Source organism: Eptesicus fuscus, chromosome 10, assembly GCF_027574615.1.
Source record: "Eptesicus fuscus isolate TK198812 chromosome 10, DD_ASM_mEF_20220401, whole genome shotgun sequence".
Taxonomy (NCBI): domain Eukaryota; kingdom Metazoa; phylum Chordata; class Mammalia; order Chiroptera; family Vespertilionidae; genus Eptesicus; species Eptesicus fuscus.
In genome coordinates, this window is record NC_072482.1 from 53155107 (window position 1) to 53299285 (window position 144179).

At 39.0% G+C, this 144179-nt stretch overlaps 1 protein-coding gene across 6 annotated transcripts; it reads right to left on the minus strand.

The window, feature by feature from the left end:
* Positions 1-14832: 14832 nt before the first annotated feature.
* On the minus strand, positions 14833-78401 carry FBXL4 (F-box and leucine rich repeat protein 4). Of its 6 annotated transcripts, none has more exons than XM_008152136.3 (9): positions 78269-78401; positions 60843-60950; positions 59613-60196; positions 47600-47945; positions 42033-42277; positions 36231-36444; positions 21705-21776; positions 18301-18613; positions 14833-16641 (listed from the first exon to the last, which is right to left on the minus strand). In XM_008152136.3, exons 3-9 carry the CDS (start codon positions 60122-60124, stop codon positions 16478-16480), a joined length of 1866 nt encoding a protein of 621 aa, XP_008150358.2. In that variant the 5' UTR covers positions 60125-60196; positions 60843-60950; positions 78269-78401; the 3' UTR covers positions 14833-16477. The 6 variants fall into 6 exon arrangements, with proteins under 6 accessions (XP_008150358.2, XP_054577904.1, XP_027993238.2 ...); XM_054721929.1 differs by having other exon boundaries at positions 47600-47948; XM_028137437.2 differs by having other exon boundaries at positions 47600-47966.
* Between the last annotated feature and the right edge of the window lie 65778 nt (positions 78402-144179).

Consider the following 144179-nt stretch of genomic DNA (forward strand, 5'->3'; position numbering starts at 1 on the left):
CTTAGGGCAGGGCTGATGGGAAGCCATTGCAGTTTGCTCTGCCCTGAGATCCCGCCCCATGAAGCAATTGCTGCTTGCTCCGCCCTGAGATTCTGCCCCATCCAAGCTGAGTGCAGAGGCTTTTGCATATGAATAGCCTGGTCCTTTGAATTCTAAACTTATCTAACAAACTGCAGCTGAGTCAGTGAGACCCAGAACATTCAAAAGAAGGCCCAAGGCCCCACAACAGCTTGCATTGCTTCACAGCTGGGCCTCATCTGGGCACCTCCAAAACCCAAATAAAGAAGAGGAATCTGCAGATCTCTCCGTAGCTCCTGCTGGGTGGCCTCAGGCAGAGGCTAAATTAGCACCTCCTTGGTGATCCAAGAGCCAGTGTACCCAGGGGTCAAAGTGGGACCATCCAGATTACAACTCCTCAGATCCATAAGGGACACACTGAGGGGGCAGACTCAGTGAGCACCAAAGCCCCACTGAAGCAAGTCTTGCCTCATAAGGGTGTCTCCAGCACAGAAGTTCTCCCAGCGTAGACACAGCTGATCCTCACAGCCAATTGGCCTGGAGGTCAATTCCTCCCAGTGATACCAACAACAATCAAGGCTTAACTACAACAAGACTGTGCACACAGCCCACAAAGGGTGCACCAAGAGTGTCCACCTCAGGTAACTGGGGAGGCTGAGCCACTGGGCCCTATAGGACACCTAGCACACAAAGCCACTCTATCAACACAGGGAAGCAGCCAAATGTGGAGACAAAGAAACAGGTCACAAATGAAAGAAATGGAGGAAAGCAAAAGACTGGATATAGAGTTCAAAACCACAGTTATAAGGTTTTTCAAGAATTTTCTAGAAAAGGCCAATAAATTTAGTGAGACCCTTGAGGATATGAAAAAGAACCAACTAGAAATTAAGCATACACTGACTGAAATAAAAAATAATATACAGAGATCCAACAGCAGACTAGTGGATTGCAAGAATCAAGTCAAAGATTGGAAATACAAAGAAGCAAAAAACACCCAACTGAAAAAGAAAAAAGAAAAAAAAATCCAAAAATATGAAGATAGTGTAAAGAGCCTCTGGGATAACTTCAAGCATACCAACATCAGAATTATGGGGGTGCCAGAAGAAGAGAGAGAGCAAGATACTGAAAACCTATTTGAAGAAATAATGACCGAAAACTTCCCCCACCTGGTGAAAGAAATAGACTTACAAGTCCAGGACGTGCAGAGAACCCCAAACAAAAGGAATCCAAAGAGGACCACACCTAGACACATCATAATTAAAATGCCAAGAGCAAAAGACAAAGAGAGAATATTAAAAGCAGCAAGAGAAAAACAGTTAATTACCTACAAGGGAGCACCCATACGATTGTCAGCTGATTTCTCAACAGAAACTGTGCAGGCCAGACGGGAGTGGCAAGAAATATTCAAAGTGATGAATAGCAGGAACCTACAACCAAGATTACTCTACCCAGCAAAGCTATCATTCAGAATTGAAGGTCAGATAAAGAGCTTCACAGATAAGAAAAAGCTAAAGGAGTTCATCACCGCCAAACCAGTATTATATGAAATGCTAAAAGGTATTCTTTAAGAAGAGGAAGAAGAAGAAAAAAGTAAAGATAAAAATTATGAACAACAAATACATATCTATCAACAAGTGAATCTAAAAATCAAGTGAATAAAAAATCTGATGAATAGAATAAACTGGTGAATATAATAGAACCAGGGACATAGAAAGGGAATGGACTGACAATTCTCAGGGGGAAAGGGGTGTCGGGGGTGCGGGAAGAGACTGGACAAAAATCGTACACCTATGGATGAGGACAGTGGTGGGGGGTAAGGGCAGAGGCGGGGTGGGAACCAGGTGGAGGGGAGCTATAGGGGAAAAAAAGAGGAACAATTGTAATAATCTGAATAAAGATTTATTAAAAAAAAAATAAAAAGCAATTCAGATACCAAAAAAAAAGTGGCTGGATAGGCAAAAAATAATAAATATTTTTAAATAGAAAAATGTGTCTACTATAATTAATGTACTTGTAATACAGTAATGCTTATATTTTACACACCTCTAGTCTAAGAACTGAAAGTAAGGGTACTTGGGAAGCTCTTTTTCTTTTCTATCTTGACTTAGCAACTTAAATAGGTTATATCAATATTTAAGTGAGTTACAAAAGTGAAGATTGTTAGTCTCAACCTATAGTTCCTTTATATTTTACTGTAATAGATCTTTATAGGAAACTACTCCTAGAAGATTAAAGATTTCATCTAAAATGTACTTATTTGAAATTCCACAACATTCTTAATGAAAAAAATATTATCTGCATAATTACATTAAATGGCTTCTGGAATACATTACCACTAATGATGCTAATAGAGTTAGTCCAGATGCAAACTATAAAAACATCCATTATCTTTTGTCCTTGAAGGAACTTCAAAAATTGTGTTTTTTTTCTTGTAGGAAGCCTATTAATGCTATACTCTAATTTCTTGTATGTTGTGTTGTAAACTGTTCTACAGAGCCTCAATATCCCACAGAAGTTTCTGAAATGATCCTGAAAGTATATCTCATCATTTTGTACTTTCTTCTGTGGCCCAATTTCATATGTAATTAATTTAATATAGTAGCCAACATATTTAAATGATTTTTTGTCTTCCTGGCTTGTAGTCAGCCTACAGATACTAGGTAGCACCATAAACAACAAAAACATTTTGTACTATTTGATAAGAAATAAATTATCATTATCAGTAATACATATTGAAAATAGGTTTTATTGTGCATCAGTGTTATGTTAACTAACAGAATTTACAAAAATTATTGGCAGTGATAAAGTATTTAATTGAAATATTCTGGGCCTCAAGTTCATAAAAAAGTGAAAGTCCTATAAAAGTTATGTTAATTAACAAAGCAGGTAACAAGGTATTGAAATCTACACTTGAAGCTCAATGAATAACTAGATCTCTTCAATAAAGTATATGTAATACAAACTTCTACTGGCTTTGATAAAATGTTTTCAATCCAGTGAGTAAAATCTCTTCATTTCCTTTATAATTTGTAGATCACAAGGGTTTTGGGCCTTGTTGAGAAGTGTATTAGGGTTCTCCAGAGAAACAGAACCAATAGGATGTATACGTATGCATGTATGTATATATATTTATACAATATTATAAGGAATTGGCTCCTGGGATTATGGAGGCTGGCAAATCCAAAATCTCCAAGGTAGGCTGTCAGGCTGAAGACTCAGCAGAACTCAATATTCCTTCGAATCCATAAGCAGGCTGCGACAGGAGCAGGAAGAGCTAGTGTTGTAAATGAAGTCCAAACATGGCCTGCTGGAAAATTCTCTCTTGCTGGAGGGAGGCCAAGCATTTTGTTCTATTCAGGCCTTCAACTGATTGGATAAGGCCCACCTACATGAGGGAGGGCATTATCTTTTATTGAAGTCCACCTATTTAAATGTTAATTTCATCCAAACACAGAATACACCCAGAATAATGTTTGACCAAGTATCTGGGCACTCTGTGGTGCCAAATTGATACATAAAGTTGACCATCTCAAGTGCACTCCTTGTCAACTTGGCAATCATACACATCTCCTGAATCCCATATATTATTAACCCCCACATAATCTCCATTATTAGTCTTCAAATAAAGAGAATAAGAGGGTCATAATTCCACCTAAGATACAACTATTTTGCATACAAAAACAAAAATGCCCTAACCCTTTCCCCAGAAGAGGATGCAAAACGTTCTTCGATGATGTTTACTCTTCTTGATGGCCATGATTTAAATACTGTGATGGAAAGTTAACAATACCTAAACACTATGATAGGCCAATGCGTCTGATTTACACGAAAAGGGGATAAAAAGGGGAGGAAGATAAAGATATTTGCTAAACAAACACACATTCATAACAAAATAAGGAGTAAATATTCATGAGAATCAGTCCTTGTTTTTGTAACTGGTCACATGATTATAGCTGGTATTCATGACTACCTCCTTCCACTACTCAGTGCTGGTCCCTGTTCGTTACCTGGTGAGGTGACCCAAATCTTCATTCCTGACAGGCTACTGGCACAAGGGGCATTTCTAGGCACCAGACCAGGGAGTAAGTAACAAAGTAGGCAAGTTTAGGCCAGAGAGGAGAGACTGTCCAAATAATGTTTGAATGTGGTTTAATCTTACTTTACTAAAAATGTTGTAACCATTGCATTGCAACAGCCACTCCCCCCCCCCCCTTTAGTTTTCAAAGTGTTTTGAACCTACTGTCTAAATTACCTCAGTTCTGCTCCAGTCAAGCATATTTTTATGGCATAAAAGCCTCTACCTGTACATAAGTTGGTGTTAGAGGGCATGTATCAGAGGATGCTGAGGAATATATTATCCTTTAGCTTTGTCTTTTAATCAAGAAGATTTCTAGTTTGCAGAGGGAATCCTGAATGCTATTGCTTATTCATACACCTACCCCATACATGTATCACACGAAGGTAAGTGCTCCGTTTTATGGGGATGTAAATCTGGTTCCTTCCACCAAAACTGAACTCTTAGTTGGAGTTTCATAGCTCAATTAGGTAATTAAAACTTGTTGAAATAAAATATCAACTTTAAATAGCCATAATTCAAAACAAAGTATCACACATAATTTTAAAGTAGACTAGAAAAACACGGAAAGAAAAGAGTTTGCAAAAGGGATGATAAATCTGAAAGCAATACATTAAAATGACTTTCAAAATAGATGAGAAATTAAAAGAAAATAAAACTGCCTTTAAAAATATTACTTATTTTGTATACTAAAGACAAACCAAGCTGTGGTTACTTTCCAGAAAAAAAAAAAGTTCAACAAGTGTTAACTGAGTACCTACTATGTGCCAGGTATTATTCTAAGTCCTGGAGACATAGCAGTGAACGAAACAAAGTCCTTACAGAACTAAAAATTATAAAGGCGCAAACATAAATCAATACATAATATGTCATCTAGTCATCAGTGCTATCAATAAAAATATAGCAGTGTACAAAGGCTAATGGTTGATGGGTGGAAGGGAATATCCCATTTTCTTTTGGATGGTCAACAAGGGCCTCTCTGGGTAGGCAATATTGGAGTAGAGACCTGAAGAAAGTAAAAGCTAGCATAGTGACGACATAAGAACATTGCAGCAAGGAGCAAGACGTAGAGGGCAAGGAGCAGGAAGGGGCAGGATCCTATAGGACAAGGGCTTTGGAGGTTTTCAAGCAGAGAAATGACATCTGAGTGTGTTTTAAAAGGCATACGAAGGCTGTGGAGCTTTTCGGTAAGGAAACCGTCTTTCCTTAGAAGCAGGGAGACTAGATGCAATGATCCAACAGTAGTTCTAATATTGTAATATTTCATTCTGAGATAAATCCACTCTGTATGCATTTGGGGAACGCTAATAGTAATCAAAGCACTTTCACTTCAAAGGAATACTAAGATATTTTGGGTTTCACATTTCTAAAATTTATACATGAACCTAAGTCCATCACTTACAGAGGTCCAATACACTAAATGTGGTAACAAATAAAAAATCAAGTTCCTGAAGATGAAATGCACACTCCAAATAAACAATGTATAACTGAGAAACATGATATTAACAACTAATTTTAAACTATCATACTAAGTATAGAGTATCCCAGTATGTGGTGCTTTTTTGTTATTATTACCAAAATAATTTATAGGGCTTGTAGTTTAGACTGGTTTAGACACCTTGGGGTGCTTGTGAAAATGTAGTGTTCTGGGTTCTATCTAGTCTAAAAATCTCCAAGGGTTTGGGGACTGGAAATTTACATTTTAAACAAGCTCCCAGATGATTCTAACATATAATGATGTTTAAACCTGCAAATCTCAGAGTAATTGAAGAGTATTAGTTTGACATTAAGATTAAAAACAGGGAGGATTATAGTCTATTTATCTCAAATCCATTTTTGAATAGGATAGGATATGAATAAAGGAAAATTAAAATTCCATTGCTCTGTGATAATTCTAAGAAAAACAATGAGTTAAACTATAACAAAAATTGCATAAGAATATGCTTAATTAGATGGCAATATAAAAAGCACTAGAATAAAAGATTTACAGTAAGACTGACCTTTGGAAGTGGGTAGAACAACTTTCTTATTTGACAAATGAGTAAATTGAGATTCAGAAAAGTTAAGTAACAATCAAAAAGTAATACAGTCCTGCTTATGGACTCCTCATGATCCTGTCTCCCCTCTATTGATACCATGACTACACCATCCATTATCTAGGAACATTTCTATTAGTTTATCATATTTTTTATTCACCACAGATCAGGTAACAGTAATATTTGGGAAAATCTCCTTGTTTTCCAAAAAGTAAAATACAAAGAGTGAAGAACCTTCTAAAAAATTCTGAACTAAGCTATTAAGTAGGTTTATTTTCTAAAACCCATTATTACATTATTAAACTAGGTTTATATTTTTTTCAAAAAAATTAAGAGATTTCCTTTCATTATTTTGACATACCATAGCTACTCAGAGTAAGCTCAAATATTTGTGGTACCCAGGGTATTAGTGTTCAGAATTATTTTTCCCAATACCTTTGGCTATAACTCATAATGGCCCCCTGTATGAAGAGTAGTCTTGTTGCTCAGTGACTGGGCTTGGCCACATGACTTGTCTTGGCTATCAGATGTGAACAGATTAGGTGGTTAGTATATCCACTTAAACACTTTTAGATCCATTTCGCATTACTGCCAATTCTCTTGCATCTGCCCCTGCCACTGGAAGGGCACAGCCCGGGTCAGGCCTTCTCTTTCAGCCTGGGTCCTGGATGGAGCAGACCTGACCTGGAATCCAGCAACCAACCTCCAGCAGCCAACAGGCCACGTGAGTGAGAAATATATGTTACTGAAAACCATTGAAATTTTGGAGGTTGTTACTCTGCTCTCAAATCTGGATCAAAAATCTGGTACCTGAGCCAGAAAGATATCAAAAGTAAAAGTTCTGAAGTCCCTAAGCCAAGAATCTTTGTTATAAAGACATGTAAGTATCTTATCAATGTGCCTGTATAAACATTAGTGATAGAATGTTTTTATGTGTTTTAGACTTTGGTATATGACAGGTATGGATTTGAGTTATGGTCATTTGTGTTTGGAAAATAGGAGTAATGAATCTACATGACAATTTTGTAATGTAAAATTGCACCAATGTGCAGAAAGAAAATGTCACAATTTATCTAGGGATGTAATTTCAAAGTCCATGGAAATATATTGGAATGTGTTTATATATGGGAAAATTATAATCCCACAAACACATATTTGGGATATCTATCAATTTATATGAGCAATGTCAGATTTACATCAGCAAATATAATTTACTTCCCCTTAATTTTTAAAAAGTTTTCCTCCTTACCATTCTTAAATTTCCTACTAATGATTATTGAATGTTTAGGAAATTTAATTTTATTCTTTTAATATATTCAGTGGCTAGGAAGAATTTCATACGATGCTGAAGGATTTGACTACAGATAAAACAAACTTGGGGAAATCTATCTATAGATTATTATGCCTATTTTTTTCAGAAATTATGCAATGTTTAATAATTTCATCTGGCAGTGGTGAGCTAGAGCCAGTTCCTATCAACTTGAAAGAGCAAAGTGTGTGCATTTCATCTGAACTCAGCATTGGCTGACTTCACATTGGTAGCTTAAACTGGTCATGGTGGGAGAATTTACACGATAATTGGAAGGCACTACAAATTAGGGCTTTTTCCTCCACCAGAGTTGGTGGTTAAACATTTTTCCATGTACCAGTAGGCTTAAACATTCACTTTTTTAAAATATATATATTTTTATTGATTTCAGAGAGGAAGGAAAAGGGAGAGAGATATAGAAACATCAATGATGAGAGAGAGTCATCGATTGGCTGCCTCCTGCACGACCCCACTGGGGATCAAGCCCACAACCCGGGCATGTGCCCTTGACCGGAATCGAACCTGGGACCCTTCAGTCCACAGGCCGATGCTCTATCCACTGAGCCAAACCGGGTAGAGCCACTCACCTTCTTTAACATTTGATACTTTAAGATCATAGTATAAAAAATAGATGGCCTAATTTGATTTATGAGGGATGATTTAAGGCTGCATACGTAAAACTGAGGCTAGTGGCTTCTTAGAGGCCAAGAAGGACTGAAAGTGCGGAGGAATGAGGCCTGGTGCTGATGCAGGAACACTGCTCTGCTCAGACTCTAGGCCCAGGTAAAACAGATGCACCTACAGAAGGAAATGAGACTCTTGGCTTTGGCAGGAGTGATATAGATGGGAACTCAGAAGACTTGAAAGGCAGAAGCAGAACAGCAGTCAGAGTTGAATAGTGTTTCTGTCCTCTGGGTAGTTACATGTGGTCAGACACAATGCTGACAAATTGTAAGGATAACATGCGAGGTACACACATCTTAAGGTATTTCAGTTTTTCTCTTTATAAATACTTATAAATAGTTTAGGTTTTACTATGTAGGTTTATTTCTAAGATTTTTAAACAAAGAAAACAGGGCTTCAATACTATCAATCCTTTATTTGAAGTATCTATCCACAAAAACATCTCAAGTATGAAAAATGGTGTGCCAATATTTGTTCATATTACAATTCTCGCCGAAGCCGGTTTGGCTCCGTGGATAGAGAGTCGGCCTGCGGACTCAAGGGTCCCAGGTTCGATTCCGGTCAAGGGCATGTACCTTGGTTGCAGGCACATCCCCAGTAGGGGGTGTGCAAGAGGCAGCTGATCAATGTTTCTCTCTCATCAATGTTTCTCTCTATCCTTCTCTCTTCCTCTCTGTAAAAAATCAATAAAATATATTTTTAAAAATAATAATAATAATAAACAATTCTCTAGCTTTTGTTGTAATCTTAGCAGCAATTTGTAAATATGCTATAGCACATATTGCAGAAATGTGTGCAATAAAATTTGCACCTAAAAATGTTTAACAATATAAATGAAACACATTTACTTGAGAGACTGAAATATATGTATATATGTGACTGCACATATACAGGGTTCACACAAAAGTATGATTCTTGTAATAAATTAACACCTTCCTTCATTCACAGACTTCAGAAAACAAATGCTAGTAATATATTGTCATTACTATACCCATTTTTTAAAAATTACATATCAAATTTAAAATAGTCACTAATAAGAAGTTAATTTAAAATTTTTACTTTTAAAAACTAATGCACAATTTATTTTTTAGAATAGTTGGTGGACTAGCACAACATACAAATCCTAATAAAGAGGGAATATGCTAATTGACCCTCACGCCATCACAAAGATGGTGGCACCCACAGCCAATAAGGAGGGAATATGCTAATTGACTGTCACACCCTCAATGATGGCGGCACCCAAAGCTAATAAGGCGGGAATATGCTAATTGACTGCCCTGCCCTCAAAGATGGCAGTGCCCACAGCCACAAGATGGCAGCCCCCAGTCCCCTCAGCCCCCCAGCCGCCCAGGGCCTGCCTGAGGCACAGGCAAGCCTCGGATGGTGGCTGCCCAGCAACTCAGGGCTGGCCCGAGGTGCAGGTAACCAGGGCTGGCCGAGGCTTGTGCTGCCAGCAGTGGCAGCAGCAGAGGTGTGACGGGGTGTCGCCTTCCACTGATCTCTGGTTGGGACTTGCCCCTGAGGGCTCCCAGACCATGAGAGGGGGCAGGTTGGGCTGAGGGACCCCCACTCCAGTGCATGAATTTTCATGCACCAGAACTCTAGTAATAAATAAAGCAATGTGAGACTGGAATCCTACAAACAAATATTAAAAAACACCATATGGTATGGCAGTTCCTTTAGGGATTCCCAGTGACTAGACATGGTTTATATTTTAGAGAAAAGTAAGCAAAAATTCTAAAAGTCTAGTCTATAATAATAAAAGCATAATATGCTAATTAGACCAGACAGCCTTCTGGACGAACTTCGGACAAAGCTGGGGCTGCGAGGGAAGCTGGTGCTGGCAGCCGGGGGAAGGAAGGCCTACTCTTGCATGAATTTTATGCATTGGGCCTCTAATATAAGAATAAAAGTTGAGTTAGAAATTATGGGCCAAAAAGAGTAATCATGCTCAGAAACATTTTTTTTAAATCACATCACCAAAGTATCATTTAACTTCCTCATCTTCTTAAATACATTTAAAATATCTGTTAGGAACAAATTACAATGCATAATCTTTAGCAAGTATATTAAAAGTCACTGTAGTGAATACCTTCCAAAATATACCATTTAGTGCTTCTTAGCTGCATCTTCCAAACTGTGTTCTGAGAAACTAAAGTTTTCAAAAGCACATTGACAGGCATTCCACCAAAAATTAGGAAACACTACAGACCTTAACTCATCTCACCTTCACAGTGTCCATTAGATATTACTGGTTTTGAAGTTCAGCAGTAAAGAAATATGCCTAACATTGCTGAGTCCATTGTATCCCATGTTTATTTCATCATAACAGAATTTTTTCTTGGCACTAACAATTTTTGAAAATTGCTCTGTTATTAGACATGCATTCTGTAAACCCATCCCCCATCCCAATCTGTGCCTAGACACAGATGTCAATACTTATTTGTTGTCTATATTATTGTGAACTAAATGGATAGATGAATGTGTCTTATTTGTTGCCATTTATGCCACTCTAGCTCACCAAAAGCAAACTGGGCATGACTAAGAACTGTGAGACAACTTAGGAGCTAATTAGTAATGAAAGAACTGGCTTCTACAAAAAGCAAATAAACCACAGTACATGATACCTTACAAGTAAAAGTAGGAAAACACTATATCAAATTTTGGTTTGTTTTATGTGACAAACCAAACTTTAAGTCAATAAATCCCATTTGGTGGAATTAGAGAAAGGAGAAAGAAGTAAATAACAGTGTGAACTCAGTTTACTAGTAGTTTAATTGCAGACTTGTGTAATTTTAGAGTTTAAAATGCATCTCAGCTGATGTCATTTCATAACATGAGGATGGATTGTTAGTGTTCAGAGCACAGATGATGGCTCATCTTCCAGGCTTATCCTTGTCTCATTTCATAGAAGCTGTGACACAAACCTATTTACTCAAACCTTCCATTATATACAGCAGTGTCTTGACATGATCCATTTTGAAAGTGAGCTAATGAGATACTCAAGCTTATCTTATTATTCCAAAGTACAAAATAATATAAACAATGAAAACCATTAGATATAGAACAGCATTTTTATACAAATAAAATTTAAAACACTGTACAGATTCTCACTTGTAACAGGAAGACTCCCTACTCAATTTATCTGCTTTGCTTTTACATTTTTCCTTAAAAATTTTATAGCCAAGACTGCTCTAATTTACTTTACCAAATACATCCTATATAATAAAGATGTAATATGCAAATGGTCATTATGCCGTGAAGCGTTAACAACCGACTGCGTAACGACTGGATCACAGATCAGCAGGAGGGTAGGGCAGCGAGCTACAAGCAGGCAGCAGAGAGCTACAGGAGGGAGCAGGGCAGCAAGCTATGGGGGGGTGGGGTGGAGGGAGCTACAGGAGGGCGGGGCAGCTGGTGGAGAGCTACTGGAGGGCGGCAGCAAGCTACTGGCACACGGATTTGTGTGCAGGGCTACTAGTTGATAATAATCTTCCTCTTAAAATGTCACAATTATTTTTTCCTTTCTTTAAAAAATTTTTTTAAATTAATTTTGGAGAGGGAGGAAGGGAGAGGAGTTTAAGGGAAGGGGGGAGGGACAATGATGTGAGAGAGAAACATCAATTGCTTGCCTCTCCACCAGGACTGAATCTACAGCCTGGACATGTGCTCAGACTGGGAATTGAACTGACAACCCTTCAGTGCCCAGGATGACGCTCAACTGAGTCACACTGGCCATGGCACCTTTTTTCTTTCAAACCATTAATAGTATTCAAATATACTAAAATTTAAGCCAGAAATTAATTTATAGGCAAACATTTTAACATTATTTCTGCTGTGACCAAAGAAATATTTTGGTCTCTTTTCATATTTATAAAAAATATATATCATTATCTCTGATTAAAGTAATTTACCCTTTACCTTTTGACTTCTACCTATTGCTAGCAAACATCGCCTCATTTGTTTATTGACATTAATGTACTGCTAGAGAACTAGGCTCCAAGTATAAAATGATAGATGCTAAAATAGTGTTTTGGCAATAGCTAATATTCTGTTAAGGGTCACTGACAAAATTTTCATAGTGGCTAAAAAAAAAACCAACACTCTTCTGAAGTACCAATATTAAATGTGCTAAAGAGGATTGGGGAACTAGATGAAGCACTGATAAATGTGTGTAAATGGCTGTGAAAATGAAAATGACTGTCATTAATAGTATTCTTTTAATACCTTCAAGTAGAAAATGAAAAGCCAAACATTCATTATTAACATACAGTATATGGTAACCAAGTGTAATTTTTATTGACTCCCTGGTTAGTATTATTACACTTGCAAATAAGAGTTTTTGGTATTTAGTTAATTCCTGGAAAGCACCAAAAAAATAACAATACTTCTGCCAATTTTTTGTTATATATTGGCTCAAAGCTAATCACTCCAAAGGAAAGGAAGAATATTAACTGTCTAAATGTGTATTTTTAGGGTCGTATTTCAAGCAATTTAAATTGAGAGGTTCCTGTAATTATGCTCACAGAAGTCAGGGGCATGTCTTTATCTATTACTAGCCACTGGGAAGATTATTTATCTTACCAAAATGCTAAGATAAAATAATTATAAAAAACTAAGTCAGTTGACAATACTAGTAACAATGGGTCATCTGGTTTCCAATTTTAATGGATAGTCTGTATGTTCTCTCTTGTTAAGGAAATCCTGGTACAATGTTGGTGGGAATGTAAACTGGTACAGCCGTTATGAAAAACATTATGGAGGTTCCTCAAAAAATTAAAAAGAAAATACCATATGACCCAGCAATCAAACTTTTGGGAAGATATATATATAAAAAAAATTAAGATCTCAAAGAGATATCTACCCTCCCACATTCAGACATTTAGTTATGTAAACAACCTAAATGTCAGTCAACAAATGAATGGATAAATATGGTATGTGTCTGTGTGAATACCATTATATATACCACTAGCGTTCCCGTTGCAGGAAAAATCCTGCAATAGGATTTCCTGCTGCACTCTACCCCACCTCTGCTCCTCCCTTGTCGCCCGCTCCGCCTTCTCCACAAGCCCGCCTGCTTTTCCCTTCGCCCCCGGCCCTGACTTCGCTCCTCCCTTCTCCTCGCCCCCCCCCCCGCCCCCCGCTTGCTTGCTTCTTTGAAGCTTTACTCCCTTCTGCAGCTCTTGGCTTCTTTCAACGCTGTCATGATATGCAAATTAGCCACCATCTTTGTTGGGATAATTTGCATACTCGTCCTGATTGGCTGGTGGGCGTGGCTTGGCTGGTGGGCGTGGCTTGGGTGTAGTGAAGGTGCGGTCAATTTGCATATTTGTCTATTATTAGATTAGATTATAATGGATTATTATTACGCAGCCTTAAAAAGGAGGAAATACTAACATTTGCAACAATATGAAAGAGCCTTGAGAACATTGTGCTAAGTGAAATATACCAGACACAGAAAGACAAAGTGTGATCTTAATTATATATGGAATCTAAAATAGTCACATGCATAGAAGCAGAGAGTATAATGGTGGTTACCAGAGACTGAGGGAGGGGGACATGGGGAGATGTTGATCAAAAGGTACAAAGTTTCAGTTATGTAAGATGAGTAAGTTCTGGAATCCTAATGCATAACAATGTGGCTATAGTTAACAATACTTTATTGTACTGAAATTTGTTAAGAAGGTAGATCTTAAGTGTCACTACAAAAAAAAAGTAATACCTATCTGAAGAGATAAATGTTAATTAGCTTGAATGTGGTTATTATTTCACACTGTAAATGTATATTAAATCATCAATTTGTATACCTTGATATAGACAATTATTAATATAAATGTATACAATATATACAATTATCAAATATATCTCATAAAAATGTCAAAACTCTTACGTTATGGTAACAAGTTTGGTTTTCTCTAAGTCAATAAAATACTGTACTTCATTTTAAAATCTGAATGGTAAAATGAGAAAGATAAAGGCTAAGAACAGGTTTGAACATGGTTTATAAAATTAGGAATGGACAAACATGGGTTTACTAATTGATTTGAAAATATCTTAGAACAGGAGTTACAAATTCACTCCACAACCCAAACCCAGTCTGCCCGTTAAATATGTTTTTTTACATTTTCTAATGGCAAAAAAAAAAAAAAAAAATCAAAGGAAGATTATTTTGTGATACATGAAAATTATATGAAATTCAATTTTTTGTGTCCATAAGAAAATAGACTTTTATTGGTCCCTGGCCACACGCATTCATGTATGTATTGTCTATGGTTGCTTCCACACTACAATGGCAGAGCTGAGTAACTGCAACAGAGACCTACATGGTGCTCTCATTGCTTTGCATTGCTGCCTAGCATGTTACAAATTATAGTGATGCAGTTTATAACTACTAGCATTTTGAATGGCACATAGATTGTCATACCAACATTTTAAAGTTTTCCGTGCATACCAATGTCAGAATATGAGAGAGAGAGAACTTCAAGTGTCATGTTAAGTTTAAGGCACAGTGAACGATGGATTATTTTGTTATTGCATTAGATGGCAAAGCATTGTTTAACATGCAGTGACACTGTAGCTGTTCTGAAAGAATACACACACACACACACACACACACACACACACACACACACACACTGGAATTACCAAACTAAGTATTCTCAATTTACAGAATGCAGTGACCAGAGAAATTAGAAAATTAAAACAAGGTATCTCATCACAGCAGAATTTATTTACAAAAATGAAAATAAAGCTGTAAAGTAAGTTTCGGAGTGGCTCATCTGTTAGCCAAGCAAAGAAAGCCTTTTCACCAATGGTAAGTTCATTACATTATTTTTGATTCATCAGTTGAAGAGATGTATCCAAAATAAACTTGCTTAAGACTATTAGCTGTTTGTCAAGAACAGTTGCTTGAAAGAATTGAGAACACTGGGAACATCAATGTAATCAATAAAAACAAACAAGGCAAATCAAATGATTCTGAGTGGTTTCCCATGGTTCTTGATGAATCAAAGATGTTACTGATACTACCTAGTGATTGTTGTTTATTTGATAAGTCAATGCCAAGGTTGAAGTGTCTGAAGAGTTAGTGTCCATGAGTACTATGTGTGGAACAATTAAAGGCAAGAATATTTTCTAAGAAGTTAAGAAAACATGGTTTCAGGACAATCTGAAGTAGAATTTGCTAAGATGTGTTAGAACTGGTGATGGTAAAAATATGTTTGGAGCAAAAAGAAGACTTAGTTGGTCAAATTTACAAAGCTTATAAAAATAAAGTGTTCAAATTCATGGCTATTTATGTATTATTTATCTATCAGCAGGTACTTTGTGGAATATATTTGACTCAATCTTGTGTTATTCAACTAGTACTGTCACCCAGCAATTTGCTGGCTTAGCAGTGGTAGTTTTATTGTTTTTGAGCTCAGAGCTGATATTGAAATTTTTCTGAAGGAGAAGAAATACCCTCAACCACTATCTGAAAACTAAAGGGCTTCGGAATTTAGCTTTTGTCGCAGACTTGACAATGCTTTTTTATTAATTCAACCCAAAATTTAACCAGTTCAGCATAATGAGAACAGTTATCCCCACTGTATGTGGGGTTCACTGGGATTCAGGGAAAGCCTCCAGACTCAAGGAAAGTTCTAGAGCCGCGATTCTCAAAAGGGAGCCCTCAGACCACCACCACCAGCAACCGCACCTGACTGACTACTTATTAGAATCACAAATTCTACTGAATTGAAAGTTCTGGGAGTAGAGCTAAACAGTGTTTATATATGAAACATACTTATGTAATTCTGATGACAACTACATTGTTTGAATTATGAAGTAACATCAAGCTGCTTTATATACTTCCTGTGCTATCAAAACGTAAGACAATAAGCGAGCTCTCTGTTTTCACATAAATCTGCATCAGGTTTTCTAAGCTCAAACTATAGGTCCAAGTGGATTTTTTGGACTCTGATGCAAGTACAAAGGAAATTTCCATTTCCCATAACCATTTAGTTGTGCAATCAAGGAGCCCCAACCTAACCTTCAATTGGGAGTGATTAATCTGCAATGTAATAACATGCTAAAAGAAAATTATCAGGAGAAGGAATGTAATAGAATTCTATCAATGCCTTCCAAGTGATAAATATACTAAATGAGAATCATATTCTTCTCATGAATTAACATATGTATTTGGCAATACCTATCTATATTTCATAATATTTCATATTTTTCTTTAAAACTACAAATGTCTTAATAGGTTAAGACATTTCCACCATTATAAAAACCACACAACACAACAAAACAAAATCAATTCTATCATATAACCCCACAAAAGCACACTGATTTTATTATAGAACATACATTAAGTCACTGAGTAAAGCTCTTTTTTATGAACACGTTTGGAAAGCTCCCATTGAACTCGAGCACAGCTCTATTGTCAATCTGAGAGCAGAAGGACACATCAAGTAGGGAAAGATCTTTGCATGATTCCAGGAGTTTTCTTAAGGACACTGGACTTACCATTCTTGTTCCTGTTCAAAAAAACAAAACCACATAAAACACTTAAAATAGAATATTTATATAATGTTCTGATAAAGAGTCCCTTTATTACTGATTGTTTAAAATACACTTCAAATAAATTGCCTTTTAAAAATTAAAAGCATTTCTTAAAATACTTCATATAGAAATAGTCCTGTAAAGAAATACACACTGAATTTTCCCAGACAATTTGGCATCTCCTGTCAACACTTTACCCACTATCCTCATTCCCACCTCCTGCCCCTTCTAATCAGCTCCTCCAGACTTTCCTATTTCTGTCACCCCATTTCAAAACCATTTGAATCTCTTTTTCTTCATCCATGGCAGCTATGCTTACAACCTCCAATTAGATTCAACCTCTAATTCCATGCAATGCAATTACTGAGCAACTACCCTGTAGAAACTTCTGTTTCAAGCACTGGAGATTCAAGGAACTCAGTGACCAGGATTGAAGGCTATTAACTACAACACAACTTGGTAAGTTTTACGGCAAGTGGTGGGTGTAAAATGGCAGTACTGGAAGACAGATGCTAGATGATGAGTACTAGTTAGCCCATGTTAAATTTGAAGTAATTATGGGATATTCAGATGGAAGCTAAATTATTACTAGGCTATAAGATGTCATCTGTTGGAACATGCCTTTCTTTAACTACAGCTTTACTAGGGGGAAAATATCACAATTATATTACATAATACGTCTACTGGGATGGGGATTACAGTTTCTGAAATGTTAACCCAGGCCTTTTTTCTGAGAACTTCTTTCTCCTCCTCTCCCTGACATGAGCTGTGGAAGCTGCAACTACACTGCTACCCAGGCTGTGACTGGCCCCTCACCAAACCAATATAGATTCTCCTGAAAATTTATCATTGGAATTCAGTAAAGCCTTCCGTGTCCACAGATCCCTCAAACTAAAGACATGGAGAACTGGGTTGGGTCTGTTATATTTGGCCATGTCTACTTAGAGAAGCAGAGATAACATGCAAGACGAAAGAAAAAGGCAAACCAAAGCGAGAAGCAGACATAAAAGACTGTGTGCATACAGCTGCAGAGGCAGGGATGGGGGCAGGGAAAAAGGAAGGGAAAACAGAAAATAGCTTCCCAGCTTTTTGATGGTTTTCCAGTCCCTCCTGAGGTTGGACCATAGCAAGCTCCTACTGAAGCTGGATTTACCACTGCATGATTCTGAGGGAGATGGGACCTGAGGGAGACACATGTATCTTCATAATAATTTTTTTCTTATGCTTAAGCTATCTGGAGTAGGTTTCTGTTATGTAAGACCAGAGAACGTCAACCAAGACACTTGGCTTTGTGGTTTTTGTTTTGCTTTGTTTTTACCTAGGATCATGTTTATTTTATCTTTGCCAGTCTTGGTCATTACAATCTGAGTTTCCTGGTAAGTTAGAAGTTCCTAAAAGAATGCCAGGGAAGGAAGTTGGAGAGTGAAGAAGTAACTAGGCTAGGGTCCCCATCCTAGGCTTCCAGAGCACTTCCTAGCAAACCAAGCAGTCTTATCAGAACAAAATTTTTATTGTAACCAATTTTATGTTTTTTGGTGTGTGTTTTTTTGTTTTGTTTTGTTTTGTTTTTCAAAAAGTCTGAGATCAGCTCTTATGTCAAGGCTTTAAAACAAACTGATATATTGCATCCTTACCTAGTATGTCCAGTTGCCGTAATCTGGTACAATTACATGCCAGTTCCTCAATGTCTGTGTCACACACAGACCTGTTGGCCGTAAGAAAGAGTTTTTGCAAGTTTGGGAGCTGTCGTGCCAGTTTGGCAAAGCACCCAGTGCTGCTCTGCAGAGTAGGACACCAACCGAGGTCAAGTTCCTCCAGGAGCGGACACCCAGATGCCAGCTCCGCTATCCCATTCTCAGTAATGTTCTTGCAACGCCATAGATCCAGGGTGCGCAGTTTTTTACACTTGGCCCCTATCATGCTGGCGATCACATCATAGTCTTCAATCTGGAAGTCAAATAATTCCCATCTTTCACATATTATGCTCAGAAATACGAACAGTTTAGAGAGCAAGTTAAAACATTCTTAATCATCCCCTATTGTTTGCTTCCATGTAAACATACCCACATTCTCATTAATATAGATCTGCCCACTCATCTCACAGACCTGCCACTGTTTCATAAGACAGCAAGAGTAATCACTTATTAAAAATCTATTTAAGAACTCCAGACAGAGGACGTTAATGAATGAAATCCCAAAGCAGTTTGAAATCCTCAGTCTCTCATGAAGAATTTGAGAATTCTGAGCTGTTCCTGTATGCCTCCCAGTTTGATCTTGCTGCTGCTACTCGATGACAAGGTCTAGCTTCTTATATTTTAGATATAATTAATCAACTTTGGGAGATACATAAGATCTCCCTGATAAATGTGTACACTTTACTAGGCTCTAAAACAGTATGTGAATATGCTGATAGTACTAATAAGTATATATTAGTTTTGGGTGAAAGTAGACATTTGGGGACTGAATATACAACACACACAAAACTTAGATTATGTATGTTAATCACTGTCATTTACAGGAGGTATCCAATGATTTAGCTCAATATCACAGGATAAGCCTTTACTAACCAAGGATTAAACATTTAAGTTCATGGGCTTTACGTGCTTTAATAATGTTTCTTTAAATAGGTGCTTACATTTTAAGAGGTTCATTTGATTTTGTTATAATCAGGTATCAAAACTGTCACCAGAAGTCAAAAGGAAACAAAATAACAAACACTCAGATAATTTCCTTTTGTTTATTTGCTAGTCATATTCTCCATTACTACTCGCCAGCACCACTCCAGATGCTAGGAACAACAGTGAACCAACAAACACTCTGTTCACATTTTTGGGAAAGACATACAAATAATGAGCAAAATAAATTCAGAGAGTGGTAAGTGGTGTGAAGGTAGTAAAAGAGGGTGATGTGAGAGCAATCGGAGAGTCAGGAGTTAGCTGAGGGAGGGCGAGGTGCTGCTGTGACCTCCAGGGTGAGCTCAGTGCATTCCAGGAACAGAAAAGAGATCGGCGTGGGCCTGGGTAGTGAAAGACAGGACAGGCTGGGAGGGCAGAGAGTTATGCTGGGGCCAGGCCGTTAGGCCATGAAAGCATTTGATTTTTATTTTAAGTGCTAAGGAAATCAATGGAGGGTTAGAAACAAATATAATTTATATGAAAACAAAAAAAAAATCCCTCTTTATTCTATCTGAAAGAGGGTCTATGGTGGGTAAGAATGGGGGAGGAGGCCCAGTGAAAAAGCCTGCACTAGCTTAGAGGAGGGATGACGGGTTTGGGTTAAGGAAGTAACAGAGAAACTGGAGAAGTAGACAGATTTAGGGCTATATCTTGAGTCAGAACCTAAGGCTTATGGACTAGATATACTGGTGATAGTCTCTGGTCTTTAGCAACTGCAGAAGCCACGAGAAACAAATTGGGGAAGATATAACTATTCATATCAGCGAGTGTACCTGAATAACACAGACCTGTGGTGCAGCCAATTTGCTTCTTTAGAAAGAAACATTCAAAACTTTCTGAAACCCATGATTCTGATTGCTATTATTTTGATAGTCAGAAATAAAATAGCAAACTGACCTTTTGGTCAATTGACAGAAAAGAAACTGAGATAAACATAGTACTAAAGTATCAACGAAGAGCTATCTCTGTTGCTGTCCTGGTAAACTCTAGACCTGCTGTGAAGTAAGAACTATGGCAGGCATGAAATACTTTGATTAGGATAGCAGTAGCAATATTAGTCTTATTTCTGAACTTTAATATCAAGTCCTTAATATTTAATTTCCTGACAACAAATATCAATGGTAACAATATTTTGTTAGTAATTACATACTTTAATTTAAAAGTAGCTTATTTTTCTAAAAGAGCATTTGCCATAGTGTATAACATATTAATAGGAGGAAAATCTAATGCTGAATTAGTGGGCTCACAACACCGTTTCCAGAGACCAGGGTGGGCCTGAGCCCATAGTTAGGCTTTAATCAGGCCTAATCACCAGAATTTAAAACTACAGGGACATGGAGACTAATATGTCATTTTAATTGGCCTCTCTAGCCTACATTGCCAAACCCTAAGGCATCTCTGAAGCCACTGCTGAGCTCTAAAAGATGTTCAATGGGATCTATTTTTTGGTCAGTGACTGTCCCTGTTGATCCCAACTCTAGGAACCGCTCTGGAATCCTGCAACCATCCTGCTTATTCTGATCTTCCTAGTAAGTGGATGCAAAACTGAAATGATTGGGGATCCTCTAAATCTGCCTTGAAGAGGAATGGGTTGCTCACAACTATACTGGGAGATGCATTTCCTGGAAATGTGAGCATACATGCACGCCACACAAACACAACAAAGAATTCTATAGTCCCTTGAGTGTCAATATTATTTATAAGTCATGTAATTTAGATGAAAAAGATTTAACTCATCCCATGAGCTCTTTCAATGACCCCTAAAGTACTAATTTTAAATCTGGAAGGACTGTAGAGACTATCTACTCATACAGTCCCTAGGCTTTTGGATTTCATGGACCAGTAAAAAAACAAACAAACAAACAAACAAAAAAACACCTGAGTTCCAACACAGAATAACCACTCTTTTATCTGACCCAGTAAGGCCAGTGAAACAAGCAAACAAAACACAAAACAAATCTACTATCATCAACATTTCCAGAAATAATCTCAGAACTTAAAAAATTAATTAAGCTTTGTGAAAAACTCACTCAACTACTGACATTTGGGTATGATTGATCATTTATTTTATATAGAAACCAGAGAAGAAGATAACTTGTCTGAAATAACATCTGACTTGAGGCAGAACCAAACTCTTTCTGCCACACTATACTTCTCCTTCTTGCTCTCGTGGCTAAATAATGTCAACGTTTCAAAGACATACTCTCCACTTTAAGAAAAATGTTTGAAAGTGGGGTCCAATAGTTAACTGTAAATCAGAAAGGCTGTGGGTGGGGGTGGGGTGGAATGAGTCAGGAAAAAATTCACCCAAGGGAAGAAAAAGAGAATGAGCAACTGAGAATAACAAATTTTCAAATACTTACCATTACACAACTACCCAAACTGAGGTGTTGAAGCTCTGAGCAGAAGTTCAAAATGCTGAGCAGTGCTGTTTGCTGCCCCAGGGACCACATCAGAGGCAAACACAGAAAGTGAAAGAAAGTGAAACAAAGAGAAGAGGTCAATTAGACATTAAAGGCTGTCACTACTTCTCCTGAAACAGAGCTCAAAACCTAGGTTACAAGACACCACAAATGCCATTTAATGAGTCCCCAGGTGCTCCCACCATTGATTGGCTGGGAGTCAAGGTAATCATTACCAGTCTCCAAGTAAGTTGTCACTCTGCATGTGGTTTTGCATGCCCTAAAGATACCTATATTCCCCATGACCTCTCATTTCATTTCCCAAACGTAAGCAATTTGAAAGTCTGGTTAAGGCTGAACAACAAGACAAGCTAAACAACCTCCCCCTCCAAAAACAAACAAATAAAAAAAACCCACAGTGGGCTGGTGACACTGTGAGGAACAGTGGCAGCTCTGACATTCACCGATCAGCAGCAGCCTGATGGAACTGCCAATAGAGTTGCCCGAAATCAGGATTGAGCTGGTGACTTTAATGTCAAAGGATTCTCTCCGCTGACAAGGATCCCAACAACCATTGAACACCTGTCACTAGCAACATGCTGACTGAAACATATATAACGTGCACTTTCTAGTTATGTTCCTGCCATTTCAGCCCATCTATCCTGTGCAATACAATGAAACACTCTCATCACTCAAGAAAGCCAAAGAAATGCTAGACTGTGACATAATCCTGATAACTAAAATATTTCTAAAGTCATAACTTCATTTAATGACATGTCTGCCATGAAAACTTGTAAAAAAACAATGCAAAATATTCAAATTTCTAATTTTTATATTCTAAATGAAGAAAAAGGCTACTCCAACTTTGTGGCAAAATTTCTTTCTATACATTTGAACTAAATCATATCTAAGAAAGTTAAGATACTATAAAACCTATGTTTAATCTGTTGCAAGTGTCCAGAATCTGAAAAATATTAATTGGGGAGAGGATGACCAATATGTCAATGACAATACAAAACATCGGTTCGACCCCAGATAAGATTTTCAATAAGAAAATAAAGTAGTGAAATATTTCAGATAAAATAAACGTAAGGCAAAAATAAAATAACCCTAGTTATAATCGGCCCTAGAGAGATACGAGACTTAAGACTGGTTCACTGTTGGGTGTTTCTTTAAATTTAAGAAAAAAGTTTATATTGATTTCATGCTTAAGTTTTAACACAACTTATAACATAAAAGGCAATCCCATGTAGCTCTCAGAATGTTGGCAATAGAAGAGATATATGAAGATAAGTTAATTTTCAGGTTCTCCATAATACTTAGCTATTTTAACTTATTAACAGATGGGGAAATGACATGGTTTGTTTTTATTAAAGTATCAGATCCTTACAACAATGATGCTTTGTAAGATTTTCCCATGAGCAAGATCCAGAACATATTAGAGAATTTTTAGAGAGGATTCCACATATTCTTGTAAGAAAATTTAAATTAACACGCGCGCACACACACACACTTCATCATAGAACTTGTTTGGTAATGTATTTTTAAATTACTTATTACAAATAATTTCAAATATACAGACACGTATAGAGTCCATGTAACAAACACCCGTTTTGCCTTCTTGGCTTATCTCTCTCTATTTGTGTATCTCTCCATCCATTCACAGACTTCCTCAGAGGTAACCTTTATCAGGATTCAGTGTTTAAAAACATGCCTGAAGATTATATAATTTTATTATACAGTATGTGTCCATAAATAGCATATAATATTGTTCTCCATGGTTTTTATATAAACGGCATTTATTATGCATGTACTTCTGCTTCCTCCTTAACAGTGTTTGTGAGGGATTTGTCCATGTTGATACTCACAGCTTTAGTTCTGACTTTTTAATTGTCTACTATTCCATTATGCAAATATAATACAGCATACACTTTCACTCAAGGAATGTTTAGTTTGCTTACAAGTTCTACCATAACAAAGAATGTTAGAATAAACATTCTTATAGTGCTTCCTGTGCATTTATAGAAGAGTATTTCACTAGAGCACATACTAGAGGAAGAATTTCCAGGTGTTTATGTATGGCCGACGTTATTAGATTTTCCAAAATAGCACTCCGGAGTGATTGTATTAATTGACACTCCACCAGCTGTGTAAGAGTGTGGGGTCCCCACATTTCTGCCAACATATAGTCTTCTCATCCTTTTTATTATCTGTCTGATGAGTATGGAATGGTATAATTTGCATTAGTATAATTCCTAGTGAGTTTGAAAATCTTCATGTTTATGGGCCAGTCATATTTCCTCTTCTGTAAACAGTTTAATCATATTCTTTTTTTTTTTTTAGTGTCTAAAGTTTTACGTATGTCATCTTTTCCCCCAATTGACCTTCCCCCCCTCCGCAGCCATTCCTTAATCATATTCTTTACTGATGTTTCCATTAGATTGTTTCTTCCTTCTTGACTTGTAGGAATTCTCTTTTTATGCTGAATACCAATCTTTGTCAGTTACATGCATTACAAATATCTTCCCTAAATCTAAGACTTGTCTTTTTGCTTTGTTTATAGAATCTTCTGAGACATGAAATTTTAAATTTTAATAAGTCACATCAATCTTTACATGTGTATTCTGTTGTCTTTTCGAAAAAGTCCCTCTTTGCCCACAGAAGGATATCGTTCTATTATTTTTTGAATGACAATTTTAAATTTTTTCTTTTTTGCACTTAGGTTTTAACCCAACTGAAATTGATTTTTATACATGGTAAGGTACCAAATTTCATGCTTTCTCCTTAGGAATAACCACTTGTCCCAATTCAATTTTCTGAAGAGTCTATCTTATCCACTGATTTGTGATGCTTTCTGTCATATATCAAGTTCCCTTGTATGTGTAAGACTACTTCTGGGTCATTGTGTTTCACTGGTCTACTTGCCTTTTCCTATGCTGACACTTCAGTCTTAATTATTATAGTTTGTAATAAGTCTATAAATCTAGTAAGGAAAATACCCTTTCTTAATTCTGTAAAACACTAAAGAGCCTTTTGCTCTTTCATATTTTAGAATCACCTTAAAGTTTTTAGTTTACCTTTTAAAAAATATGAAGGATTCATTTTTCTTTCTTCCCCATGATCATTATTTAATTTACTGGCACTTTATCAATTTCTGTGTCATAATTATTTATTATATCTGGTACCCTCTTCCTGAAATGTTCTTGTTGAAAACTATTTTTAATAGTTTTTTTAGTGAGCATCCATGAGTGGTAAAATCTTAACAACAAACATTTACTGAGTAGTTATTAACATGTCAGCATTTTTGTAAATTCTTTTTCTTAAAATATTCTTTAAATTGTTGACAGTATTACAGATATCTCCCATTTACCTCCCTTTACCCCCCTCTGCCCAGCCCCTACCCCCCGTCCCCAGGGCTTTACCACCCTAATGTCTGTGTCCATGGGTTGTGCATATAAATATATTTGGTTTATCTCTCCTCGTCCCCCCACCCGTACATCAAGGTATGTCAGTCTGTTTCATGCCTCCCTGCTTCAGGTCTTTTATTTTGTTGGTCAATTCATTTGTTCATTAGATTCCACAAATAAGTGATATTATGTGATATTTGTCTTTCTCTGATTGGTGCTATAAATTCTCTATATACATTAATCCTCACAACATCCTGTTCATTCATTTAATAAATATTTATTGAATACCTACTATGTGTTAAGCACTATTCTGGCACTTGGGATATATCAGTCTACATGGCAGAAAATAACCTATAAGGTACACATCATTATTCCCATTTATAGATAAGGAATCTGAGTCACAGAAAGTTAAATAATATGTTGAGCCTTTATATATCTCCTCAATCTTGAATGAAAGGTTAGCCAGGCGTAACATGGATTCCAGTTATCTTCTTTCATCATTTTGAAAGTTTTGCTCCATTACCTATCAGCCTCCATTATTTTTGATAAGAAGTCTACTGTCAGTCTAATTATCTTCCTCTGTAAGTAATGTCTTTTCTCTCTGATAGCTCTTGTCCCTTTCTCATTTATATTCTGCAATTTCATGATATGTCTAGGTAAAAATTTATTTTCATTTATTCTGTTTGGTATCCCGAGTGAACATTTATTTGAAGACTTACATCTTTTTCATGAACAATCAAGATTCTTAACAATTCTCTCTTCAAATATGGCTTCTCCAACATTTCCTCCATTTTTTCTTCTGGAACTCTTATTAAATAATGAATTTTGGAGTCTCTCAAGTACCAGTGCCTATAGTAGTGTTAAAAATATGCCCACAGATTGGTCTATACTCCTTCCTCCCAGAGTCGAAATGTAATTCTTCCCCCTTTGTGGGTGGGATGGACTTAGTGATTTACTTCTAACAAACAAAACATAGAAGTGACAGTATGTTAGGTTACTGTGATGGCTAATACTATGTATCAATCTGACTAGGCCATAGAGTGCCCAGATACTTGGTCCAACACTATTCCGGCCATTTCTGTGAGGGTGTTTTGGGGTGAGATTAATGTTTAATCAGTATACCAAGGAAAGCAGATTATTCTCTAACGTTGGTGGACCTCATCCCATCAGTCAAAGATCTGAATAGAACAAAAAGGCTGACACTCCCCCAGGCAAGGGAGAATTCTCCCTGTAAATTGGGACATCCCCTTACTCCCGATTTCAGACTCAAACTGAAACATCAGAGCTTCCTGGGTCTCAGTCTGTAGGCCTTTACACTGGAGCTGTATCATTGTCTCCCCTGACAATGAGTCTCTGGCCTCCCAACTCACTGTGTAGGACTTGGGACTTGCCAGCCTCCATAACCACATGAGCCAATTTCTTACAATAAAGATACACACATACACTCCCTCTCATTCCTGTTTTCCTGGAAAACTCTAACTAATAGTTATAAGAGGGCTGTGGCTGCCTCCACCATTGCTCACTTAGGAAAAGCCAGCTGTCATGACGTGAGAACACTCAGGCAGGAGAAGGGAGGCCCATGAAGAGAGAAACAGAGGCCTCTGGCCAATAGCTCTAAGAGGAACTCTGCCAACAGCCACATGTGTGAGCTTAGAAGCTGATTCTTCAGGTGCAGCCAAGCCCTGAGATGACTGCAACCTCAGCAAAAAAGGCTGCAACCCTGTTGGGAACCCTGAGCCAAAACCGCCCAGGCAAACACTCCCAGACTCCTGACCTACAGAAATTGTGTGCGATCGTGAACATGGATTTTTTTTAAATCACTAAGTTTGGGGGCAACTGAGACAGCAATAGATAAATAAATAAGATATAAGCTACTTACAGCAGTGCCTGATATTCAAGGCTTTTACAAATTTAAGTGCATTCCTCAGACTTCTCTTCCAACTTAGCAGTTTTTTGTATCTAATTTAGAATTTATCAACTTACTTTTTATTATAATGACTACCATTTATTTTCTAGATTTCTAATCGTTCTTTTTCACACCTACTTATCTTGCTGTTTTAGTCTATTTATAGTCCATAATTTCTTATGTTTATTTTAAAAATATTTTTTCTTGTTCTGTTTAAAAATATGTTTTCATTTACTTCTTTGAACTCCAACCCCTTTCAGTCTTTATTCTTCCCTGTCTAGGGACCTCGCAGATTGCCCCACTCAGAATCAGGACTTTATAATATGACAGTTTATATGTCTTTCATAGGAAAGCCCAGGTGCTTTTCATCAACAGGCAGGGTGGTTTGCATTTTTACTTACTTAATTTATAGATATGCATTCTGCCAAATAAACTGTCACAGAAAGAAGAAAATAGGAGGGCAGTGTTGATATCCAACAGAAGTAAAGATCAACTACTTTTGTTGTCTTCTGATTCATGAAGATGAAGGCAGCAGGGTCCTTGAAACTGTTGTCCCAGCCAGTAAACAGCTGCTAAACCACATTTAGGGATTACTGTCAGATACTAGTCCCCCACAATACCTGTAATCAGTTTTTTCACTTCTTCAGATTCTTTCAATTTATGCTCTATCATTCTTGAAGTGAGGCAATCAAAACTGGATGCAGGTGTTCCATTTATAACTCCAACTTTTAAAAAAACACTCTTGGTATTCTTGTCTGCTGCTAAGCAACAGAACGATATTCTTACTGAGTTACCTGTCATGCCCCATCTCACCCCTACCCCAGATTTTTTTTTTTCCAAACAAAGAAAAGTTAAACAGGCTCCAACTTCTAACACTAATCCCCATTGGTTTAGTAAAAAGCACAGGACTTCCCTTAAAGACACTTTTTAGGAAGTATGTTAAAAAGTTATTCTTATGCCATCCTTTACAGGTTGTAATAGTTTGCTAGGGCTGATAGAACAGAGTACCACAGGCTATGTAGCTTAAGCAACAGAAATTAATTTTTTCATAATTCTGGAGGCTAGAAGTCTGAGATCAAGGTGTCAGCAGGGTTAGTTTCTTCTAAGGCCTCACTTCTTGGCTTGAAACTGACCATCTTCCAGAGTCTTCACATGGTCTTCCCTCTATGTGTATCTGTGTCCTCCTCTCCTCTTCTTATAAAGACACCAGTCATACTGGATTAGAGCTTACACTAATGACCTCACTTAACCTTAATTACCTCTTTAAAGACCTTATCTTCAATACATTATGAGATACTAGGAGTTAAAACTTCAATATATGAATATTAGGGTAACACAATTCAGTCCATAACACAGTATTTAAGAGTATGTAGGCGCCGAAACCGGTTTGGCTCAGTGGATGGAGCGTTGGTCTGTGGACTGAAGGATCCCGGGTTCGATTCTGGTCAAGGGCATGTACCTTGGTTGCGGGCACATCCCCGGTGGGGGTTGTGCAGGAGGCAGCTGGTCGATGTTTCTCTCTCATCGATGTTTCTAACTCTCTATCCCTCTCCCTTCCTCTCTGTAAAAAAATCATTAAAATATATTAAAAAAAAAAAAAAGAGTATGTAGGTTGCAGACATATGCCCCAAAGGGGTAAAGGACAATTATATCTTCTACTTATTTTCAAGTGGTTCAGGAAAAAAAAAAAATGCACATAGTAGAGGAACCTACTTTTTATGCAACTTTTTGCATAAAACGTTTTTTATTTTTTAAGTCAATTATTTCAAAATAAAAGCTTTTCCTAATTAATGAGTTAAATTTTACAGCACTCCTCTCATGAAAATACACCATCACGTAGGGCTAAAGAAGTACTTGCAATCAATGTTTATCATACATAAGAATCTTGTGAATACAGATGTAAAGGAACAAAGGAATTGAAACAAAGTCCTTCCAATCATTATACATCTAACGCTACTATAATTACTTCCTTGTCACAGACAGTAGAAGAAACTAAGTACAAAAGTCGTTTTCTTCTCTAAGTTCCCATCTTTTCCCTAAAGTGTTGCCTATACAACCCTAAAAGATCCCCAAATTCAGTAAAAAGGAAACTACCCTATTTACCAACCCATTTCACTAATTATTCTGGGATCACACAGTAAACAAGGCCTAAATCTCAGCTCTAGGGTCATTTCTTCTAAAATGTTTTCCCAACATGGACCATTCTCAAACCAAGTACAAACCTGTGACATTGTTAACATGCATTGGGCTTCTTATAAAGACAGTCCACTTATCTCTCTTTAATGTACTAGTACCTTATTCTTTACTAGGCATATATTTACTGCTCTGCATCTACCTAAATTCTACAAATGAATACCTTACTTAGTGATGACATTTTGTTTTGTTTGATAAGACAATTGTTATTTATCTGATAAAAGTGATTTTTTCAGTAATCTTAGACACATCTAAAGAAAGAAAAAGATCTCATGAAGTAAATTAACAAAACCACAGTGAACTATATTTCACTATCTTTTAAGATTAAAAATTCTGAACAAATACAGTTCACATATTTTCTTACAAGTTTTTCAAGTTGCTGATCTACCCACCCATCTGCTTAGTAAATGTGGTTATACCAGTGATGGCGAACCTATGACACACGTGTCAGCACTGACACGCGTAGCCATTTCTGATGACAAGCGGCCACTGAGGCGGCCGCATGCCGAGGATGAAACATTTGCTGCTCCTGAGGATGAAACATTTGCGAAACAATGTTTTTTCCTCAAAGTGACACACTACCCGAGTTATGCTCAGTTTTTTGGCGAAGTTTGACACACCAAGCTCAAAAGGTTGCCCATCACTGGGTTATACTGTAGAAAGACAAACTTATAACTTATCTAATAATGAGAAAAACACGTTTGCTAAATATATACTACTATACACTATCGTGAATAACAGACACTGTTCTATGTACTAGCTGTAAAGAAGTAAACAGTCAAACATGGTCCCTCCCATTATGAAGTTTACAATTTAGGAATGAACATTTCTTTTACCAGAAACAAATCCTAAGAGTGAAAGAAATAATGAAGCCTAAATCTCTCTTAGCACATGATAGAAAATATATTCCTATTTAGGAAGATCTATAAGAATACTTTGTGGAGGTGAGGATAATTGTGTAAAAATATACTGAATAAATTCTATACTATCATTTTTGCATTTACACAAATCCATTTAATGTATAGAGTGGTTTGTTTTTTTACATGTTTGACCTAATTTGGTCTTCTCAATAGCCTATGTGAAAGGGCAAGGTGTGGTGTTTTTATTTAATAGACAAAAAATTTTTAGCTTAGTATAAGTGATTTACCCAAGCATATAAATCGTGGAAAGCCAAGATGAGGTGCATGGGTCGACGCTCAACCACTGAGCCACGTTGGCTGGGCTGGGGAGGAAACTCTTAATGATCTAGGCCGTGTACACCATAAAATGTTGGACCAAAAGTTGGTGACAATGGGACTTGTTTTAAGGTTACTCTTATTTTACTTACTACCAAAGCAGCAATAAAGCACTGGGATATATCCCCAGTTCCTGACAAAGTTACACATGAGGCTCAGTGGTCAATGCAGCAGCCATGTTGGTGAAATCTATAGGTAAGAGAAGCCCAGTTCCCTGTGCCCAGTGCCCATTTCACCAAAGGAGCCACATCAGCATGCCAGGTCCTACCTACCAGCATATACGGCAATTCGGACTCTGCTACTACATGTTCACTCATATTGGTAATCACACCTGCTAATGCCGGCCATGCCTAACCACTTCAGAACATACCACCTAGACATCAATAATACACTGTTTACAGACCAATAGAAACATGGACTAACATTATCTTTACACTGGCATCCAGGGACAACAGTTTTCTCGTTTTACACATAAAGAATCTAGGAATGTGAGAGACAATGTGACTTAATCTAGATCATTAAGCTTGTTACTGGCAGGGTCATCACTAGAATCAGCCTTTTTTCCACCATACCAGGTCACCAGTTAAATTCTAGCTAAACATTTTTCCCCAAATCAGGAATGCTGCATTACAAAGAAGCTCTTGTACTCACACACTTTCAGGCTTCTATGGATTAGGAAAAAAAGCTATGCCTAGAAAAAGGTATCTAATCTGATCTGCCAATTAAAAAAAAAAAGAAGAGCTATAAACCCAGGTGGTTCTATAGGTAAATTTTATCTAACAGATAATTCCCATTTATTCAAGTTATTAGAGATCAGATAAAAATATGGGCGTTTCCCAAATCATTTTGCTATGCTGTCACAATCCTATCCCCATACCTAATAAGAGAACATGGAAAGGAAAACCACAGTTCAATCTCATTTCAGGAAGCAGATGAAAAGTATTTATACATGTAAACCCTTAAAGAATATTTACTATGGCCTTGGCTGGTGTGCCTCGATCGGGCATCGTCCCATGCACTAAAAGGCTGCTGGTTCGATTCCCAGTCAGGGTACACACCTGGATTGCCAGCTCAGTCCCCGGTAAGAGGTGTGAAGAGGCAGCCCATCAATGTTTTGATCTCCTATCAATGTTTCTCTTTTCTCCCTTACCCTCTCTCTAAAAACCAATAAACTATTCTTTTTAAAAAAAGAAATATTCACTGTGAATCAGACACTGTTATAGACAATTTATGTGTATTAATAATTTAATCCTCACAACCAATCTTTCAGATGCATACTATTATTATCTCCATTTTATAGAAGGGAAAGCTGAAGCACAGGGGATCAAGTAACATCCAAAAGGGAACATGGTTAGTAAGTGATAAAACTAGAATCTAAATCCAAACAGTTTGGCTCCAAAATGTTGGGAAATTAACCTAGCTACGTATTATATTAAAAATATGTAGGGATTACTCCAGGAAAGCAAGGATTGTAAACACAAACCATTATATCTATAAATCTATAATAATAAAAGCGTAATATGCTAATTAGACCAGACGTCCTTCTGGGATGAAGCTGGGGCTGCAGTTCCATGGCTGTGAGGGAGGGATCCAGGCAGCTGCCGTGGCTGTGAAGGCCTACTCTTGCACAAATTTCATGCATCGGGCCTCTAGTTAATAAATAAAAGAAGAAAAAAGATAAGTGTGTTAACAGAAGCTTTAAAAATTTAAAAGATACATTTCTTATAAAATACTAGAGGCCCAGTACACGAAAATTCGTGCACTCGAGGGGTCTCTCAGCCCAGCCTGCACGGTCTCACAATCTGGGACCCCTCGGATAGGGTCCAGTCCCATCACAGCATGGCTCCAGTTCCCTGGAGCCTGGAGGCCTGGGGTAGGGACCAAGATTCCCAGATTGCAGCATGGCTCTGGTTCCCCAGACCCTGTGGGCGTGGGGGAGGGACCCAGAGGCCAGTTTGATTGCAGCATGGCTCCAGTTCCCCGGGGCCCAGCGCTCCCTGTCGCCGCTGCACCCCAGTGGGGGCTCAGAGCTCCTCCCGCCCGGGCGCAGTGGCGGAAGGAAGCTCTGGGCCCTGGTCAGGGTGCGACAGAACTCTGGGTCTCCCGCAATTGGGGATGTGGCTGGCCTTCAAACCCGGGGCCCAGAGCTCCCTGTTGCCGCCACGCCTCAACCGAGGCTCAGAGCTCCCTCCCTCCGGGGCGTGGCGGCGGAAGGGAGTTCTGGGCCCCAGCCAGGTTGCAGAGGAACTCTGGGTCTCCTGCGATCAGGGGCGTGGCCTGCCTTCAAACCCGGGGCCCAGAGCTCCCTGTCGCCACCGTGCCGGCCGGGACTGACTCCCAACGCGCTGGCCGGGACCCAGGACTGACTCCTGCCACACTGGCCGGGACCCAGACTCACTCCCGCTGTGCTGGCTGGGACCCTAGCCTGATGTTCAGTCGTCCGTCCGGTCATTTGGTCGTGATGGCCCCTGGCTTTTTTATATTAGAACTAGAGGCCCGGTGCACGAAATTCGTGCATGGGGGGGGCATATCCTTCAGCCCAGCCTGCACCCTCTCCAATCTGGCCCCCCTCTCACAATTCAGGACTGCTGGCTCCCAACCGCCTGCCTGCCTGCCTGATTGTTCCTAACTGCTTCTGCCTGCCAGTCTGATCACCCCCTAACTATTCCCCTGCCAGCCTGATCAACACCTAACTGCTCCTCTGCCGGCCTGATTGCCCCTAACTGCCTTCCCCTGCCAGCCTGGTCATCCCCAAGTGCCCTCCCCTGCAGGCCTGGTCACCCCCAAGTGCCCTCCCCTGCAGGCCTGGTCACCCCCAACTTCCCTCTTCTGCCATCCTGGTCCCCACCAACTGCTCTCCCCTGCAGGCCTGGTTACCCCCAACTGCCCTCCCCTGCAGGCCTGGTCACCCCTAACTGCTCTCTCCTGCTGTCCTGGTCCCAACTGCCCCCCTCTACAGGCCTGGGTCCCCCCCCAACTGCCCTCCCCTGCTGGCCTAATCGCCCCCAACTGCCCTCCCTTGCAGGCCTGGTCCCTCCCAAGTGCCCTCCCCTGCTGGCCTGATTGCCCACAACTGCCCTCCCCTGCCGGCCATCTTGTGGTGACTATCTTGTGTCCACATGGGGGCCGCCATCTTGTGTGTTGGAGTGATGGTCAATTTGCATATTACCTCTTTCTTAGATAGGATTCTTAAACAAGCCCTAGCTGGTTTGGCTTAGGGGATAGAGAGTCGGCCTGCGGATTGAAGGGTCCCAGGTTCAATTCTGGTCAGGGGCACATGCCCAGGTTGTGGACTTGATCCTCAGTGGAGGGTGTGTAGGAAGCAGCCAATTGATGATTCTCTCTCATCATTGATGTTTCTATCTCTCCCTCTCCCCTCTTCTCTGAAATCAATATATAATTTTTTAAAAATTCTTAAACAAGAACGATAAAGACTACTTATCTGCAAATACCATCAAACAACAAATGAAATTAGTAAGCTGCATGAGGAGTTGTCTGTTTAGTTCACTATTGAAGTCCCAGTGCCTACTAGTGCCTGGCACATAATATGTTCTAAGTACTTTTTGGATAAATATAAAAAACATAAAGCATTGCAGATATCCCATTATATTAGAAATAAGACCGGTATACTTGTTGTGTCTCTATTATTCCACATTATCTACGAAGCTCTATCTAACGTAGTAACGCTTTAAATACTGAAAAAGAAAGTATATTTATTTCCAGATTATATAACTACATGATTAGAAAATACAAAAGACATAAGTAAAAAGTTATAACAATTATAAGTATTTGGTAAGGTTAGCAGATACAAGATAAAAACACAAAAACCAAATTTTCTCTTATACTACTAATAATAAGTTAAAATTAAATAGAAATCAGTTTTTGAGACTCTAAAATGCAAGAAATAAATTTAAACAGAAAAATACAAAACTTAGGTGAAGAAAACTATAACATGCTCTTGGATGTATAAAACAAGACCTACATGAACAGATAAAAAAGCCTTATTAAAGAGCAAATGAAATATAATGAATGTACTTCTAATAAAATTCTTGAGGAAAGATATATCTGGAAGAATAATATATAAGGATTTATGAAAACAACAACAACATTCAAAAAGACTAGAGAGGAGATTTCCCCTACCACATGGCAAAACATTCTACAAAACTGCCATGATGATATGTCACTACTACTACTGTTATTAGCAGCTAATTCTGAGTTTCCTATGTGCGAGGCACTCTGTAAGCACTTAACATGTAATTTAATCCTCACAAAGACGATATGAGATCTGTATTTTTATTATCTACATTTTAGAGATGAGGAAACTGAAATATTGAGAGACTGAATACCTTGATCAAGGTAAATAAACATTTACTGAATGGCCAATCTTTACAAGTCTATTCTAGATGCTAGAAAGATGGCCATTAGAAAAACAGATAAAAGCTCTTACCTTCGTGAAACTTACCTCCTACTGTAAGGAGACAGAAAATAGCAAGAAAACAAATAATTTCAGAGTAACAAAGTTGCGGGAAAGAAAAAAAAACATGGGCAATACAAAAGAGACAACCTAGATGGGGGGAGGGGCCTACCTTTTATCAATGTCTAAGAAGCCAACTCGGAAAAAACAATTTAAGTTGAACATCAAGCTAAGAAGAGGGCAGCCATGTAATAAACTTGAAGAATATTACACACAGGCAGAAGAGGAAAAGCCATGAGTTGGCACCAGATCAGAATGTCAAGGAATAGAAAGAAGGCCAGCAAGACTGGAGTAGAGGGAACAAGCATAGAACAATTAGAGGGTGTCGACTGCAGGGGCCCGGCACATACTCTGACCTGGCAGTACCTCTTACAGAACTCTATCCCACAGCAATGATAGCTTGTATACGTAAAATTTTGTGATCGTTTGTAAAAACAAATGACTGGGAAAACCTAAATGTTGATCATTTGGGGAACAGTTGAATAGAAGATTGCATAACATATACCACACAGTTAATGAAAACAGTCAGGTGGTATATGCAATGGCCTGGAAAGATGTCACAGAGATATTATTTGGAAAAAGCCAGTAGATCAATATATATGACATAATTCCATTTTTCTTTAATGAGACTCATGAGCTATGGCAGTGGTCGGCAAACTGCGGCTCGTGAGCCACATGCGGCTCTTTGGTCCCTTGAGTGTGGCTCTTCCACAAAATACCACGTGCGGGCGCGCACGTACAGTTGCGATTGAAACTTCGTGGCCCATGTGCAGAAGTCGGTTTTCGGCTCTCAAAAGAAATTTCAATCGTTGTACTGTTGATATTTGGCTCTGTTGACTAATGAGTTTGCCGACCACTGAGCTATGGCATCAGGAATTTTAACTCTAAGTCTGGCCCTGGAAAAATTCCACTTTGTTTCCTCCTGCTCCAAGCAAATGTCCTCCTGCATACCATGCTCCTACTCCTTTCTCTAATTCATTCCCTGCCAGCATTTCAGCTCACCCCAGCCCATTGCTTATTTTTTGACCTAGAAACATGAACAGCATTACAAAAATTTTAAGAGCACAGAGAAGAACATTTTCTTATAACTAAAAAAATAACACAAAAGATGCTAAATAGTTTTGAAATGACTGAATCAGTTCTAATGATTTTTGAATAGCCAGGTGGCATCATAAACTTAATCTATTTAAAAACCAGAAATCACATTATTATGAGTAACTAAATATTCAGTTGCCTGTGACACTAGCAAAGATGTAAATGAGTTATTCTTACCTCTACTTTTGTTCGATAGAGAACAAGTCGTTTAAGGCCACATAATTTGGCAATATGGTTGAAAGCTTGAGGTGGTAGCTTATCACAGGATGAGAGATTTAACTCCTGTAGATGTGGACACATCTCAGAAATGATCTCCAAGCAAGTTTCATTTAGGAAGTGGCTGCAAGATAATTCAAGGCGCACCAATTCAGATCCACAAACCTTGAGAAACCTGTAAAAATAATGTTCTCTGTGAATTTCATAAAAGTAAAAGTATTTCTGCAAGTATTTGGAATTATATCAACTCTAAGCAGATACCTTCAGAAGAATGGATTTCCATGAGGAAAAATGTAAAACTTGTTTCACTCAAATCCTCATTTAATACATACTAAAATAGGCATGGTTAGGCTAAAATAAAGCAACCTGAGAAGATAAAATGGACTCATATCACAAAAAACTTCAACTAATGCTAAGTGAAAAATTAAGAAAGCAGAGTATGTGTTTCTCCAACGTACATGAAATTTGCATCTAAGTTAGTAGAGCCAAAAAAACAAAACATTACAAAACTCCAATCTCTTGGAAGATATTTCCCCCTAGACAGTACCCAATCAACACTAGATAACTTATTTTGCATGTAGTATGTAAAGTGACCGTTTTAATTAAATGACCTCAAAACAAATCAGACTAGCCTACTCTTACTCAATAAATTTCTGGGTTGGCTTAACTGTACTGCTGTGATATGCTCCTTGTAACTGTTACTATTTAGCAGTTGGACTGACACTGAAATTACTACAAGATATTCAATTGCAGCTTCACATAAAATACACAGAAACAATTCAACCTGGAGGACCCAAAGTTCCTTCTTACAATAAAAATAACAACCTTTATCTTAGTTACATTCCAGATAGGGGAAAACAGTCCTGACCATAATCATCATCTGAAAATAATCTAAAAGTAAATGTGAGTCTAGGAGTGTCTGAATCCATGAAACTATCAGCTAAGCAAATTGAATCCTTAAACAGTGCACCCATCATCCCTATCCAGATCTCTGGACATCCTCTTGCCTATTCAGTGTCACATTAGTTACATACTAATAGTTTATTTATGCCAATCTCTTTCCTAAATGATTTAATGATTAAATACACATACAAAATAAAATTGACTAAATCAATCAAGTAAGTAAAGGAAGTAACACTGGACTTTTAAATCAAAAGTTGGATTTTTTTTGTCCCGTTCCACTACTTCCTAGCATGTAACCTTGGAAAATGCACTTACCCAGCATTTCCTCGCCTGGAAAAGGCAGACTAGAATTATCTAATAGCACTCACCATACTATCTCATGGTTTTGAACATCAAATAATATGTGAAAGCAGTTTGAAAAGGTCAAAGCACCCCACAAACACTAAAATAAAAGTTAAATCTTGGCCAACTCATATTCAAACAATAAAAACAGTTGCTACAAATTTATTTGATCAGAACTGTTAAATGAATCTTCCAATTATGAAAATTCACTTGAAGAATTTAAGTTCCCTCTATGCTGGGACAGACAAAGTTCTACGAATTCAGAGTATTTTTCCCTCAATAGGGTCAAATTACTCCCAAGGAATATGACAAAATTAGCATTTTTACTTTTTTTTTTTTTTTTTAGTATACTTAGTAGTTTTGGGTAGTTCTTCATTATTTATAAGCTAGCAATCTAGAAATAAATGGACATAAAGTTTCAGAGAACTAATGATATCCTATTTTGATTTGATACTTCTGAAATTAACTGCAGCTCACAGAAGTTAAATGAGTATATTAACTCTCTTAAAATTAAAATGTTTAAGCATCTTATCTCTTAAAGGTTTTCATTATTTAGAGAACAAAGCACTTTGTTCTACAATTCTTTTTCATATTGGACTTGGGATACTTTAACATCCCTTTTCTCCTTGCTCTCATTATTGAACTTTTCCCTCTAAAGAATTTACAGTGACATCAAGCCAATCACCAGAAAGCCAACTATAAAAAGACTAGAAAACTTGCCAAACTGATTTAATGAATGACAGAATTTGAAAGCACAGTAATAGCCATGCCTATACTGCCTTTCTGTCTCTCTTTCCCTACAGTGCATATTTTTACTCTGAGCAGATTATTTGGTCAACATCCCCAGTCTCTCTTCCTAAATGTACAAGATCTACATTACCTACTTTTTCATAGCATGTCCATTCCAAGAAGGCAGAAGTAGCAGCAGACCCAATTAATTAGCTGAATATAACTCATTTCCTTCCTTAATGCTGCTCATGTACATCTTATTTTAATGCATAATTACATGATCCTCTATTTATTCATCTCAATTGTGATACTGGTCACCTGAACAGAGAACTACAGCTTCCTTAATTCCTATAGCCTATTCATTCCAGGTTATGAATTCTCATAAAGTATTTCTTGATTTGAAGGTATTATGAGAAGACCTAAGTTCAGATAAACAATCCCAAACTAGGTTTCCTGCTATAAGAAAAGGAGTCTCTGGAGAGAGAAATAAATTGCTTATCCTTATGAGGTGAATTAATTTGTCCAGAGTAATGTAAGCACATAAGAAGTAATTTACTAAATTGTAACTTGCATCCTAAAATAATTAACATCACATGAATGAATGATTTAATCTGAGTTTACTCATCACAAAATAGAAGGCACTAATCCCCACAATCCTCCTGATATAGAAAGGTAAGGGGAGAATTAGGTATAAATATCCATCGCCCTGATTCCTAATCTTATGCTTTGTTAGCTGACCCTCATGGAATTTTATAAAATAGCACATTTAAGATCACTTTTAATCTCAAATAACTTGGAACATTATTTATTACATCTAGTCTAAAATAAAGCCATTAAAACAAGACTTCCTGCCTAACTGTGTATGGTACTATCTGGTAATAGTAGAAGAAAGTCAGTAAATCATCTCTAATCTCTAGATATTGATAATCGCCAAGAGACAACTGTTTGAAGTACAGGCAAGCAATTGAATAAACTAATATGTAAACAGGCAGTAAGCTCTTTATCCCATAAAACTGTAGCTCTGTGTCAAACATCTAATAAAGTTCTTGAATCTAGAAAGTATTCAAGAATGTTTCTGAGGGAAACAAGTGGAAGGTTAGATAAAAATCTCTGCCTATATGAGGTGGAGATCAAGGTGATCAGTTTGGGTAACTATCTGAAGAAAAATAGTACCTAGGCTTTTGAACATCAGAATGATATGATTAAGGAATAGCCAAGACTTTAGGGAACTGTATTATAAAAGTAGAATTATAATATATGTGATTTTAATGAATAATATGCATAAGCAGTACTTGAAGTTGCAAATCATAAATCTATAGCTAGAACAGGATTTTAATAACTGATTAAAAGTTTTAAATTCTTGTTATTTCAATTTAACCTATTTCCCTGCTATTTTGAATAATATGAACTCCTAAAAAATACTTTAAAATCCAGTTAAACAGTTCCAACTTGTGAGGATTAGGTTTTTAGGCAACAAAAATAAACTGTATCAAACTTTTCCCAAAGACTTGCTAAAATAGCAACTCATCATCATTGGTCTCTAGTCTAAAAATGTACTTTTGTCTTTAAAGTATTATAAATAATTCTTCTTCACAGTAATGAGCACAAATAGGCCATACTTATTCATAGGTTATTCATTAATAATCAAGCCATGAATATTTATTGTTTATTCTGGGAATGCTGCCTACAAGCCATAATGACTATCAATTCAGCAGTCAAGTCATGGGGGCCAACAGCAATCAGGAGGCAAAACTTCAGCATCTTCCGTCCCCCAAAAAGATTCCCTCCTTGTTATTTAAACATTTTCTTTTCTTAAAGGGAAAAATGACTATGCTTAAAGGAATGCCATCAAGATTTATGGTTTTACTGGCTGAAAACTACAGTAAAATATGGAAAACTTAAATTTATGTATGTGTACTTTTGTGATTATTCGAACAGCCCCACAGCAACTAACATGGCTGGATTGAAAATGAAACAGAAATTGCTGGTGAGAAAGTAGATTGGGGCTTTAACCTTGTAAAAGAAGATCTTTAGTCATTATGAGTCTAAAATTTTAAAAATAGCATTCCTAAGTTTTCTTCTCACAACTTATGTTTCTGTTCATGCATCAGAATGAGTTACATTCAGAGAGTTTTTAAAAATTGATTTAATATTACCTTTACCTTTCACTCATTATAACATTTTTATAGGCAACATTTTGCCAAAGAAGCTGGAGTTTAGCTATTCACTACCAATGTTTCTTTTAATGTCTATTTAAAATACCGGAAAGGTCCTTATAATGTAAAATAATGCTTACTGACATCAACTGTTCTATCTGCTCTCAGTTTGTCTTGGTTTATAATCCATAGTGTATGCTCTAAATACCCATAGTCATCAGTAGCTTCAATTCTTCTTGATCCTATTAGCAGAAAGAAAAATTTGTGAATGAAGTGTGTGTTTGGGCAAGGGTGAGTAGAAAGGACTAAATAGTGTTCCACTAAATAGTTGTCATTGTCTAGCAACTTAAAAAAATTCACCAAAACCACACTGCTAAAATAAATGCTTTATTTTTCTACTACAGATATTTCCTCCAAATGAAAAAGAATTTCGTGTACAGAGCATGTTATAAAGTCTTTAGAATCTCTGACCCACAATACCAAATATTTTATCGAAGAACCACTTCCCCTGGCTCTATTTCTGGCAGAAAAGACAGGCAGTCAGTACATCCATGGTTTCAACATGTGTTAATAAGCTATTAAATACTTGTGTCAATTTTTCACTTTATTGCATAAACTATCAATGTTAGCATTTTGAACACATTTTTATTATTTCAAACATTATTATTGCATCTGAATATAATGGTATCAAATATTTATTTTATTTTATGGAACTTCATGCTTACTTTTATAATGTAAGTCAAGGGGAAACAAGGCTCAATATATAAATTTCTAATTCATAAACCACTGTTCAAGAATGTGGCCACTAGGGATGTGTGTCGGGAGAACTGAAGTTCATTTTTAACTTCTAAAAACAGGGTAGGAGATTATTCATTAATCAAAAATAATAGGTAGTTTTCCCAAAGTTTCTACTTATTCATTATTTAGCTTAATGAAATGATGGGATTAGATTGTAACACACTCTGAGAATAACCATCATCAAGGTTAAGAGAAAAACACCTGTTTGTACCATAAGAAAAATTACTATGGCATTACTAAATGAATATGCACTTATGCAAGCTTTACCATGTTTAACAGGTGACATTTAATAGCAAAGAAACTAAATGCTTAAATAGAAAGGAGCAGAAACACCTGGGCAGGTCTGCAAGTGTGGTCGCCTCTTTAGCATGCAATTGCATTTTCAACATAATTAGTTTAAATGTGCTTCTAAATTTGGGTGATGTATTGCACATGTAATTAAGATTTAATTAAAAATGTTCTATAATAAATTGTTTTCCATTTCTGACAAATCACATTAGAGAGGTGGATTTTGATTTAGAAATAGTTTTTTAAATGTGTTAATCATCTGTCCTGGAAATATGAGAAAGAATAAAAAAAGGAGCTCTGTTAAAAGTTATTTGGGATTTTAAAAATATGAGGTAAAGGGCATAGTTTCCCTTCCTATATCATGAAGTGTAGCTGAAAAGGTGAAACTCATTCACTTTTATAAGCAGAAGCATTCTGAACAGGATGATGCACAAAATGTATTTCTTTTGTATTTCTGTAAAGTATATGATTTCAAACTTAATTGTGGAAACTACTACATAGTAAGTACAGCCTGCTGGTGAAATAACCTCAACAACTTGGCACTAACCTGCTGAATCCTGCAACAGAGATGAAGCCCCTATTGCCAGTCCAAGATAAGTTAAGCCACTGGACGAGAGTGCAGCGAGCCTGCAGAAACTCCAGGGAGGTGTCGTTGAGTTTTGCCCAGTAAGGCTGCAGATTGAGATGGATGTACTGGAGAGGATCGTAGCAATGCTGGTTCAGCAGTTTGCAAGTCTGTGCTAATCTGCAGAGGTCTGGTAGTGTAAGATGATTCAGAATCAGTTGAATGAGCTACATAAAACAAAGAAACCAGTATCATCAAGACTGAAAAACAGAACAACAGTATCATGTATTTTATAACACTATTTTCACATACTAAAAAGATCAACATTGAACTGAATTATCCAAAACAGAAGAAACCATACCTACTTAAGACTTAATTACATTTCAAAATGTTCAAAGTACACTCAGCTCAAGTCGACTAATTTTTTTATAATGCAAAGATGTATTTTGGTAATCTGTTGAAAAATACAAATTTTCATAGATTCACTATTTACTAAACATCAAACACTGGTGATAGAGAGAAAAGAGTTCCCACTTTCAAAGTTTTCAGAGTCCAGTGGGGACTGGTAAATACAGTGACATGTTTTAATAGCTTTGATAGAGAGAAGCACAGGCTGCCACTAGAGCCTAACACAAGACAGGGGCCTCATCACAAAATGAAAGAGGACTTGTATCAGGAAGGTTCAGCCTTAAAGGGTGAGAGGCAAACTAGGTGAAAAGACAGACAGACAGGTCTTCCTATGACTGGCTTATTTCACTTAGCATAATACTCTCCAAGGGGAAAAGTAACCTAGAGATAATTTAAAGTATATGAGAAGGTGTGTTTAGGTTATATGCAAATACTATGCCATTTTATATAAGGGACTTGAGCATCTGAGAATTTTGGTATGGAGGGGTGGGCTGGAACCAATCCCCAGAGGATACTGAGGGATGACCACATAGATAACAGTTTTCTTTTTATGTGCCACAGTGTTAAACTGGCTTCATTAAAAACAGTGACAACTTTTATTTTTCTTTATGTTATAAAAGAGTTGAAATAACATAGATATATCTGTTTCTTAAATGTTTGAAAGAACTTATGAGCTACCTGAGCTCAGCAACAGTAGGACCTTAAATATTTGTAAAATGAATTAAAAATTTGTTTTTTTAACCACAGTGTTAAAAGTTATTTCAGTATAATTTTAAGCAGTTAGTGCAAAGAGGCATTAAAAGTTAAATATATCCCTGTATCAGAGGATACATAATTTACTTTTTCCAGATGATTTGTAATTTAAATAACTCTCAGCAATTTCTGGCATTGTTCCAAACAAAAGTCACCAATATTAAAAGATGTGTACTATGTGAAAACACTCTATGACAATTAATATTACATTTTAAGCAAATATCAGAATAGAAAAAGAATAATGAAAAGTCACTGGGACTATGACATTGACATGTGACATGTGAAAAAACACTTTTGGATTTTGATTAAATAAAAGATAACAGGTTTCAGGCCTACAAGACAACATCCATTAATCATTACTAATCTAGTATCTAGTGTCTGTCAAAATGTGCTTTTACATTGGAGTGTGCCTGAATAAAGTACCATTTGATACCACAGTGAATGTAGGACATGATGTGTTGGGAACGACTCCCAAAACACAATTTATCTGCCCTCAAACCCACTCTACTCATAATACAATTATTTTCAACTATAAAAACATTAGATCACTTGACATATTTAAGTGTGATTTCCCCCCTTGAAATAATCTGCATTACCTTTAAATAATTTGGGTAACATTTTTTTTAAAGAGTTTCTCTTTTTATTCACCGTGAGATCATTCCCTCTGTACATGGCACATGCTTTCATCATGGCTAATTAATGACCTCGAGGACTACTGCTTCATCTCCGGGTTTCCTCTACATGACTTCGTAGTTTTGATTAAACCCCCTGCATGTTTGGGAAGCTTTCCCTCTTTATTGCTCCTTCCCTTCAGCATATAAACATGCTGAAAGCTCTCCCAACCTACATCACAAATGGAAACTTTCTCTCTCTGCTGCATCCTCTACCATACCACTCACCTGTCTTTTCTCCTTTTAAAAGGTAAGTTAGAAGAGATATACCCATAACTACATATACTCCCTCATGTTGATATGCCCTTTTTTGAGTGTGACACAAAAGGGTGGAGTGTTAGTCAGCATGCCAGTATTAGTCATTAGTCATTATAAGACAATCTTACCCATGTTACAGCCCACAGTTACAGTATATTAACAGAATTATTTTTCTGCTTAAACGTAGAGACTTGGCACGTTTTGTCTCTGCTCCTTCCTCCCTCCTTGAAGCCTTAACCAAATATAGTAAGGTTTTCTCATTCTCACCCTATGGCATGGCTCCACTAAACTGATCATGGTAAAGGATTATCAAAGACCCCTCAACAACCAAAGCCTGTGGGCAGTTTTCTATACTTAGCTTCCTAGCACTTTGTTTTTAAGACCATCTCATATTTGTCCTAAGTGCCTTTTCTGACTTGTCTTCCTCTACGAGATTCTTAGATGTTAGTATCCCAGAATTCTATTCTTGGTCCTTTGTTCACACTTTACAGAGTTTCATTGGTCAATTTTAACTACCACTAGAGGCCCGGTGCACTAAATTCATGCACCAGAGGTGTCCCTCTGACTGGCCTGTGGGATTAGGCCAAAACCGGCTCTCCAACATCCCCTGAGGGGTCCCAAATTGCAAGAGGGCACAGGCCAGGCCGAGGGACTCCACCAGTGCACAACTGGGACCAGGGAGGGACACAGGAGGTTGGCCAGCTGGGGAGGGACCGAGGGAGGGCTATAGGGCGTGTCCGGCCTGTCTCGCTCAGTCCTGATTGGCTGGACCCCAGCAGCAAGCTAACCTACTGGTCGGAGTGTCTGCCCCCTAGTGGTCAGTGCACGTCATAGCGACTGATCGACCAGTCAACTGTCTGCCCCCTAGTGGTCAGTGCACATCATAGTGAGCAGTTGAGCAGCCTTAGCATATTATTAGTGTATTACGCTTTGATTAGTTAAACGGCTGACTGGATGACCAGATACTTAGCATATTAGGCTTTTATTATATAGGATGGTGTCCCTTCCCTCTCTTGAGTAGAATCACTCAAATATAAAATCAGACCTTCCTCCTGAGTTTCAAACTATTGTCCCCAACCCAACAAGCCTGCTTTGATGAATCACAGGCACCTCAAAGTCAGGATGTCCTTCCCACCTTCACCCACTGTTTTGTGACTAATGGCATGTCCACCCACTGAGCCATTTCAACCAGAAACCTTAAGTCCCTCTGATGTTCTGTTTCATCTCCATATTCACTAGTTACCTATGATTTCTACCTTCTACATCTCTGGAGTACTTTTCCCACTCATCTCCTTTCCAAAACTTCCAATACACAAGGCTTCATAATTTCTTGCCCAAATTACTGCAGCAGCTTCCTAACTGGTGTCCCTGATCCCCTTTTGGTCTATTCTTCATTTACCAACAGAGTAATCTAAGACAGAAATCTCATTTTGTTATTCCCCCTTTTTAAATAAATAAAACCTTCAATGTTTCCTACTGACTACAGAAAATGTCCACAATCTTTTTTTATATCATGACACATATGAAACACAAAGTTTACATGATACTGAACTCCTGGGCAATTATATAATAGTGGGCCAAAGCATATGCAAAAGTGTCTACATAGTAAAGATAATTCCTGGAATGTTAGTTAGTATTCTACACTTTCTCTCCCACTCAAAAAAAAAAAAAAAAAAAAAGCCTATGAAGACTACAAAAGAATATAAGAAAGTGAGTGTGAAATTACAAATACAGAAAAGTGAATTATTTATAAAGTTTAAAGTATGAATGACTTCCCCAACTGATGTTGCCGTGTACTGGAATAACAGGGCACTCTGAGGATCCCTGGCTGAAAGGAGAAAATGCAAACCTCTTGGTAAAACCAACAGGGCCCTCTATGAAACCGCAGAGTAGGCTGGACACAGCCAAGGCTAGGATGTCCCAATCACTGTCTTCGGTGGGAATGGTGTCCTGTGGAGTTCTGCAGGGAGGCAGCCCTGAGCCTGCATCCAATTTCATCTCTTATAGCTTCTGCTATCGAATCCTGATCCAGCCCTCCTGAAATGCTGGAGTTCCCAAACAGGTCACACACTTTCACTTCTTACCTCTGTGAATTCTCTTCCTTCTCTCTGAACTTCCTCTCACTTATTCATTTAAATGCTATGTGTCAAGCATTTTGTCAGGTCTGGATAAAATTCAATAAACTGTTTAAAATAGATTTTCTGAATTTAAATTTCTATTTTGTAGTTTTAGGAAATGGGTAAGAATCAAAGAAGTGATTTCGTTTCCTCCAGATGAACTGCTCCCACTGCTGCCAGGACAAATCCTCCTGGGATCCCTGGGGAACAGCACTGTCACTCTCCCATACTCCTCTCCTTCCCCAACTCAACTCTCCCTTCACCTTCCCCTCTCCCTTCCGGTAAGGGCCAGAGGGTCTTGTCCAATCTGAGAAGTTTCCTTCCCATAACACAAAGCTTGACCTAGAAGGCCTCGGTTGGATCCTGGTCCCATGGCTTATGGACTGAATTATCTTGGATCCTTTAATTTGCCTTTATGTAAAAATTTTAGCTACTTCTCAGGAAGTAACTGTAAAATAGCATTTTAACTATAGAATGTTACACAGGCATTATAGTTACTGAGAGGCATTCGAGAGGCTATCTTATTGTTCTACACAAGTTAAGCTACATGTGTCATTACAATGAAACCTGAAATACCCACCAATTTGGGAGATAGTCTGAATTGGTTAAAATCTGAGGTTATAAATTTTTCTTTAAAAAAATTTTTTTATTGTATTATTTTTAACCACACACAGTTCTCAGCCAGCGACCGAAAGCCAGGCCCTACTCCCACCCCCGAGGGTGTGCTACTGGCATTTGATGCCTGGGAGCCAGGGATGTTAAATATACCGCAGAAATGCCCTTACAGAGACACACAGAAAACAAGACATTAGGTAAAGGCACTCTGTACCTGCCCAGATCAAAAATTATAGCTAGTTAGAAGGATATAGAATAGAGTTGGCATAGAAAAATAAATGACACTTGGAGAAACTTTGGACTATTAAATAGATTAAGCATTCCTCTTGCAATCTTATTACTCCTCTTATTTTTAATTGCAAATCATCTTTAACTTAACTGGTATAAAGTTAAGCACATATTGTCCATATTTATATTGTATAATTATGAATTGTAGTGGAATATAATTTATTACTGGTTTATGTAGTTTGCTTATTTTTAATCAGTGATATAACAACATATTTTTAGTAGTTTAACCAAAATTATTAAAGTCAATCCAAAACCAAAGTGGTGAAATTACTCAACATAATTTTGTCTAGTTTTTCCAAAATCAAAATATACAATATCAGGTTATGTATACCTCACCAATACTTCTATTTCTCTAGTATCTAGCAAAATAAATATTAATACCTAAACTTTAAAAAATTATTGTTATTTGCAATATGGCTACTGAATAAATTTGACTTACCTCATAAGGTAGTTTGTCAAAATATCCATTATTTGGCCCTTCCCTGAGGGCAGTGCTGCTAAGCTTTTTGTTAAGATTGTCCATTCCACAATCATTGTTTTCTTCATAGTCATCTTCTTCTAGATCATTCATGTCAATAAGTGAAGTCTTGAGAGAAAGTACTGGCTTGTCCTTCATACCATGCAATACAACTGCATCTAATTCAGTGTAATAATCCAGAAGAGAACTATTTACTTCCAGCCGTATAAGATTTGTGGGAAAATTTATCTGCTTAATACAAGGTTTAAACTGGCGAGCCTGGGAAGCATTCACCTTCGTAGGTCTCTCTGACCAAAGAATCTCCCATCTGCTAAAGAAAGAAACTTCCCTATAATAGAGTTTAGAATGAGATTTACTGTTACCTTAAGGTTATGGTCCCATGCCCAATATGTTACAGTGTGAAGCAAAGACATTAAATAAGGTGAAGAGAATCAAATACAAGTACTGTTTCCAGTACATGAAAAAAAAACTTAAGAACTAAACGCCATAGACCTTATTGCTTAAATATTTTTACTACTTAAGTTACTTTTACAACTCCCTGGAAAGTCTTTTTTGGAGATTTCACATTAAAAACTGGAATAGGTAGTTAGAGGTATAGGAAGAACAACATTCATTTTTCTAGAAAAAGCTAAGTAAGAATAAAGCACACAGGATAAATACAGCTCTCCTGTGTGCAAGTCTTCAACCAACTGTGAAAACTAAACTGGTCATCTTGCCTCACAAAGGTCTTCTTTTCCAGCTTTCCCATTTCTGTTACTAATATCATACAAAATCAAAACTTTCACTATCTTTGATATTTTTATCCACTCATTGTTTTTTTTTAATTTTCATGAAATTGTCTTTTACATATGTCCTTCTTTTAAATTGCCATTACCTGAAATACCCACCAATTTGGAAGGGAGATAGTCTGAATTGTTTATACAATATCCTTCTAACTAGCTATAAATTTTGAGTTGGGGAAAGAGAGGAGTGTGGAGTAACCAGGCACCCTGAGGACCACTGGCTGAAGGGATAAAATGCAAACTTCTTGGTAAAACCCACAGAGCCCTCTATGATACAATATCCTACTAACTAGCTATAATTTTTGGTGTAGGCAGGTACAGAGTGCCTTTACCTAAAGTCTTAATTTTTCTCTTAGTCATACTTGTACCCTCAGTACTTAGCAAGTATCTAACATGTAATGATGAGTAACATTTTCTCCAATTTCTCCCAAATGAACCCCTCCTTTACTGCGAGATTAATCATTACTTTCCAGAAAATAAACTTATTTCCAACTTTGTGTCTTTACTCATGTTGTCTACCCCCAATGAAATACTCAACCTACAGATTATCCTATTTTCAAGGCCCAACTCCTATTCCATCTCTTCATATAAGTCGTCAGGTTTTTTAAAATTTATCTTTATTGTTGAAAGTATTACAGCACATAAGTCTTCTTATAAAACTATTTTCCAAAATTACTTAAAGATTTCTCATAACATATCACCATTAAGTATATACTATTATAATATTTTCATATTTGTCATATGTAACCATTTCTCTAATATTGTTTTCTAATATATCAGAGAAAGTTAGAAATATAGAAAATACTTCAATAAACACCTTTCCTCTATTTCTAATTTACTTTAGGTAGCAGAATTTTTTAACAAAGATTTTATGTCAAAGGCTAACAATATTTTTAAGTTTCTCAATATATACAACAAACTGCTTTCAAGGAAGCATATATCATAGTATATAACAATGACCAATGAAATCATTATTTATGTTTAAAAATAATCTTTACTTTCATAGTGAGACATAGCTTTGTATTACCTAATATATAATTCAGTGATTATTAACACTTAAACTATTTTATACACTTATTAATCATATGAGGATTTTCCCCTTTTCCCATTTATTTAAGGAAATGACCTATTATATCTAAGTAAAAACTGATTATGGAAAGGTGTTTAGGAAACTGAAATAGACGCAGGAATCCTGATGGTCTTCAGGTCATGATGGGAGCAAGAAGGGCAAGTATGGTAATTTCTAACTTTAAAATAAAAGCATAAGACAGAACCTCAATGGGGATTTTAGCAAAGATAACACTAATCATAACAATAGGAACTTTTGCAGTTTCTAGAAACTTTTTAACCCCCCATATTTGCTAATTTTGTTGATTCTTTACTGAAAATTAGTAATAAAACTCATCAAACATAAAGAACCTGTTACTATTTGTATTCAGAGACAATATTTGTATCCAGAGATTGTCCCCACTCTATACCCAGTGTTGGGGGCAGGGGAAGAATTCTAGGGAATAAAGCCGGATGTGGCAGATTTAAAGAGAAAAGGAAAGCAGGCTAGGCATTTTCTTCTTCCTGTGACAAGGTAGGAAAGCAAATTTGGAATGCCTGTCTAAACCTAAGACATGATCCCAAATGTGAACTGCAAAAATCTTGAGGGTTCTTAACAATGCAATTATTTGAACACTCCAATGTAAATCTCCGTGGTTAAACAGAGCTAGCCATATAGGTACAAGGGAACAGAAGTATTAAACATTTAAAACCATGTTGGTGGGAGAATGTATTCCTATTTCTGGACAGTATATTTCCAAGAATCGTGAGGTAAATGGTGGAATGCATGAGAAAATTCAAACTTTGGTTTTACTCATCTTTTTCTTGCTACTGTAAAATGATATCAGATGATGCTGGAGGAACAACTCATGTCCAAGAAATAAGGACCACTGAGGAATCTGAAATAATTGCCTGTACTGGTTCACAGTACATGTGGACTAAACCAGCCTAGTTTTTAGCTTCAGTGAGTTTTTATGAGGCTTAATAGAAACACTGAAAATTTAATACAGAAATCACCTCTGCCAGGTCCTTTGCAATAAATACATGAGCATGTTCTTCATGTATAGCTTGATTTGCAGTATAATGTAAATTACATTATAAAATCACAAATATAAGCTTAAAGAAAAGCAGTGATTAGAACAGAAATATGCTATTTTAATAATGTATTAAAATAGTCATGGGGATATAAAATACAACATAGGGAATATAGTCAATAATATTGTAATAACTATGTATGGTGCCATGTGATATTAGAAATATGGGGGAAACACTTTGTAAAGTATATGATCATCTAACCTCTATGCTGTACACCTGAAACTAATACAAAATAATATTAAATGTAAAATGTAACTGAAAAATAAAATTTAAATTAAAAAAATAGCCCAGACTGGCATGGCTCAGTGGTTAGAGCCTTGGCCTGCACACAGAAGAATGGAGTGTTAGATTCCTGGTCAAGGGCATGTGCTTGGGTTGCAGGTTCGATCCCCCCACCTCCCTCCACCCCCCATAGGGGTCAGGGCACGTGCAGGAGGCAACCAATCGATGTGTGTCTCTCACATCAATGTTTCTCTTTCCCTTCGCTCTCTTCCTCTTTCCCCCCTCCTTTACACTCTCTCTGAAAATCAATGAAAAAATATCTTTGGGTGAGGATTAACTAATAATAATAACGTACTAGTCCTCTCTATCTACCTTGTAGAATAGACAATGTGAAAATGATGCTTTACTTTTATTTTTTAACATTTAAAAATAATTTTTAAAATTTTTATTTTTCAATTATAGTTTATTTTCAATATTGTTTTATATTGAACCAAATTAACTGCAGCTCCAGTCAGACTGCTCCAAAACCGCCCAAGCAAAGGAGGAGAAAACTAGCCCTTGCTGTAGCTCCTGCTGGGGGACACACAGTACACAAGGGTACACCAAGAGTGTCCACCTCAAGTAACTGGGAGGCTGACCCGTTGAACCAATAGGACACCTAGTACACAAAACTACCCTACCAACTTAGGGAAGCAGAGAATATGAGAAGGCAAGGAAACAGATCACAAACCAAAGAAATGGAGGAGAACAAGCGACTGGACATAGAGTTCAAAACCACGGTTATAAGGTTTTTCAAGAATTTCATGGAAAAGGCCGATAAATTCAATGAGGACCAACTAGAAATTAAACATACACTGACTGAGATAAAAAATATTATACAGAGACCCAAAAGCAGACTAGAGGATTGCAAGAATCAACTCAAAGATTTGGAATACAAAGAGGCCAAGGACACTCCTCCAGAGAAGCATGAAGAGAAGAGAATTCAGAAAGTTGAAGATAGTGTAAGAAGCCTCTGGGACAACTTCAAGCGAACCAACATCAGAATTATGGGGGTACCAGAAGAAGAGAGAGAGCAAGATGCTGAAAACCTATTTGAAGAAATAATGACTGAAAACTTCCCCCACCTGATGAAAGAAATATACTTACAAGTCCAGGAAGCGCACAGAACCCCAAACAAAAGGAATCCAAAGAGGACCACACCAAGACACATCATAATTAAAATGCCAAGAGCAAAAGACAAAGAGAGAATCTTACAAGCAGCAAGAGAAAAACAGTTAGTTACCTACAAGGGAGCTCCCATACGATTATCAGCTAATTTCTCAACAGAAACCATGCAGGCCAGACGGGAGTGGCAAGAAATATTCAAAGTGATGAATAGCAGGAACCTACAACCAAGACTACTCTACCCAGCAAAGTTATCATTCAGAATTAAAGGGCAGATAAAGAGCTTCACAGATAAGAAAAAGCTAAAGGAGTTCATCACCACCAAACCAGCATTATATGAAATGCTGAAAGGTATTCTTTAAAAAGAGGAAAAAGAAGAAGAAAGATAAAAATTATGAACAACAAATACATATCTATCAACAAGTGAATCTAAAAGTCAAGTGAATTAAAAATCTGAGGAACAGAATAAACTGGTGAACTTAATAGAATCAGGCATAGAATGGGAGTGGATTGATAATTCTCAGGGGGAAAGGGGTGTCTGTGTGGGGAGTATGGGAAGAGACTGGACAAAAATCATACACCTATGGATAAGGACAGCGGGGGGGGAGGTAAGGGGAGAGGGGGAGTAGGAACTGGGTGGTGGGGAGATATGTGGGGAAAAAGGAGAAACAATTGTAATCTGAACAATAAAGATTCATTAAAAAAAAAAAAAGAACTTAAAGTCAATCTGAAAAAAAAAATTGTTTTATATTAGTTTCAGGTGCACAGCAAAGTAGTTAGATAATCCTATATTTTACACAGTGTTCCCCCTGATATTTCTAGTACCCACTGGCACCATACATAGTTATCACAATATTACTGACTATATTGACTATTTTATGTCAAAGACTAAGAACATTTTTAGGTCTCTCAATAAAGACAACAAACTGCTTTCAAAGAAGCATATGCCAATCGTATATAACAATGATCAATGAAATCATTATTTATATTTAAAAATAATCTCTAATTTCATAGTGAGCCATATACTGTATGGAAGAAAAAAGTGAAGGGATATAAGAAGTACAAATTGGTAGTTACAAATTGGTAGTTACAAAATAGTCACAGGGATGTAAAGATGATGCTTTAAATAGACTTCCTTAACATGTCTAGTATATCAGGGTTAATGTTATTTTAGCACCATTCTTGCTTCTGACTTCTATGTAGCATGAACATTATATACAGGGTGAGGCAAACATAGGTTTACAGTTGTGAGTATGCAAAACAGAGTTTATTCTTGTATTATTATTATTATTATTGGATTATTTTCCATATGAACTCTAAACCCACTTTTGCCCCACCCTGTATTTAGTTATACACATATCATAAATTGTAAATATGGTAGCATACTTAAAGTAGAACAATATATCCTATCAGTTTTTAGAAATATTTAAAATTGTACCTAAACATAAAAAAACTTTCAAGTATCATTAGTTTATTTATACATTTTTTGAACTTTCTTGATAACCTACAAAGTAAAGAAAAATGATTTAAAAGATGGAAAAATTATTTTATAGGTTTGTGGCCATTTGATTAAATTAACATTAACTATGAGACAAAATAGAAATTGATTTGGGAATACCTGAATTAAAGTGAACTTTTGTTTAAAATTCCTGATAGAACTAGAATACATTATTTCAAAGTTAGAAAGAGAAAGGTATCTATTTTATCAAACAAGAATATAACAATACTTTTTTATTCCAGAAAACTCAAGTCAGAATCTTGAAGAGTAGTGAGAACAAGCAAGCAAATGTAAACAAATGTACATATGCATACACAGATACATACATACACTTTTCTACGAGAAAGTACCAACGTTTTTAATAAGTGTTGATGTGATTAAACTGCTTTAAGTCATGACCTTTGTAGTCTGTATATTTACATGCTTACTATATATGCTCACACAATATATTTATCTACTGGACAAACCTGCCAAACTCCAACGTTCTATGTAAGTATTTTAAATCTAATCTAATAAAGAGGGAATATGCAAACTGACCGTCATGCCGCAACAAAGATGGCGGCGCCCACAGCCAGGGTGGGGTGGGGGGTGGGAGTTTCCGTAACACAAGATGGCTGCACCCACAGCAGAGGCCGAGTTCCTGTAACCAGCCTTAAGGAGCAATCAACAGGGACCTGAGGCTACGTGGCGCTGGGCCAGGGCAGGGGATCTGAGGCTGCATCCCCTGCCCAGTGGGGCTTGACAGGGGACCTCAGGCCGCACCCCCCGCCCTGGCACCGGGCCAGGGCTTGACAGGGGACCTCAGGCCGTGCCACCCACACAGCGGGGCTTCATGGGGGACCTCAAGGTGCGCCCCCCACCCTGGTGCTGGGCCGGGGGACCTCAGGCCGCGTCCCCCGCCCGGCGGGGCTTGACAGGGAACCTCAAGGCATGCCCCCTGCCCCGGCCTGAGCCGGGGGACCTCAGGCCATGCCCTCCGCCCTGGTGCTGGGCTGGGAGACCTGAGGCCACATCCCCCGCCATGGTTACTGGGCTGGGGAACCTGAGGGTGCACTGGGGAACCTGAGGCTGCGCCCCCCACTTGGCATGTGCTGGGGGCCCTGAGGCTGTGCCCCCCGCCCAGCCAGCGCCAGGCCAGGGGACCTGAGGCTGCGCCCCCCGCCCGGCAGGGCTTGACGGGGGTGGGGCCAGCCAGGTCAGGTCTCGCGCGATTTCGAGGCATGCATGGGTGAGCAGGGACTTGATTCTGGGTCCCGCGGTGCACCCCAGACTTTGACAGGAGGAAGATTTTCATATACATTTTACTAATTTTCTTTCATCTCTGACATTTCTATTACAGAGAAAGGGCAAATAGCAATATTAAAATATTTCCTCTAATTAATTCCCTTTTAATGTGCACGAATTTCGTGCACCGGGCCACTAGTCTATAATAACACACATGCAGAACTCAGCTTGGAATCCCTTTCAGGCTCTGCTTCAATCTGCATTCGGAGCACTTAATTCTGGGATGATAACCAACAGCACTCTCTTCACCAGCACACCTATTTCTCCTTCTGTTGGTTGCACTAAATACCTACTATGTGTCCAGTGGTTGGAAATTAAGAAACAAGCCACTCTGTGTGACTCCTGACCTGTTGTGACCCCACTGAGAAAGTCTCTCTAGGGTTCACTGGAAGCAGCAGGTAGATAAGAGAGGAAGAGAGATGTTGATTAATAGAAACACATGAAAGCAAGTTTCCTATGTATTCAGGTTGGAAGCCCAGCATATAAATGCAAAAAGCTTCCATATAACCAAACGTTCTCCTGATTAGTAAGCATATCTAGTCACCAGCAAAAAGAAAGTTCTCTTGCCAAGGCTCTTCTATTTCACCAGGCGCAAGTGAAAGCAACAGGAAAGGACAGGAACACAACAAGGAAAAAGGAATAGTGCTCTGATGGGTGTACCTACTCACTCCTTGCCTCCCAGCCCATCTCTAATTGGAACTAACAAACTGGCAGCTGCTTTAAAAAGAATCAACCAGTAAGGGGTCTGGTCAACTCTGACTTAAATGGCAAGATCATGCTTGTTGGCCCACAAAGTCAATGAGATTATCCCATTACCAATTCATGAAATCGTTGCTTCATTAAGCAACTCCTTTTGGCAGTACATTCTCTGCACAACAGCCACTTTCTTTCTCCTTGCTTTCTTAACTTCACTATTATGTGGTTAAAATGCTTTTAATACTAAAAAACAAAAAACACCCAGAAGAGATCCATACCACTAAATTTTATCCCCAAATAACTTTATTCCCATCAGTTTTTTACTGACCTCAATTAGTCATTTTATTCCTCTGTATCTTTCTTCCAGTGTGTAATCCTGCGCTAGCCTATTTTCTGCCTCTTACACCAGAGCCCATGAAGATCTTATCCTCAGGATCAGGACACTCTATACTACCTTATTTTCTTTCCCCTTAATAGGGCGCTAGGCAAGAAGTCAGAAGACTCTGAGACCTTATAGACTCTAACTTTTCTACTTTACTCTTTGAACAAGGAAATGCAACTGGACGAAATGGGGAACGGCTGCTTTTAAATTCTTAATGTCCTGGGACTACAAGTCCATTTTCTGCAAACAAACTCCTGAGCTACTCCAATTCACACTCTCAGTTACTACCTCCTAAGGTTGGCATAAAACCAGGTGCTCAATTAATAATAGGCAGTATAGTCCAGCAATTCCCAAACAATAGTGTGTGATGGAGATTTCCATGGCTAAATGTAAAAAATAAAGATTTTATATATATACATATATATATATATATATATATATGCACATATATACATGTAAAATTGCCAACTGTTCTTTTTTCAAGATTCTGATTGTGCTAATTTCTCAGTATAAACTGAGGTTTTACTATGAGATGATGGTGATAATAAATGATGTTGGTATTTCATTGTTTGCCTTTTTAATACATGTTTATTTAGCTAAGTAAATAATCTGACAACCCTGTATCAGTTCTCTAATTTTTATTATCATTACTATTAGGTTCACTCTCGTAGCTGACTTTTCCTACCTGTGCTCTGCTTGCTTCAACTAAGGGCTTCCACCTCCAGCCTTCAGAGAACTGACTGGGGGAGGCTCTTCAGCCAGGGTGTGGTCTGTGCCTGAAAGATTTCCATTCCCATAGCCTATAGCTGACGACAGACAGGTGCAGCAATGTGAGAGCCCATCTCTCTAGAAACTTTGCCTCCAGGCTGACTGGGACTGCACACATGAAATTGCATCCTTGCTTGACTTCTTCCCTTCCCCAAAGCGTTTTTCCCACTCCCATACTGGTCTCTCCAAGAGGATTTCCATAACAAATCACTTGCATAGGAATAGTCTTCTCAAGGTCTGCTTCTGGGAAACTGGACCCAAGCACTCTATGACATCCCAAAGTCTGGAAGTCACGACTCTAGAGCTTAAGAACGGCACTTCCATGCTTGTGGCCCTTCAATAGTTCATTTCCTACACTCTGGGACTCTCACTTCTTCAAACCCCAAGAGCTCAGTTCATGATTTCACCTTTGCATGTGCTCTTCTCTCTCATCCAAACTAAAGCCTCCTCGATCCTCAGTCTCAAAGTCACCTTTCCCATCCAAACTAAAGCCTCCTCGATCCTCAGTCTCAAAGTCATTTCCGCGGTGAAAACTTCCCTGAGCCCAATGAATGAGGCTCTTCCACCAACACATGTTCTCTATAATCTCAGGGTCCTCTTCCATGCTGGCCTGTAAACTCAAAAAAACACAAGCCATATTTGTCTGGCTCTCTGTTTTGTTCTCAGACTGAACTGGCAGAGCAAACAATGTTTCTGACTGTCCAAAAAAAATTCAACAAAATGAGAACAGTTACCGAATCCACGCAGAAGATTGTGAAGTGTTTTTGCCCCTGTATATTTTTTCTTTTCTTTTCCTTTTTTTTCTATTTCCTAACAAGCTTTTTAAACAATGAAACATCTATTGATTTCATAATCAGGAAAATTAAAAAGAACCGTTTCTATTCTGCAATAATAAATGTTGGTTAGATTCTTTCTCTCCTAAAATGTAATGGTATTTTCTGTAGAATAAAGCTAAAAATGAGTTAAGTACATTAGATATCACTGTAAATAAAGCTGTCACTTTAGTCACTATCACACATTAGAGCTCTCACCTAAGAACCAAGAGCATATAGATTAGAGGAAAGACATTACATGTTTCATAGATTTTTATCTCTAAATTTGGTTAGCATTTTAAGAAAAAGGTGGATAACTTTGTAGGAACAAGGCAAAGAATGACAGAGTCCAAAAAAACAATTCTTATATAAGAAAGGATTCTGCCCAAAGTAATTTTATTTCCTCTTAGAAAAAAACACACACCTGTATATTAAAAGATGCTGTTTTTTTGTGTTTAAAATAATTTGACTCAGACTGTCGAATCTCAGAGGAAAAGCAGGGGTGGGTGGGTATGTGGGAAGAGATCAACCAAAGGACTTGTATGCTTATATGTTTAACCCATGGACACAGACAACAGTGTGGTGAAGGTCTAGGGTGGGGGGTGAGGGTAAACTAGAAGGGGTCAATGGGGAAAAAAAGGGGACATGTGTAATACTTTCAATAACAAAGATTTTTTTTAAATAATTTGATTCATTAATAATATCGTTCACAATGAATTATCAAGGCAGTTCTGAAAAGAACAATAAAGATCATACCAGCAGTCTCCAGTTGAGTTGAGCTGTGCTCTGCATTTGTTTCCTGGGTGGCTGGGAGTTGTTCCTCGGAGTTGAGGGGACAGGGAAGTCAAAGAAGCAGTATGTCAGGTGGCAGTTGATCCCTGCCCCTACTGCTTCTCCACTGGCACCTGGGGTCCTACAATTTAACAGGTGCCAACAAACTGCTCTGGGGCTAGAATAAACTCAAGGGCAGGGATTTTGCCTATTTGGTTCTTTGTTGTACCCTTAATAACTAGCATAATGCTTAATACATGGTAGACACACAAATATTTAATGAATAAATTAATAAAGTGATATAAAGATCTAAAAAGTGATAATATCAACAAGTAATAGAAAAATGGGCAAATAATATAATCGGATAGCTCAAGGAAAAGGAAATATCAACGATTCTTAAACATAAGAAGATATTCAATCTCAGATAATAATTTTAACTTAAAATTAACATGAGACTTTTTTACTTACCAAATTGACAAAAATATTAAAATGTATTAACACACTCTGTAGGTGGGGCTTTGGCAAAACATGTATGCACATAAATTGCTACTGGACATATAAATAGGTAGAGCCTCTTTGGAGGTAGAGTTGACCCTATATATTAAAATTACAAATGCAGAGAAACTTGGCCCAGCAACCCTGGGAATTTATCACACATGTGCACACATGTGAAGTGACTCATGACAAGGTTATATACTGTCTTGAAGTTTATAACAGCAAAAGTATGGAAACAACTGAGCACTCATCAATAGGAGAGTAGTTAACAAGGTGGGGTACACATACCTTGTGCATTACTTGCAACTGTAGAAAAGAATGAGTAAGCACTCTTTGCACTTCTATGAAAAGACCCAATATGTACTACTAAATGAAACAAGGTACAAAACAATATGAACAGTGTGCTTGTTTTTGTGTATAAAGAGAATACGACTATATTTGTATTTGCTTGTATTTATATAAATAAACTCTGGAAAAAGGCAAAGGAAGTGGATAAAAGTGGAATTTCTTGTATTTTTTCAGGGAGGGAGAGATGAGTCCCAGGCTCATGGAGAACAGGGTACTTTTTAAAATTATGCACTTTTTAGATTAATGAAACATGTGAATATACTAGTCAAATAATTATATATTAAAAAACCAGCAGGTTGAACTACAAAAACAAGAGAAAGAGAAATAAAGAGGCACTGCTATGCAAATTAATTATGTAAATAGTAAATTCTGTGACACACAAATTTCACAATCTCTGAATATTATGATGTGAGGTGTTAAGGGTATGAAGAATGTATTAAATCTTCATATATGTGATCTTTCTTTTCCCCTCAGAAAACTAAGGAACATTTTTAAAATCAAATCTGTTTAAATTACATAAGAGAATGCTTCCAATAAAACAAACCCTGCAACATTAAAACAACCAACACCTTTCAGCCATATGACATGATCATTACAAAATGAGTCCTACCTTACTTCAGCCGGTGGACTTGGGGAATAGGGATTCGCAGAGCAAGCTAGGATTCTAATGACCGCTCCAGGATGATAGGTTTCCAGAACATGAACAGCTGTAGGATACACCTGTTGTTCAAAAGTAAGTTCCACATAGTCTTGGCTCTGAAAATTAGGCGGCGTCTTCTTGAATGGCAAGGAAGCACTGGGACACTGATCCCACCATGTTCCATAAGTTCGAAACACAGCTGTCTGAGTGAAGTCACCAGAACTTGGGAATACATTTGGGACACCTGCCAAATTCCGCATGGTATAGGACATACTATTCTCACTTCCATAATGGGAACTGAAATCCACCACTTCTTTGGCATACTGGACCACCTCTGCATTCAGAGGGGAAGTCCGGCTGTTTGATTCTATGGCTCTATGGCTGTTCATCATTTCTCCCCTCGCAGCTGTCCTGGCTCGGCGCCGCAGGCATAGATAATAAAACATGGTCAGAACTGTTAACATGGGGAAGACTGGTGGCATGCAGATGTGAATTATGAAGCTTCAAAAGGTCAGGTATCTTCCATAAGATGCATAAACTCTCTGAAGGATGTTCTAAAAAAATTGAATGGCTTGATAAAGTAAAATAATTTAAATAAGCAGAAAAATGCATAAAAAATGAGGTAATAAGCAGGCTTTTTACCCAATGTAATTTCCAAGAATGAAACTGAAAAAAAATTCACTGTAAATGTGAATCTCTAGTATAATCTACCTAATGTATTTTTAAGAAATCTAAATATTGAAATGGATACAATTTTATGCTATATGAGAAGCAAAACTAATATTATAAAACAATGGAAGATGTATCACCTCAAAACTCCCATTTTATACAAAATTATAACTATCCTTCAAGAAATACTAGTTTAAACTTTAAAAATTAAAATTATTTAAAGTATATGGTAAACCACTAAAATATTGCTGTAAATCCAAAAAATCTTAGACATTTTTAATTTCACTTTTTAACAAGTGATTCCCTATTGTTAATTATTATTCATGCCAAAACATGCGGAGTACAGATCTCACATTATGGGAATATAGTTTTCTGGAGCTGACAGTTAATCCAGACCAACTAAATTAACTGCCTTACACATCACAGATCACCAGACAGTGTTTAATTTATAGCTCTTAGCATTATTTGTTAGGGCGGTCTACGGCTGGCTGGCATCTGGTTTGTTGCCAGCCACTCTTAGAAATCACTCACCCCCAGATAGAAAGGTCACAGGATATGCAAAAGTTGGCACTCATCCATGCAGCCTGAAAATGGCATGTTGACTTCAGGTACAAATGTTGACATGTGACATTCTTTTACCTGTAAGATAAGAATTTAAAAATATATTTCAATTTTCAACTTAGGAAGTCAACTATCCCAAAAGATTTATCATTGATAAACAGCTACTTGTTAGACAGAACTTTCAAACTGAATAGGTCACACTTTTCTGAATTTGTGGACTATTATGAATAACTAATATATCTTGTTAATTTTATGAAAGAATGTATAAAAATATAATAATGAATCCTTTCTAAATAGAGATTGTAAACCCAGAGCTTATGAGTCAAACTATGCCAACAGACATTTTATTGGGACCAGATAGTGTTTTTTAAAATTTGACTAGTTTGCAATTTTTAACAATCAAGAGGACCCCAGTTAGAAGAGGTCTGAGCTCTCTGCATATCTGCCATTATTCCTGGCCAGCTCTACCAGCTCACAGCCCAGGCCTGACCCTGCCCACATTGAGTAGTTAACCTCTTATCTACACAAACAAGGAAATCAAACATGCTTATTTTTGTACCTGTAAAGTCTGGAGCTTAACTTCTCCTAAGTAAAAGAAGAGGAATGTACTAATGTCTCTTTAGTAGAGCAATGTGCTAGCCTTTTAAAACTTTAGCTCTAAGATTATAAAACATTATAATTTATAAAACACACTAGGGGCCCGGTGCATGAAATTCGTGCACTGGGGAGGGGTCCCTAAGCCCAGCCTGCCCTCTGTCACATACTGGGAGCCATCAGGGGATGTCCTATGGATGGCTTAAGCCCACTCCCCATTGGGAGCGGACCCAAGCCACAGTCTGGCTTCCCTTTGCTTGAGGCGACTGGGCTAATCAGGGGAAGGCGCCCGCCCATCACCCCTCTGCTGCAGCCACTGCCAGTCACCGCATCCGCCCAAGTATTTTCATCAACACAGACCCGTCCCTTCACCATGAAAAAATGACAACTTTCTTTAAGCATTTTCAAGATGTGTCTTTCATAGAATATGACATTTCTTCATTTTTCTTTTTATCCTCACCTGAGGATATGTTTCCATTGATTTTTTTCCCTTCCCTCTGATCCCAAGCTCAGCCCCTTCCCAAGCCAAAAGCCTCCTCCCCAAGTTTAGGCTTGGGAAGGGGTCCCCCCCCCACCTCCGATCTCAGGCTCTGCCCCTTCTTAAGCCTAAAGCCTCCACCCCAGGCTTTAGGCTTGGGAAGGGGTTCCCCCCAGCACCTCCCCCCAGAACCTCCAATCACAGGCTCAGCCCCTACCCAAGCCTAAAGCCTCCGCCCCAGGTTTAGGCTTGGGAAGGGGCTCCCCTCAGCACTTCCCCAAGCCTAAAGCCTCCGCCCCAGGGTTTATGCTTGGGAAGGGGTCCCTCCCCACCCCCCGCAACTCCGATAATAGGCTTGGCCCCTTCCTAAGCCTAAAGCCTCCATCCCAGGTTTAGGCCTGGGAAGGGGTTCCCCCCAGCACTTCCCCAAGCCTAAAGCCTCCGCCCCAGGGTTTATGCTTGGGAAGGGGTCCCGCCCCCCTTCCCCCCGCACCGCCGATCACAGGCTTGGCCCCTTCCCAAGCCTAAAGCCTCCGCCCCAGGTTTAGGCTTAGGAAGGGGTTTCCCACCCGCACCTCTGATCGCAGGCTTGGCCCCTTTCCAAGCCTAAAGCCTCCTCCCCAGGTTTAGGCTTGGGAAGGGGTTGTCTACCCTCCCCCCCCCCGGAACCTCCGATCACAGGCTCGGCCCCTTCCCAAGCCTAAAGCCTCTGCCTGATGGCCGGCTGGGAGTGACCTGGGTGCCAAGGAGGTTCCCTGGACCCAGGTATGTATGCAAATTAACCGCCAACTTGGTTGGGTTAATTTGCATACTTACCCTGATTGGCTGGTGGGTGTGGTGAAGGTGCAGTCAATTTGCATATTACTCTTTTATTAGGTAGGATAAGTAGGCTTATTTTCTGCTATCTGCTGGTACCATCTTTGTATCAGATGTATAACCTAGTTCCACAAGGGTCTACATAGAACTAAATTTCTTGAAGGAGGGAATCTAGCCAAAGATCTTCAGTTCTCAAGTACTCAGCACATAGTAAAAACAAAGTATCTGACTTGTTGACAGAAAAGGTAATAAGCACACAAAGAATTTATGTCTAAAATAATTTAAAATTACCTAACAGCATCCTTCTATTTCTCAATCCCAGCCAGACCCAAACCCAGTGAAATGCTTGACAAAAGGTAACAAGTAAAACAGTAAATAAATAGCTGAGCTTGAAAAAAGTGAGGAAAATCCACAGTTGTGAGAAACAGAGGAAATCAAAGACAGAGAGCAGGAGCTGAAGCTAATATGACTCATGGAACCAGTTATAGGCCTTAGTGTTTATAAGGTGCCACAGGTGCCATTTGGAAAGCCAAAACTCAGCAAAGATCACCCTATCCATGAAACCAGGAATATGAAAACTTAGCTCACTGGCCAGGAATCCCAAGATGTGATATCAACCTAGGCAATGGGGGAAAGTCACCAGAGTAAAATCAGACCCTTATTAGGCATGTACTATGCACACAGTGTGAAACTAAGTTCATACTTCCTTCATGGTATAGAGTCCCTACTCCATCCCCAAGTCAAAAACTTTAAAAAGAAGTTGTCCTGACCTGGTAATACTTCAGGGCCTGTTAGGGGCAGATGGGAACCATCTTTGCAGGGATGCTTCCACAACACAGGACAGAGGTTAAACCCTTTCTAAAGATTTACAGTGCTGAAGAACAGGTCATGTTATAAATGTGTGTGTGTGTGTGGGGGGGGGAATAATTACATAGTAGATCACTTGCTTATGCAAACATCTCACCTACCACAAGTATAAATCTGTCAAGTAAAAATATTTTTTACAACTGCACAAATATCAAATCTTTTACACCAAAATGTGAAATGACACAGCTCTTTCTTTTACCATGTATATTTTATTTTAAAGTAAGTCCCCAGATAAATTAAGAGGAATAATTTTCCAAAGAAGTTACTTAGTCACTCTCTTTCTTAAAGGAAAAAAAGTAATGAAATAAATTTAAATTACAAAAATGAAATTTAGGAAATAAACAACAATGTATAAGTATCCAACTCAATTGACTGGTCAGCTAATTTGGGAGACTAGATGCTTTATTCCTAGAAATCTTCCAGAGAAGGAAATACCATTTGCCAAGGTGAAGGGGGATGCATTTGACTGTATAATCTTTGGACATCAGTGCTCACTCCACAGCCTATAAATTGCTCACCCAAGCTCTTTTCACTCTCTTTATAAAACAGCATTTATCAGAAAGCAAAAGTTCTATAAAACCAAAGAAACATCTGCAAATTAGATATCATTCATGTGAATGTTCATATTCTTGATGAAAAGATTGAAACAAATTGTTAAAGTCATCAAATTCTATTTGACATACAAACCACAAACTTTACAACTGTTTCCCAGCTAGCTTTTACCACTATAGAGATGGGATACTAGCAAAAGCAGCAAGTGTCATATGTGCAATGTCATTTTTAGGCTGTTAAATAAAATTTCACATTGAGGCAACATATATAAAAGTGAGTTACAAACTATAAATATATGTATTACATGTTCAAATATCTTTAGTGTACAAGGGAAATGTAAATGGATGCTTTATTTTTTCCAACAATAAATAATCTTTAGAGTTTTTTGTGAGATAAAGCTAAAAATACCAAAAATAAAAAATAAAAAAGCAAACAGCAACACTATTCAAAAAAATAAAATTAAAAATCTGTTTTTGAAAATAAACTAGGTATAGAAAAAAATGTGCAAACCCATTGTTACTAACATCTTTCACTGATTCTAAACTCCTTTCTATAACTAAGATCACACATAAAAGTGTTCTGGTGGTGGAGAAGAACATATGGAAGAGAGAGGATAACTCATTCTACTTTTCCCTGGGAAATGAAGCTGAAAAGGGGGAACAGAGTCATAGTCTCGGGACACATGTGGACAGCAGCGACCAATGCAGAAGTCCAAACTGTCCATGTACTGTTTGGACCTTTGCCAAGGAGTGGAGGTGATTTGTGATAACCAATGTATATCCTAATGGGCAATAAACCAATGCACAAGATATAATAACTCTATTTTGTTAAGAGAATGGGATTTAAAAACAAAATTATTTTTTCCACCTGGTGCAAATATGTAAATATTAGTCTGGTACATTAAATTTTTCCAAAAGGACGCTTATAAAATATATATCTTTGGGAGACATTTTCTTTTTAGTTCATTCAAAATGCTTCTCTAAAGACTCTTGCAACATATAAAAATATCATTTTCCATTTAACAAAAAGTCTGAATTAAAAATAGAGTGACCTTTATTACTTGTTTAATCCAATCATTTATCTGCAATGATTATGAAGTGAGAATTTCTCGGCAACACAATGAACTTTTATACTCACATAATCAAGGAATACAAAACAAAAGCCATTTAACTTGTATCCTGAGACCCTCATACTCCTTGGGAAACAACTTGCTTTATAGGACATGATTTTATTATAATGCTTTATTTTCAACTACGTCTTTCATATTATAAACTGCTTACCAAAGTTAAATAATACCATTACAGAAAGAGCAGTAACAGTGGGAAAGAGAAATTAAGCAGTACAGACAAGGGAGAACATATGTTTACCACGGAGATTTGAAGTGAGATGGGGAGTCGATGAGGCGGAGAGAAACAGGATGGCAGGAACTGCAGAGAAGACGGCTTGTGCTTCAGTAGAGGAAAAGGGAGGAAGAAAAAGGACTTTTCATGAAATAAGCAAAAGGAGGCAATGGGAATGAACTTGAGCCAGGACCACACAAAGGCTAGGTTCATAGTGTGATAAAGGAACCTGGAAAACAAGTTGAAAACTCAAGAGGATTCTCGACTTAAAGTGAAGACACAGAAAAAAAGATAAAAAGGACAGGCAATAAGGCAGTGTCATTTACTGAAAGGCAGTCGTAACACAATACTTACTTGCAAAATATCCCACAGAGACATGTCAATGAAGTGAGAGAGAAAAAGAGCATTTAGGCAGCTTTGTAGCATAGTACCAAAAGGTAAGAGTGTATAATATGGTACAAAATCAAGAAAACAGGCCGAATCTTAATTGTTATTTCTGTATACTGCTGAAACTGATCAAGAGACACTATTTTGAGGAAAGGACTTTTCTGGTTGAGTATAGAAATCAAGACATGGGCAAATGGAAGAAATGATCAAGAAGAGTGGATTATGGTTGAATTTGGTGCAGAGCTGACACTCATAACCAGCCCTCTTTGCAGGCCTGCCCCCTCTCTGGGTTTCTATGGCACCACATGCTCTTGTATCTCCTTCCATCGCTCAAATAACTGCTTCTCAATCTCCTCTCGGGTCTTCTTCTTCCTCATTCTCAAGTGTATTAAGGTACCATTAAAGGAAGGCTCTCTTTCTGATAAAATAATACACTACAACATTCCACCTGCCTGGCACCAGTCTTCTCCCACATTTGCTTCAACCACCAGATTGCACTTAGGCTTTGCCACTAAGGCTGGGTTTCCCTGGAACACCCTTGCTCTTCCTCAGCTTGGCACCCTCTTATCCATCCTTTAGTCAGGTTTAGACCTTATCTATCACCTACTTTTTCTTTGCTCTTGCACATAATCTATCATTCCCTATATGCTGAGATAATTTTCTATCCTAGCAGACAATAAATTCCTCAAGTTCAGAGAATGGGATTTGTTAAGAGAATGGGATTTATCTTTGGGTGTCTTAATTATAACTATACCCTTAGGACCTAGTACATGTCAATAAACATTTGTTCTTTGTGTGTGTGTGTGTGTGTGTGTGTGTGTTTTTTTTGTTGTTGTTGTGTTTTTTTTAAGACTGGCAGAGTAGATGGCAGAAGACAGTTAAAATAAACGCAGAAATAAAGTCAGTGACTCTTCAAGATAAGGCACATGTAGACCAAAAAATGAAGCAAAAAAAGTTCTTGATATAGAAAAAAAGGGGAAACATTTGACAATAAAAAAAACAAAGCACAATAGGTGAGAATCAAATGTATGACTTTCATTGAAGCCATCCAATAAGGAATAGTATACACATATTGTTCAAAGAGAAGGTAAAAAAAAAAAAAAGTAGTAACTTCTCTTAGTATAAAAGCAGCCCCTGAATATGTAAAAGACTTGACCTTGGTCACAAAGAAGCTCTGATTGAAATTAAGAAAGATTCATGAAAGAGATGATTGGAGAGGTAAAAGAAAGTTATTTTCTCAAGTACAATGTGTTGTTTTTTAACACTCCAAATCTGTGTTAAGACCACAGGGTGATTATGGAGAACTAGAAAAATTATAGCTGAAAAAAAATTCTCAAAAAAGGAGATAACCTAAGAACGAGAGAGAAAAACAGTTCAAGAAAGGCAGTTCAAGCAAGGGTGAAAAAACAGGTTGATATTGTTATTAGCAAAAGCATCCTTTTCCTTCATTATAATTATTTACATTCCAATGTGCTATATTAAGAGAAATGTAACAAGGTCAGTAAGAAGAGTTCTGGGATGGAATATTACGACTTTATGCGCTTCTCTTCCTCTAAGCAAATTCTCCTTTAGTCAAAACATTTTTACTGGGGTTATAGTTTTTAATCACAAGTCCCCAATATAGGATAAATAGGTAGAGTTCTTAACTGAACCAGGTGGATAAAAAAGGAGAATACAGCCTCCGATGCAGCTTTAAAGCTCCTGGAAATCCAGGCGAGTAAAGCAGAAGGCAGGGCACATGCGGAAAAAATAACAACACAAGGGCCGAGGAAAAGCTTGAAATACAGAGGCAAACAGTACCTCTCTCTAAAAAGCTTGAAAACCAAAGAGGCAAACAGCACTTCTCTCTTTCAGGAATATACAAAGAGTATTGGGACACAGTGGGCACTTCAAAACTTCTGATGAGTTAATGAACAAATGGCGAGGACTTAAGAAGAAGTGGTAAGTCAAACTAGCAATGGACTTGTCAGAAATAAGAGATAAGATTTAGAATTAATTTAAACTAGAAATTAATAATGGTCAGTTTTGCAAAATGTTTTCTCTCTTTTCTAGACTTTCTTTAACAAGCATATCTAAATTTATGAAATATTGCAGGGGGCTTTTCCAAGCTGGCAAGGATGTTAATATAATAATCTTTAGTAGCAAGAAAAAAGAATTAAGTCAATTTTTTTAAAAAAACAAAGCAGAGCTATAGAATAAGTGAATTGTGATGTTCTCATACAATGGAATTTGGAAATCTTCTTCCTGCCTAATGTACTACATCACAAAGTAACAGGGAAGAACATGTTTCTAATTACAGTTTTGATAATATAAAAAACTTTAGGTACAAATGTCACTATGCTACATGATCTATACCGTATTTACCTTTTTCTTCACTGTTTAATGATGGGTACAAATAAACCATCTGAATGGGAAGAACTACGCAATTAGAATAACCCAAATCTTTGGCAGACATACAGTTTATATTTAACTAAAACCTGGAATATTAAAAATGAGGGATATCTGGTTGAGGATAATTTTAGTGGATTCATCAAAAAGAAAAAAAGTCTCTATTAATATTATCAAGTAAATATAAATTGACTTTAGCCAAATACTAGCTATACATTTTTGTACATTAAAATAAAGCACATTTTACATAATAAAAATATACTGAATTTAGTTAGCTTTCCTAACAAAAGTCCAAGCACAAGATCATAGGTATGTCACAGCTAGCCATTCAAACTAAAAGAGCAATGAACTAAAATTGTGTAAACTGTTAAACTAACTTTGCGGTATATTTACATTCCAAAAAATGTACTCCATTTTAAGTGCACAGTTCAATGAGTTTTGACAAAGGCATATCATATACCAATGTAACCACCACCAGAACCAAGACACAGAATATTTCTATTAGCCCAAAAGTTCCAAAAGTTTCCCCGGTGTCACCTCCCAGACACCCATCTACTCTTTGCACCTAGTAAATACTGATCTTCCTGTTACTATAAATAAGACTGTCTTTTATTCTAGAGTTAGATATTAGTGAAATTTGTATTTTTGTGTGTGTCTAGTTTATTTTGCTCAGTGTATTTTTGAGATTTATCTCTGTTATGTGTATCAGCCATTTGTTCCTTTTTATTGCTGAGTCATATGCATTATATGGGGGCATATGCATCCACCTGTTCACAGACATTTCAGTTGTTACTAGTGCCAAAATGCTTCCAAAATGGCTATAGCAGGCGCCCTCAAACTACGGCCCGCGGGCCACATGCGGGTGTTTTTGCCGTTTTGTTTTTTTACTTCAAAATAAGATACGTGCAGTGTGCATAGGAATTTGTTCATAGTTTTTTTTAAACTGTAGTCTGGCCCTCCAACGGTCTGAGGGACAGTGAACTGGCCCCCTGTTTAAAAAGTTTGAGGACCCCTGGGCTATAGCATTTCACATTCCTACCAGCAATATATGAAAGTTCTAGCTGCTCCATAACCTTACCAATAGTTAATATTGTCAGACTTTAGCCATTCCAGTGGGTGGGCCTAGATATCTTGTGGTTTTCATTTGCAGTTATCAATTGACTAAATAGTGATATGGAGCATCTTTTATCTCCTTAATTACCATTTATATCTTCTTTAGTGAAACATCTATTTTGCTCATTGTTTAAATCAGTTTTTTTCTTATTATTGATTTGTAAGAGTGCTTTATAAATTTTAAATACAATATTTAAAAGATAAATGTTTCACAAATATTTTCTTCCAGTCTGTACTTGCCTTTTCATCTATTTGATAATATTTTTAAAGAGAAAAGTTTTCAATTTTTATTAAGTCCAACTTACCTTTTTTTTTTTGGCTTATTTTTGTATGTCCCAGCAAACATTTCACTTGAGTAGGTAGTATCAAGCATAGTTTCAAAGGGCAAACTCTGGGACAGATAGTATTTAATATCTTACATCTGGGAAGTTAATTATAGATTAATAAAATTTTAAGGTGATATCAAATTAGATGCTGCAAACACTTCTAGTGGGAATGCAAAATTATAAAGTCACTTTGGAAAAGTTTGGCAGTCTATTACCAAGCCATACACTCACCAAATCATCCAGTGATTCCACTCCTAGGTATTGACCCGAGTGTATCGAAAACCTACATTTAAACAGAAATTTGTACATAAATTTTATAGTAGATTTACTCATAATCACTTCAACCTGGCAACATCCAAAATGTACTTCCACAGACGAATGGATAAACAGTGGTACAACCATACAATGAAGTACTACTACTCTAATAACAAGGAATGAACACTGATTCAGGCAACAGCATAGATAAATCTTAAGATGTATTTTGTAAATGAAAAAAGCCAGACCCAAAGACTACAGATTGTTCAATTTCATTTACATGATACTTTGGAAAAGCCAAAGCTACAGAGAAGACAATCAGATCAGTGGTTGGCAGGAAGTCATGAGAAAAGACTGGGCTGACTACAATAACTGAAAAGGAGCCACCTAAAGGAATTCTTAGGGAATGGAACTATTCTGTATGCTTTTGTCTTCCATCTTTGTTTTGGACCAAAACAAGTCAAGCTGGAGATGTGATATCCTGGTCCTGGCTTGTTGTGGGTGTCCTAGGTTATTAGTCTGTTCTTGACCAGTACATCCTGAAAGATACCAACCAGTTTCCATCTCCTGCCTGATCACAGAGCCTCAACTAGTCATCTGGCCTTAGGGAACTACCTGTCTGGAAAAGAGAATAGTGACTTTTACGACTTGAGAGAGATTCCTGACCAGGACCACATCAGTCAACATAAATCTGCACTAATGAAGATGAGTAGAATTACCCATCTTAAAGACAGGAGGAACAAGTTGGGTAATTAGTGCAAATGGTCTCTAATGAAAGTTAAAGCAAAATATAGGAAAATCGTTTTAAAATAACTATTATCTTCAGTGGGAATCAAAAGGGTATAGGATCCATAAATAAGAACAAGCTAATTTAAAAAACACAATTAAAAAGTTCTTAGAAATTAAAGATGTAATGGCCAAATAAATTAAATGTTAAAATGAAAAAAAAAAAAGATAAGTGACTTAGAACACAGAGGCAAGAAATCAAATATCTACCAAAAATAAATTCAAGAAGAGACTGACTCTGACAAAAATTCAAGAAAATGCTAGAAGATCATGTAATACTATAGAAAGTCTAAAGGATTAAAACAGACTAAAACTCTTATTCCCATTAAAAACAAACAACAAAATAAAAATATTTCTGGACATGCAAGTAAACTTCCCATAACTCTTCTTAAAAACATTAACCAAGCCCTGGCTGTGGGGCTCAGTTGGTTGAAGCATCATCCATATACCAAAAAGGTTACGGGTTCAATCCCTGGTTGGGGCACGTACGGGAGGCCAATGATCCATGTTTCTCACATTAATGTCTGTCTGTCTGTTTCTCTCCCCCTTCCTCTCTCTCTAAAGTCAATTTAAAAAAAACACACACATAACGTTGGGTGAGGATAAAAACAAAGTATACTAGTCAACAAAGAAATTAAAATAAATAATAAATAATTTTAAAAGGGGAAGATAGAATATAAAAAGTAACCAGTGACCTTATAGTTAAATGTAAATCATTACTGAAACAGTAATGGTAAAGTTGAAAGGGATGGTTAGAGAAAAACAGAAGATAAGTAATGTACAAAGGAAATAAAATCAATAGAGCCAAGAAGGGGGAAGCCAAGGAGTGAAGGTCTCACCTTATTAAATAGAGGTGTGAGAGTAACAGAAAGTCAATTATACATGGTTCTAGATTTGAAAACTTGCAGGGGAGAAAAAAAAGTAAATATGAATAAGTTAAAATTTCCTATTAAAAGATAAACCCTTTCGCACAAGGGATCCTTGTGATAGAATGGTTCTGTATTTTGGCTTTGGTTATAGTCACAAGATCTACATAAAACTGCAGAGAACTAAACACACGTGGGCATATAAAACTGATGAAATCTGAGTATGGTCTGTCAATTCTATCAGTGTCAATTTCCTAGGTATAATATGCTATAGTTTTATGCAAGATGTTAACATTGGAGGAAACTGGATGAAGTCTACACAGGATCTCTCTGTACCATTTCTTATAACTGCGTGTGAATCTATAATCATCTTTTTAAAAACAGATTTTTTTATAATGCAAATAAATAAATAAAGGCATACTTTCAAATTGGGAGGAGTGAAGATTAAAAGGATAATGAAAGTCCAGCTGTATGATGTTTGGTGTATAAGAGAGGCAAGTAAAGCAAAATGATATAGAAAGATTGAAAATCAACATATGGGCAATAAAGATCTATCTAGTATACACAAAACTGACACAGATGGCAATAGTAATCTCAGACAATGTAGACTCCAAGGCAAAAATCATTAAATAGGGCAAAAAAAGACATTTTAGATTTCGTAAGATTAAAATCCACTAAGAACAAATAACTACATATAGTAATCTATAAGATGGATTCAATCAAATTCATACTCACTGTAGGAGACAAACACATTTTGCTTACTGATTCGTCAGTTTTGAGAAAATAATAAGGATATAGTATGTTATAATGGATGTGTCAAATCAAAACAACAGGGAAAGAATGGCTTATCAAAAATGTCTTAGGAAAATGCACAGACATTTAGAAAAGTAAATTTAGAATATTATCATAACAACCATTTTTTTAAAAAAAAATCTAAATACATAATACAAGATATCCAATAAAAGAATATATACAAAGAATCCTATATAATAAAGAGGTAATATACAAATTGACCCTCATGCCGTAAAGCCGTCACAAGATGGCTGCACCCACAGCGGAGGCTGGGTTCCCGGACCTGAGGCTGCAGCTCCCGCCCGCCCAGCAGGGCTTGAGAGGGGACCTCAAGGCACATCCCCTGCCCTGGCGCCGGGCCGGAGCCTTCAGACCATGCCCCCCGCCCGGCGTGCACTGGGGGACCAGTGGCTGCGCCCTCTGCCTGACAGGGCTTGACAGGGATGGGGCCAGCCGGGTCTGGATCTCACCCAATGGGGGTGGGGCTGGCCGGGTCTGGGTCTCACGCAATTTTGAGGCAAGCGCGGGTGGGTGGGGACTTGACTCTGAGTCCCGCGGTGCGCTCCAGACTCTGACAAGAGAAAGATTTTCATATACATTTTACTAATTTTCTTTCATCTCTGACACTTCTATTATAGAGGAAGGGCAAATAGCAATATTAAAATATTTCCTCTAATTAATTCCCTTTTAATGTGCATAAATTTTGTGCACTGGGACACTAGTATTTTAATAACCTTGTGGGGAAATTCAGAGGCCATAAAGAGAAAAGCAGAACTCACAATATATATAGTAGAGATTTCCATGCAGCAAAAGCTCCCAGAAACAGCATTAAAAGAATATACTAAGAAATACTAGTAAATGATATACCAAGTCATTAATAGCTATTACATGTAAATATCTATTACAAATCAATAAGTGAAAGAACACTTCCACAGAAAACTAAGCAAAGAATATAAACAGGTAAGTAATACAAATGGCTAATAAATATTTAGAGATATTCAACTCTGTCAATAAGCAAAAAAATGCACAATTAACCTTTTGCACTTGGATGTCGAGTGTGACTCGACACGGTTAGCATTAGAATAAAGGAATCGAGAAAAAAGCAAGCGAGTGCAAAGGGTTAAAGCGGTACTAAAATAATATTTTTCATCCATAAAATTACAAAAAATGTAAAAAGTGATTGTATCATCTTAGCAGCAATGATTCTGAGACAATTCTTCACCAGTTTTATAAGCAGGGGCACTGAGAGGCATTGTTCCAGACTGTCATTTTAAGGGTGTTTCTACAGCAAATATCCTCCATAGATAAAGAAAGGTCTCTCTGTGGAAGAGAGGGCAGGTTTGTTCACTATCCTAATATATAAAAAGCCAGGAGCCATAATGAACAAAACGACCGGACGGACGACTGAACAGCAGGCTAGAGAGCTGAGGGAGCGGGACAAACAGTCACCATGAGGGAACCCCCGCCTGGATCGGGGGCATGGCAGTTAGACACTGGTGGCTTCTGAGTCGCTTGCGGGGAGAGCGCAGCCCTAGGTCCAGAAAAGACTTGGGCGTCCTCAGTTAGGAGGCCTCCCTTGATCAGCTGCCTCCCACAGGTCCCCTACTGGGTATCGAGCCCGCAACCCAGGCATGTGCCCCTAACCAGAATCAAACCTGGGACCCTTCAGTCCATAGGCCAATGCTCTCTCCATTAAGCCAAACCGGCCAGGACCATGTGTTTTCTTTAAGTTCTGCATGGTTGTAATGGTCCCCAAATTTATACTAATAAAAGGGTAATACACTAATTAGAATGAACTTCTTCTGGACGTCCTTCCAGACAAAGCCACAGCAGCTGCGAGGGCCAAGGCTCAGGCCAGCAATGGCAGCAGCAGCGGGGTAATGGGGGTGGTGCCTTCCCCTGATCCACCAGGTCATCTCCTGCAGAGGGAGGCCAGACTGGGGGCTGAGGCCAAGGCAGTTAGGGGCAATCAGGCCGGCAGGGGGGCAAGGTAGGGGCAATCAAGCCGACAGGGGGGCAAGATAGGGGCGATCAGGCCGGCAGGCAGAGGGGTTAGGGGCGATCAGGCAGGCAGGCAGGTGAGCAGTTAGGAGTCAGCGGTCCCGGATTGCGAGAGGGATGTCCAACTGCTGGCAGTCAGACATCCCCGGAGGGGTCCCAGATTGGAGAGGGTGCAGTCCGGGCTGAGGAACCCCCGCCCTCCATGCATGAATTTCATGCACCTGGACTCTAGTCTAGCATAATAAAGATAATGTCTCGACCTAGGGCAAAGGTTAGGCAGGTTTACTTGCAGCCTATTATGAAAGATTCAGATTCCCTAAGCACGGGGTTCCTCTCCTCATCTACTGCATGTGCTAGAATCATCTGGCACTCATCACATCACCCAGTGTAAATTAGGGCTCAAGGAAGCAGCACAAGAAAATGATGATCCTCTGACTACTTTTATTTCCGTGCTTTGCCTCTGACCCAGGAGTCTCATGTCTTCTTCCAGCATCCATGAGATTGTTAACTAGCATGTAGGGTAAAATCTCAGCTTTGACCATTCTTGGCAATGATATGGCAGCAGCACTGTTCTCATAAATTGTGTAAATTTGCTCTTACATCTTTTTGAAGAGCAACATGGAACCATCTATCAACATTTAAAAATAGCCTTTGACCCAGCAATCCCACATCTAAACATTTACACTAAAGAAATAAACAAATGTGCATATGTACATACAAAAATGATCTCTGTAGTTTTGTTTGTAATAGAAATAAATTTGGAATTGGCTAAATATCAATAGGGGATTGGTTATATATAAAGATTTTGGGGTTATTCCTACAGTGAAATACCAAAAACTAAGTTTAAAAAGAATGTTATATTCAATAACATAGATTGTCATCAATTATTACTAACTGGAATTATAATTATATATAGTTACGCTGCCATTTATGAAACATGTAGACTTATATACATTTATTTCTAATGTCTGGGAGAAGAACAAATGAATGGTAATAATCTCTAAGGAATGGGGTTACTGGCTGGTGGACACACAACATATTTACTTTCTCCTTTGGCTATTTCTGTACATATTTTTGACTTTTTAAAAAGTATACATTTATTTTATGATCTCATAAAGTTTCTAAGTATCTATATATATAAAAACCTAAACCACCAAACAACCAAACGACTGGTCAACCAGTTGCTATGATGCACAATGACCACCCGGGGGAAGATGCTCAATGCAGGAACTGCCCTCTGGTGATCAGTGCACTCCCACAGCCAACCTCCCATGGCCGGCCAACCTCCCACGGCCCCTCCCCCCTGCCGGCTGGCCCCGATTGGCCCTGATCGCCGGCCAGGCCAAGGAACCCCACCTGTGCACAAATTTGTGCACCAGGCCTCTAGTCTATTATAACAACCCTTGAAAATTTATAATATTTAAGATGTCCAGTTGGGATGGTAAAATACAAACAGACATGGGCTGTTCCAGGGATCACTCTATAGAAGTTTATCCCTTAGAGTTGCTGAAACTAGGTACATAATGTCCAGAGTAAGAGCTGATGAGGAGAGAAACACAATACTTATAATGCACAGTGCAAATCAAAAGACATGCTTCTCCATGTACAACTCTGAGGAGCAACTCTAGAGAGTTCTGAATTAACAAGGATTTAACAACAGTTAATGATTCAAGTGACCATAAGAAAAGCAAGCTAAAAGATTATTTCAGGAATAGGCAAGAAACTTCAAAGAAAGGGTTAAAATAGTAAATCAACTTACCCCACTAAATGCACTCATTCCAAAAATATTTAGTGGTGTCTACAATATGCCAGACATTGTTTGAATCCCAAGACATTAAAACATATTATAAAGTCAGAGTAATAAGAGCAGCATGGCATCAGCAAAGAAAGTCAGAAATAAATGAACAATTTTGAGGTTCCAAGGATAAAGAAGGATTATGATCTAGGATAAATATAGTATCTGTTATCAGCTGGGAAAAATAGAATTCAACAAATAATGATGGGGTCACTGGCTAACAATTTTTTTTTTGGGGGGGGGGGGGTTAGAGACTTACTTTCTTTCTTACCCTAAATATTGTTGATGTAGGTTAAAGATTTAAACATGAAGAATAAGACCATTAAAAAATGCTAGAAGAAAACAGAGGTGGATATACACAACTTACATAACAGTCTAAGAAGATATCAGTTAGAACCATGAAGTTAAAATAGATTATGTAAGAAGATGAGGCAATGAAAGTAACACAAAAAGGGCAGTGTTTGTTAATTGACCATATTTCAAAATAAAAGATACCCAGTTAGCAACATTTTAAGTTGCCATTATACAGAGGGCTATGATCACTTTACTGGATCATGGCATTAGTAAAAAGAAATTAACCGATTTTCAAATCCATAACAAAAAGGAACAGCATGAAAATACAGGGTTCAAGAAAAGCCAAAATTTGGGATAGCAGTTAAAAAAACTTTTTAAACTTGGTACTCAGAAAAGAGGTGTGGAAAGAAGAGTCCAATTCAATGAACAATTAAGAGTGCCTACTATGAGGGGATGCACATTGCCACTGGAAATATAAATACTGTCCCCCCTCCCCCCCAAGAACTTAATCTGTATGCAAAAGCCTATATATATAAAAGCCTAAGTGACGGTTATGACAGAACTACGGGTCGACCAGTCTCTATGAGGCGCACTGACCACCAGGGGGCAGATGCTCAATGCAGGAGCTGTCCCCTGGTGGTCAGTGCACTCCCACAACCAACCTCCCCATCCTCCCCACAACAGGTCCCAATTGGGGGGGGGTGTTGGCCAGCCAACCTCCCTGCCCCCTCCCCCATAGGCCCTGATCGCTGGCCAGGCGGGGGATCCCACCAGTGCAAGAATTTGTGCAGCAGGCCTCTAGTTTCTAATAAAGTGCTGATGTATCAGAAAACCTCCCTCTACTCAACCGACAGATACAACATGTAATTCGGACAACAGAAGCATAAAAGTGAGCTTTAAGGGGGGGGGGGGGGGAAATGTGCCTATGATCTGAACTTAAGAAACCTAGAGGAGTGTACTCCAGAAAGCAGTGAAGGCAGCTTGCGTCCTGGAACAACAGACCAGAACAAGCCAGATCCCACACCTGGTGTTCAATGAGTCCTCCAAGGTTTCCAGTCAGACACAGACCCTGCCACGCAACTACCTGACCCCAGGTTGATACGGTCTTGACTTTCTGTGTATATTTCAACTGGTGAAAGCATCCCGACACTGTGGCCGTGAGTACCTGGGGAAACCATCAAGGAAATCCCAAACCGCTCCCCCTGCTAACGTGTTGACAGGGAGCAAAGTGGGTGTCCATCATCACTGCACTCTAGGACACCCCTGAACAGAAACAAGGCTGCTGCCGGGTATCTCGTGGCCGTCCTGGGTAAAGACCCGGGGCTTGGTCAGGCAACAACCATCGGCCGCCAGAGGAACACCAAGGAAGCACAGACAGGAGCAGCCCGTACAGACGCGCAGGCGGCGGACGCGGGGCTGCAGGGCCTCCCAGGGGCCGGGGGTCCCCAGGGCCCGCAGACGCCGGGGTACACCACCCGGCCCGCTCGCACACCGCGGCGACGCTCCTGCCGTGGGGCGGACCAGTGAGACCAGCAGCGCCCGAGGGCCGCGGGCTGTTCTCAGGGTCGCGAACAAGCCCCGCCAGCGCGGCGTGGGCGGCAGGGGAGGGGAGACGGGCGGGACCTCGGAGGCGCCCCCAGGCGCCCCAAGCGCGGCGCTCCGCCCGGGCCAGGCCCAGGCCCAGCCCCAGCGCCAAAGGAGGAAAATGGAGACCCGCAGGAGGGAGAAGTAAAGAAAGCGCCGTACCCTGCAGGGTCCCGGAGAGCGCGCGCCGTGGGCTTCGCCAGCGACCAGGCGGCGCGGGGAGGCGCGGGCGCGAGGGCGGCCCCCAAACTCCCGCGCTGCGGCACCACCGCGGCGGGCCCGGCCCAGCGCGACCCGGAAGACAGACACGGAAGCCCGGAGGGGGCGGGGCCAAGAGGCGGGGAGGCGGGGCGCGGCCGGGAGGCGGGGCTCTCGCTGGGGGCCCTTGGAGGCCTCGAGACCGCGCTCTCCTAGGCGGAGGGTTCCCAGGCCTGGGCGTGCCCTATAAATGGTCCTCCCGGGTGGGCAGCGGCTGCAAGTCCGGGGCGGGAATAACCTTTCTCCTACCGCCCTGTCATCTGCAGTGCAGGCCTGCGAGGGCTTCCTCAGTCCAGGGTGGGTGGATCGGGTGATGCATAGGGATTGCAGGTGATACGTCCTAAGAGGAAAAGTAGAACAAAGTTATGTTTTCTACTAAATGTATATACCCTTTACTCCTCCCCAAAGTTAGGCAAATTTCTACTCCCCAGATAAAAATCAATCCTGCAGGCTCACTTCCCTCCCAACATTCAGAAGCCCGGGATCTTTACCTCTGATGAAGATGCTCTCGTGGTCTCCCTTAGTCGTTTTTTTAATTTATTTTCAGTATATACACCAGGTAATATCACCTTCTAAAAAGTTTGCAATATTTATCTTATTACAAGGTTTCTGTTAAGATAGCAACACATTTAATCATGACGAGATGTTGGACTACACATACTTGCTTTCTGATTGCTCCTAAAGAGGCAAAATAATGATATTTATTTATAAATTATATATATATGAACTGAGCTGATATGTGATGTGCAGTATAAATTGTATGCAAAACAGTACATTTTAAAAAGGAATTGAAGCTTAATCGTCAACCTCCCTTGAGTGAGGGCAGCACTTGGTGACTTGCTTCCAAAGACGATGGAGGAGTGAAAGTAGCTTTATTGTGGAGAAACCTGGCAAGCACCTAGGCCAGATGAAAGTGAACAGCATTAGTGATACGCCAAGCTGGTAACATGCACCCTGACATGGTGTGATGAGAAGGGCACTTCCTCCCTGTGATATTCTTCCTTAAAACCCATGAACTCATTCTAACCTTGAGATAACATCAGAATACCCAGATATCCTACAAAATGCCTGAACAAATTGTCAAGTTGATGGGAAGGGAAGGGAAGGGAAGGGAAGGGAAGGGAAGGGAAGGGAAGGGAAGGGAAGGGAAGGGAAGGGAAGGGAAGGGAGGGGGAGGGGGAGGGGGAGGGGAGGGGAGGGGAGGGGAGGGAAACTGAGAAATTCTCAGACCAGAGGGGGACTTAGGAGACAGGATCAGTAAATGTAATATGGTACTTTGCATGGGATCCTGAAATATGAAAAGGACATTGGTGGGAAAACTAGTGAAACTGGAATAAAGAGTGGAATTTAGCTAATAGTAATGTATGTACCAATGTTGGTTTCTTAGTTGTAACAAATGTACTATTATAGTGGAAGACGTTAAGAATAAGGGGGAAATGGGTGAGTGGTATACATGAACCCTCTATGGTACCCTCATCGCAACTTTTCTATAAATCTCAGTCTATTCTAAAGTCAAAAGTGGATTACAAATAGTTAATAAAACTGACCCTTTCATGGTTGCAGGTGAGACTTAATTGAGTTGATGCCTTCAGGGCACCCAGACCCAATCTACCTAAAGCAGTTTCTCATTTCTAACATAATTCCAAATAAACTTTTCAATGAAGTATAAAATATATTCAGAAAATGACCAAAATATGAGTATAGTTTGATGTATTCAGCACTCAGATTTAAAAAAAAAAATGATAACTACTAACACTTAGAACCCCCCACGTGCTCTCCTAAATGTATAACCTTTACTCCTCCCCAAGGGTAACCACTGTTCTGACTTTTAATATCGGATTAATTTTGCTGAATTCTTGCCTTTAAAAAGATGGATTCATACAATATACACTCTTTTGAGTCTGGCTTCTCTCTCTCAACATTAGTCTTGTGACAGTTATTTATGTCATTGAGTGTAGCGGTAGCATCTTGAGTTTCTATTGTATAAATAGACCATAATTTATTTATCTATTCTCCTGATGGGCACTGAGCTGTTTTTAATTTCGCTTGTTACAAACAATGCTGCTATGAACATTTTTATGTATATCTTTTGGTGCATGACCCTCCATCCATTTTCATCTCTGGTGTTTAAGAGATGTAGTAGTTGGTGCTGTTATTGTATTTAGTGTGCTTGTTTAGGTTTTGTTTTTAAAGGCACTTAAAGTGCTGCTCAGAAAGTATGAAAGTTTATATTTAAGGAAAAGAAAAGACTAGGGCAAAGTTCCATTTCTGTGACTAGATGGAATTTGGGCCTTCATTGCACAATCTACCCTCTCTCCAATGTTCTTGTCTCAAGGTCTGTGCCATTGCCATGCTTTGTTCGCTGGGCAGAAGAGTGAAGTGAGGCCATGGAAAAGGGCGATACTTATCAGTTAGTGATGGCACTGATTTAATGGGGGAACTAATGCCTAGTTATTAAATGGAATGTTGTTTGCAGCTGAATAGCATCCCACGCCTTAACAGCACTATTACAAATAAAGTAAGTCCAAACAAAGCTTAATTGTGCATAAAGTCACCAGCTCAGCAAGCTGGTTATGATCCATTCTATGTTAGCTTCAAAAGTTACAATGTTCTACTCAGACGGGGAGGCGGGCAAAGAAGGAGCAGGTTCAAAACTCTTCTTTGTTTCTAATCTTGAAACACTCATCATCATAACCTTTCACTATTTTCAAATGCTTTTTTAAATTTTAGAACGAAATGTCTACCAATTAGAAACTTTCGGGGTGAGGAGTATGCATGACAATAAGATACCATGTCAGGGAAAAGAGATACCATCATTCAGCACACTGCCGAAAGGGCCAAAAATGTCTTCACAATGAGGTTTTCTATCATTGGTTCCCAAGTAAGTTTTTCTATCAAGTCAAGACCGCTCAGAAACTGCAACTCCATGCACTTCCTACACAACTCGGTGGAAATAATTTACCTCTCTGTGAGATTTTAAGTTAACTAGTTTGTTGGAAAGGGGTGTCCAGTCAGTAATGTTAGTCCAAGGTTTTTAATACCAGTGGCCAAAATGCATGAATAATAGCCAGTACGAGTGATCTCTCAGTGTACTTTTTTAAACCTCTTGAAGTCAATAAAAAAGTTTCATTTTAATACTGATCTGTCCTAATATTAATCTAGAAACAGTTACAGTCATGAAGGAGAAAATAAAAATTTTAAGCAAGAAATAAATCCAAAAGTCATGAAGTCCAAACCCCTTTTTTACAGATGAGGAATATGAGGCTTAGACAGGTTAAGTGACTTCCCCAAATCAGTGTTAGAACTGTCAATGAAACCTAATTCTCTGACTTTAAATCAGTACGTTTTAAAAAATGATATCACATTACTTTATGATTTAACGAAAACGGAACTCATCATGCTCCCATTTCCCCATCACCTTGTAGCTGAATACAGTAGAAAGAAAATTGAACGTGGGGGTAGGAGGACCTGTCTATGCTGCTCTGCCATGAACGGAACTCTGTGATCTTGGATTAGTTACAACTTCTCTGAACTTGTTCTCAGTTCTGTGAACTGTGCTCAACTCACAGGCATGGGAGAGATTTAAAAGAGATCATATATGTGAAAGCACTTTGTGAGCTATAAAGTAGTATGCAAATGTATGAATATTATTACTATTACTAGAGGCCCGGTGCATGAATTCATGCACCAGTGGGGTCCCTTAGCCTGGCCTGTGGGATTGGGCCAAAACCGGCTCTCTGATATCCCCTGAGGGGTGCTGGATTGCAAGAGGGTGCAGGTCAGGCCGAGGGACCCCACCAGTGCATGATCGAGGCTGGGGAGGGGCATGGGGGAGGTTGGCCAGCTGGGGAGGGGCCACAGGAGGACTCCAGGGCATGTCCGGCCCATCTTGCTCAGTCCCAATCGGCCAGACCCCAGCGGCTAACCTACCAGTTGGAGCGTCTGCCCCCTGGTGGTCAGTGCATGTCATAGCAACTGGTCGACCAGTCGACTGTCTGCCCCCTGGTGGTCATAGTGAGCAGTTGAGCAGCCTTAGCATATCATTAGCATATTATGCTTTGATTGGTTGAATGGCCAACTGGATGACCGGACACTTAGCATATTAGGCTTTTATTATATAGGATTGAAACGTGTTGAAGACCAGAAATTGAGTCTTTCCAGTACAAATTGTCAGAATAGAACTTTCAAGTTTATTCTAGTCTAAGCCTTTCAATTGTTATCAGAGGAGAGAAAAGCCTAGAAAGACTAGATAATTTACCCCAAAATTTATGGCAAGTTGCTTGCAAAGCCAAGACTCAAATGTAGGTCTCTTAACTTGTGGATTCCAATGAATAATGTCTAATATCTTTGGTAAGTGAGTACAAACTAGAAACCAAATATATGGCTTAAAATAATCTGAAAAAAACTTTAGACTGAATTTGCACAGATATCATAGGAATATCACGAAATAGTCTTTAAAATATTTTAAAAATAAAAACTAACATAGTTTGTACTGTTTTGACTTGTACTATTCCTTTTTTATGTAGCTTGGATCATTTACTTGAAAACTTAGTATAATGAAAGAGTTTCAGTGGTCAAGAATAACGTAGGAGAAATACTACCTGGAGACAGTGGGCAGAATAGATCTCTTCCTGAAGTAACTTCATGCTTATGGTTCTTTAATGGCTGGAACACATAGTTGTGAAAATGAACCTTGTGGCCATTGCCCCAGGTAATCCCTCTTCTTAATACATTTTCATTTTTCAAGTGAACTTTTTGTTGTTGTTAATCCTCACCAAAGGATATTTTCCCATTGATTTTTAGAGAGAGTGGAAGGGAGGGGAAGAGACACAGAGAGAGAAACGTTGATATGAGAGCGACACGTCAATTGGTTGCCTCCTGCACGTCCCCTGACCATGGCTGGGGATCCAGCCTATAACCAAGGTATGTGCCCTTAATCAGAATCAAACCCCAGACCCTTCAGTCTTTGGGCCAATGCTCTATCCACTGAGCCAAACTGACTAGGGTGCAAGTGAACTTTTGAGAGTTCCTGTGTATCTGTATTAGGCAAATCCCTATAGTCTACTCTCAGAGTGACACAATAATCAACAGAAAAAAAAAAAAAAAAGCAAAGATTTTCTATCCATACAAGTAAAGCAAAAGTGATATGTGATTATCTGAGAGTTTCAATATTAATGTTCCATGTAATTCAAAGCCTTCAATCTCTCATAATTGTTTTGTCCTCAGAGGAAAATTTAAGGGAATTAGATTATCCAGATAAACAAGCAATATTCACCCATTTATTTGCACCCTTGAACAACTGTCACTGTCCCTTCCCCATTGTAACATATTTAAAACAAAACAAAAAATTGATAATGGGATTTTCTGGGTTACCCATGTGCTTTGGAACATAAAGAAGTGTATCCAAACAAGAAGACCCTTACACGTGTTGTCAACAAGAAACTCACTTCAGATAGAAAGACACACACGGACTGAAAGTAAAAGGATGGAAAAAGATATTCCATGAAAATGGAAACAAACAATAGAAAGACATTTAAAAAGAAATATAGAAAACAAATTTAAAATAAGGCTTACACGCTCCCCCCCCCCCCATTGGTTATAAATTGATATAAAAGGTTTTCTAAATTTCGAGGAGCAATTGGCTTTCCTCTCTAATGGTTTCTCAAACTGTTACCAAAGATAAAGCTCCCTATAATATTCTCTCGTTATTTTTCCTTGCTTATCATTTCAGCCTTTAATGTTGAGATAATTGATTGCTTTAGAGGAAGGGTCTTTTCCTCCAAATCAAATGACTCACAAAGAAAGTCACTAAGAGCAGAGGGTGAGAAGCCAGGATGGGCTGCTGGCAGCGTGCCCCCTTCCGCCCGCCTCCTGGCTTCCTGCCCCCTGGGAATGCCTGCGGCTGCCAGGACAGCACAAACAACTTGGAGGCGGGCCAGACAAGATTTAACAGTGGTCAACTGGGATCGATCTGTTATGGAACTGGGCACTTTATTTACTATTTACTAAATAGATTGCTACTCATACGGTGTTGGACTATTTTATAGGATGAGAGGTCTTAAGCCAATTTCATATTTGTGTGTCCTATTTCCCTAATAATGAATATTTTTCCATAACCTTTAGTATAGCTAGAAAGCAAGCTTAATGCAATCACTCAGAAGTATCTCTTTAGGGAACCAACACAAGTATTTGAAATTCAGAAGAGTGGGTGTTTGAGCTGCTTTCTTTGAAGGTCATATTTTGAGAATGGGAGGGGCCCTTTTTTAAGGACAATATCAGTATTTTTCTCTCCCTTGAATTTATGTTCATTTTGATCAAGGGTTGGACTTCACATAACAAATTGTGTTTTTTCTATTCTAGTTTTGTCTGTACCTCCAACTACAGATGGGAATCTAAGCAGGTATTCTTTTTTAATTTTTTTAACTTTTAAAAATATTTTTATTGATTTCAGAGAGGAAGGGAGAGAGAGAGATAGAAATATCAGTGATGAGAGAGAATCATTGATTGGCTGCCTCCTGTATCCACCACTGGGGATCGAGCTCCCAACCTCCCTCCCCTGCCGGGAAACGAACCATGACCTCCTGGTTCATGGGTTGATGCTCAACCACTGAGCCACAGGGCTGGGCTAAGCAGGTATTCTTTGATGTGGAATACCTGACAAACACTACTTACAGTAAAAAATAGTAGAAGTCATGTGGGCCAATACTTCTCAAACTTTAATATGCAATGGGATACTATTCAGGCATGAGAAGGAAGAAATCCTCCCATTTGTTACACCATGGATGGACCTTAAGCACAAGTGAGATAAGCCAGATAGAGAAAGACAAGTACTGTACATTATTTATATGTGGAATCTAAAAAAGTTAAATTTGTAAAAACTAGAGAGTAAATGGCAGCTACCAGGGGATGGGAGAGGGGTAAAGTGATGGTGTTTAAGGGTAAAAACATGTAACAAGTAGTAAATAAGCCATAGAGACTTAATGCACAGTGTAATGGATATAGACAATAATATTGTACTATAATCAGGCAATGCAATAAGTATAACTACATGTAATGCAAGCATATTGCAATATATACATGTATCAAAGTAATATATTATGTACTTAAACTTGCACAATATTACCTGTCAAATTTATTTAATTAAAAAACCAACTTTAATATGCATATGAATCTCCTGAGAATTATGTTAAAATACAGTTTCTGATTCTGGGTTGGAGCCTGAGTTCTGAACTTTTAACAAGGTCTCAGATGAACTGGATGCTACTACACCCTGAACTATACTTTGAGTAGATTTAGGCCATTTCACTTGCAGAATATTGTATCTGAACTATGCAGATTTATCGTGAACAGGTACTAATATTACAAAGCAAAGTCTCAACTTTAACTGGAGGCTTGAACAAAGTAAGTGAATAGAATCTTATTAAACATTTGTGTTGACTTCTTTAGATGATTTTAGATTTCCTTGGGACTAGAAGGAGGTAATCCATTTCTATTTTGATTTTACTGAAAAGGTAGGTGCAAGAGAAAAATCTATGGCACAAGTGGGCATCCCTTTAGTCTTAGAAGACTATGGCTGGCCCATCGTTCAAGAGAATCCAGCAGTCAATATTAGAAGAGTTGGGGGGATTGAATTCTAAGCATGTACCAAGACTACATGACCAATTTAACTTTCTCTATGTCTAAGTTCTCAACCAATGTGTCACGTCTCCAGCTGCTATTCTGCTCCAGCCTGCCTTTGTTTTCACCAAGTGCAAGTGCAGCACAGAAATGAGGGCATAAGAAAAACACCTGATTTGTTATTCACAGCAGCAGTTCCAAGCTCAGACAGCTCCCAAGAAAATCCGCGCAAGGTCTTGCTGTGACTTTGTGACCAAAGACTTAATGTTCTCATACCATTAGTGGGCTCTGGCACTTTATCAAACCTGTGATATTGACTAACTACCAGTAATTGCTGATTTATGGGCAGAATTTTCTCAGCCTTGTTTTCTTCAGGACTCTAATATAACTTCATCTTCTGGAAACGTGTTGAATCAGTCTGTTCCTGTGCTCTGTGAGCTTTGCTGTTGACATATCTAAATAGAGGACATTTTGCTCTTTTACCTGTTGCTGTTAAAATGACCTTGTAGTACTTTACTTGCCTTATCTCCTTTAAAAAACAACCACACGTCTCTGCTTTCAGGGAGGGCAATGAACAGAATATAGCATGTGGGAAATACATGTTATTGTTCTATAATTTTCAAAAGCTCTTTCCTTAAGCAGGATAAGATAATGTTATACCTAGAAGGATTTCTAAAGAGCACCTAGTCCAGGATGACAAATGGGTATCACTTCCAGTGCCCTCCGACAGAGGAATGAGGGCAGATATGCCTTTGATTTTCCAGTCCAGATCTAGTATCAACCCTAACTTCTAGTACATGCTTTCCTATTCTTTCTTTTTTTTTTTTTTTTTGCTTTCTTCTTCTCCCCCCCCCCCCCCATTATCTGGCACCATCAACATAGTTACAAGTACCAATCAGGCTTCAAAATAACATCTGAAGAAGTATTAGAGTCATATCAAGAGCCTAGGACAACTCTACAAATTGCATGCTGCCTTCAAATTTCCTGTACCCCTATTCTACAATAAATCAGCACCTGGAACCCCCAGAACCACAGACATGCAAACCTTTGCCCTTAAGCATTTCCAAAGCAGCCATTGTCACCACAGGTGCCTTGTGCCTGATTCCATGTTCACGAATGATCATGTTATAACAACCCTTGAAACCATACTATGGAATATCTATGACCAAGCCACAGTTCATAATAGTTGGACACATACATGTGTCTCTGGTTTTCATTTATACCATTTTCCAGAATCAAGGCCTCCAAACTCTAGTCAGGTGCCACCTCCATCTCTTCTAAACCTCCTTGCACACAGCACTGGGAGGGAGGCAGAGGCTGATGACAGCGCCATTGGAGACCACAGACTATCTTGTATGTGTCCAAGAATAGAAATATATTTTGTCCTGTTTATTTCTGGATTCAGGAGAGCACTAATTGCAGCCAAAACGTCTAGAGCTGATTTAGATTTCTCTCTGGCAGTGTGACCTTGGCTGAGCTACTTCACCTTGATATTTTGTGGATAATGCATCTGCTCTTACATGTGGATAATCAAAGAAGAAATGCAAAAGAACTTTGCTCTCTCCACAAGAAAGGTTCTAGTCTATATAAACACAAGGAATTATTAAGATACAGATATTTTCAGGCCGAGTTGGGTGTGATTGAATTTTACACCATTAAATGTTCAGTGATTTTGTTATTGGTGGGCTGATTCTTGGTATGTTAATGAAGACCTAAGTATAGTTATCTTGATTAACTCATGGCTCAGGACTTGTTACTTCAAGCACCAAACAAGATTCAGTTTTTTGAGGCATTGCAGCCAATATCTCAATTATTCATCTTAGGAATTAGTGTAAAATTAACAGAGATCCATGTTCATATGGAAATAGATGGGTATGTTTATTGGAATTCTGTAGCTGGAAAAAATCTTGCACAATGAAAGGATTGATATTAATATTTTTAATAGAAGATGTATGATCATATTGTTACTAAGGAATAATCCATTCATGTGTACTTATTCTAAACAATTATTTTATGTAGTTTATCTCAATTCCAAAGTAGAAATTATTCAATATACTTAGCAACTATTTTGAAACAGAAATATGATAACACACTTTTTAATTTAAAGTAAAGCTATGTTAAAACATTGAAATTTCTTTTTTTTAAATATATATTTTATTGGTATTTTTTTACAGAGAGGAAGGGAAAGGGATAGAGAGTTAGAAACATCGATGAGAGAGAAACATCAATCAGCTGCCTCCTGCACACTCCCTACTGGATATGTGCCTGCAACCAAGGTACATGCCCTTGACTGGAATCGAACCTGAGACCCTTGAGTCCACAGGCCAACGCTCTGGCCACTGAGCCAAACCGGTTAGGGGAAAACATTGAAATTTCTTTCTTGCTCCTTCTTATCTATTTTCTAACACTTTCCATGTTCAAATTTTCACATTCAGTTGCTATAAGAGTTTATTAATTATTAATCAGAACTGAATATATAGGGTACACGTCCATTAATCATCTAGATTAAATACTAGGTGTGTGATAACTTGCCATCACTAAAATCCCCTGGTTTTCCCAGGTAGATCCCTTAGAGCCTTTTCTGATTTTACATACAAAGTTAAGCCTAAATAGTAGCAACAATGATTTATTGAAATGCTGAAGGAAATGATATGCCACATTACATGTAAATATATTATATATGAATATATGTGCATACACACACACACACACACACACCCTGAACTCAAGATGAGGCCTCTAATCTGTTTTAAATTTTGATGCTTATTATAATATAACATAGCCCTAGCTGGTATGCTCGCTCAGTGGTTAGAGCATTGGCCCTCACACTGAAAGGTTGTGGGTCGAGGGCATGTACCTGTGGTGCAGGTTAGATCCCCGGCCCCAGTCTGTGTCATGGAGGCAACTGAGGTGTCTCTCTCACATTAATGTTTCTCTCTCTCTCTCCCCACTCCCTTTTCTCCTTCCCACTCGCTCTAAAGGACAATGGGAAAAATATCCTTGAGTGAGGATTAAAAAATATTTTAATACATATGTAATATAACATAAATTATACAAACCTTATTTCACTTATCCTTTTTATAATATTTTACTACTCATTTTCATTTAGAAATTTAATTCAGAAATTAAAGAAAACAAGCATGTACTGAGGATCTATGATGGGAAAGGCTAGAAACATAGGTACAATTCCAGGGATTTTCAGGCAAAGAAAATCCTTCAAGGGGAAAAAAGGACAGGAACTGTTTCTCACTGGTGATGAGAGAGTTGCAAAAAGTATAGCAAAGAATCTCCTGCCCCTTCTCTACCCACAGCACTTTATGATAATTTTACCTCCTTTTCATCAATGCTGTGAAAATATTGTTTTGAATACAGATTGTATGTGAAGAAATTCTAAAGCAGAAGGTAATTTTCCATAGAAACATATACAGTAATTTCACTGCTTCAAATTGCCCAAACAACTGAGGATGGCATTAACTAACATTTAAACATTTACTGGGGACCTAAGGAGCACCCAGAAGGATAAAGGAATCGTTGGTAAGACAACGTTGGCAGCCATCTGACAAGCCCAGTGCACAGTGAAGATGGGTGATAGGGCGCAAGAGGCCACTGGGTGACAGTCGTCAGCGGAGATTGCAAGTTCAGGCACCAAGTATCCCTTCACACTCCCCATAAAGAAGGGGATTTGGCCTAGCTGGTGTGGCTCAATGGTTGAGTGTCAACCCATGAACCAAGAGGTCACTGATTCGTCTCCTGGTCAGGGCACATGCCTGGGTTGCGGGTTTAATTCCCAGTTGGGGGGAGGGGCATGCAGGAGGCAGCCTATCATTGATTCTCTCTCATCATTGATATTTCTATCTCTCTCTTCCTCTCTGAAATCAATAAAAAATATATATTTTAAAAAAGAATGGGATTGGGAGTTTGGGGTAAAAACATTGAACAAATAATCCTAAAATGGGGGGCTTCTCCAATCATTTCTAACTCAAAATTATGGGAGGAGAACCCATAAACAATCAATTTATCTACTTTTTTTGCCCAAAGGGCCTGATCCACTTACTATGACTGCATAATAAATTACTCTAAAACTCAGTGGAGAAAGATAACAATTTATTACGCTCAGATTCTGTGGGCCATGCTGCAGCAGAGTGGGGTCCGCTTGCCTCTGCTGTAATCAGTCTGGGCCTCAGCAGCAAGACTCATGCTCAAAAGCGGAGGCTGTAGTCATCTGAAGGTTCCCTCACTCACATGTCTGGCAGTGAACACAGGGTGGTCAGCTGGGGGCTGAGTTCCACTCTAGTTGGGCTTCTGCATGAGGTCTTTCTGCAAAAAAGCTTGTTTGACATCATCCCAATGTGGGGGCAAGCGTCCTAAGGGAGAGAGCCCAAATGTAGGCTAGCACTATCCTTCCTACACCCTATGGCTTTGGAAGTCATACAGCATCACCTCTGTCATATTTTAACTGTGGAAATGGTTATGAGGTCCTGCCCAAATTCAAGTGAGAAAACAGAAACCTTGCCTCTTGGGAGGAGGAATGGCAAGGTTCTGAAGAGCATGTCCAACCAGAAATACTGCCATAGCCATAGTTGTAAAATACAGCCTGCCACAGGGCCCGATAGAGCTCACAGCACAAATGCCGTGCAGCAATCTCTTTCTGCCCCTCTCTCCTTCCCTTGCAAATACCCTCAGTATCTGTTGCAGTTTTATGAATAAAGAGAGAGAGAGGCAGGGGACTTAATAAGAAGCCTAGACTTAGCTTAGAGAATTATTAATAAAGTTTATTATGAGTTTTCAATATTCAAACTCAATGTAGATTAATATATCCTTGGAGCATGGAAAAGATAAATGCATTTGGAGAGGTGGTTTTAAATCCTTGAGGACTTTAAGTGCCATGTTGAGAATTTAGGTTTTACCCTGGATGCAGGACTTTGCTCTGTGGCAATAGAGAAATGGTCACATGGTTTTGATCAGATGAATGGCATAATCATTTAGGAAGATGACTCACTTTGAAAGCCATAGGCAGGATGGCAAGAGATGAAAAAGTAAGAGAAAACTGAAGTTCTCTTAAGGGATCTCCTCTCAACCGAAATGCCTCATTAATTTCTGTTCTCAGTGTTGTCTCTAAAATCCATGGACTGATTTGCACCCTGGAGACTGAGACCAGTAAGACACTCTCCAACTCTCCCTTGCATTCCTACTCCTTTCACATGAATTGCTTGCTTACCAATGGTCAGAATGTTTGCCTCCAAATCTCTTTGTTACATTATTTAATTAAATATTTTTAAATACAATTAATTTTGAGGGCTAAAGAAATGAGGATAGTTGTTTCTGTAAAACAAACTACCTGCTTTGGAAAGACAAAATGGAGGTTTAATAAGTGCTGCAGGAATAAGAATGGGTGAGACTAGGGTAAAGGATTGGGAACAAATGAACATCTAGAGGGATTTTGTAGGCAGGTTACTTGTAAGAGTCTTGGACTTTATAATAGACTAGAGGCCCGATGCATGAAATTCATACAAGGGGCTTTGCCCTCGCAGCCCTGGCTTCATCCAGAAGGTCATCCAGAAGGTCGTCCGGGCAGTCATTCTGCTGTTCAGTCTAATTAGCATATTAGCTCTTTATTATATAGGATGATACAGTGTAGCACAGTGGTTAAGAGTCAAAGAGCTAAACTTAAGGAATCTCATCCTAGTTCTACCATTTGCTATCTATATAACTTCGGGTAATTTACTTAGCTTTTATGTGCTTCAGTTTCTTTATATGTAACATAGAGTTACTATATACCTCATGGTTTATAGTGAGGGTTAATAGAGTTAAAAATTTTTAAGTACATAAAAGAGTATCTACTACACAGAAAGTGTTAAACAAAGACTATTATTAGTAGTAGTAGTATGCACTATGATATGGCTTTTTAAAGGACAGTGCAGAACACCAATAAATAAACAAATAAGAAAATGCTATGGTCACATCAAAAGATGATGAGTGGGTATATATTTATATTTTCATAATGTATGTGTGTCATAATTTTTATAATTCCCTGCTTACACAGACTTAAAAATAATATTGATAAGCTATTGGTCCCAATGATAAGAGAGCCTTCTATGTCTGGAGGGTTCTTGCCAGATGAGTGATGTTAGAGGTCGAGGATAAAGACAGGGAGAATGGAGAGTAGGGGCCAGAGACAAGAAACTTGAAAGGACACTCAACGGGACCTGAAAATTGTTTGTGCACAAAAGGAGAGCCAGGAATACGGTCCCATATGAGCCTGAGTACTTGAGGAGATATTTACCAAGAAAAGAAGGCCCAGTTTGGGAAGGGAGGATGAAAACACTTTATTTAAATACTATAGTTTTTAAACTTTGGTATTTCCTAGGCTTTGATCCTGAACCCTCCTTAGTTCTTCCCCAAAACACTCTCTCTAGGCAAATGCATCTCATGGCTTTGGCTGACATATTCTAATCATGCCAAAATTCATAAACAAACTCAAACCTCTCCACTGAACTTTAGACTAGTATAGACAGCTGGCTCCCAAACATAGCTCTTCTTGAATGCCCCTAGAATATGCATTGAACATTCAATATGTGCAAAGTAATTTATCATCTTCCTGCTAACACCTGTTCCTTCTCCAAATTACCTTAACTAATGATACCATCATTTACCCAATTATGAAGGCCATGGGTGAGCTGAAAACCAATCTAAATGTCTCCCCTTACCTTACCCCTCACACTTAATTGCTCTGTAAGACTTGCTATTTCACCTTTTAAGTAGTATTTGAATCTGTCCCTCTGCCTCCCAACTCATTTCCCTGCCTTCCTTGCTGGTATCTCTGCCTTCATGTTTTCTACCTTCTAATCCCTGCTTTACTTTGCTACCAGAGATACATTTATAAAATGCAACGTGACCATATTACATAAATGGTCAAAACTTCAATAGCTCCCCATTGTCTACAGGATTTAACCCAAAATTCTACAAATGGCACATAACATAATGACACATTGTGATCTGCTTTCTGCCTTTCTCTTCAGATGCATCTTTATTCCTTGTAACCTATAATCAGCCACATGGAATTATCATGAAAATAACCCCATCTTCTAGAACTTACTGTTCAAAAACTACACAATGAAATTTTCAAGGAGAAGATCTTAACTGGATCAATGAAGAGCATCTCTATTTGCTTCAAGGAATCTTTTTTTTAAGATATATTTTATTGATTTTTCACAGAGAGGAAGGGAGAGGGATAGAGAGTCAGAAACATCGATGAGAGAGACACATCGATCAGCTGCCTCCTGCACGCCCCCCACTGGGGATGTGCCCGCAACCAAGGTACATGCCCTTGACCGGAATCGAACCCGGGACCCCTCAGTCCACAGGCCGACGCTCTATCCACTGAGCCACACCGGTTAGGGCAAGGAATCTTTTATGAAACAGGAAAAAACAAGCTCAACCCAAACTTTCTGAATTCATTTTTAAAAAGCCTACCTAGTATAATTTCACAGAGAAAAATCCTCACAAAGGGATATTTGCAGTCTATATTTTATTCTAAATATTTGTTTTATGAATCTATAAATTGCATATAAATATGCGCTTCTAGTTAACAACTATAATTTGTATTTTCCTTGCATTTACTTCTATGTAAATTCAAATTTTTATAGTATGAATAGGACCAGAACTCTGTTTTATAACATTGTATGTATGGGACAAAAAGAATTTGTCTAATAATGACTTAACATCTAATAATCATAAAAGAACCAATTATACTGTCAGAAGTGCCCTGTACACAAAAAGGAATGCAAAAGAGAACAGAGAGGATATTAAAAGAACTCTAAGAAAATACTTTGCATAACCCTATAATAATCAAATCTACAAGAAATGAACAGTAGTTTAAGAAAATATAAATTACCAAAATTGGCCCTTGAAGAGATAGAAAATCTAAATAAGTTAATTTTTATGGGAAAAAAATAAAGTTGTTATAGAACTACTCCTCAAAAATGTGTAGAACCCAGATGGTTTTACATGAATTATTTCAAACTTTCCAGGAACAAATTGTTTCTGTGTTATATAAACTGGCCCAGAACACAGATAAAGAAAAACTGTATCTCTTCCTCTTATGAAGTTAGCATCCATCTAACAAGGAGAGCACAAACTTTAGACCAATAGCCCACTTATTTTAAATATTTTCAAATGTTTAAAAATGACTTACCAAAATGAATTTTAAAAATGCAAAAATAGTTCTGGCCCATGTGCTCAACGGTTAAAGCATCGGCCTTTTCACCAAAGGGTCCAGGGTGTAATTCCCAGTCAAGGGCTCATACCTGGTTTGCCAGTTTGATCCCTAACCAGTCAGGGCATGTGTGGGAGGCAACTAGTCAACATCTGTCTCCCGCCCACCTTCCCTCTCTTACTCTCTGAAAGCAATGGGGGGAAAAATCCTTAGGAGAGTATTTTAAAAATGTACAAATAGCTCAATATTAAAAATATATATATTAATAGGTCCCAAGAGGAAAAGCCATATTATTATTCTACTAGAGGCCTGATACATGAAATTCATGCAAGAGTAGGCCTTCCATCCCCCCACTGCCGGCACTGGCTTCCCTCTGGCACCCAGGACCCGGGCTTCCCTCACAGCCCCAGCTTCATCTGGAAGGTCGTCCAAAAGGACGTATGATCTAATTAGCATATTACACTTTTATTATTATAGATATTGCAAAGGGGCAGTTTCGTTTTTTTTTTTTGGATAAATTGGGAAAACACACAGATTCTCCATATTTGGCATGACTATCACCTACTCTTTCAATGGCTATGAAATGGTTAAGCAATAACACCCTGAGATGCCACTAGGTATCATAAGTTCTAAGTTCTGATGATGGATTAATAGAATACAATGTATGAAGGTAGAAAATTAGTTAAAAATGACTCCGGTCTTCCAACTTTTAATTCCTGGTTAAAGTACCAAAGCCACATAACTGGAGTCTCATGGATAAATAATATTAATTCTAATAAGAAACTTCAATTTGAATTTTTATTGTATGGCTAAATTATTTTTCTCCAGTTGGCACAAAAGTCTCATTATACTTAACAACCATTATCCCATTGGGAAAAGAAGTTTTCTTGCCCAGAATTAAGCTGATTGCCAAATTACCATTTGTGCTGACGAAGTTGAAGTGCCATCGCTTTTGTTTCTACCTTGCTCTTGCTCCCTGATGAATGGTGGTTTAGTTTGTGTAATTGTTTAACACACCAAGTTTTAAAGACTGATTGTAACTTTTAGTTTGAGATGTTTGACCTTTTATCCACATTTAAATATCTGAAAAACATTTGGAAACCTCAGCTAGAAGATCAAACAAAATTCGGTCACAACAGTTCCTGACCTTTCTACATTTCGGAGTAAAGGAATTAAGACTTCACACTTTCTTAATACACATTTGAAACCAAGTTCATTGATTGAGAGCTTTCTGTTCTGCATTTGTCTCCTCAGCTTTACCTAACGTCAGTGTGAAATCCGTGGCACTCCATCCATTACTTTCTCTTTGTTCCTCTAACCTCTATAAAGTTCAAGTGACTTTCAGCTGAGTGAATACAAGCCCAGGTCTGAGTATGTATTACCAAATTGGTCAGTCTTACAGTGGGAAGCTAAAACAATAATCCTAACATTGGCCAGCAAAGAATGTACTTAAATTTAAAACCCAATCTTGTTTTCATTTTACAAAAACGGAATGTTTTCTACTTTTTTGTTTATTCTTTCAGGGGTGCTTATTGGGGCATACTGTGTGCCACAGCAGTGCATTAAGAACTTTCATTCATAAAGCTTGTAGTTGAGTGGGGATATAAAACAATAAGCATAGTAAATCACAGAAAGCATAAGAAACATGGCTGGTGTAGCCCAGGTTTGATTAGACAAATTCACACACGTAATCCCAGGGTCAAAGCAAAACTGCAAAGTCACTAGCTGTTGCTAAGGCATAAATAAGCCCTTGCTCCAAAGGGGAAGACCTGTTTAAAGGTCCCCAAGAAATCCCTGCCCTCAGGAAGCTTTCTATCGAGAAATGTGCTTCTTAGCCCCTTCGGGAAGTGAAACAGGCAGCCATGTACTTAGTGTGATTTCAGGACAACAAGTCTTCATTAGATCAGAAAAGTGCCTACACTTTGGGCTTCTGCATGCCATACTAAAGTCAAAAGCTCCCACTCCCAGATAAATGTTGTGCATTAAGAGAACAAAGCCTAGGGCATTCGTAGTAAAGAGATTTTTTTTTCTTTACCTCTAAAAGAAACAAAATTCGAATGAGCTAGATTTATATAAATGAGCCAGGACAGCCCCTGTGTGTTAGCCTAAAATAGCCCCATTGCTGTTTACTTCTTCATAGCAGGTAATAATACCATTAGCCCAAAGCCTGACACTTTCAAACTCAAATTCTCACGCACGCGATTGTGAGAAGTCCACATAAACGTATTTTAGCCACTTTGAGCATATGTACTTTACATACCCATAAACTACATCCAATATCTGCCAATCATAGAGACAAAGCCCATCGCTATAAATGACACCAACTCGCTATTGCCCTTCAGAGTTCTCTGACCCAGAAACTCCACCTGGCTGCTGAGCAACATCCCCTGACACAAAGCTCCTGCTTGGACTTCCACTTGTGCCCTGGGAGTTCCCTTGCCCTATTCCTCTTTTGGGTGGTGGCCTTGTGTTGCTGTGTCTGGAAGGACTCTTGCTGGCAGGGCCTTACTATCAATAGCACTCCAAGCACTCCCCAATAAAGCCTGTTGTGTGTTACTGCTTCTCATGACCCTGTCTTTTCTTGCTCAACCCTGTCATCTCTGAACTACCAGAGCTACATGAGTCTACGCTCTAGTAATGCATTTGTATCACTTTGTTCAGAAGACATGTGTTCCCAAAATCTTACCAATGAAGCAAATTTCATTGTATGTTAATATTGATATATTTCTTCTGCTCATCCAAGTTCTGAACCAGGTGAGAGATAAAGGAGTCAGTGAGAAGGTGGTCAAACGGACAGCAATGGGCTTCCTAATGGTGTGCCCAGAGTTAGGCAGACTCACCCACTCAGCCTCAGGAGGGGCTGAAGATCCAACCTTCCCACTCCAGGGGCAGATCAGAGCTCATGCTCTCTCCAGGCAGCCAGGCAGGGCACCCCAAAGTGACAGGCAGAGCAAGAGGCACCAGCCAGAGAAGCCACTGAGTGATGGGTGAGACACAGGCCAAGAGTGTGCTCCCAGACGGCCCTCTGCGTAGAAGGAAGCAGCAGTATTGGGGGTGAGTATTCTCCCCTGATAACCACATTCTCTTTTGTGACTGCAACTCATAAAAGTGGAAATATCTCTGTGGAGAAAGTTTATATCCAAGATGATATGACTTCAGTTGAGAACCACCACTTTTACAATCATACACTTAAAGGAAGAATATTCTATTACTTTTGATAAAATGCTCAAATTATATTGATAAAAATGACTAAATTCATTTTTATGGTTAGGGTCATAACATACATGCATAGAAAATATGTCAGGTTAACTGAATGAAACACAGTGGACTGACTAACCCTCAGCTTAGTCAATGAAATTTCATATTGGAGTCTATGCTAGGAAAATATGCCACAGTTACAGGTTTGTTAGAACTTCTAGTGATTGTAGTTACTTCCTGACTTTTCAAAATGAACAGTTATATCTTAGTTCTAAGAAAGAAGAGGCACTCAACTCTAGCAGTGGTGACAGCCTAAAATATAACAACAAAGGAAGGGAAGCACGTGTGGGAAGACAGAACTTAAGTGTCTCCAAGGGAGACTGTCAAATGATGTGTGTCAAGACACAACCTTGCTTACAAGTTCTGTAAGCTCACACATCTGTTTGGCATGCTTCTGTATTTTCAGGTATACTTACTTATAAATATGAAGTGAAACACACAGAACTTAAGTCACCGGACACCAGAAAGGAAACGTTTTGAGCCCATTAGAACGAGATTTATATGAGGGTACTGTGGCTTTAACTGCAAGCCCTGAAACCCTGGTCGTGTTGTGACATTGTTGTGACATTTAAGAAGAGTTACACCAGACAATTTAGATTTCACTCTGACATATGCTGTATAAATTCTTTAATGTTTAACTTATCTTGCACTAAACAGCAGAAGAATACTTAGTAAGTGCAAGTAGGTCAACATCACTTTAATTTGCATTATCAGTGCAGAAGAACATTTTACACTATACGTGTTGTGATAAAACACTGTGTCATTTCTGTCACCCAATGCAGAGTATTTTTAGTTCTCTGCACATTGTGTGTGGAGATATTTGGTATTGCCTTTAATGTAACTTGCCATCTGTGTTCTAGTTTCCAAGCATTGGCAGAAGTGAGCAAAAAGCACTGGCCAAACTTCAAGGGGTTAAGGTTTTTGCTAACAAATATGGACTATTTGATATGAAAACCATCATTGTTTGATATGTCAAATAAAACATTTGTCAATCAAAAGTCTTTAAGCACCGGGCTATGTGACATTTACTCTTTTATAAACCAACAAAGTCCCTGGTGGCATGCCTTTTTTCCTCTCATTTAAATAGTGGTAGGAGAACAAATCATACTTCAGGGCAAGTTGATAACTGCCAGTCACGATTCCTGCCTTGTTTACTATAATGAGGAGGGTAATAAATGCATCTGACCATTTCGGCTGGCATTTGCATAGATGAATGATTTGTCCAGTCAGTCGCTCTCCAGTGATTTGGGTCTTTTTGTCAGCACAAAGAGCATTCAGTCTCTCTGGAATTTACAGCAGCCAAGCTCTCATTAGCAAACATCCTTTACCATGAATGATTCAAATAATTACCACTGAAATAATAAACTGTTTCACAAAAACATTTTATTTGATGGCTCCAAACATCAACTTTTCTGAATTGTTGACATTCAAATAAGCCAGAGAGCTGCATTGTTCAGCAACAATGGCCCTCTTGTTAAAGGGTGGGCATTGTTTTACCTCCAATAGACCTTTCAACTTGGCCAGCTATCAAATTCGTCCCTCAAACTGCCTGCCAACATTCTGGGTAATCAGAGGGCATGTACCAGATGGAGCTGTTAAAACTTTACATATTCAAACTCCAGGAAATATTCTTTCAATTTACTTTTGAGGTTGCAAACCTCGAACTCCAGATTAATTAGCAGCTGCTATTTGTATCTCTTTTGCACCTACTGGAGCCAAATAATATTAAATGTCCTCACTTATACTGAGCTATTCAAGTGCGAGTTCTTCGCTGTAATGGTATTCTATGTGTATAATTAAGTGTTATTTGATATAGTTTTGGAGTTCAAACAAATGAGCAAGCAACAATTATACCTTATTATGATCTTCTCCAGTGTATAGCCATAGGGTTGCTCTCAGTGCATTACCAAGTTCATAGCGGTAGGCAAGCAGCAGTTCCTGTTATCAACTTTTTTCACCCTCTGCGCCATGCATAATTTAGAGAGTTTTATTAATTTTGAGCTGGTTTAATGTATGCGCATGTTCTGAAAATCTAGGTAGATTGTATGACTAAGTTTAGCTTACATAGTGCAATTGTTTATGCATGTAAATGTCTGAAAAATATTTCCCCTCAAAGCTTAAAAAGCTATGGTTTCATTTAAATAGATTAACTTGCACATTGCACCTTCTTCCTTACCTGCAAGGGAAAATTCAGGAAGGGTACGAATGGAATATATTTCTGTGCTTTGCAAATTTCCTCATTACTTTGCTTTCACTTTCAGACTTAGACATATTATATATAGCAAGAATGGAAAACCTCAATAATACTGAAATACCTTGATGTTCATACAAAATTACAACACGATACAGGAAAACTGTGGTCATTGGTAAGCAAAATTTTTAAATGTTAACTTTGAGGAATAGCTTAAGGCTATTAATAATACCAAGGAGATTTTATAGATCCTGTAGCCACTCTCTCATAGAAGTATCCTTCAAGATTGCCTGATATAAGTGGCCACTTAAAATGGCATACGCTTTTTTAAGCTTCCATTTCTCTCTCACAAGGACAGATGCAAATTAGAACCATAATTTGTCATAGTTAAAATATTTCACTTTATTGGGACGTTGTGTTCAAATTCTCGAGGTTCTCTTTTGCCACCAGCTCAGAACCTTTGACTTCGAATGGCATGGCTTTTTTATTTCCCCTTTCTCCTGCTGCCTGCGTGGTTGGTAATCATGGGCAAGACTACAGAACCCATTTTTCATTTTGTTATTTGGCTTGTCAAATCAAAGGTCAAGAGATGATGAAAAAAAACCCAAAATAGCCCAGGATTGGCAGATTTTCCCCCAAGTTTTCTAACAGAATTTGGTGCTTATGAAAGTGAGGGAATAAAGAACTGGCTATAGCCATAAATCATGCAGGCAAGAGCTTTCCAAGTTTTGCACAGTTCCACTGCCTAGTGCCCAGAGGCCCAGAAAAGAAAAGCAGGTGTCCTACCATTAATAGTGCCATTCGCATGATCTCAAGGCTGGGGGCACGTGAGGACAGCTTTCTGACATCGGCTCATCATTTATGATTGGAGATGGGGACAAAGAATAAGTGCAGCCTTACCTCTTTACCTGTGATCCCTCTCAGACATGACTTGATATACGAGGGATGCAGCAGCATCGAATGTTAGTGCTGGGGGCCACATCAGGATCACAGTAAGCAACAGAACTTGTACTTGAATCCAAGTCTCTTGACAGCATAGGCAGAGGTCATTCTCTTAGAGTTAGACCACAATGATATGCCCCGAAGGCTTGATCTTTCTCATTATAGTTTACACAGGCGCATGCCCTATGCATAAATGAACTTTCCCTCATGTTAATAAAAATGACTCCACACAGTGTTTCTCTTAGTCATCGGGTCTTTTGGTGATGATGTCACTCTAAGTGTTAGGACAAGAATCATTTATAGTCGTGTTGCCAGTTTTTCCCCGGGGACCCGAAGGGGAATTGCCTGGTGTTGTGCTAATAGAGGGAGGGTTCTTTTAAAAGGCAGGGATTTTTATTTGTTTGTTTGTTTAACAAAATATTCCAGGGACTGCTCCTTTCAAGTTGCTGAGAAGTTTTGAGGCCCAGATCTTCAGTACATGTGGGCAAAGTATTGTTTTCAATTCCTTTGGAGGGTAGAAGAGAAAACCCTGTAGCTCCTTTCAAAACAATGCAATCTCTTGAATTGTCCCAAAACCCGGATGTGTTTTATATTGTGGATTGGTCAGAGAATTTATGCAAGTATTTATCTTTAATTGGTGCTCTGATAACATTACATTTGGCTTCAAGCTCTGTTATGGGTTGAATTGTGCACCACCCTCCTCCCAAATTTATATGTTGGAACTATAATCCTCCAGCATCTCAGGATGTGATTGTATTTGGAGACAGAGCCTTTAAAGAGGCAATTAGGTTAAAATGAGACGGTTAGGTTGGCCCTAATCCAATTTGACTTCTTATAATAAAGGAAATGTAGACACAAAGAGAGACACCAGGGATGCATGCGCACAGAGAAAAGACCCCTTGAAGAGGCAGCCAGGAGGGCAGTCATCTGCGAGCCAAGGAGAGAGGCTGCAGAGGAAACCAACCATGCCAGCACCTTGATCTTGGCTTTTCAAGCTCTGGAACTGTGAGAAAATAAATTTCTGTTGTTTAAGCTGCCCAGTCGGTGGTATTCTGTTTGGGTAGTTCTAACAAACTAATACAAACTCCTTGAATGTACAACCTTCTCTAAACTCTAAAATAGTTCTTGCTGAGCCCTCTAGCTGGAATGCATTCCTCCCCATCCTTTGCCTGGCTAACTCCTCCTCATCCTTCACCTCTCAGTTTAGACAACACCTCCTCCAGGAAGACTTCCTTCACTGTGCAGCCCTGGTCTGGTGCCCCCATTTGGGTTCAATTGCACATCACAGCACTTATCACGTGGCACTAAGCAGTAAACTCTAAGGCTAATCGGTTTGGCATTTGAGCCTGCCTTGCCTAATTTTAATGGAAAAATGCATTATGTAACACATCTTAGTGACATTATTGGTTTGTTCCTCTGTAAGAAAAGCAAGTAAGTTCCAAGTACATGTGCCCTGTACTAGGTTTTGGTGAGACATTCCCTTAGTCGGGGTTTGTTTAAAAATAAAAAAAGTATCCATCAAAGACTTAAAGTTAGGGTAGGCAAGAAAAGTTTCAACCAAAGGGTTTTATAAAGCAAGAAGACATGTGCTCACGCATAAGTGGGAACAATATAAGTTTGGGAGAAATTTGGGGAAGTTCTGCTGTTAGAACACATATGCAATGGAAAATCACCAACTTGAGACAGAATAAATAGTAGTGCAAATGTAGGATTGTTAAAGTCTTGGACTTAGGCCCTCAGACTTGCAAATTCCTATGCCATGGTGACTGCTGGTCTATTAGAGCCACACATTCTCTCACAAATACACACCTGTACACACATATGCATGTGCAAGCACACACACGCACATGCATTTGAGGAAGAAGCAAACTGGACAATTCCAGAAGGGAGCTGTCACTCATCAACACTACCTAACAACATGCATTTCCCCTGCTGAGAACTTTCTTAGCTGCTTTGAGTTACATTCCTATCTGATGTGGAATGTCTTCTGATTGGGCAGCACTTAACTAAAGGAAGAAATTCATATAATAGAAGTTCCTCCCTACCCTGAAGTTCCCTGAGATCAGGAATGGCTTCCACCACATTCTCAGTGCCCATGGGCACAAGACCTGGAACTCAGAGGGTCCCCAGGAAGTATCATTCTTGGAGTGGAATGAACTGAGTGAGGGAGAAAAAAAGAATAAAGTTGAGAGAGGGGAAGAGGACAGCAAGCTTTCTTATTTTTGTTCATTCCTCAACAATTTGCCTCAAACCCCATAGCCTTCAGTATTTGCATTCATTTATTTTGTACTTGAACCTCTATTAAATGACCATTTTGACATTTTGAAATGGATGGATTTGAATCCAAGTTTTCTGAGTTAGAATGACTAGCTTACTAGATAAATATTACAACCACAACCCCTCCGATACCTTCTCCTGCTTGACTCTAAATAGTTATCATAAAATAATTATAGATGCTTTCTCCTGTTTTGTGGAATAATTGCCTCTCCCACCCCCACCCCTGAACTTATTTGCTAAGCTTTAATCATCACGAAAAATTTATTTATGCAAGGAAATGTCAAGTTATTCACTCAGCTCATTTTATTCACCATTGTCTTCTGATTTCTTCACACTACTTAATTTAGCACGTCAAGGTGAAACAATTAGTTTATCTCACCTTGACACGGCTATAGTCCACTGACAAAACATGTTTGTGACATTCTTGTTGGACTTTCTCTCTAGAAACGGTTATTTCCTGAATTCCTTATCCTTGATTGGTATTTCCAAGTCAGAATACTATGTGACCAGCAGGTAAATCTAGTCAATAGTAAATCACAACAAATAAGGGCATCAAAGAAAATACCATCTCTTTGGACCACTGCACATGATAAGTGGTTGTTTCAGACCAACATCTGCTTTTACTCCTCTTGATGATAAGAAAAGCCCAATTAACACCCGAAGTTTAAAAAGATGCAACTTTTTATTTATCTAAGACTCCACTGCTAAAAAACCTTGCCAGATTTACAATTCTAAAGACAACAGCTTTTTGGAAATGTGTTTTATTTGCAGTTATAATATCTATAGTTAAATCAGTTAATTAAAAATAGAGTTGTAAACTCTCTCCCAAAATGCCATATTTGAGTGTTTAAAACAAAATGATTAAATCATATGCTTACACTGCATTTGTTTAGAACTGTGAAGTCTTTCTAGTATACAAAATCATGTCCTCAGCTAGGAAACCCTTTGTTAATTAAGACAGAGGTTAGGACCATGTAATTTTATGTTATACATCTAGTCACTCAGCTCAGAGCTAAATAAGCATTGTCCCTAAGCACTTTACCATGGTAGTATTTGCTACATTTAACTTCTAAAAAGCTGTTACCTGTATAGGTCTCAGGGCAAATGAGCAACAGTATATAATCAATGGAAAAGGTGACCCCTTCTTAAGTCCAGAAATAAGTATGTAATAAACTCTGGCCGCAAAGCCTTCAGTCTGCATGAGAGCAGACTGTATTTTGCCTTTTGAATTATATTATTTCTTACGGCCCTACTTGGCTTCAGTCTTTTCACAAGAAAGCTAAGGGACGTTTTCTGTGAGTAAGAGCTGAAAAGATGCTAGAGTTTCCACGATGCTCTGCTGTGGAAAAGTCCTGGGAGTGAAGGGCAAGGGCAGGGGAGGACCTCTGGACCCAGAGTGAGACCTGGGTCCCAAGGGCAGCCCTGCTCTGCTAATTGTGTGATTTGCGTTTGTCTCTTAATCGCTCTCTACCTTTATGTCTTCATTGTTAAAACAGGAATACTAATAGCTGCCCTGCCTGCCTAGTTGTTACGAGGATCAAATGAATTAATAAATGTGAGAGTGCTTTGGAAAAGTTAAAAGCGCCTCTCAAGCGTTCGTTATTCTTATTTGGCTTTCATATTCTCTGGACGCCCCGTGTATAATAAGGCTCTCCTGGAGAAGTGGCTGTTTCTTGAAATCCCGTGAAAGCTTTGTCTTTGTATTTTCTCTTATGGGTTCCTTTGGAAGTTCAGCACGTCTCTCTGTTCCCTACTGTGCTGTGCATACATTGCCCAAAGTGATTCCAGGACCCACCTCTCCATGGACCGCCTGCTCTGCGCACGGTGGGCTCCTTGGGGGCTGGTGCTACGACAATGGGATTAGAAATACATATGCTCTTTATGGAGCTTTTCTGATTACTGGAGTAATACATTCTTAATTGAGTATTTTGAAATGACAGAAACTCACAAAGAAGACAATCCTACTACCTAAACGTAAGTATTGTTGATATTTTGATGCATATCATATATATCTTTCAGGCCTGTTTCCATGTAATACCTGTTGTACAATTAAAAATATACATGTTCTTATAAGCTGGGTATTTGTCCCCTCTCCCCAACCAATTCATGTTGAAGCCTAAACTTAATGAAGGTTAACTGGGGCCTTGATTCCATAGGATTAATATCCTGATAAAAGGAGGCACCATAGGGTCTCTTCTCTCTCTTTCTCTCTGTCTCTCTCTCTCTCTCTGTCTCTCTCTCTTTCTTTCCACCATGTGAGAACACAACTGTGGAAGGCAGCTAGACATGAATAGAGCAAGGACGATGGGCCAGGTATAGAAGGTCACCAGGGTGGAAAGCCCCAGGTGCCCAGCAATGGACAAAACTGAGAAAACAAGGACCTCCCCCTCAGGGCAACTTTCCTCCCCTAGTTTAAGACTGGTCATGTGGTTTAGACCCCCTGACCTTTCATATTGCTGGTCATGCAATTCGGACCCACATCTGACCAAGTTTCTTCCCTTGGTATGTCACTAGGTATGTGGTAGACCCCCTTCAAGGAGGAACAAGGGGCTGAAGAGTGGCCTTGTGAACTTCCATGTGGTCTTTTGCACGACCACTCCCTTAAGTGTTAACCCCAGGTGATAGCATCTAGGCCTCAGTTGTATTTCAGCTCCAGGTTCAGAAAAACAGCAAAACAGACAAGTGATGCCATGGCTGCCATCAACCCAACTACATTGACTAATGACCCCCTTTCCTAGCACCTGGAAAGCTGATGAATGTTCCATTAAGATCCCCCCTGGGACCTCCCCTGAAATCCCCATCTTTGGTGAGCAGATAAAAGCCTTCAAGATTAAGAACCCAATGGGGCTCTCTTAATGAAACACACCCACACTTTTCCCTAGCCCCTTCAACCAGGAGCATTTTCCTCGCCTCTCTCTTTCTCCTAAGCTCCAAGAGCCCTTCTTTCGCCTCTGTAACTAGTTTCCTCAGCCCGTTTCTCCCATGGCTCACTTCTTCTACCGCCGTGACTTTCTAAATAAAATTTCCCTTATAGTTTGAGTCCTGCCTCTGAATTCTTTCATAGCCAGAACTCAAGCACTGAGGTTGCTGAACCAAGGTCCAGTCTGACTTCACTGGTCTAACACCTGGTGCCATTTTGCCACCAACACAACAAGAAGGCAATGCCTTCTGCAAGCCAGGTGAAGAGTTCTCTCCAGAAACTGAACTGGCTAGCACCTTGATCTTGGACTTCCCTCCCTCCAGAACCATGGGAAATAAATTTATGATATTCTGTTATGGTATCCTGAGCAGACTAATTTATGTATGTTATACACTGTTATGTCATTTGTAAGTTTTTTCTCAACAGTATATGTTGAACATTTCTCCATGCATTAGCTATTCTACAGTGTGATTTTAATGGCTTTTAAATATGACAAAACATAAATGTGACCTAAATTTTTAACAATCCTTACTGTTGAACATTTTGATGGTTTTTAATTTGGTGTTATTACACATCCTATTAATAAAAGCCTAATATGCAAATCAACCTAACAGCAGAACGACTGGCAGAACGACTGGTCTCTATGACATGCACTGACCACCAGAGGGCAGATGCTCAATGCAGGAACTGCCCCCTGGTGGTCAGTGCGCTCCCACAGGGGGAGCGCCACTCAGCCAGAAGCTGGGTTCAAGGCTGATGAGCGCAGCGGCAGTGGTGGGAGCCTATCCCACCTCTGCGGCAGCACTAAGGAGCAACAAGCAGAGCAGTAAGACGTAGCGAGCAGGTAGGCGGTAAGGAGTGAGGGGTCCCAGACTGCAAGAGGGTGTAGGCTGGGCTGAGGGACCCCCCACCCCTGTGCATGAATTTCATGCACCAGGCCTCTAGTAATGCTATAATGAATATCCTTCGATTTTGGATATATGCATTAAAATGTCCTTGAGAAAGACTGTACCAATTTACAATCCTATTGATGGTGATTTGAAGTTGTCTGTTTTCAAGAACTCCCACCAACAGGCACTATCATTGTAAAATATTTGTTGATTTGAAGATAAAACACCATCTCATTTCTATTTTAATTACCAAACCAATGGATTATGCTTACTTTTTATTTTTTCTTAAATATGGAAAGGAAAGATGTCCCTGTTAACATATATTATTACTTATTAACAATTTTATCATTAAAATCTTAATCTTTCAATATTAAATACTTTGTTTTATGACATACACTCTACCACATGTAGAATACACTTAATGTAATCACTAATTCTGCAATTTCCAATTTCACTTGCACCACTTTACCGCTTCGCCTTTCAGAATTCTTAGACCCCCCCCCCCGCAATGGAAATTTTATGGGAGCTGGAATTTAAGTTTGAATTAGCCTTAATTAAACATCTAGGAATCCTTAATACAGAGGACTATGGAATACTTCAAGGGAATGATATGCTGGTAATATGATAATAGGATCTTCAAAATAAAGTAAGTTGAATTTTATTACCTGGGTATTTTTTTCAATTGGCCTTGGTTATCTACTTTTACTCTTCATTATGGCACTTAGTAGCTGCAAAATAAACATTTGTGAGATGTTTGAATGGATTACTGGAGGAAATCATCCATTGTTTTCTTATTTCAAGTAGAAGCAAATAAAATTTAATTCTATTCCAAACCATTTTAAATCAATGAGTATAATCCTATCTATTCCTATTTCCAATGTTACCCTCTTTCACATTCTTCTATGTTATGATAAATTTTACTTTCTTCTTTCACGATGTCCTAAAAGACCTTTCTAGACATTTATTGAGTGGCTAAAGGTTCAAGGAATTGTTCTAATGTTTTAAGTAAATGACCAAGTCTTTAGCTGAGTTTCAAAGTAACAAAGGGACAAAACTAGGGAAAATACATTTCACAATTACTCAAAGTCAGATAGAGAACAAATGACATGTAGCACTCCCGAAATATTCTTTTGTTTAATCGGCAATTGCCATAGAAAATTTGCCCTGGATTGGCCTTAGAAAATGCTTTTATTTTTCCAGCTCATTACTCCAAAGATCACAACAGAAAGTTTGATCTTTGTTTTCTTTTCTGAGACTAACCTTGATCTACCCTCCACTTTTGTCCACTCCCAGTGAAAATACCTTTTTTTAAAATTAGTGTCTATTTTATGGTCGTTTGTGAAGAAGCTATTGCTGAGAGATCTGTCATAACATTTTTGATACAGTTAAAAAAGAGTTAAAAGAATTTTTCTTCAAAAAGACCAGTACAAAAGTACTCCTACATGTACTAGGCTTTCGGATGCCTCAAATATTTTCATGAATGAAAGCCCTTTTGGTTATTTTCATTATAGGAGAAATTCTTTTATGGAAAATTCAAACCAACAAAGGAAGCTCAGATTGCAGTTCTAACATTTTTCAGCAGAGTTGACTAAACATGAGTCCTAAATTGACGTATTATGAACACAATAAATAAGGTTTCAGAGGCCGGCTAACACTGAAAGCTTTTTGAAACAGACCTCTCCTTTATGTATCTATCTTTCTGGGAGTTCATAGATCATGAGAGGACATGGAATTTGAAGGCCTCTGGTTATTCTTACAATAGCCACAGCTAACTGACAGCTAGGCAGCAAGGGTCAGTCACTTCCTATAGAATGATCTATGATGAATTGTCCCTGTTGCCAGCCTGGAAGTGGGGGAAGTCCTTATATTGCCTGACCAGGCAGAGTTATTAAAATCCTGCACTGGCATTGTGAAAGGTTAATTGCTAATGGATAAACAATTCGACTCAAACAATTTCTGTTGAATTTCTACTTTGTACAAGGCACAATGATGATAGTGTTAGAAGCTCTGGCCTGGACAGTGGTGGTGATGGTGATAGAGATGGGGCATATGTGTGTGTGCGGGGGAGAGATTCAGAAAGAGAATGACCTAGTCCCTGCCCTCAAGTGTGGAAAATGTCATAATGAAGACTCAGTGAAGGGTTGTGGGGACAAAGAGGCAGGAGACATCTGTTCTAAAAGATGGGAAAGAGGTATGGAGTACTCAGGAGGAGCTCAGTAGTCCTAATTTCAGGGTACAAGAGATCAAACTTAAACTCACTAGACTAGGTCAAGGGCAGAGGATAGTTTTACAAAAAAAGGGTCTTGTAGGTGGCCAAAGGAATATAGCTTGGACAGACTAAGAGTTAATCAATGAGAGAGAGAGAGAGAGAGAGAGAGAGAGAGAGAGAGAGAGAGAGAGAGAGAGAGAAAGAGAGAGAGAGAGAGAGAGAGAGAGAGAGAGAGAGAGAGAGAGAGAGAGAGACATGTTGTAAAACAACCAGAATCTGGTACAGCTCAAGGCATTCAGTGCGATCTAACTTCTTTCAGGTTCTTATCTGTGATAATTTACTGACATATAAAATGTTTGCTCCTTTACTAGAGTAGAAGATCAATGAAGGCAGTCAATTTGTCTGTTTTGTTCATTGCCCCAAAAGAGCACTTGACACTAGAAAGCACATAAAAATCTCAGCAAAAAGACTATATGAACGTATGTGATGGATGACTTAAAGAACCATAAGGGAGGCATTTATCCCAGAAGTTGGGGCAGAGGAAGTGCCCATGCCCCTTAATATCAGGTGGTCGAATAAATCTGTGAACAGCAAACTGCAATAGATGTGTAGGATATAACAAGATATTGATTAGAAATTATTTTTATTCCCCTGGAATTGGTCTGTAGGACCCAAGGCTGACACTAAAGAGGAACCAATTACCCCCTATTATAAAGAGAACAAAAAAAAACAATGAGAAACAAAGATGTCTTCAGAGCTCACTAAGAGTTGGGCACATTAGTTCTGCGATTACAGTGAGTCAGAGGGATCACTGGCGTCAGAAGTCATCAGTTCAGTGGGGAATGCTGTCTGGGCTTTCTTTTTTCTTCAATCTTCTTAACAGCCCTCCACTCTGCCGCCAAGTTAGGAGAAGTGCTTTAAGAGAATTGCCTGTGGAGACTGAGGTTGTCTGTAAGAAGAAACTGGGCTCTCATTCTCTGATTGAACACGTATTATGCAGCATACTACGCTGGGCAACTTTTTGAATAGAAAGAATGAGAGGAATGGCAGAGCGAGGAGAGAGGACTAAAGACAAGTGGCTTACTGCCATCATTTCGTGTGGCAATGACGGCTGAGTTCCCCATGGATCAAAGAGATGCCACAGAAGGCAGGTGAACTGGAGGGCACCAAAAGCAAGGAGTAGTGTGGCCTATTCCTAGGGATGAAGGTGGAAGGTTAGAAGCCTTTGAGCTGAGTGCACCTCCCAGGTCAGGGCACTGTGCAGTGGGGAGGTGTGATACCCCAGCAGGGCCTCCCTGAAGAGCTAGAACCCCAATGTACAAGACCTGGGACACCTTTGTTCCATAAAAGAGATAGCATGTGGACACCTGCCATGCAGGGAACCTCATGGCCAGTCACTCTTGGCTAGGAAGGAGAGACAGCCATGAGAGGACCAGGGCCACACCTAGTTAAATATGAGTTTCCTGTTCCTTTCTACTGTCCTTCTCTCTGTGCCAACGCATGGCAGGAGAGCGAGACCCAGTGGGAGAAGAAGCCAAGCTACTTTAGCAAAGCCAGGATGTTTCTGGAGAGAATGGAGGAACACTACAATGAGTGGCCAGATTATTATGATCTCTGAACGCATAATAATCTAGCCACTCAGTGTACTTCTCTTGAGTACCTCATTTATTTGATATCAAAGATACTATAAATCGTGCACCTGATCAGTTTTCCCCTCTGCACTGGCTGATAGAAAGCTCAGGGAAAATAGGTGGCTGATCTCCAGCAAAAGTCTAGAATACTTTTGGTACCCATTTGAGATACAAATACACTGAGTGGCCAGATAATTATGCGTTCAGAGATCATAATAATCTGGCCACTCAGTGTAGATTGGGTATGAAGCTAACGATTTCAATTAGAATAAACTTTTTCATTTTAACCAAAGAGACTGTCAAAGATGTTGTGGAATAATGAAAAAGGAGGATTTGGCAGAATATAGTCAAAGACTGTGGTTTGGAGTGGGGGGTGGGGGAGTTATGTTTTTACTCTGTCAACACCAGACTGTTCAACAATTGGTTATAGGAATAATCATGGTCTTTCATCACTAGGAAATCAGTGAGATTTTCAGCAAGGAGGAGGTAGGTTGGTGTTGCTCTTCTAATGCTGTTAAGAAGCCTTAACTTTCATTATCCTGATTCTGCATCATTGTTGAAAATGCCAATGACTCATTCAACACTCATTTATTAAACCCATAGCACTATGAAGTAGGTCCTATTCTGGGCAGTGGCTATACAAAGGAACAAGACTGGTGGTGATCGTCTCAAAGCCAGTCTCTGCTCTGAGTCACAGATCCATAGTGGGACATGCTGGGCTGCTGTTTCCTTGGATAGAGGATGAGATACTAATTGCACTGAGTTTGCCCTCTCAATGTCTGCAAAGGTTCAAAGGTCTACGTTTTAAAAATACAAAGACTTGCCCTAACTGGTTTGGTTCAGTGGATAGTGCGTTGGCCTGAGGACTGAAGGGTCCCAGGTTCAATTCTGGTCAAGGGCATGCACCTTGGTTGCAGGCACATTCCCAGTAGCGGGTGTGCAGGAGGCAGCTAATCGATGTTTCTCTCTCATCGATGTTTCTCTCTATCCCTCTCCCTTCCTCTCTGTAAAAAATCAATAAAATATATATTTTTTAAAAATACAAAGACTTTTTTGCCTTATATAATATAAACATTAGGGCATTTGTGTTATTTTTAAAATTCCTTTCTGCTATTACATAGCTTCCACCAATGATGATAGGCTAGAGCAGAACTCAGCGAACTTTTCCTGTAAAGGGCTAGTTAGTAAACACTTTCGGCCTTGTGGGTCATACAGTCCCTACGTAGCATGAAAGCAGCAAGAGACAATGCATAAGTGGGTATGGCTGTGTTCCACTAAAATTTTACTTACGGTCATTGAAGTGTAAATTTCAGTTGATTTTCATGTGTCATGAAATATTGTTCCCTTTTTGGACTTATTTTCAACCATTAAAAAATGTACAAACCATTCTCTTAGCCTGTGGGCTGTAATAGAACAAGAAAATGGGTATATTTGGCCCAGAAACCATAATCTGCTGATCCCTGGGCTAGAAGCCTGATCTTCATCTGCAAATTAATTTGCAAACGCCTCCTACAAAATGCCTGCTTCTCTTGTCCATGAATGTCTGGAGTACCATTGATGAGAGGGGACGACTCTCTTGGCTTTAGTTTTACCTATTTTCTGAGTTGAACATGATTGGGAACACTCTCCTCCCCTTATTCAGTTCTTCCCTATGGACTACCTCCCAATATTAATTGGTTTTCACTTGGGTGAAAAGTATTCTGCCAAGAAACTAGAAACACCAATCAGAAAGGATATATGCACCCCTATGTTCATAGCAGCACAATTCACCATAGCTAAGACTTTGAAACAGCCTAAGTGCCCATCAGCAGATGAGTGGATTAGAAAACTATGGTACATCTACACAATGGAATACTACACTGCTATAAAAAAAGAAGGAATTCTTACCATTTGCAACAGCGTGGATGGAACTGGAGAGCATTATGCTAAGTGAAATAAGCCAGGCAATGAAAGAAAAATACCACATGATCTCACTCATTTATGGAAAATAAAGATCATTATAACATGAACAAAAAGATAGATACAGAGGCAGTAAAACATCAAACAGACTGTCAAATTACAGAGGGAAGGCTGGGGAGTGTTGGGGAGAGGGGGAAAGAGATCAACCGAAGGACTTGTATGCATGCATACAAGCACAACCAATGGACACAAGACACTGGGGGGGTGGGATGAGGGCATGCGATAGGGGTTAGGGGAGGCTGGGGGAAGGTCAATGGGGGGAAAAATGAGATGTATGTACTACTATGTGTAATACTTTAAACAATAAAAAAATAAATAAATAAAGTATAAAAAAAAAGTATTCTGCTCTCTCACCTTGATGTTTTCCTGTTTCAGGCCAACGTACCATTCCCTGGAATGAGCCATGTTCCTTCTCACCTCGGGGCCTTTGCTCATGCCACGTTCTCTGGCCTGGACTGCTCTCCCCGTGACTGCCACCTTTTCTTCAGCAGGCTAACTTCGCTTGTCTCTTCAATCAATTCAAATGCCTTTTCCTCAGAGAAGCGCCAGGCCATAATTATTTTGGTAATGCTTTGATTAATGCTGTCTTCCCAAGGGCCAGAGATCCTGGCTCCTCAGCTCACTTGTTTCTCAGTGCCTGGCTAGGAGTTGCCTGGTGGTCAGGTGGCCAGCTCAGGGCTAGACGGCTTGTTAGAATAGTGGTGTCAGCATCTTCTGCCTGTGTCACCCCTCTAAGCCTCAGACTCCTCTTCTGTAAAATGGGGTGAAAAGCACGTTGATTCTGGAGGGTTACTGTGAACATTAAAAGAAATAATACATGCAAAATGTATGGCTTAGCGCCCAACACACTGTTATCATCCACAAAATGGTTAGCTATTGTTTTTATAACTGGCATTCAGTAAATATTTGCTGAATTAAATTAATAACACGAGCCAATAGTATTGGGTGCTCACTATATGCCAAGTACTGTTGAGCATGCTTTACATTTATTACTTCATTTCACCCTTCAATCCCCCTACCTATCAACCCTATTTTACTGATTAGGGAGCTGAAGTAACTTGCTCAGAGTAACACTGTGATTAAAGTGGTGAAAACAAGTTAAGGAGCTTCCCAGATCATGACATATAGTATTGGTTTTCAAGGGGTTTGTTGTAAATGCTTTCTTTTCTTTAACACCCTCTTTTCTGGCCAAAACCAGAATTGTTAGCAAACTACACCATCTTATATGAAAACACATATTTTATATAGATAGGAACTAAAAATAAGTAATTTAAAAAAGCGCAATAGTAAGTGAAGGAACCTCCTCTGCAGTCATATATATTATTTCCCATAATTTAATAAAATATATCATTTACATCAAGGTCAGTTTGTTATTTGCTTTATTGCACATGCTAGATTAGAAGATTCCTTAAAATCTGCCAGCCTTGAACTGCATAAACCTCACTGCATTGATATAAATATAAATCACTTAAAATATATCAAAATAGGAATTATAGGAAATGTTGGAGGTAAAAAAAAATCATAGATATCTAGCCCTAACTGGTTTGGCTCAGTGGATAGAGCGCTGGCCTGCGGACTCAAGAGTCCCAGGTTCAATTCTGATAAAGGGCATGTACCTTGGTTGTGGGCACATCCCCAGTAGGGGGTGTGCAGGAGGCAGCTGATTGATGTTTCTCTCTCATCAATGTTTCTAACTCTCTCTTCCTCTCCCTTCCTCTCTGTAAAAAAATCAATAAAATATATTTTTTTAAAATCATAGACATCTATATTTGGCTATGTTCTCATCTACCTATGTAGATAAGTAACTGTCTACTCCTACTCATAAATATTTAATTCATCAATATTTTAAATTTGGATTCTCACCTCTGAATGGAGCTTACACATTGCTCACTGACTAATTTAACTTAAAAAAAAATCTTTAGGCAAATAATCCACTTAAAGCATTTTAACCAGAAAGTGAATAAATTTTTCCAGTTGTTTAAACAATGCACTGCACAGCATTGGACAGTATTTCCTTTTAAGCCTCATCTTTATTAAATGCACAGATGGATTCCATAGACTGAGCAGTTAGGAGCTCAGGCTCTTGAGTTATTCTATTGACCTAGATTCAAACCTTGATATGACTCAGTCAAGATATTTAAGCTGCCTATCTCTCAGTGTCTCTACCTATAAAATGGGATAATAACAGTACTTACCTCCTAAGGCTATTGTCATCATTAAATAAGATAATAGTTTGTGAAGTGCTCAACAGGCTAATAACTACACCTGTTAATCGGCATTAAGGGAAATAATTTTCACCCATGTTGGTCAGTGGCTCCCAAAGAATACTTGGTAGAAGTCTATACTATCACTGTTGAACTGAATCAAAATTCAGAAGAAAAACTTTAGATTCAAACAACATAGTCTTAGTATGAGTTGCTATTTAATCTTTCCCCAACACATTCAAAGACTGGCTGCATGAGACTCACCCTGAAAGCTTTTGAAAATTTAGGATTCTGGCATTCTGAAAATTCTGAGTCAGTCAGGGAGAGACCTGACGAGGGTCCTGGATGCCTCTTCACAGTCCCCTGCTGCCTGACTACAGTTATTTGAATTTTGGTTCCCTCATTTTCCCATCTATAACAGGAAATACTTTTCTAGTTAATTTTATACAGTTTATACAATTTTCTTACAATCAACCCACCTTTTATTTAAAACTCTTATGTATTATGACTATTTGATATTATAACTATTTTGTTTTCTTCTATCATATAATTGGTCAAGGGCTTTGCAAATAAAAAGTGATTATTTAAGAGGTTCAAGAAAAAGAGAAACCTAGCAAGAAGCAGTAATTTAATGAGGAAATCTATTTTTCTACAATTACCTATTTTATATCCTCAACTGCTTCATTACAGGGGAAAAATACATCTGATAATTCTTTTGAATACTACCAAGGCACTTAGCATAAAGATATCCAACTAATTGTCATTGATATATTATTTTAAGCATACTAAGCACTAATCAAATATCCTTTATCAGTCTTTGATAATTTTTATCTGTGAGATAAGAGGTTGGTCTGGCCTATAATGTTTAATTGATATAGAAATCACAAAGTTAAACCTCAAAAAATAAGGAGTTTCAAAAAATTGAAGAATGGAATAAAAGCATGTGTTTAAAAAATGCTAGTAATGCATTAAATGTCATACCTTTGAAATTACCTTGTTTCTTAATTAGAATTCTTCAAGCATATCAATTGAACTTGTCCTCACTGAGAACCACACCCTAGGCAAATTCAAAGCATGGAAGGGAATTATTTTCTAGTTAATAGAGCATGTAAGTTTATTTTAATATTCAAGGTTTTCATGAGTGAAATGTAAACTGAAAAGTTTTCCTTTTTATCATGGGTCATGGTATAACAGCAGTACTTACTTTATGAAATAAATGTCCAATTACCATAAAACAAATGGGAGGTCATTATACCTTACTTAGCTTTTGCATGCAGTCTGTGAAACGCACTTCCTTGCAAAGTGGCAGGCTGTAATACTTGGTATCTGTAGTGAATCCAGGGAACCCAGCCTTATCTATTTCTCATTACAAAGTGCATGGATCCATTCTAGCAGAGGTGACTCAGTCTTACTCATCTCAGAAGCTATGCATAAGCCACTCTCTCTGCTTACAATGACTTCTTCCTTTTCTCCACCAATCCATGAACCTTTTCTCCTTCAAGACATCTCAGAAACTCATCTCTCCCACATATGCCTTCCCTATCACTTCTTTTAATCATTTAGAATTATAAAGATGTGAAGTTTGGGCCGGTTATCTTAATTGGCCTGATAACCCAGGTAACAAATGAGTCACTCACTTATTTTGGCCTGAGAAAAGATTGCTAGCTTCAACTCTCTCCTCCATTTTTGTTGTTGGGAGAGAAGTGGTGGGGATGGAAGGAAAGGAGTAGTAGGAGTATTCCAAGGTGTGTGGCTCAATGCTAGTTCATGATCCTTAGAACAGACTTTGCATTTATATGCCAATATTACCCTTTTACCTTAGTTACTTGTAATTGTGTGCTTACTTTATTTGTATTTGCCTTTACAAAAGAAATAAATTCCACGATTAAGTTCTACTTAGTTCTTCCATTTAAGGTGAGTCTTTTGAAACCAACAATGTTAGAATTGTTATGTGGAGGAGTGAGAATTCATTGGTCAATGATGCCACAGTCACAATTTCAATTGCCTTCAGAGACCAGGCAAGTTACATAAATGTGCAAAGAGACAGGGTGTTAGGGAGCAGAGGCTGTGCAAACTGGAGGGTGCCTGCCCAGCCCAGGGCATTCGAATGCAAAAGATTCACAACAACCCTGCCAGTCAGTCCAATTTGGCCTTCCAATCTCTGATCTGCAACTGAGCCTGTGAGGCATGTTGGTGGTGACAGGGCGATTAGCTATATTTTATTGGTGAAGGAACTGAAATACAAAATGGTAACTTTACAAAAGCTACACGGGAAAATCAGCTTCATGGTGTGTCTCGTTCAAAGAGAACAGATTGCCAAAAGGTAAAATAAAAAGCATGACCTAAAACGAGGAAGTGAATGAGCAAGACTAATTTCCTTAAAGAAAAATATTTTCTGATATTTGAAAGCAGTTTTTCAGTACATTCAGTAAGTTTTAAATGTATAATTAAATCAGTTGTCCCTTTAGGGTGATTTGTATAGAAACACACATACACACACATAAATGCATGCACATATTTCTATGATTACATTATAACTTCCTTGGGAAACTTGGCATCGCATCCTTCTTAAGGGATTTTGACTAATATGTAAAATACTTTGACTTATAGAAAACTTAATTTTAAAGGGAGAATGGTTCCTTTCCTAGATATCCTACAGTTTTGTGCCCCTCCCCTTCCCCACGCTTATGCTTTATTTACTGTTTATTACTCTCAGCTTTGAGGGGAAAAGAGGGTTTGGTAACAAACCCTAGAATCCACTATTTAATGTGAACGCTTTGAAATTTTTATTTGCCTCTACTATAAGCTGAGAAGTAGGCAGAGCATATCTGCAAATCAAGCCTGTTAAAATTCCACTGCAAAGCGTGGACTTGACTGACTGCAAGTGGAGCTGTCGGCTGGTACAGGCGTCACTGTCAGAGGGCCGTGTCATCTGTCAGTGTCGGTTCCAGCTCACTGTTCCACATAGAGGGAATGCACTGTTGCCTCCCAATTGATAACACGCTGCCAGAAGCATGCTACTTTCTCATCTGTCTTCTTGTAGCTGTCAAAAATGGAATCCATTAATTAGTTTATTCTTGGGAATTTTAGTTGTTCTAAAGGCATGTAAATTTCAAAATAAGGCAAATAAAAATCCCAACCCAAACCCTGATGCCAAATAAGGGCTCAAAATCCCAAAGTGGCAGCTGTTGCTGACAGTGGTGAGAAGTGACCAGCTAAACTCTGCCTTAAGTGAATGTAATGATGTGGCTGGTTTCCCATCCTTTTTAATGAGAGCGAGCTTCCCAAGGCAGCAGAAGGAATGGAGAGAGAGAGAGAGAGAAAGAGAGAAAGGCGGAGACGCCCTAAACATGACTCTAACTAGTCAGGCAGTTTGACACAACTTAGGGAGTCTGGTTGCTGCTGCTACTGAATGATTAGCTTTTTGTATTTTATTCCTCTCCAGTGGCTTTCAAAAAAAAAGTTTGATAGGCTTTATTTCCCTCATTTTGGGGCTCCCACAACACCTAGGCAATTCTGTAAACTATATACTTTAGACAGGGTGCCTCATGTGTAATTCACTTCAGCACTCCAATATACAGTATATCTATGAATTGAAGGAAGATGCTATAAGAAACCTGAAATAAATTGATTGAACAATATTTATGTCTGATATAGCATACTGCAAAAATGAGTATGGTTCAGCTTAACCCAATTTTTCCCTCCCCCTCTTTTCAAGTCAGTGGTAAAAGATTGCACTGATGCTAAATTATTTTATTCAAGTCAATAAGCATTTATTAAGGGACTACTCTGTGTAACTTACTGTGCTAGCTAGTCTGGGGAATACAAAAAATGATTAAAATACTGCCTTAGCCCTCTACAAGCTCATGTTATAGAGGGAGAGGCAGATGCGTACACAAAGAGCCCTAACTCAAGGCAGACTAGAGGAAGTACTGAATAATGAGCTGTGGGAGAGAGGAGAGATGAGCTCCTTCCCAGGGGCTCCGGAGTGTGCAGTGTTGGAGCGGGGCTTTGAGGAAGGGTGGTCTTCACAGGGCGGTCACATCCTCCGTTTTAAAGAATGTACCACATATGGAGGAAAATGTGGGCCCCAGAGGAGTGAGTCTGCAGATGACCAGGAAGACAGCACTTGTACAGGGGAGATGCGAGGTGAAGAGCTTTCCTTACAGAGATGCCAGCACGAGGGCTGGTCCCAGTGCAGTGCAGGAGGCTTCAGAGAGAGACACACTTCTGAGCACCCTGCATCTAACCAAAGGCAACAGGTAAGGTGCTCCTTTTGGGATACACGTAAAGGGAAGTCTTTTTCTTAGGATGACACCTAATGATTTGCAGCATAAATGGCGCATGTAACCAGGAGTGTCTTTCTGAGATTGTTTTCTTCTGCACAGGTGTGCTCATCTCCAGCAGAATATAACATACAGTAGAAAAACGGAAAAATAAGATAAAAATATAACTTAGCAGAATCTTTTTAAGAGCCTCTAAATGTTTAGGGAATTCATGATTCTTTTTCAGCAAACAGCGCAGTAGGAATATAGGACTATTTTAAGGCCCAGAAAGGAAGGGGCAATGTTTTGCTAATTGCTGACTCCCAACAACTCAGAAGAGTACTCGGCTCATAGTGGGAACTCCATCAGCATTTGTTGCGTCCACTTTTTGCAAAGTTTATCCACTGGAGCCCAGCCAGTCTCAGACGTGGAACAAACACCACTCCGCTCAGCTTCATGCTGCCCCTATTTAGGAGGGATAACTAGTGTGAGATGAAATGTTACCAGAAGGAAAGGGCTTTTTAAAATATATATCTTTTTATTGATTCAGAGAGGAAGGGAGAGGGAGAGATAGAAACATCAATGAGAGAGAATCATTGATCGACTGCCTCCTGCATGCCCCTTTCTGGGGATCGAGCCTGCAACCCCAGGGCATGTGCCCTGACAAGGAATCAAACCTCCTGGTTCATAGGTCAGTGAGCCACGCTGGCTGGGCAGGACAAGGGTTTTTTTATTAGGGATGTAAAATATGAACATTTAGCAATTACTTTGGTCACAGTAATTATTTTTTACAATTTGGGCAAAACCAGTTTAAAAGGGAAGAAACCCAGTTTAAAAGGGAAGACTTAGAAAAATGACTACCAACAAAGGAAATTTGCTAATGCAAAGAATGTTTGAAATGCCCGCGTTTCTTGCTATAAAATCCTAACAATAAGGTTACACCTAGAACCAAGTGAGACTGTAACTGTAGAGTGAATAGGCTCCCCCTAACTAGCCAGTTTAAGCCATTCAGTCAGCAAAGTGCATTTTATATGAAGAACACTAGTTGGACTGCCTTCAAATCTAAATAAGCCAGGTAACAGCCCTGTCTAAGCTTCGCTCTGGGCACAGAGGCCCCGTTTTGATGTACATGTTCCAGAGATATTAACCAGCTGCTTCCCTGACGGCTGCAGGTAATTTACTTGTGTGCTTCCCAGTGAACAGGGGTCAGTGAGGGGCCTCTCTAAACTGAAACAAGGAGGGGGACACCCATGACAAGCATTGGTAACTGCTAGGGGCACAGCACTAATGCAGGCAGGAGCAATATCCAAACTATGCCACACCGACCCCTAAGAATGGGCGCTGGTTGCAGCGCTGGTGTGGAGTCCTGAAGGGTCCCTCTGGGCCATTCAGTTGCTGGATGGTGAGGAGGAGGCTAGGGGGTTATTGTGGCAGTAACCATTCACCCCCGGGACAAAAGCCTTTTAATCTCCTAACAGTCAGTAGAGCCGAACCAGTGTACCCCAACTGAAAATTATCCCCGAATATAGGCATAAATCTGGTTTCTGCCCATGAGGCCCTTCTAATAAGTGCTCAATCCCATTCAGAAGAACACCCCAGCTGGGCTGAACATTCCACCAGAGAGGAGTGTCCAGAAAATTGACTGTACTCCGTATATCTGTTAATAGATCCAGTGTCAAGAGCTCAGATCCTGCCTACAATGCCTACCCCTGTCTGGGTTCCGTAGGATCAAGTGGTACCTATTGGGGGCTGCTGACACATATCACGGAGAAAGATCAAAAGGCTGCCTTTAAACAGTCGGGGTGTCACACCTTCTGTAAGGCCCTTCACACACCTCTTCGCATCAACATCCAGCTCTTCAAATCCAGTTCTAGAGCTCAGTTCTGCACTTACACAACCGAACTGAAACTGACTCGGTTACTGGTCACTCTCATCCCATGGAGTCGGTAACGATATCATGCTTCCCTCAGACCAACTTTCCTCCCTCTTCTTTCCCTTTAACTCCTTCCACCCAACCTTCTCCCCAGCAATGTTTACTAAAACCTACTATGTACTAGGTAATGGAAATAACTTTAAAGAGGCACATGATTTTAACATTTAACTGTGCACCAGTAATTCATCCACGGTCATCTTGGGTCTACCGAGATTCTCCCACCCATAACAAAGTACTTTTACCTTGTGTGTGAGGGACTGATGGGCACCACAGGGGGGGTTAGGTTCCTGCAGGAAGAGTTGATCTAAGAGGAATGTGTGTTGTTTTCAGCAAGGAAAAGTCACCCCTCATCCAGTGGGAAAAAAGCTTGGCAAGTAGCACTGAAACCTGCTTTTCGCACACGTTTCAGTGGCCCTGATGAGGATGGGTCTCTGATGTCCTCTTAGCCAGGCAAGCGCCATCTGACAAGTTCATCTCAGGTGACCCCACAAGTCAGATGGTCAAATCACTAACTTGATCTTGATCCCATCAGAGTTAAGTAGAGTCAAAAGTAGATTGCATTTACCAAGAAGCCTTTTTTAAAAATGACACACTTGTGGATGTTGGAAACTCATCTGTACCCTTTCCATTAGAGGAATCCCTTAGAAATCCCCGATTGCTCATTTAACTTTCTTTTTTATAATGAACATACTTATCCTTGACTATGAACTCCTGCCATAAAAATAAGACAGTAATTTGGTTAGTTGTCTATAAATAATATAGCAAGATCTATTAATCTAATTTCTATATCTAAGTGTTCCCCTCCTAATTGAATGCTTTTCTCTTTCTTTCATTAAAGTCAGCTTCCCGTGACCTTTAAATTCAGTTAGAAAAGTTAATCCTCTGGTTAATCTGGACCAATTGGTTTCTGAAACACCACTCAGTGACAAACCATTATTTCTAGTTCAGCTTTTAATTGGTTGGAATGTTATTGCTGTGAGATCCAGTAGCTGTCAGATTTGCTTGCTAGCCAGTCTGAGCTTTCTGGATATATTCCAAGTCATTAAAGCAACATCTCCTGTTCAAGCTGGGGATATTTATCCTGAACCCAAGCCCATTGCTCTCTCCTGCTCTTATTTAATTAAAGCCTGAGGAATGTTTGAGGGAGTACAGATTGGGGAAAAGTAGACTTTGGGGGGGAAAAGGTCTAAGGTTCAGCTTTTTTATGTTAAATTCTATTTTTGAATTATTAGGTTAAATTGCCATACAAATCACAACTTAGCACTGATGCTAACTACATGTTTTCTCAGTTATTTTATTACTAGTACTTTTGCCTCTGCTTTGAGATTTCCCTTGTACTAGAGTCCAACGGAACCCAATTATGTCACAGAGTTAGAATAATATTACTCTAATGTCAAACATTCAGATAACTTTTTACAATTATTTTATTTTAAAAAAATATATTTTTATTGATTTCAGAGAGGAAGGGAGAAGGAGAGAGAGATAGAAACATCAGTGATGAGAGAGAACCATTGATCAGCTGCCTCCTGTATGTCTCTCACTGGGGATTGAGCTCGCAACCCAGGCATGTGCCCTGACCAGGAATTGAACCATGACCTCCTGGCTCAGAAACTGATGCTCAACCACAGAGCCACACTGGCCAGGCATTTTTATAAATAATAGAGGACCTTGTGTTTTCTTTTTATATGTCCTATTAGTATCTGCAGAGTGATAAGTAGTAACAAATGATCATTTTGCTCATCCTTCTTTTATTTATTTATTTATTTTTGTTAATCCTCACCTGAGGATAATTTTTTCCACTGATTTTTAGAGATAGGGGAAGGGAGGGAGTGGGGCAGAGAAACATCGATGCGCTAGACACATAGATGGGTTGCCTCCCGTACATGCCCCAACCAGGGCTGGGGATGGAACCTGCAACCCAGATACGTGCCCTTGGCCTGGAATCAAATCTGCAACCTTTTGGTGCATGAATGAGACTCTAACCACTGAGACCACTGACCAGGGTAGTCATCCTTCTTTTAAACAATTACAGAATCAAAAGAGATCATCCACATATATTTTTCTAATTATATGCCTAGAGAGAGTGCTGCCTATGCACCTATAATCTTGGATTTGAGATGAAATTTTCTTCTGATTCACTGAGTGATCTTGGTTAAGTTACTCAAGTTCTCTGGATTCCAATGGTCTCCTCTCTCTGATAATAGTGAGTACTATTTATCTTACAGTTTTCAAAGTGGTGAGTATTAACTTTAAAAATGTATAGGAAACTCGTAGAAAACACTGAGAGTCATGCAGTCAAAATTTTACTAACATAAAATCATCACACTGCAGTAGCTCTTGGAGTGACAGCCAGAGAAAGGTTTATTCCTCTTCAGATCTTTCTTCTCTTCATTCCACCCAATCCACTCCCACCTGCCCTCTCCTGGTTTCCAGTGGCCCAGAGTTCCTCCTCTAGTTTACTGTCTTCTCCTTCCCATCTGTGCCCTCAGTTTGCCTGATGAGTGATAGGGAGGGTGCTATTTCCTTCCCCACAAGTGAAACACTCTGGTCCCTTTCCCTCTTACTTACTCCACCCTTTGGTAGGTCAAGTCAGTTATTAAACTGGTCAAATTAGAAAGAATGAACGGGGTATGCATGGCTCAACACTTCCCTCATTGTCTCAGCACCATGTGTCATTGCTCATGAACTTCATGGTGTTGCTCACGGTAAGATTCACCATGAAGGCGCTAAACCAGGAGGTACGGTCCCTGGCAATTTACCATCACTGGGTAGGCAATGCTGCCTAATTCTAGTGCTCAATGTTACAGAACCTACTTGTCTGTAGATATTCTCCACTGTGAGTTTAATCCATTTAGTCTTCTTTCTCCTTTTCTCTTTATTTCTTGTTTGATTAGGACTCAGGTGAAGAAGAGAGGGTATTATTTGTTATTTATTGGACCACCTCAAACCCTCTAAACTTACAAACCCATATTTTAACCCTTTACTCCCCACCAAGTTCCAGATCCATATACCAATGGCCTTTTAAAGAATTCTATCTGTATGTTCCATTCGTACATAAAATACATGCCCCAAAAATCTAAATTATTAAGTTAAAATAATCTATATCTTTCACCTATCCCATTAGATTGCTCTCACATATTTGCATGTCTCAGCATGAGTACCCTGAGGGCAGGGATCCGGCACAACTCTAACACTTGTATAATACATGGAGTAAGATAAGGGTTCAAGAAGGTTTACTGAGTGAATAAACGAGTGAGATGGGACATGAGTGCAATGGGTATGCCCTCTTTTGTGTTCTGGCCCTCTCAGCTTCCCCAGCTCCAGAATGACCCAAAAGATCCTGGATCAGAACAACCAGCAGAGCTACACAAAGATTCTGAGCACTCGGAAGATGAGAAGTCAACTCCAGGGGCCCTCAGCTCTGAACCAAGTATTGGGCCAACACTGCTATTTTACTAATGTGGATGAGCCCATCCATATGTCACTGTATAGAGAGGCACACCATCCTCATCCCACTGACCTCTGTACATCCCCTAATCGAACTCCATCCCCCACCTCTCTGGCTCTCTATACCCCCTCTCTCCCCTTTATCCTTGACCTGCCTTCCCAGAATTCCTTCCACTTACTTATTCTAACTGAAAAGTGGATATACCCTGAAGGCACTGCCTGCCCTGAAAGCTTAACAAGTGGAAGCTATTTTTCTTACACTCTACCTGCAAATGGACCTAGAGCGGATATAGCAGCTTCCTTAATCCGCATTTCATTCCAGATCACTGACCCCCTCTCCTGCCTTTAAATACTCAGCTCCTGGTCTTACCAACCAGAATTCCTACTTGTTGCACTCATCTGCCGACCCCCAGTCATAACATTCATCCCTCAAAGGTATTAGTCCCAGGCTTGGTGTCACCTCTTCACACACTTCAATATTAATTCTGGGTGACTGCTATATCCGTGGGGATGATACTTATAATACTCTGGCGTCTTTCTCCAATGACCTTGTCCTCTACCCTAGCTCAGTCATTCATTCTCATGATCATACTAGTACTTACTCTAGACCTTGTCATTACCAATATCTGCAACTCCTCCATAGTCCCAATTACAAGTCTCCTATTTGTTTTTCTTTCTTTCTCCTTCCCTCTAGTACCCTGATTTCAATAATACTTCAGTTGGGACCCCCAATTCATCAACTTTACACCCTTTCCCTGTCCACCATTCTCTTCATGTCTTCATTTCTTTCTTAATCCAATGTCATTTAAACAAATATGTAATTAAATTGTGTAAGTAAAACAGTAGATGAAAAAAGAGAAATATGTTTAAATCCAAAATATTTATGCTAACAGGCACATTTGAAAAATTCCAAACACTTCCTCAGAATTTGAGAATTTATTTCCTTTTTACTATTGTATCAGGAAATCAATCTTCAGGCCTGTGTTTAGTCACGGTTCCAGGGCTATTTTTTCATTAGTCTTCATATTAAGCAGTTATTTAGAAGCCCTTCATAGAGCAACATAAATTGACAAGGCCTCAAAATACAAGTTGTGTTGATAGTATAGATTAATTCAACAAAGATTTCTTTTTCTAAGGGTCCCTATGATATAATGGAAAAGTTACAGTCAAATGCACTTCTGGAACCCATTCTATTGCTGGGCAGACAAACCCAACCTTAATTATATCTTTCTTCTGAAAGCATCTAATGAAATGACTGGTAACTTCATTAAAATAGGCAGATGTATTAACAATCATTTCTGAAGAGAGATGTACCCAACAGTGCTGAGATGAAGGAAGCACTGACTTAGGATTGTTCTGTATAAAAACAATTTATTTGACAGGAATATACATTGTAATAGTTTGTAACTTCATTTAAAATAATTCATTCACATTGAGCTACAGATGAAAAATAACATGAAAATAAGATGAGTAGACACTTGCCTTAAAAATTTACCTTAAAAACCATTTCCCATATTGATTACTTCTACTGGGAGGGGAGATGATGTTATCAAATACAGAGGGGAAACATTTAGAATGGAAATATCAATTAGGTAGCAAGTCTATATAAGAATAGATTAAATTTAGGGATATTTGGGGATTAAAAGATATATAACATTGTGTTATTTTTTCTGTATCTTTTAAATTTTACTAGTTATAGAATAAATTGCATTGGAATCAAGACAGAAATGGTGGATTCTTAGCTCTTTGCCTAGAGAGGAAGAATTCCTGAGCACGACCTATCTGCCAGTTAAAATCAATTAAGTACCAAGAGAGTCATAAACTGGCCAAGGGCTGAAATCTATTGTAAAACTTCCAGGAAAACTGGAACAAAGAAGAGATGCTAATTTCTCACAGTGGAGAGAATCCATTCTTTTAACTGGATCAGATTATTTTTTATCTCCTGGATTTTAAAGACTGACCAGAACAATAAACACTTCCAATAAATTTTAAGACAATCAATGTGACTCCAGGATTAGAGAACTCTACCATTCTTTTACCTGACAGGTACCAAGGATCAGTGAACTAATAGAAGGCTGGTGTCAGCAGTACTGAATAATGTTCATGCAATATCTACTGGGAAAACTCACAAAGATCACGGAACTTCTCTGGGCCTCCATTTTCTCAGTTAGGAATTAATACTCTGTACAGAGACAGGATTTTTATGGTGACTTTAACAAGCCCGCAATACACACACATAAACAACATATACACTGAATGGCCAGATTATTATGATCTCTGAACCCATAATAATCTGGCCACTCAGTGTATATCCTATATAATAAAAGGCTAATATGCAAATTGTCCCCTCAACCAGGAGTTCGACCCCATCAGGCAGGCCGGCCAACCACCCATGTCCCCTCTCTCTGGCCAGGTTGGCCGGAGCCCACCCATGCACGAATTCATGCACCAGGCCTCTAATATATATATATATATATATATATATAATGTGTGTGTGTGTGAGTGTGTATAACTTCTCACCCTGGGTGCTAATTTCATTCAAAGATTGATAGTAAATATTACAAAAGAATATGTTTATTCCATCTAATGTCTCCTTCCTTTTTTCCAAAATGAATTGGCTAGTAAAGCTGATTGTCTGTCCTTACAATGTATCAATGAAGAGACAATGGCTGAGTTTTATCATAACATGGTACCTTGGTTTATTTTTGTGTCATTTAAAGAAATATTCCACTCTTTACTGATTATGAGAGTAATATATGCTCATTGTAGAAAAACTGGAAAAGAAAAAGATCATCCATAATCTTACCACAGAAAGGCATACAATTATCATTTTGGCAGATGTCTTCCAATATTTTTCTATACATTATTTTTATTTTACCTACTTTAGATGTTACTGTAAAAGCAAATTTATATCCACCTTTTAAAAGTTAACTTTATAAAATTTTTTGCCATTGAAAATTTTTCTAAACATGAACAGATTATGAGTAGGCTTGGGGAGGGAGTATCAAAATAATTAGTTGTGGTTTTTTTTTTTTGTAACATTGTCCTAAGGTGACTGCATTTGTGGGAATGAAGTTGAGAACAGGGAAACAAATAAGAAGGTGTTGCAATCATCCAAGAGGGAGATGATGATATTGGTATTAGAAGAGGAAAGGACATATTAAGGGGATAGAAACTATTGCTTCAATTTCTCTGGTCAAGTTCAAGCCAGTTGGTGGTATTACTGCACCTATTTCTCATGATACACAGTTCTGTTTTATCTTTCTCTCTTCTCCTCTCCCTTCTCCTTCTCACTTACCTTATTCTCTATTCTTTTCCGCAATGTTCCTTGCTCATGCCTAGGTCTACCAGTGATACCTGAGATATGGCTTAACTCTTTGGTCTGGTTTCAGAATTCAAGACCCTGAAGGCCCTATGGGAATAATATATTATAACAGGTGAAGGGTCTAATGTAGATGTCACAGCCACTGATTTAATAAAATATAACAAACCACAAAGCAATCTCAGACACTAACACTAAAAGCCCTAATAAAAGTAAATCCCATTTTTGCTCCTCTACCATTAAGAAGGCCACTCAAGGTAAACAAATAATGCATAGAAACAGAGACCAAAGGTATGATTACCAGAGGGGAGAGGGAGGAGAAATGAGTAAAAAGGTGAAGGGGACTATAATATAGTCAATAATATTGTGATACTTTTGCATGGTGACAGATGATTACTAGAATCAGTGGGGTGATCATACTGTAAGGTATAAAAATGTCAAGTCACTATATTGTACACCTGAAACCAATGTAACTAATATAATATTGTATAGCAACTATACTTAAATTTTGTAAAAATAATCTTTTAAAAAAGATAAACAATAAATAAACCTCAGGGACGGGGGGAGGACAAACAGTGACTGTAATAATTACAATCCTTATCAATCTGATGTGAATTTATGTCTTTCACTAAATAAAGTAAATACTATTGTAAAGTATGATACAGTAGAAAAGATTTCAGTCATCTGAATAGGATTAGTGGGTGTTGTGATAAGCACCTAAGACCAGGAATATTGGATTTTAAAACCCTCCACTCTCTGTGTCTATCATATAGAGATGCTCAATAACTATTTGCTGGAGGAATGGACTATTCACTCTCATAGCAAAGTTTCTGTTATGGAGAGGCAGTAGAAAGCATTGACTAGAATGGTTTGTAGTCAATTTAGCACCATTCCCCAGTTCCTTACAGTCTTCCCTGCATCACAGGGGAGAAGCCTGAGAACTACATTTTCCAGAATTTTTTGCTTACAGGGTTCCAGATTAAGCTCTATCAGTGAGAGGCATTGCCATGAGATTTAGAAAAAGAAAGAGAAGGAAAAATATGCTCTGTGGTGGCTAGTACGCCAGCATGAGTAGGCAGGACGCATCTCCATGTGTTTTGTCAGCAGCTTCCAAACATCCTCCTAAAATCAACCGTGTTGTGCTGCAGAAAGCTGAAAACATCAGCAGTGAACTTCCTGCAAGTCCTGCCCATCTAGATTTTCTGAAAATCAGGAGTGGTCTTCCTGAGTCTTCCTCTCCAAGTCCTACCCATCTACCTAATAAAAGAGTAACATGCTAATTGACTGTACCTTCACTACACCCACCAGCCAATTAGGAGTGAGTATGAAAAATAACCCAACAAAGATGGTGGGTTAATTTGCATACGCTGGTGCAGAGCAGCCGGGGGTGGGGTGGGACACTTGCGTCGTTGCCATGGTGATGACGCAGGCGTTCCGCACCACCCCAGCCACTCCGGGCCTCTGGGCAGTGTAGGAAGGTGGAAAGGCGGCTCTGGCCAGAGTGAAGATGTTTCCAGCAGCCAGGGGAAGGAAGGCCCATTCTTGCATGAATCTTCGTGCATCGGGCCTCTAGTAATTGTATAAGCCTCTAATTCCCTGTGGCAAATCACTGCCTGCTCAGACAACCTAAAATGGTTTCTGCTTTTCTGAATGGACAGAGATTGATAGAGTAAGTTCAAGGCTCGGGTACAGAAAGTATGGGTTGAATTGGACCCATCACATACTACCTGAGGAACCTTGTACAAATTTCTTCAATACCTGAAAAATCATTTTCCTTGTTTATAAAAGTAGGGATAAGAAGACATCTGCCTATCTTATAGGGTTTCATCAAAAGTCTCATCAAGGATTAAATAGTCCAAGTATGTAATAAAAGCACTTAGCACGATGCCTAGGGAAAATAAGCTTCCCCCAAAATGTAATTTTATATATAATGAGCTTTAATCATACCAGCAATTATGTGCTCAACAGGTAGCTGTTTATCTTCTGTCCTCATGGCTTAGAATAGGGCACAGCAGAAACCACAACTCAGACCATGTCATCGGGCAGGGATAATAAAGGCAGGCTTCTGCACCCCCAATTTGAAAAGAATAATCAAGAACTCTGAACAGTGCCAATGATCCCTGGCATGACCAGGGATGGATTTTATCACAACTCTATCTGCTGCCACAAAAACCCTCTGGCTATATAATAGAATAGAGGCTTGAATAGTTGCTGGTCAGACTGGAAGTTGGGAAACCCCATTCCTCCAATTATTGCCCTGTGTCCTGGAATCTGCTTGCTGGGAACTTCCTGTATCTCCAGTTTTCTGTGGGTGGGCAGTAAATATTCAAGAGATAGATGGAAGTTGGGAGACCTCCTGCATTTGAAGAGGATTGCCTGCAACAGAATCAGCACCAGATTAAGCCAACCTTATCCTTCAGGAAGAAAAGACCATAATCATGAACTCATTACGAGCGTCTCCGTGATACTAATTTAAGGGATTTACAAAACTGAAGAGGAGATGACTGTTTTGTGTCATGATAGCAACCTTAAATGCTTGAGAGCATTGTGTATTACAGAGAAGCTTGGCAACGTGGTCTGTTGGAATGTATGCAGAGTGACTTCGCTGATGTCCCACTGGGGGCCCACAGGTGAGGCAGTGAGACGGCTGCAGTCACGGTTCTGCCTAGGAAGGGGCTGCACTTCACGCTCCCTGGCTTCTGCTCACCCAGAATTTGAGCAAAGCCACACTGTGTAATTCTTCACTGCAAGTAACATCTCTGAGTCACTAGCTCCATAAGGAAGAGCAACGATGTGAATTACTCCCCAGAGTAAAGCTTATTATGGTTCAGGAAAAGGTGGCAGGGTGGCTCTCTGGGAATGTGCTGGGATGATGAGCTGTCCTACAGTTCTCCTGGGGGTTTTCTCGCAGGATATATATGCTTTCCCTTGAACCCATATCATCCAGGATTTCTGAAGGTTCACCTATTTCTCCAACTTATTTTCACTTCCCGTTTTCTTTTCTAGTGGTTAAAAACCAGTTTCCATCAGCCAATTTAGAGACAGCAGCTATTTCCTATTTCTCCTTTTATTCACATTAGTTGATTATAGAATGTAGGTAGGATTTCCCCACTCTTCAAAAATGAAGCTCCAAAAATAATATTTGGCTAATTAATGTAAACCTCCCCCCCCCCCACACACACACACCCCGATCCAGTGTTCTAGTCATCAAGATCTAACAGAGATGCAGCCACACCAGGCATCACTGGCTGATTGTGTTCAGATAGAAAGCCCGGGCGCGGGAAAAGCATCCTGCGGTGTGTGGGGAAGCTGTGTAGATTAGTTACACAGGTGGTTCATAGGCTGAGAACCCTGCTAGGTGAATGAAAGAGGTTTTACGTCTTCACGTCCAGAAATCCTAGCCCTGGATAGCACAAAGGTGGCCCTTTGCTATAAAACCCTCTAAACAAGGCTGTATTGGATGTTTTCTTGAAAACTCAAACTGTGGCTTTCTCTCCAATTGGCCTACAAAGGCCCTCGGGAGGCTGGGAAGGAGAGAAAGTGTGGCCCAGCTAAAATTCCAAGAAAATAAAGCCTACCTTCTCCAAAATGGGACTCCATAACTAAGGTCAACAGAAGGAAAAACAGAAGCAGCAAATTGTTATCATTACAAGATCACCATCAGTCTAGCAAAAAGCCATGAGCTAATTTCATGTATTTCTTAAAAAGTAGTCTTCTTATTTACCACTTTTCTATTAAAGAAGAGATTTAAAAATTTATCCATAGCATCAAATTTGTTTAAACATTAAATATTCAAATATAATAAAGAATAATACCTAGGGTTTTAAAGCATGTAGTATTCATATCTACTGTTATATCTTAAACACACACACACACACACTCACACACACACACACCTACTTGAATGTGCTTGATTGGGGCATTGACAGTTCACTTGTTATATGCCAGCTACTGGCCTGAGCCTTTCAATTATTGAAGTTAATCTTCACAAGAAAACTTAGGATTATTATCCCCATTTTACAGATGAAAAAACAAAATCTTAAAGGTATTTAATAACTTACACAAGGTTGCACCACTACAACTTAATAGAATCAGGACTAGAATCTAAGCAATTTGTTTCTAGAGCATGCACTCTTAACTACTATCACACGGCTTCCAAGAATGAAGAATGTTTTCTGTGGCACCAGCTTCTAGGCTCCTATAAAAATGGTGGCTAAGCCTGTTAGTTGTGAGACAGTAGTTCCTCTTCCCCAACCAACTGAGACTTGCTATTGGCCAGACCCTTCAATCTCCCACCAACAGCATATGTGTTGTCTCATGGGCACAGGCCCTGCTCCTTCTTCGCCACCCAGCCTTGATCAGTGTAAACATCCAGGTCTCATCAATGACTCTTGAAGTAAGACAGGTGGGACCATATCAAAACACCTGTCAGGGAGGGAATTGCAAGCCTTACAAGGAAGCATATCTGCCCAAATGTCTTTGAAATACATGCACTACTTTGTAAATTATCATGTCATCAGACCTAGAAGTTGCAATAATAAGCTACTTATAATAATTTATTTTGTCTTCAACGTAAGTTAATGAGGACTATATATCACCTTTCTCTCTCCACCCCCTACCTACTCCCTCCCACCACCACCAGAGCAACATGCTGTCAGTCTACACTTGGAAATAACAGTATCTTTTATTTGTGAGAATATTTCAAGATTATAAAGTATTTCCATATCTATTTCTAACTTAATTTTCACAAAAACTGCAAGCTTATCCCCAATGTCCCCATTTACAGAAGAGTGCATTGCAGTTCTGAGTTGCCTTGGCTCAAGGTCATACAGATACAGCAGATTTGACACCTAAAACCCAAGTTTCCATCACAAAATATAGTGTGCATTGCTATTATGAGGTTACTTAAGGTAGAATTTCACCTTCATTTATTTTCATTCCCGGAGGTAAATGTCCACAATGGTGTATATCCTACACACTTTCTCACATTCTCCGTCTGGCTTTTAAGTAGGTAATAACCACCTAATCAACCCTTGATCACTTGAGCTTACATAATCCCTTCTGGCTACAGGCATCCTCTCTCATCATCTAAATAACTTTGAGATTATTTTTGACATTTATAATCATCAGGATTCAGCAAATCTGTACTAACAAACAACTTTTAAGAAATTGAATAGCAGCTAGTTTAGTGTTATTGTAGCCACAGTACTGGATTAAAAAGGTGGAAAATGAACCCCCAAGAGGGTACATTTGGGCAAGTCACCGCCTTTCTCTGAGCTCAGTTTTCACAAATGAAATGCCAGGGCATTGGATTAGCATTAGGTCATCTCTAAACTCTCGTATTTTATGTGTGTTTCAAGCTGTGACCTAAAGGAAAGTTGTGAATGTGGAGGCAACAGGAGGCCACAGGGTTCTCAGTTTAAGACTCATCTTAGGGCCCTGCATATGCAAGTCACCCAGGATTTATTTAGACTGCATTCGTCTTTGACAATATCTTTTCTTTTTCAATAGGCACATTTTTTTTCTCTTGCTGTTTTCAAAAACTTCCGAAATTGTTATCCTTTGGCAAACCTGGCCTCACTGGGGAAGACTGAGGTCACTTGAGATTTTGACCCACACTCTATTTCCACAAGGATAAAATAAGAATTCCAGAGAAGGGTGTCAGCATCCTTCTCAGAAATGGCTACGTTTCTATCACTAGTAAGTTCTTCCTTGTATATCACCCACATCATCTATGCCTATCCAATTTGGTAACTAGGACTCCTATCCACAGTCTGTTTTTTTGTGTGTTTTTTTTTAAATTGATGTCTAGATTTCTTTAAACTTTCTGCCAATTCTTAAAAACAAAAATGTTCTTAAATCCATGCGTAGTCACCTTGTGTGGTACGTGGGGAATCATATTGCTTGAAAGAGTTTCTTTCTTTTGATAGTTTCTTTCTCCCCATGGGTAACATGACTTTTGGATGGAGATAACAACATAGCACAAATCTCTACAGGTCTGAGATACCATATCTTTCTTGGCATTGTGGTTGCCCTTTCTCTAGTCCACCCTCCCTTCCTCCAGTCCCCTTTCAGGCTATACATGATGAGGAGATAAGGCTTTGGTAGGGCCTGCAAAACCTGGGCAAGAGCTATGATGAAGCTTTTTCCTCGGCGGGGAAATGGAGTCCGGGTCTCCCACAGCATGTGGATTCTCAAGCTTTCAAAAATGCTACATCAGCATGGGCCAGAAACAACAGAATATTTGTATTTCACCTAAACATAAAATAAAAATTTTAAAAATTCTACTGTGGTAAAACTAAAATATGGAACCCAAGGATGTTCTGAAGTGCCACCTGGAGGTTTTCTATGGAAATTCTATGCGATGTTTAGTATCATAAAAACAGTGGGTCCTTGCTGCTGCTTTTCTCTCTCCGAAAAGGCTATGGAAGGACACAAGTGAAATTCAGGTGTACAGTTTGGAAAAAAATGAATTTTAGAGAAGTAGATGGAACCAGGGTATACACAAATCCCACAAAGATCTGTTTATGGACCATCTACATTTATCTAACCTTGGGTGCCCACTGGGAGACCAGAACTGGCCCAAAAAGGGCTCACTGGGCTGAGTGGTAAGTAGCGCAGCCCAGTCCTGAGGGTACAGACCTCTCGTGTGATTTCAGGCCTTCCCCGGCCTCACTAAGGAGGGAGAGAGCAAGGTACCCACCAGGACTGAACGCCGTAGCACCATTCCAGGCAAAATCCCCCACATGTATCCCCTTAGGCAAGTCTCGACCAATTTTAAGCAGAAAAAAAAAAGTATTTACAATAATACCACATTCTCCTCTACCCCAACCTATAATATTTAAATTGATAATGCTTGAAACAGTACATTAAGATAAATAAGTAGGAAATATGTTACAAAAGGGAAGAAAGAATAATTTTAAAATATTAAAATATAAATTAGTGTCTCTAATTTCACAGAGAAAAGGAATTCCCCCTATTCAGCGGACTCCAGAAACTTATTTCCAGTGTTTTTCACAGAGCTGTCTTTGAACAACTTTCTTTCTTTCTCAAGAAATGAAGACCTGACCTACCTGGTTTGGCTCAGTGGATAGAGCATTGGCCTGTGGACTGAAGGGTCCTGGGTTTGATTCTAGTCAAGGACACATGCTTGGTTGCGGAAACAATCCCCAGTAGGGGGTGTGCAGGGGGCAGGCGATCAATGATTCTCTGTCATCATTGATGTTTCTATCTCTCTCTCCCTCTCCTTTCCTCTCTGAAATCCATAAAATTTAAAAAAGAAATGAAGACCTGTCTTGAAAACTCAACTTAGCAATTACTAGAACTGCCCTCTTTCCTAATGCAGCACACAGTCAAAGGAATATATAAAAATAATCTGCTGTTGTTTTTATTTGTTTCTTCCATTCTGTAAACTCAGACATACAGTGTAATCACCCTCAAGGCTCATTTTACAAGATTCCCTATGAAGAATTTCAATCTCTTTCACAAATTCTTGTGATATTAATTAACCCTATAAGATACCTCGGCAAAATAACCAATGCTTTGTCAGGGCACTCTGCTTTAAAGTATAATTAGCTCCTCAACTGAGACACAACATTGAACCCAGTTTTAAATTCAAGCATCAGCCATCCACCCTTTGAAGAAGATAAGGTCTCTCTTTTCTTATTCCTAGTCTGTGTCCATGGGCCAATTATTCTACCTCACCCTCCTTACTTTCCCTCCAGGCTCTGATCAATCACAGTTGTCTATTATTTGCTGTCTGTCTCCCCTTCAGCATCACTTCAATTCTAGAGTCAAGAATCATGGCTCTGACATGTTACCTTGGAACAAGGTGCCTGCTCTAATTTGAAGGCTACAATGTTTCCCAGAAGCCAATTAAGAGAAATAATTAGGAAATATTTTACAAAAAGGAAGAATAATTTTAAAATATTAAAATATAGATTAGGAGCTAGTGTCTCTAATTTCACAGAGAAATAGTGCAAGATCATGGATTGTAAAGACCATTTCTTTCTTGATACCTGAGTTAGAAAATAACCATATCTAGGGCTCTTCACCTGAATTCCCAAGGGTGGGCTCTAGAAGAATTTGGGATTCCCATCATTTTATACAAAATTATATTTATGGCTGTCCATTTGCATTTTTTTCTGAGGAAAGAACACTTAAACTTCATCAACTTTTCACAGTTGTCTATGACACTCCCAAGATTAAGAACCCCTGAAATAAAGAGTTTGTATGACTGATTCCTCTTATTTTATGCTTGAGGAAATAGAGGGTGGGTCAAAATCACAAACCACCTCAGTCTTCCCCCAGGAGGCCAGGTTTGCTGAAGGAATAACAATTTAGGTGGGGTTTAAAAAAAAAAAAAAAAAAAGAGAAAAAATGTGCCTATTGGAAAAGAAAAGATATTGTCAAAGATGGATGCAGTCTAAATAAATCCTGGGTAACTTCCCTATGCAGGGCCCCGAGATGAGCCTTACACGGAGAACCCTGTGGCTCTCAGTCTTGTTTGTAGTGCAGAATCCACAGGTAGTCTCTTTCCTTCTGCCTTCCTTCCTTTACAAAAAAACAAACAAACTTTTGTTCAACGTGCAGCACAAATCAATCCAACTCTATAGATGCAAAATACCTCCTCCCCAGCTCCCTCTCCTCTCCTAATTATAGACCATTTCCCTCCATGGGTTTAGGTGTCATAGCATTACATCCACAAGTCTCAGATAGCTAGTCTGACTTTTTACTAGTCATGTTATGGCAATCCCATCAGCAGCACCAATATTACAAGCTAACAGCAGTTAACTTGTTCCCGTGTTCCCATGCTAAGCACTTTGTATGCATTATCTCATTTAATTACAAACAGTCCTGTAAGCATGTATTACTATCAACTTCATTCCACAGATGGGAATCCTGATGTTAAGAAAGGTTAATTTATGTGTTCAGGGTCACACAGGTGGTGTGAAAAAGCTGGTATTCAGGCCCAGCTTTTTCTGCCTGACTCCAAAACCCACTGTATTCTAAACCACAGCTCTACAAAGCCACCCTCAGACAACTAAACTCAAATGGAGTCTCCTCACGTCGCAAAGCAATTTCTCCAAAGTATGAATTTCACAGGTGTGCTGCAAAAGATGCTACCAGGATCAATACTTGAAAATGCAAATGCAATCATTATATTATGTTCACCTCAGAACACAAAAGCTTGATTGCATAAAAATGCTGCTTTTATTAGTAAACAGGAGAAGGTTGAAACAGTCTTGCAATTTCTGTTTTGCTTTATCACTACTGGTTTAGAGTATGAAAATTTGATCAAAGCACCTTCTTAAGAATTCAGTTTCATTTATATTTTCAGTCCCCAAACATAAATCTGACAATGGTTCATATCAGGGACATTAAGAACACTTGTATAAAAATGGTATTGAATGTTGCATTGTAATCCTCTTTTTTTGTTTTATCCAGTAGAATTTGAGGGGAAAATATAGTTAAGTGACTCTAGAAGTCCTAGCTCAGCAAAATGCCATAAAACAAAATATCTCAATCTGATATCTGATATCAAGTATTCAGGAATTACATTTTCAATAAAAGCATCTCTCTTGAGTTAATAATACCCAAACAAGAAGAGGTACAAGATTATAATTTATGATGTGTGCCACTTAGAGAAAAAAGAGAAACCTTTTCTTCACTTACTTTGATGTTGTCAAAACAAGTCATGGCCCTACTTGCTGGTCTTCTCGCCCTCATGAAGTGGGAGATTTGATGGGGCAAGATGCATCTGTACCTAAAGAGGGTCCTCCAAATTTTACTGGCAGTTAGAAGAAAAGATACGAGTTATAAGGACCCTCCTCACCATTCTCTGGGTAGAACATTTCCTAAACTTCTCTTTGAAAGAATCTAGTGATTACTCCAGGAATGGTTTAAAAACGAGACTCCTAGGCCATGCTGGGCCTGAGCATGGCCTGGCTCAAGTGAGCCTCTGATCTCCTTGGTATTCATTCTCAACTCAGGTCACCAATACCAAAAGTCAGGCAGATCATCTGCACCCTCGCTTCGGCAGCATTTGGAAGGATTTTTCTGAGAGCTGTTGTAATCAAGGACCATGGAAATCAGGCGCAGGCACATCAGTCAGGAAAACAGCTTTGAACACTCTTGTGTATTTGGCAGTTTCTAATTTGGAAGCAGACGTTGCCTACTGACTGCTTGTATGTTCACCTGATCTGTGGCAGTGCTCACTCTAATCTGGCCCAGTGGGAAATTACTATCACCTTGGCTGGAAATCAGTCAGAACCGGAGAAGTCACCATATGGTGTGAATCCGGGTTTGTTGGGAGGTGTGGGGACAGCACCCTTTGCAGGCTGTACCCACTGATGGAGCAGGTTCTTACTGAGTCACAGCTGGGGAGAGAAGCATGCTGCTCACTGACGGGATGTGAACTGCATTTTTAAAAAGACCTGCATCTCTTAATTTTTTAAGAAGCCTAAATTCTTAATAAAAAAAGAACAAAGTTATATTCTGATACACTTCTATTTGTGTTCCCTAGGAAAAAGATAATTTATCTTATATTTTAAGATTACAAATAGCCTAAAAATCACAGGTAAGGAAAGGATTCTGTTACTTCAGTGTCAACCAAAGAATGTCTCCTTTCATGAATTATAGATTTCCTACAGTCCTGTTTCATCTTAGCTGCCCACCTGAAGTGGCAGGGAGTTGAAAAAAAATTCTCTTTAGTATAGTCTTTTTTTTTGGATGATGAAATGCTTTTACCACATTCCATCATTCTTAGACTTACTTTTTTTTAAAACAATTTAACATTTCTGAAATGTATCTTAAAATTTATGAGATATCATAATTTAGTTAATAGCATTTCTTCTTTCTTAGTTTCAAGGAAATATAGTATTTCCATGGTAATTGCCTAATCTAAATCCCCATGTAGCCTCAAAGTTCCCTTCTTATAACTATGCCCAGGGCCACTTGAGCTCCGCCGAAGACATGAAGCAGAACTCCTGCACAGCTGTGTCTGAAGCCGGCCAGCCCCTGCTTTCCCCAGCACACAGGATCTTCTCGCTACGGTCCATACTCTGTTCCATCCCAAACCTGTCTCACTGTAGGCTAAAGATGAGCAGTTCTCACCATGTTATCTACCACTGACAACAAACCCACCCAGCTACTTTCTTTTTTTTTTTTTAATTTCTTTATTGATTAAGGTGTCACATATTTGTCCTCATCCCCCCATTCCCATCCCACACCCCTCCCCACGGATGTCCCCACCCCCCTGTTGTCCTTAACCATTGGTTAGGCTCGTATGCATGCACACAAGTCCTTTGGTTGATCTCTCCCCCCTACCCCCATCCTCCCCTACCCTCCCTCTGAGGCCCGATAATCCGATCGATGCCTCCTTGTTTCTGGTTCTGTTCTTGTTCATCAGACTATGTTGTTCATCATTTCCCCTAGATGAGCGAGATCATGTGTCACTAGAAATATACTTATAAGAACTGAATGTGAGACGAGCAATAATAGTTATGCTGACAGGCAAATGAATCAGTCTGTAGTGAGTTTCTTTCTTGACCAACAGTTCTTTTGAGACCCAATTTCAATGTCCACCAGTTCCTTATGTGTACATGTCGGCACTGACTTTTCAGCTCTGGATGGTGGACAAATGGTGGTAATGCAGGTCCGACTCCCCTCTGGTTTGGTCTCGCCCGGACCCAGGGGCACGGCTTCACCCGGACCCAGGGGAGCGTGGCCTCACCCGGACCCAGGACCCAGCCTCACCCGGATCCAGGGGCACACAGACTCACCTGGACCTGGGATCCAGCTTCCCCCGGACCCAGGGGCGCGTGGCCTCATCCGGGCCCGGGACCCAGCCTCACCCAGATCCAAGGGCGCGTGGCCTCACCTGGACCCAGGGGTGCGTGGCCTCTCCTGGACCCAGGGGCGCGGCCTCACCCGGGCCCTGGACCCAGCCTCACCCGGACCCAGGGGCGCGGCCTCACCCAGCTACTTTCTTCTCACTTTTTGTAAGAATCTTTCCAGGGGCATTCAATAACTGGAAATAAAGCAAATAATGGAAGAACTAAAAAGAACTAACAGATGAGTTGTATGGGAAAACCTGGTGAAGGAGTCCTTAAATAAAGCATATGAGTTAAAACATCCTTGGGAACTAGCATACCAATTGTAACTTCTTGGCTCTCCCTTGGCATTAGGGAGACTTTATAGAGGATGGTATTATGCCCAAAGACTAGATTATGGTTGACCAAGTATCTTCAAAATAACAAAATAAGGTAAAGCAAAAATTTCTCCTTTACCTCTCAAAATCAGAGGATGCAAACTGGCAGCCCAAGGTTTTATATACTGCTTCTATGCTTATTTGGCAATTGTATCTGCTCACATAATATTTTAAAAGACAAAAAAAAGGCATTTTTAACTCTGATTGTACTCCCAGTTGTTTAAGCAGTACCACTAGTAAAAACACCAAAGTCAGGTATGAAGAAGATGATTTGGAAGGGAAATGCTGGGGACATTTCTGCTATATTGATAAACTAATAGGACATTTAACGTGGGAGGTAGGAAGTTAAACTAAGGTGGAAAACCAACAGCAGAACAGAGTGGACTGTCCAGGTGAAGGTGTCTGGCCAGTCAGTGGCACTGGAGAGGGTGCAGGAATTTAGGAAGCTGGAGACCCAGACAGAAAGACATTTATTAGTGTGTTATTATAGCCACTGGAGAGGCAGGACATGTGGAGAGAGAAGAAGAGCATCAAATAAAGATCCTCTGGGTGGACAGCACCATTTAGGAGATCTGAAGTTGAAGTGTAAAAGCAATTAGTGAGAGAGATTGAGGTGTAACTAAGGAACAGAAATCAGAGGGTATCACATCATGAATCCTGAGGCAAGAGACACTAAAACTAGAAGGGTTAAACGTTATCAAATTTTGCTGACAGGTCAAGGATAACAGCAAAAAAAAAAAAAAAAAAAAAAAAGATGTGGAATTTGACAACTGCAAGGTAATGCAAAAGAATACTGTGAATAGAACAGTGGGGCTGAAGCCAGATTTTATAGTTAGGAAGTCAATGTCTACCGAAGAAGAGAAAGCATAAAGATTTATCTTTCAGAAAGTCAGATGTTCTAGAAAACTTCAGAAAACACAAACCACGTTCATGATATACTCACTAACCAGGAATCCCAACTGCTGCACATTTACTAAAATAATAAGTCATTTTGTTTCAAGACATCTTAGGAACTTTTTAGCTGTATATTTCAAAATCAGCCTTTCTCCCACCAAATTAATCAATTCCCTGTTTGTGCCGCACTTATTCTCTGTGGTCCGGACCAGGCGTGGAAATCGACCCTTTTCTAAGGTCAATGGCAGCACTTGGTTCGGCTTCCTCCTTGCCCGTCAACAACACTGCCCTTCCAGAATTGACTGAAAACAATTCCCCTGCCAGGAAAATTTGCCAGTTCTATTTATTGATTTCAGGGAGCTGTGACAAACAGCCAGGATACCGAGGGTGGTAAATTGTCAGAATATAGTGTGTTACCTAAAGCTCTCAATTGACTTAGGTCGACACTGTGAAATCACCATAATCCGGTGGTTGTAGGGTATACCAAATCTGCCTTTCAATTGATTCTCTGGAGGCTCACCTAACTTCAAGCTTAATTTCACATTAATTTTATTCTACATAAATAGCCACTTGTATGCATGTGCTCTGTGTAATGCCGGGTTACAAAGTTTGGGAGCCATTCCATTGATATTATGCCCCCTCGGAAACCAGAAATGCATTCCATTAAAACAGCTGTTACATATCAGACTAGCAACCACATCCTCTGCTATCTGCGCTATGTTTTATCATCTATGTGTTTGCTCTTTTAGAACTAGTCATCTACAGTTAAATCACAGAAAAAAATGGTGTAAGGTTGTCCAAGTCTCTCCATCCTGAGTCCTGGGTCTCAGGACTTTCATTCGATCTGGGCACCCCCTTTTGACGGGGCTTAGGAGTTGTGCTCATGTTGAATGAGCTGGAGAAGATGATGAAGGTAATGCCAGTTTATTAATTTGCCATGAGAAGTCTAACATCACAGAGGGTCAGGAATTCAACACAGCTCTTTAGCGCCTTCTCCTGTAGGAAAGTCTACCTGGTGGAGAAGAGCAGAAGACACACAGCCTCAGGTGGACCTGGCCTTCACATCTTTTCTCCACTCACTGGCTGCCTCGTCCTGGTCAACTCTACCCTCTGTGCTATAGAGTCTGACTAGGTGCAGTTGGCATAGTAGTAGAGTCTTTTTCATGAGGCTATAGCATAAACTAGTTTCTAAAATTCTGCAGCATACCAAAAACTATACTTTATGCCAATCTGACAAAAAATAGGTATAATTTTGATTCATTCACACCAGACGGCTATTGCTGTGTTGGCTGTTGTCATTTTTTTACTTAACAGTCTAAGGGAAAAGAGGTCAGTGCCCCTGACTAAACAGTGAGGTATCCATGTTTTAAAAATTCTTGCAGCATTCCAGTTGAAAATCGCTGGAGGTTAAATGAAGAAATCCATGTAAAATGTTTATCACAATGATAAGGAAATGCTGAAAGAGTATTTGCTACTATTGCTATGTGGAACGATGAATCATGATCCGATTATTTGGTGGCCACGGAGTCAGAGAAACCCTGGTTTGATGAAGAATCTTACCCCATCAGTATTTGCATCTGGGCTACTTGTCATGCATGGAAAGAAGCTCCTTTACCCAAGGCTGTAAAATTATCCTTTTATGTTTTAATCTAGTATTTTATGGTTTTATTTTTCACACAGAAGTCCTTGCTCCCTCTAAAATACATTTTGCTTAAGGAGTCAGCTTTACATTTTTCTTAAATGGTTATTCAGTCATCCCATTTTACTATATTTTTATTTTTTCTATTTTCTCCCTTAAAGCATAAAGTTCTGGGAGTGGAGGCATACTTTCACACCAAATTTGCTCTGTGGTGGTATGAAATTCTTTGGTAGAAATTCTATCTCTATTACCCCCTTTTTTTAAAAAAAATGTTTTTATTGATTTTAGAGAAAGGAAGGGCAGAGAGATGGAAACATCAACATTGATTGGCTGCCTCCTGCACGACCCCCGTTGGGATCAAGCCCACAACCCAGGCATGTGCCCTGACTGGGAATCAAATTGGTGACCTCCTGATGCATAGGTCAACAATCACCTACTGAGCCACACCAGCCAAACTATCTTTATAACTTTTAAGTGATGCACATATGGTGACAGTTTGGAGTCATTTTGCAAATCAATGCAACGAAACTTTCTCAGAAAGGCAGAGAACATTCCATGGGGATGTCCTTCTAGTTAGAGACCATTAGTTCAGCACAAAGCCTGCCATGTTGCCCTTCTCCCCTGATGAGGGGCTTATTTCAACAGGTGGCTGGTCCCAGGAAAGGAAGGAAAGGTCAAGCACCAAACATCTGAGTTCTGACTCCAGAAAAAGTATTTAATCTTTGAGCTTTAGACTTCTCATTGGTACAATGTGCAAAATAATAGCTGTCATTTTTTCTCTCAGGATTGTGTAAGGACAGAATAATATATAGAAGGGCAGTAGTGCTCTCCAACTTTCTGGGTATTGGGCATGGTATAAGGCTTAAGGGATCCCATGACCCAACGAAGGGTGGTACCTCTTGATTGCCTTGAAGGGACCTTGGGAGTTGTGGGGAAGGGATCTACCTGGGAAATCAAAGATTATATTTGGAAAATTGTGAACAATATTGGTATAATTTACAGGAAGTATGGATGACCTCATCAGCACCCTTGATTAGAAATGACCATGGCTATTTGACCTTCTGCAGTGTTGGTGCAGGAGGGCACTGTGTGGTAATTGCAGATGACATAAGTAACTTGCAAACTCATGGAACCATGGCAGCTCCAAACTGCATCTTTACTTCTCTTTCCTACAAACAACCCTCTACTCTGCAATTCACACACCCACATACACAAACACACACACACACACACACACACACACACACACACACACACACACTCACACACACACACACACACACTCACACACACACTCACACACAAAAAAAAAACAGGTGGTGGGCAGGAGTTGGCCTGCAGGGTAGATTTTGCTGACCCTGCTTTAGGGTTCTCACTAGATGGTCATTCCAGAGATCACTGAGGGTCCAGAGGGAAGATCACTGAGGCTGCTGCTGGGCGGGACTGTAAGTCTCTAGCCTAGTTTAGCCCTTGTGGGGATACTGGGTCAATCTTGATCTGAAAATGACCACTTTGGGAGGAAAGGGGAGGAGCTCCTTACAAAGTTCCCTGTGAATTCCTTTGAGAATTAGGATTACTGCCCCTGGGTTCTCTGTTTTACCCATTGTCAATGTCATTGACATCAAAAAAGCTAGAAAATATTGCCTGCTGGTCTCTTGCAATGCTCTGAATGTTTTTAAGGCCACCTCATTTGGATTCTTATATTCAGAATGAAAATCATAAAATCATAGTTACAACCCTGAGATGGCACCTTCTTTCCAGACAGACCCCTGTATACATTAACAGGATGTG

Bases quoted from the DNA above. Each gene is read 5' to 3' on its own strand.
- FBXL4 (XM_028137437.2), bottom strand. From the start codon at position 60,124: ATGCCACCAGTCTTCCCCATGTTAACAGTTCTGACCATGTTTTATTAT. The intron at 21,777-36,230 runs GTAAGAATAACT...TCCCTGGGGCAG, and splicing joins TCTATCGAACAAAAGTAGAG to CAAACAGCACTGCTCAGCAT. The intron at 18,614-21,704 runs GTAAGTATTTGA...TTTGACTTCCAG, and splicing joins GTTTGGGTAGTTGTGTAATG to ATTGAAGACTATGATGTGAT.